Source organism: Dama dama, chromosome 17 (genome assembly GCF_033118175.1).
Source record: "Dama dama isolate Ldn47 chromosome 17, ASM3311817v1, whole genome shotgun sequence".
Taxonomy (NCBI): Eukaryota; Metazoa; Chordata; class Mammalia; order Artiodactyla; family Cervidae; genus Dama; species Dama dama.
Window position 1 is genome coordinate 23,388,397 of NC_083697.1, and position 143,898 is coordinate 23,532,294.

General features: G+C 41.0%; 2 protein-coding genes and 2 non-coding genes across 4 annotated transcripts; 3 read left to right on the top strand and 1 right to left on the bottom strand.

Moving 5' to 3' along the window:
- The first annotated feature begins 27,156 nt into the window (after positions 1–27,156).
- On the top strand, positions 27,157–27,291 carry LOC133071943 (small nucleolar RNA SNORA70). Its single transcript, XR_009696566.1, has one exon. It is a non-coding gene; the product is annotated as a small nucleolar RNA SNORA70 (small nucleolar RNA).
- Positions 27,292–45,410: 18,119 nt separating this feature from the next.
- Positions 45,411–45,516, top strand: LOC133071990 (U6 spliceosomal RNA). Its single transcript, XR_009696602.1, has one exon. It is a non-coding gene; the product is annotated as a U6 spliceosomal RNA (small nuclear RNA).
- Positions 45,517–52,952: 7,436 nt separating this feature from the next.
- Positions 52,953–71,703, top strand: ETNPPL (ethanolamine-phosphate phospho-lyase). The gene is made up of 13 exons (XM_061164729.1): positions 52,953–53,126; positions 55,776–55,894; positions 56,160–56,319; positions 58,489–58,563; positions 62,419–62,509; positions 63,558–63,674; positions 65,319–65,401; positions 66,193–66,418; positions 67,329–67,483; positions 68,100–68,189; positions 68,413–68,543; positions 69,852–69,919; positions 71,343–71,703. The coding sequence occupies exons 1-13, from the start codon at positions 53,071–53,073 to the stop codon at positions 71,463–71,465; spliced, it is 1,494 nt and encodes a 497-aa protein (XP_061020712.1). The 5' UTR covers positions 52,953–53,070; the 3' UTR covers positions 71,466–71,703.
- A 56,558-nt stretch (positions 71,704–128,261) lies between these two features.
- OSTC (oligosaccharyltransferase complex non-catalytic subunit) lies at positions 128,262–139,591 on the bottom strand. Its single transcript, XM_061164229.1, has 4 exons — positions 139,387–139,591; positions 134,832–134,925; positions 132,005–132,202; positions 128,262–128,843 (listed from the first exon to the last, which is right to left on the bottom strand). Exons 1-4 carry the CDS (start codon positions 139,523–139,525, stop codon positions 128,825–128,827), a joined length of 450 nt encoding a protein of 149 aa, XP_061020212.1. The 5' UTR covers positions 139,526–139,591; the 3' UTR covers positions 128,262–128,824.
- Between the last annotated feature and the right edge of the window lie 4,307 nt (positions 139,592–143,898).

Sequence of the window (143,898 nt, forward strand, 5' to 3'; positions counted from 1 at the left end):
AATAAGAATACTGTTTTAAAAATTGTGCTGGAATAGTTCCTATGTTTGTAAATGCCATAACAAATTCATTGCAAATCTAAGCATATAGTCTTCCTGAAAATGAACAAATATATCTGAGGTCCTTGCAAGATATTTTTAAATAATTTTATTTATTTTATTTTTATTTTCGGCTGTGCTGGGTCTTTGCTGCTGCCCAGGCTTTTCTCTAGTTGCAGAGAGTGGGGGCTGCTCTCTGGTTGCAGAGCTGTGTCTTCTGATTGCAGAGGCTTGTCTTGCTGCTGAACGTGGGCTCCTGGGTGCCTGGGCTTCAGAAGTTGTGGCACGTCGGCTCAGTAGTTAAGGCTCCTGGCCTCTGGAGCTCAGGCTCAATAGTTGTGATGCAAGGGCTTAGCTGCTCCGCGGCATGTGGGGTCTTCCCAACCCAGGGATTGAACCCATGTCTTTTGCATTGGCAGGTGAAATCTTTACCACTGAGCCACCAGGGAAGCCCCTTACTACATTTTTAAGCCTCAAAAGGAATTACAAACTCCTCATTTTATTTACTTATTTTTTTAATTTTATTTTATATTTTTGCCACACCACACAGCTGCAGGATCATTGAGGTTTCCTGACTAGGGCTCGAACCAATGCCCCCTGCAATGGAATAGCGAAGTTCTAACCGCTGGACCACCAGGAAATTCCCAAGCTCTTCAATTCTAAAAACCTGTTTCAGGACGTTATTATTTTCACTGGACCTCTGTGTTCCTTTGTTCATTCAAATATCACCTAGTCGGCCGCAAAAATCCTAATCCTGAATCAGAAGGCCAGAGGGCAATTATGCCATTACCTCACCTGGCTGCCTGCTTTGTGCCTTGCAAGCCCACAGACCTGAGCCACTGGAGCAGAACCCGTGAGAGGAATTCCTTCCTTCTAAGCCCCCTGCTCCTTGCAACAGAGCTAAAGAAAGTTTGAACAGTTAAAACACTGTTCTCATTTATTTCATTTTTTTTTTTACTTGTATAACTGTTCGAGCCTCTTAAGCAGCTGAAAACAAGACTTCAGAGCATTTGTGGCCAAGAGGAGTCGGGGGTAACGGGCCAGAGAATGGATGTGAAGAAGAGGTGATGTGAAGCAAGAACAATTACATTTTTCTTCAGATGGTTTTAGGGGCAAAGTGAAGATGTTCCATTTAGCCAGGGAGGAAATAGATAATTAAAGTTGATGCACAGTTCTGTGTGTGTGCCTTTCATTGAAATATGCAGTTATATAAAATCATTCCTTTTGCATGAGTTTCTTGAAAACTACTGGCCTGAAAGAATCAAGAATAAAGCAGTTTGAAAGGAGATGTGTTGTCTTACTTTCTAAGGCATTATTCACCCAGGAAAAGTCCAGGGTAAATTATAACTGCATTTCTTACAGCCCTTGGGATATGTCTCATATCTTCTTATTTTTATCTTTTCTTAGGGTTCAGATGGCCCTATGGGACCCCATGGCCCTGCAGGTCCCAAAGGAGAAAGAGTAAGTCACTCCTGAGGTTATAGAGCCGTGGCCTAAAGAAAACACAAAGTGTGGCTTTTCCTTATTAGCTGATCTGACACGTTCATTTCCCAGAAGAAATAAAAGACCATCTAATAGTAAACAGAAATAGATACCATCTTAAGTTCTACTCTGAGTCCTCACATGGGGAGAATGACAGAGTATTAGAATATGACTGCTTTAATAAAAAAAAAAGAAAAAGCAAAAACAATGCATATACTTTCATGGCTAAAATAAATAGCTCAGACCATTGCTTCTTAACCCATACGGAAGATATTTTCATTTGGCCTTTATCCAGAAAGTTGAAGTCAATAGGGCTAAAATTTCTGGAACTATATAATCTGGTTGATAATCTTTTATATAAAGCTCCTGTATTCATTCAGAATAAGTTATAACCCTTTTTAAAAGGAAATTACAAAACCTAAGTATTCTCTGCACAGTTACACATGCTTCTTTTATTTTAAGCAAAAAAATACCCTTTCTTTAACATAAGGAAATAATTTTAGTGCTTTATAAAACAAAAACCTTTTACAACCTCTCTATATCTTTGTGGGGGAAAAAGACAGTCAGAGTAGAAGATAAAATCTGACACACAAAAGAAATGTACTAAAGCATCAGCAGCTAGTTATCTTTCTAGAACTTCTCTCCCTTTTTTTTTTTTTTTTTTCTGTTTTTCTCCCTCTTTTTCTTTTCCTCACCTTGAAAAACTTAGGTTTTTTTTTGTGTCTGAGTAGAACTGTGTCATCAGTTTCCCCACCATCCAGGGTGGATGTAAAGAAAGTATCCTAATAGTGAGGTCTTCAAAATGTTGGGATGATTTACTGTGCATGTTTGTGGTCTTTTAAAACTAGATAAGAGTTTCATCATTCTGGGATAATTTGCTTTAAAGCAGAGAGCCATATAGAGATTTCTTTGGCATACATTCCAATCCCATAATATCATGTCCTATAAAGTGAATTCACTTAGTAAATATTTATCACATTACAATAAACAAAACACAGTGTACTCTAGTGTGAAATGGAAATGCTCTCCTCCCATTTATGAAGTCTGTTTTGCTAATTGTTCTAGTGAATTGCATAATACCATTATAATTGATTCATGATCCTATAACCTTTTATTAATACACTATATATTTACTCAGTACAGTAAAGGAATCAGCTATATTCTATGATCTAAAAGAGTTTATAATCTAATTGTAGAGGGAAAAAAATATCTGCAAGGAATAACTTGATAATGATGCCAAAATGAATACAAATAGTGCAGACTGTGCATTCAGCAATGAGGAAAGCTGGCATTACTCAAGAATGCTTCTAGAAAGAAGTGACTCCTAAAGGAAGAAATCATATGAACCTGATTATCACTATCTTATTCCTAAGATCAAACCAATGACTTATGAAGATCATCTTACTTAGAAATATTTAAAAGCCAAGAGTCTCACGCTGCTGATGCATTAAAGCATTGTATCAAGAGATCCAGCACGTGGACTAAAAATGGAGCACCAAATTTCAAGTAGTCTGTTGGCAGAAGGCCCTGGGACTCAAGAGGGTTTACCGTTTGGTAAATCAGCTGTTACTTCCGAGAGCTCTGCAGTGTCACAAGAGTATCAGGTCTCAGCTCTGGAGTGGAATGCACCAGGGGAGCAAATGAAATGACTAAGAATTTGTGCAGGCATAGTTTAAGTCAAATGGTGTGCAGTGTGAAGTATTATGCTTATATTTACTCGGCGTGTTAACTATCGTAAATGGATCAGATAGCATTACTCTCCAAGTGTCCCTCACCCTAAGTGCTACACTGGAGTGTAATTTTCAAAGTTAATTGGTTGAGGTGCCATCTGGACTCTCTTGAAAAAGTTTCAAATTTTAAAGAGGCAGGAATCAAGAAAGGGGGCCTATTCTAGATTAATCCCTCAGTGTAGACAGGCAAATTAAAAATCCTGAATGAAACGAGACCAGCCTAAAAGAAACTAGGCATTTGATGGACAGTATTGTTTGAGAATTGTCAAATACATGACTAGCAGTGTTAGTATGCATGACTAGCAGTATTAGAACACATGACTAGCAGTATTAGTACGCATGACTAGCAGTGTTAGTACGCATGACCAGCAGTATAAGTACACATGATCAGCAGTATGAGAACACGTGACCAGCAGTGTGAGTACATGCGACCCGCAGTGTTAGTACACGTGACCTGCAGTGTGAGTACACGTGACCTGCAGTGTGAGTACATGTGACCTGCAGTGTTAGTACACATGACTAGCAGTGTGAGTACACGTGACCCGCAGTGTGAGTACACGTGACCTGCAGTGTGAGTACACGTGACCAGCAGTGTTAGTACACGTGACCCGCAGTGTTAGTACACGTGACCAGCAGTGTGAGTACACATGACCAGGAGTATGAGTACACGTGACCTGCAGTGTTAGTACACATGACCTGCAGTGTGAGTACATGTGACCTGCAGTGTTAGTACACATGACTAGCAGTGTGAGTACACGTGACCTGCAGTGTGAGTACACGTGACCAGCAGTGTTAGTACACATGACCTGCAGTGTGTGTACACGTGACCAGCAGTGTGAGTACACGTGACCAACAGTGTGAGTACACGTGACCCACAGTGTGAGTACACATGACCCGCAGTGTTAGTACACATGGCTAGCAGTGTACAGCTCCTCAGAGCACCTGATGGTCCTGCCTTCAGTTGATTTCTTCATCTTGGCCTTGTAACTACTTAGAAACTCTGTAAAATGTGTTAAATTTGAGAGGTTCAGCATTCTTTTGGAATGAATGAATCCAGGAAAAGAAGTGGCGCATTCAAAGCCATGTGTTAATATTTCATTCCTAGAAGTTTTCAAACTAGGACCATTAAGATGCTTTTGGTTCTAAGTGACAGAATCCCAACTCAAAATGGCTTTAAACAGTAAAGAAATTGATAGTTTTATGTAGCAAAATATCCAAAGGAGGAAGTCTAGTCTTTGCTTCTGTGCCCTTTCTATGAGCTGGCTTTGCCTTTTGACCCACAAGCAAGCTGTTTACAGTGGTTCCAAACTTCCCCTCTGGAGAGGCATCAGCAAAGAACAAACATAGGGACCCTCTTCTCCTTTATCCTCCTTAGCATCAAGGAAACCTCTACCCAAGCTTCCCAGCAACTTCCCCTGACACCTCATTGACCAGAATTGGGTCATATGTCCATTTCTGAAACAGTCACTGGCGAGGGAGATGCAATTGTCATTACTAGCTTAAAGTAATTATTTGGGATGAGCAGTTCTATAAAAGGAGTTTTCCATAGACAAATGCTTCATGACAGCTTAATTCAAATCAGTCACTGTGTATTAATCTTAAAAACAATAAAGCTGAGGTACTTCATCAGAGGAGCAAGGAGGGACTAGGTATATCTTAATAATCTATGGAGATATTTCAGACTAGATCTACTCTAATCCATTGAGTTTTTTCAAATTAGGTAGACTCCAAGTTATGTGGATTCTCCTTCTAAATCCCCACCTCCTGCTACACACACACACACACACACACACACACACACACCGTCACCACCAGCAACACTACCTTGTAAAAAAATCATAAATAACACTGCCAGATGGCAGCACTTATTTTGAATAAGTACTCTTTGGGTTGCCAAGCCCTTTTCATTAAAAACAAGACCTCTAACTGTCCAATAACAATGATAGTTCCTATTTATGGACATATTATTTGGCAAAATATAATTTCATATTTTATAATAACATTTAATCTTTAGAAAAATTACTGCAAATTATGTCTTCTTCTGATTTTACAGCTGATGAAACAGACACAGAAACGTTAAGAAAGTTACTCGAGGCCACAGGACCAGTAAGTGCCAGAACTGGCATCCAAATTTAAATCTGTTTCATTTCAAAGCCTGGCTACTTCACTGAATGCAACTCCTGTTCTTTCAGTAATAATCAGTAAAAGTTCAACAAGATTTTATTGTATTTATTACCAGTAATCTCCTCCTGATACTATTTGTGCCTCTAAGCGACCGTGTTAATTAGCACCAACAACTCCTAAATTTAAAGAAGATTGTTAACAGTGACTTGAAATTTGCCCCCATGTGAATCTAGAGTGTAGAGGAACACAGAATAATCCTTGGATCTGTATGCACAGTTATCAGCTGAACTTGTCATTTTACCCTTGAAAAAGAGTTAGCACCTTTAAACCTCCTTAAGGGTGGTGATAAAAGAAGGTAACATTTTCTGTTTGGCCCTCATATAAACATCGCCGTTCCTCCTGAAGTTTTCATACTAGACATTGACAGTCAAACTTTGGAGATGGCAGCAGAAGAAAATACTACTTTAAATGCAGAACATTTATTTCTTTATTATCACAATTATATCATATTCCTGGGACCACCTCCAATTGCGCTTATTTTTTATAAGCATTCAGATTATTGTCTAAGCCAAGGCAAACTATTCTCCCTAAATAGGTACATGGAGAGAGCAATGAAGGCAGTAAATTCCTACATTATCAAGCATTGAGGACAAGGCATAAAAGTTTTTAAACCCTCTTTTTCACAAAGGAAGCAAAACGTGGACGACTGTATTGATTTGACTTGATTCATTAATTCTACAAATATTTACTGATGTGCCAGACACTATTGTAAGCTGTGGGCATGCAGTAGGGAACAAAGCCAGGATCCGGATACCCTGATGTGCATATCCTAAAGAGGGACTCAGCAGAGAACAGACAATTTATTACATGGGTATGTCTCCCAGTATATGAGCACCCTCAAGTAAAATACAACTCAATTTAAATAGGATGGAGGGGAGGGGAGTCAAGGAGGAAAGGCTTGCTAAAGAGGAGACATTTGATAGGAGGAAAAAAAAACATTTTATCCTTACATTTTTGAAAGAGTAGTAACTTAAAATAATTAGTAGCGAATAAACATGTCACATGAATGCCAAAGAAACCCAAGCACAGCACACTAGATAGGCAAGTCCTTTTGCAAGCTGGACAACGTCAGTCTGACCTACAGCCCTTTCAAAGGTGATTCTGTAAAATGCACTAATACTTTCTTTTGCTGTATCACTGGCAGCGACCCTGAAGAGCCTGCCTTTTTAGAGTTTTGATAGAATGATGCTTCAAATAGAGGCTCTGGACACAAGGCTTTAGAGAAAGTGTATGAATATAGACATTTGTGTATGATTGGAACTCTCATCTTTTATTACAGGGTGAAAAAGGAGCTATGGGAGAGCCGGGACCCCGAGGGCCGTACGGTCTGCCCGTGAGTTCTGTGTCTCGTGGTCTCCCCCAGCATGTGTAGATGATCTGTTATTGGCGCAGTTAACTCTCCCTCATGGGCAGGCTAATCCCGTTAGAGGAGCAAAGCGCAACCCACTAATTCCCTTCAACACCAGTGTAACCGTGTGTTTCAGATATAGGTCATATCTGTGCCGTATTCTCACACTCAGGTACACTCATCCACGTGCTTCACAAGACTGAGAGGATCAGAGGCTGTCCATGAGATGGACAGGGCTAAGCTGAAAGCAGGATCTGGGGCCATCTGACTGGACCCGTAATTGGCCCTCTCTTGGGAGGTCATTGTACCAGAAGTGGGTGTGGAAGCTTTATTTAAAACAACCCTCTTCAGACTTTATCCATTCTCATAGATAACTTACACAAACTGTTCTTGCTAATCAAAGTTGTTTCTAAATTGATATTTACAATGATGCTGCTGTTTCTGACCTTTCTAAATCACTGTGATGACAAGTGATCTTCAGAACAGGAGTGTTGATAGTGTTCCATCTTCTGAAAATTCTCAATCACCCCCACTTCACATTGAGAGCCTGGGGTCTGCTTCAGAATATCCTTTTTAGGGTAATTGTGAATGATGCCGTGGGGTAAGATAGGACTTCAGTAGAAGCATATACTTACTGTCATCTCAAGGTTTCTAACCCCTGTGTTGCTTTCACACAGCTTGCACGTTCTAGGTTTTATAAACTGAAATAAAAGCGTCAGCCATGATTATTTGAGTGCTAAAAGAGATGCCGATTTTGAAATAGATTTCAAAATCTAATTGATGGGATCAAGCATCTTCTCAGCAACTTTTGGGTGGATCCATTGTGTGACCCTAGTCATTGCCCTGAAAATCTGCTCCACAGGGGTGAATGGATAGGGGACCATTCATCTACAAACAGTTTTTAAATTGTGAGCTTCACACCCTCAATATATATAGACAAGGTGCACATCTAGACAAATTAAAGCTGTATTTAACAAACAGTTTTCACATTCTTTGCTCACTTATAATTTATTAAGCTGTCAAAGTAAAGTAGTTTCGATTTGTATATTCTTCTAGTGCTTGTGTGTTTTTAAATCAACTAAACAGTATTTTTGCTTTTGACTTACTCCTAGATAAATAACTTGGATAAACTTCAGCAAAATATCACACTAGTTAACCTGATACATAATAAAACATGTTCATGACCCTTAACTGTAACATTAACAATCACTTCACTTGATTTAGTGAAAGAAATTTGCATTACTAATCAATAGAGGATTTTTTCACTTTTCTGAATTAGTTGTTTTAATACTAGTGTTGCATGTCCAGGCAGCCTTAAATAGAACAATAACCTATTCATGAAACTTAGGAACACTAATGTAGCTACTATGGTTCTTTGGCAGGGGAAAGATGGAGAGCCTGGTCTTGATGTAAGTAAAACATACAATAAACATCTTCCCATTATAATAGATGCTGATGGTCTCCATCATCAATCACAGCAAGAATAGTTCTAATTTTTTTCTATGCACATAGTTACACATACAGCATATATTGCTGTGTATGTAGACAGCAATATGAAATCTACCACTAGTGTCTGCATGAGATAGACATGGAGGCAAAGACCATAATTATTTTGGTACAAAATTAATAACTGACAGTTGATATACAAAATTCTTTCCCAAATTAGACACACTCAACATCTGTGGCTGAACCACTTATTTTAAAATATGCATAAAATTGAAACATCTTTTACGTGCTACTCTTAGGGAAATGGTATGTTTATTTTCAAAGCTTTTATACAGTATTTTTCTTTTTAGCATTAAAGTCTCTATATGTCTTCTAGTAACATAATTCTCTAAAAATAATGTTAAAGTCAATCCCTCTTAAAATGTCTGCTGCTCACCCTGTATTATGTGAACAATAGCAGTAGGAAAAGTGATAGTAGTAATTGTGTATCAGGCATCTGTTGTGTGCAGACATCATTCTGGTACTTTATATACATCTTCAAGTTTAATGCTCACATTGGCAGTTGTGTAGTAAACATTAACCTCATTTTATGATCAAAGGACTAAAATACTGAGGTGAGTGATTTGCCCACAGCCACACAAATCCAAGAACTTGCCAGGATTCAAACTAGGGTCCTAATATTCTCTCCACTATGCATTTCTTTGGAGAAGCAGCAAGAAACCCTTTGTTTATAGATACTTGAGATGTTAGGAAGCTGTTATTTCCAAGTACTACTTTACCCATCTAAGTTTTGAGATTTGGGGCCATGCCATGTGTCTTTATATTTGCGTTCGGAAACATGAAATCTTGTTTCTTTCAATATGGTTTTGCCACAGTTACATCAATAGATCTTTTCGGTTTGCTTTTTATCCTATAGGGTTTCCCTGGTCCACGAGGCGAGAAGGGTGACCTGGGAGAAAAGGGGGAAAAGGTGACCTCTCCGACCTAGCATGTGCCTGTTTGATTTTTCTGCTTCTGTCTGCTTTGCTGCTCACGCTGTGTGATTCTTTCATACATCTCATCTTTCTCCATCCTGTGCTCCAAAAACACACTGATGTCTGATCTAATGAACCAGGTCTCTACAGAGGAATAAAGAAGGCTACACTGAAAGAAGTTAAGGGCACTGTCACTGTAGAAGAAAAGAATTATAATCCCCAGAAAACCAGGCTACAATTTTTGGACTACCTGACACCAATTAGTTGAAAAACTGAAGTTTCCAGAATGTGTAAAAAATGAGAGGGGCAGGCATTTATTACATTAATAATATTAAATAGCACAAATCTGCAACAGTCTTCTGGCAGAGCTCACCTAAGCATATAAAGCCAGCACCTCATTTATCTCCACAACATTCCCAGTAGAGACAGGATATGTCCTTTATCTTGATTTTTTTAATTGGAAAATGGAAGACAAGCATTGTTTCTGAGACCCTTACACAGAGACCAGGACTTGTTACCTTCAAACACTGCAGACATTTTAAATGAAGATATTAGTGTATTTTATGAGACTGGTTTTTAGGTTCTATCTCAAGATAAATAAGGAGCCAATATCAGGCAAAATGGTTTTATGTCTAGAAGAAAAGTTTGGATTATGGCTATTTTAAACCACTTTTTCTTCTTTGAAGAATAGTTTTATATATATATATATATATATATATATATATAGTTTTATATCTATGTATATATATATATACACACATACACACAATATAAACAATACTTAGCTAATATAAACAATACTTAGCTTCCCACTGCTAGGAAAGCTCATGTGAGTGGTTATATAAAATATCATCATCATCATTGTTAATATCGTCACATTTATTGATGTGTTTTTATGTTTTTCCTAGAGCTTTACATATAAGAGTCTTTTAATCTTCATAACAACCCCCTAAGCCTGGTGTTATCATTGTCCCCATTTCATAGGCAAGGAAACTGAGGCATAAAGTTCTTTTATTCTGAACTGTAAATTGTAACTATAAAATATACATGTTTTGAGATAAAAGCTTTGGGCCCAAGGTGTGTGTGTGTGTGCCTTCAAGATTATAGGCATTTATTTTATACTTACCCAATGGATTTTATGAGTCTAAAACTTCATCCGCTCAAAATAATGTTAGCATTATGAAGATATTCATTCCAATGATCTTTTAAACAAAGAAGAGATTACCAATATTATAACCTGTGAAAACCTAAAGCTACAAATTTAATCCTCAGAATAATGTTAATCACTCAATACAAAAGTATTTCTGTACTTCAGATTCCATTATTAGAAGTTTTATACTTAGGAAATTAGATCCAAATGTGAGCACTTTATGTATATCATTGTTTGACATCAGACATAAAAATTAGCAAGAGCCCTTATATATTCATACCCACAAAGACATAGTTGCAAAACTATGCTGATTAATAATAACACTGACACATTATTCTCTACAATAGTATCTGTTTTCCATAAAGCTTGAGGTTCACTAAAATATTGTTGAAAAACGCTCCCCTGAGCCTGTTAAAGTCAGCATTCATATAACAAGCTTTTTCGCTGAATGATTAATCTGAGTTGATTAACCAATCAAAGAAGGAGTGGAGTCCTAATTAATAACACCCAGCACAGGTGGTGTCAGTCACACCTGTGTGAAGAGGAGTCCACTGCCTCCCAAATAAGTCTAAATCAATTGTATGTCACAGAACTGATGTTATTTGCTGAAGAAGTGTGTTGATTCATCTTGCATGAATGAGCAGTTTACTCCCAAAGCTCCTCCCATCGTACTTCCTTTCACACCTGCTTTCATTTCATTTCACCCTGGCATCTCAAGTCTTTGTTTTTGATCATGATCAACTAAACCACACAGAATTTCTCTTTCCCCGATATTAGAGAAACCCAACTGGTTTTGATTCTGAGCCTTCTGATGCAATCTTTTTGGCACACAGGAGATCAATGTGGAGTTTCACTCACACAGTCAGAATGAATGCATTAATTTGAATGCGTATCTCATCTATATCTGTTATGTATGTCTTTGAATATTGATGCTGTTTTGCTTCTGAATTATTCAGATTTACTGTATCTGTCATCCTGATTGCAGAATGAATACACTCATTTAAATATGTATTGCATAGTATTTTGTATTCTGCACTGCACCAGCTTCTTGTCTATAAATATGCAGAGATATTTATGTTAATGTGAAACAGCTGAGGTACATTCCTTCCTTCTCCTCCTTTTGCCTCCTTTCCTTAATTCCTCCATCCCTGTGATCCACGCAGACTTCCACAACCTTTACCTTGATTCCTAAATACTAATTCCCATGGCTAAATTCCCACTATGTAATTATCCTGCCTACCTCATTTTTAGTGTTAGCTCAACTGAATCCAAACCGCTTTTCCCCTCTGGAACAAAACTTTTTTTTCTTCACTTTTGTTACCTTGTGAGTAAGCTGGAAACCCATTTACCATTGTGAATACCTGGCATGACATCAATAAGAGTGAATTAAAAAACATCTCTTGGTTTATAAATAAGTTTCTCCAACTGACATTGCTAAGAAATCTTAGCACTTTTAAAATTTATTTACCTGACTCAATAAGGGAAGTATTTGTTTTTAGTTTCCTTAAAAAGAATCTTAAAAGAAAGAGAAGTATCTTTTTAACACACTATATTTAAATGAGAGCTACAAAAAATGATGTCAGAAAGTTGGATACATTTCAAAAAGATACAAGCTGTTAATATTTTTTCCTTTTCCTCTGGCTCATGTAGCCTTCATCTCTTATAGGATTAGGGGGGAAAAAAGTTGGCAGGTACTGCAAATTGGCCGTGAAAGTCTCCATTCTTCCTCTCAACTTCCCCTGCCACTGGCTGACTTCAACGTGGTTGATATCTGCCATCTTCACCCGAGCGATGGCGGGAACGCCTCATTCACAAGGACCCTGGCATTGGGTCTAAGTCATCACTGATCCTCCTTTCTGATGCGTCAGCTTTTAAGTTCTTCTTTCATCTTGTTGAGTCTTTTTAATGAAATCTTGTATTTCACTCCCTAGAATCCATCACCACGCTGAAAGTCTGTTTTTTTCATAATGTCATGCCTTATCTAAACCAGAAAACGGTGGTAAATGCCCTTCCAGACTTTCATTGGCTAAACCATCTTTTGAATCACCATTACTTCCCCCCACCCCAAATAAAAACTGTCTTTTATTTAAACCCTTGTATCCACAGGGGGAAAAGGGAAAGAAAGGCAAAAAGGGGCCTAAAGGGGAGAAAGGAGAACAGGGTGCTCCTGGATTAGATGCACCGTGCCCGTTGGTATGTCTGACTTATGCAGCCATCTCCGGGTGTCCCATCTGGAGGCTGAGCTGGGAGAGGAGCAAGCTGGAGGGGCCGTACCAGCGCAGTTCTGACTGGGTCTATTTTCAAAAGACAAAAAGCATTTGATTTTGTTATGGGATCAAAGCCGATTACCAATGCTGTGATACTTTGAGGTGGACAGCAAAGGGACCCACCCATACACATACATGTATCCACTCTCCTGATTGGGGTCTTTTAACGTAGACTTTAAGATCCCTCAGGTTGCCCTGGGGTGTGCCACCCCTTGCCTCTGGCCGCCAGCTCTTCTTGGGTTTCTCAGCAATCAAGGATTGATGTGCATCCAGGGCGTGAACGCGGGATCAGAGGAGGAACCAGGACTCTTCCCTCCCGCTCCGCAGAGCGGGTCCAGGTGCCCAGACAAGCCCTGCTTTTAGGACCACATCAAGCCCTGTTTTTTTTGTCCAGCCTCGCTGGCTGTTACCTTTCCCTTCAGAGTTGCTCCTCTCCCAGTCTTTTGTTATCGTGGTTATTTCTTTAGCAGAATTTGTGCTCAAGTGATTTCTTCTGTTTAGTAACGTTATGAGTTAATCTTTACAAACAGGGATTCCGTGGCGTTAAGGGGGAAAAAGGGGAGCCAGGCCAGCCTGGCCTGGATGGGCTGGATGCCCCTTGCCAATTGGTACAGTATTTCTCTTTCCTACCACCCTGCATGCCATTCCTTTGTTTATTACGTATTCATCCCTCTCAGTGTAAAGTGGTACTTCCGGAGCAAGCTTTCCATGATAAACACACCACATGCATGTGCATGAGTAGCTCCTTCAGTGACTCTGCAGAGTGAAGAGGGCATGCATGCGTTTCAGTCAGTGACTGCAAACTAACCTCCTGACGTTGTTCTCACAGCTGACGTGGCCGCCATGTCTGTGTTCCGGGGAATGTCCATTTATCCAGTAACTATTTCAAGATGACATTAAAAGGACATTTAAAAAAGTAAAGATACAGCTAGGCTTTAACTTCGGGTTTTTCCCTTAAAGTTAGCTTTTTTTCTTTAAAAGAAATAAAGGCATTTTTGCCACTTCCGCTAAATTTCTGTCAGGCTGTAAATAAGGCCAAACCTACAAAGTTAAGCTTCTGTGGTCAAGATTTAACCAGTTCGAGGGAATGTTGTTAAGAGACCATAGAGGCGAAAACCAAACTTCTTGAAGCTTCTAAAGGTGGTAATAGTCTGTAGCCCATACCCTCTTCTTTGTCACATAACCTTTTCAATTTAATGGCTTCTCCTTTTGAAACTCACTTTCCTAAAGTAGAAAGATCTTCCCTACCTCCATTTGGCATGAACTCAAAATCCTTCTTACACTAAAATCTAAAATTCTACTGGGTGATCCTTCTCCTTGTACCAATCTGGCATTACCAATTTTTTCCCAAATATAAAGTCATTTTAAGGTGTTCTTTTTTTTTTTTTTTTAGCAATTAAAAAGAAAGTATATTCTGACTTTCTGAGGTGTAAAGAAACATTTTATTATTGTGTTGATGGTTATATTTGGTCTGCATGTTCTTATATTATTCTTAAGTACTAAGCATGATTCTTTAAAGATAAATTTATGCTTCTCAAGTCTTTTAAGAGATTGCATAATAGAAGAAATTTTTATTCAGTCAATAATTGCAGTTAGAAGATTTCAATATGATGTGCCCAGTCTTTTATTTTGTTTGCTTGATATTGACAATAAATAATATTTTACAATCATTTTGCTGGGAGAAAACACAAGCATGCTTCATAGTATGTCAGTTCTTGTCTTATTTATATCATTTGTATCTGAAGAGTGCTTACACCTTAAGTGAAAATAAATTTTGCAACATTTAAGAATCTTTTGTTTATTCAGGACTTGTTAATTGGCTTCTGAAGAATTTCAATTAAAAAACTGACAAAGACTTTGGATAAAATTTTACTGTAAAGATATAGACAATACCTATCTTTTAATCCAGTCAATTTAATGTTCTACTTTTTCTGCTTTCAATCTAGAAAAGTTGAAAAATACGCCATGTGAAGAGCTATAAACTTCAGATAGAAATGGTTCATCACTGATTACTCATCATTATCATGCATTTAGCCATAAAACATAGTGACCAGGAAGAGAAGTTATTTTCATTTATTGAATAAAGATAATTATAAAGTGCATCTTAATGAAATTAACAGAAATAATACAGATTTATTATCTAAAGATATGTAACTAAGTAAACCACTAAGTTTTACAAATCATTGTTCAACATTAAGGATGAATATTTTTACATTTTATTTATTTGCAAAATGTGTACTCACTTTGGAAAACATTTGAATTTTCTTCATTTTAACTAGTGTTGGGTAGTCTATTGGGGGTGGATAAAAGATGCCTATGACTAAAGCCACCTAACAGCTATAAATCCATTTTTAAGCCTCTGAGCTTATTAATTATGAAGTATGATCACTTTTGTGGAAGCTGAGAAATTTTTATTCTTCTTTTTAAAATAGGGGCCAGATGGATTACCCATGCCTGGCTGTTGGCAAAAGGTAGGTATTACGGAGTTATTTCTAAAAGAAGCACTCTCCCTTTCTCTTCACCTGGCCTAGCCCTTTCCATTTAGAACAGATTTTTTTTTTTTTAATTTGACATTCCTGAAATGTGTATGGGTATTAAAAAGCAAAAGATTCCATCTCTGGAGTACCTTTTGATGGTGTTTACTGCTGATTTATTTCTAAATGGATGAGTGAAAATAGTACCTAGCAAACGCTGTAATTTGTACCTCTCCACATTTAATCTTTTCTTCAGGATGGAAAGGGGCAGTGCATCTTGACAATGGTTTGCTGTGTCAAAATTCTTTTCCTCATACTGTTTAAAATTGTTCTTAATTGTGATTCCTTTTCTATTTATACTCAATTACTTAGATAAAATATGCAAATACATGGTAGAACCCTGTCAATCAATATTAGTCACAAAGCTGAGAAAGCAGAAAATGTAAGAATGACTTTTTCTTCAAAGATGCCTTGATTTATTTAGGAGAATATGGTTATATTTAAGTGGATGTACTTTATGATAAGCAGTTTGCTCTAGACTCTACATCTGGCCACCCATAGTCACTGTGTGTGTATTCAGTAGAGAAGGGAACTTATTCCTCATAGAGAACCTGTGTACAAAGGCTGTGTGATAAGCCCTTTCATATAGGTGACATCACTTTATTTAATCCTCATCATAATCCTATAGGGTATCACTGGGCTTTCCATGTGACTCAGTGGGAAAGAATCCGCCTGCCAATATTGGCAGGAGATGCAGGTTCGATCCTGGGGTCAGGAAGATCCCCTGGAGGAGGAAATGGCACCCGACTCCAGGATCCTTGCTGGGAAATCCCATGGACAGAGGAGCTTGGTGACATAGCTGGGCACACAGCACGGGGGATTATTAGCCTCAGTGGTGCTGATGAAGGAAATGAAATTCAGCAAGGTTAACACTTCCAAGGGCACAGACCTAGTGTGGAACAGAGCTAGAAGTAGGCAGTGGAAAGCAGTGGCAGAACTGTAAGGAGGGAAGAGATCTGTGTGCTGTGCTGTTCAGAGAACACTAAACCTTTACACTGTATCGGTGCAAACCTCAGCATAAGGCACTGTGTGGGTGCGACCTAAGGTTAAAAGGATTCCACTGATACGAAAATGAGCTGAGGGAAGTGTGCATGCTCTTTCATCATTCTGAATCTTTTCCTCTAACACGTGTGGCTTATTCAGTCATTTTTTAAAAAAATTTATTGAAGTATAGTTAATTTAGTGTATGATATTGTGTTCATTCCTTCTGTACCACATTGATTCAGTTATACACATGCATATTCTTTTTCATATTCTTTCCCATTGTGATTTATTGCAAAATATTGAATATAGTTCCCTGTGCTATACTGTAGGACCTTGTTTATCGTTTTTCAGGCAGGTTTCACAGGCAAAACTGTAGGACGGCAGAGAGACGTGGAGAGACAGGACTCTTATTCACCTCTCATCTCATCAACTCTATTGGTGAGGAGATCCTGTGAAACTCACTCTTGCTTAATACTTTCACACCCCCTTGGCCAGGGAAAGAAAAGCCTTCTCTCCCAGTAGCGTCATTTATTCAGTAGCTTCCCATACTCCACTTTCAGCCTGTCAGACCACTAGCTCCGTCACATCGGAGGTCAGCTGGGTCTTGGGAAGATGATCAGTCTTCTTCACCTGAGAAAACTATCCTTTCACTATCCTTTCATAACCCCTGTTTTCAGAATTTTTAATACCATCCTGAGCTGCAATTACCATCTGCTCTTTAACCTTGGCCCTGTAATCTGATCCTGTCATGATTTTTTAATCCAGCCATCCGAACACTTTACATGGAGGGAGATGTGAAAGGCCTACCTTATTCAGCCTCTGACTCTACTCAGAACTGGGGTTCATGTCATTTTCAGCCACTTCGAAACCATGTCCCTTTTGTGAGGCATAAAAATAAAGGCAACAAGCAAAGGATTCATCATCTCGTTGGTTCATAAAATGGCCAAATCTAGTAATATGAGCTAATGTGAGTTGCTCAGAAAATCAGAAATTTCCCTTTTAGGTACTTATTTTTCCACAGAATATATACCATGCCCTATATAAGATTAAGGCTCTCCTAAATCTAGCCTCTCTTTATATAAAGAATATACACATTTAAATCAATCAGACTTCAATAAAATTTTTAAATGGTAAAAAAGAGAATAACTCAGTGATAAAGCTTCAATATTGCTTACCACATTCCCCAACACAATCAAATGCAAGCCATTGTGATCATCCTCTCCCAACATCTTCCTGCACCAAAAAGAGAGAAAGGAAACAGACAGGGTTGGTAGAGGCAAACTATTAAATTTAGAATGGATAAGCAAGGTCCTACTATGTAACACAAGAACTATATCCAATCTCCTGGGATAAGCCATAATGGAAAAGAATATTTTTTGAAAGTGCATGCATGGGTAAAATTGAGTCACTTTGCTGCACAGCAGAAGTTGGCACAAATTGTAAACCAACAATACTTCAATTTAAAAAAAAATTAGAAAAATGAAATGTTCTCAAATTTCTCCTGTGGTCAACTTAGCCATCTCAAATATGCTGTTGGTCAAATCAAATTAACTTTTAAGTGATATTATTAAAAGAAGGCCGGTAGATTACTTAGTCCTGTTTTAGTGGACCACTTTTTTGAATATTAAGTTTAGTAGTCTCTAGAGTGATGCAGGTTCAAACCCTGAGTTGGGAAGAACCCCTGGATCAGGAAATGGCAACCTGCTCCAGTCTTCTTGCCTGGAAAATCCCAGGCAGAGGAGCCTGGTAGGCTACAGTCCATGGGGTCACAAAGCATCAGATATGACTGAGCATGCACACACGGTCTCGAGAGCACAGTGATAAATGTTTGACTGAAAATTCAGATTGTAACCCCAGTAGAAAGCACTGCGATTAATGAACAAGTCCTATTGTTTTCATGCTACTCTCAATAATAATTTTTTTCATGTAAAACTGTTTGATCTTTATTTAAATTACTTTTCTTTCTAGATATAGTTCAGTTATCTGTATTTGGAGAATAATGATATATCAATTCACATTGTAATTCGTACAGTGAGTAAAAGGCAGAACTCATGGTTCAGAAAATCCTTACAAGCTATTTAAGGTATCATCTGTCCTTATCCAGAGATTAAAAACCACTTAATAGGAAAAATACCTATAGCCTTCACATTTTAAAATGTTTCGTGAAATTTTGTTTTTTTCAGATAGGGCAGGCTTGCAACAGAATCTTCCTAAAGTAAGGTGACAGATTTTTTTTTTTTTTTTAAAGTTTCAAATTTTATTTATTTCTTAATAATTTATTTATTTTTTTTATTAATTTTTTTCCAGATTCTTTTTTTTTCTTTTTTTATTTTTTAATTTTTATTATTATTATTATTTTTTTCCCAGTGGGTTTTGTCATACATTGATACAGATTTTTTAAGTTAAGTTTTAAAATCTGGTGGGAAAAAAGAATCTTTAAAATTCTGGAGACTATTTACAAAACATTGGTTTCTCAAAAAATGTATTTGTTTGAAATTTGAGATGAGTGGGAGTGTGGAGAAAAGAAGAAAACTTCCTGTACACATTCTCTGACCTTAGCATGATGCAAGTAACACTAAGTGAACTTCATTGCTAAGGATCACAGAGGACCCAGCCTCTTAAGCATACTTAATATAGCATCTATTTTTACAGGAGAGAAAAAAGCAAATATTTTTAATTAGTGAAATGAAGATGACTCTGAGGATGAGCCACCACTGTGATGGGGAGATGAGAGATCTTTATCATTGTCCTTCTCTGGACATTCTACTTTTCTGACTCATTTTTCTTTGAGAGAAAGTCAAGCGTGTCACCAAGATCTGCTCTATAAGTTATACCTCAAAGACTTTTGTTCTTCTGTTCTCTCAGACTTAAAACTTCAGCTCCAGGGCAACCTTTGTAATTATGGCTGCCCAGAATGAGGAACCAGACTTTTCTAGATCTTGAGATCACAACAGAACCTGTCATACAGCTTGAAGACTTGACAACAGAGGTCGGTCCTGCACACTCTTCACAGCAGGGCCGGGCCGGAAAGAGGAGATAAGAACCCAAGGACAGTAGACTGTTACAGTTGAGTGTCAGTGAAAGAAGTGGTGTCATTGCACTTGTGTTTTAATGCTTGGAGACGATTACATAAGCCATACATAGAACATGTATTTTAATTATGGTATGTCTGTGATAAAATTCTAATTTTCTGCTTTCCCAGAATAGTTACTGAGACAAACACTTCCCACAGACTTCTCAGTAGCAAAATAAAAATGTGGGTTGAACCTAGGATAAAATGTTTGATGAGTTTTAGAAAAGTAATGTATATGACATATCAATTGACTCATTGATTTAAAAAAAAACAAAAACTTCTATTCAGGGTTCTACCAGTTTTCTTAAAATAAAAGCCAATTGGGAGTTTTTATCCTAAACTACTAATTCTCTATCTTTCTCTTTTTTGTTGTTTTCCTGCAGTGATGAATCTAACCTTCCGAGCATGACGTTGTGTATATAATGGTCCACTTTTTATATTTATAGTTGAAATTGGATTGCAGATTGTACAAGTCTGAGATATGTTTACATGTAGCTGCTTCTTCCTGTTTGCTGTAGTACACACATCCATCTTTTCTTCCCTTACATCTAAAATCGGGCAAGATGTGAAACCAGTAAGAAGCCTGCAGAAAATATAGATCAGTATCTCTTTATCTTATGCGAAGATATGTATTTATATGGACCCAGTGATAGGAATTGATTGTTCTTGCTATTTTCTTACCTTGGGCTTGTTAATTGCATGGGCAAAAAGCACCATGAGATAGTTTACATGAAATTGTGACCAAATATGAACTCAAAGCTATGAAAACATACCATACTGACTGATTTTAGAGTTTATCATCACAGCCCTGCTCACCTTTGCTGTTCATACCCACACCACCCATTGAAACTGACTAAAAAAGCATGACCGTGTGCCAAGCCTGCTTGCTGTGCAGCTTCAGATGCTAGCATGCCACGTGATGAGTCATTTGATCACAACGGAGCTTTTGTTTCTTTTGTCATCTCAAGGGGGTTACACCGTGGCTTATTGCCAAAAAGTGATAAGGTGGCGGAGAGCACACACACAAATGGTCTTGTATTTTACGGGTGCTGCGGTCCCAGCTACGGATCTTCAGCTTCCAATATTGTGGGCTCACGTGGCCTCCTTGGTTAAAACGTCCAGGGGCCGAGCTGGTTGCTGACACCAGTTTTCCTTGGGCTCCCCTTGGCAGTGAAGACAAGGAGAGAGGATTGGTTCAGCCTCCTGCGCTGTCTCCCGTGTGACCAAGTAGAAAAGAGGTTTACAAAAAGGCAGGCACCCAGAATAGTGGACTTTTATTTTTTAAATAAACCAAATTCCAGCAAGTGTTAAAATGGGTGCGTTTGGAAAATGACAGAGGCATACAGCACTTCTTTGGGGTAGGAGGTTCTTGTAATGGCAGTCCCTGTTCCTGAAGACAAAGCATGTGTGTACATCTCACGAAAGCTTGGGTTGCTGAAGAAATAACAAATCCCAGGAAAGGGGTGGATGAGACAACCTTTCCTGAAGATGTGGGAGAGTTCACCCTGCATTACCTACAGAAGCTGGTGTGAGAGCTTCCCTCCCATTCAAGATCCAATCCGTGCTAAACATTTTCTACGAACTTCTAGAAACAGATATTTTCCATTCTTTTTAATACTTTTCTCTTTTAGTCGCAGGAATATTCAGGAAACTTTTTTTTCAGCTTTTGTCACATTTATTTTGAACAATTGTTTTTTTTCCTTCAAAGCCTTGCAACTTGGTATACCAATGGTCCAGATGAGCTTTTGCTAACTTCTCTCTTGTTCTGAATAATTGAGGAGAATATAAAAGAAGCTCCACTTTCAGTTCGATCATTGTAAAGCATCAAAGTTAAGCCATTTTTCAGGACTTTTTGACTTTTTTTGTAGGATGACTATAACATACATAGTGATTATCAGTTAAGATAAAGTCAAGATTTGGTCACATTTGATAGTATTAACTCATTTCTATTTCTTGTAGTTCTATTGAGATCTAAGTTGTATCTATATTTAGATTTCTTTTATCTTTTTTATATTTCTAAATGTTTGTCTTATGCACAGACCAAATCTGAGATCTCAGAAAGCTGTGAAATATAGTTGCCATTAAGAGTATTTTTTCAACTACTTGCTCAAAAGTTACCTAACTGTATTACACTGAGCATTTCTTTGCACAGTAAAGAGTTGCTAGCGTGTTTTGAAATGACTTGTTCTAGTGGAAGGGTTACATTAGGAGGAACATCATCAATGAACAGTCACTCTTTCAACCCATTGGACAATATAATTTCTCATTTCAGGCCACTTTGTTGGAAATTTTCTGGTTTCATGTATAGGTTTTCACCAGCAGAGGGGAAATTACCTCACCATTGGCTTCTGGTGACAACAGTTAGGATATGATTGTAAGACAGGGATCCTAAGATCCTTATGATCTCTTTCAGATTATTTAACCAAATGCTCAGTTACACAAAATGCCTTCTTTTTGTTTCAATTATGTTTTGGAGAATTGAAAGATGTTTGAATGAATCTATCAATCAAGTTGGTAACATTTCTAGTAACATTCCACACTCCGAAACCAATGTAGCCTTTTTCGAACAAAAGAGGGCATTTTCTACCCATCTCTTGTATGAGCTGGCTAGGATATGGTGTTTGCTCAATGTCTGAAAAAATTTGTCTTAAATGGTTTGGAAAAATGAACTAAAGCGGGTAAAGCTACAATCTCTTCAGGAAAACAAACAGTAGTGTCTTGAGAAAAATCTGGTGGCTATATTTCTTCCTATCTATCTTTCTTCCTACTCCTCTAGCAGAAAGAGGAATTGAGATGGATCACTACTTAAAACTTGCACAGCTTCAAAAGAGAATACCTCAACATCAAAAGAGAAACATTTCACGTACAAAAAATATATATATTTTTTAAACACAGCCCTTTAGAATATTGTTCTATCCTATATGTAAATTGAGGTTTTGCTCCATAACTGATTTGACAAAATTGATTTTTATTCCATGATTAAAGGAAGCTGTAAACTTTCAATATATTTATTTCTTTGGGGAAAACCAAAGGACCGTGGTCCTCCTCTTTGTTCCATGGAATTACCAGGTCTTAACCACCATGCATAACCTTCAGCTTTTGTTATTAAAATATTTTAAATCATCCATTTTGTTATCAACGTAGAAAATCCTCAAGTAATTGCCTAATGAACTCATGAATGTGTCCGCTGATATATGTGTTGGCAGATGCATATCTTTCTTTAAGTTTTCTTTCTTTTAATTTTTCATTGGATAGAAGATTAAGAAAAAATACATGAAAGACACATTGGAAATAAGTCAAGATCAGGTTCTATTTCTGATAAGCATCTTTAAAGAATGTCAAATTGGTATGTGTTTTAGATTTTAAGTTGTTTTCCATTTATGTTGGTGCTAATGTATTTCTTTTTCTTTATGGAAAATGCAATTCTACTATGGATAATTTCATTTCTCTGTTTAATAGCATTCCTAAACTGTTAGTGTGTGATTTTAATTTTAAAGTTTATGGATTTACTATAATTATGGTTCAATGACCAGTCTTTCTTAATGTAAAAGAAAACAAAACAGCATACCCTTAGATGATGCGTGTTTATTTGGATGGTGGATCCTCTTATTTCATGTTCATTTCATGTACCATATGCCTTTATCACCTTTCATCTTTTAGCTTATATAATTTGATCGAGTGACAGAACCAACATTAGACAAGTCTGCATACATTCATAGAGTACCTGACACATAAATATGCTGAAATTTTTCTTCTAGTTTTCATTTTCATTATGAAAAGCAGTCATGAAAGGTTTTTCTTTCTTATTTGATTTCATAGAAAACATGAGAATATCTTTAATTTCTACCAAAAATTATCTGTTCTTAAACCCTGTGCATGACGTTCTGATGGGACAGTAAGAACTCTGATTCACCCAGTAGTTCAATCTATATATGCTTTGTCTACAATATATACATATATATATACAACTCTCTGCTAGTTTGGAAATAATCAGCATGATCAAATTAATGGAAAAATTAACTGGCATCATATCTTTATCACTTAGAAAACATGCTTAATTTTCCAAAGTTTTATTTTTAATGTTTCTGTTGTAGCATAAAAGTTAACACAATATTTCATTCTTTTTTTTTTTACCATTATATATAATCTTGCCCAGAAATAAGCAATGCTTGTTAAGGTGGATGATATTTTTATGTCTCCTAATAAATGATCATAGGAACATGCAGATATTGATATTTGAAATCTTGTTTTTCTCTACTTCTTGATAATGAATTTATATTAATAGTTACTATTACCAAAAATGAACTTTAAAATTTTTTACCAAAACAAACAAAAACCTTGCTATCTCTAAAAAGTCAGGACTACAAAAACTTAACCTTATATTCTCAAAAATAATGATTAAGAACAGTCACTTGTGATTCTGGCTGTTAAAACAATTCATTCCTAATGGAATTAACATACTTGACCAGTTATGATTCAGCTAAGTTATTTTAGAATATAAAGACCTTCAATCTCTAATCTTTTCCATTTTTGTTGAAATAGCTTCATAATAGCTGGATTTACTATATGCCATAGCAGAGATACCCTTACAACTTAAATTTTAAGTGGATTTTGTTTTTGCTAATTCAATACTGAAATATTTTAATGGCATTTCTCATTTTTTAATGTATTTAAACGCAGAAGTTATCCTATGCTGCTTATTGACAAAATTGTCCTTTGGGGAATAAGACTTTTTCAACCTGACCTTTTACATTTGATTTACTGATAACAAAGTACCAACACTTCTCAAAATGCAGTGGATTTTCTCATATATATCAGAAATATTAATAAATTGGATTCACAAAAGAATGTCTTACATATTATTGACATTTATGTGAATATTCTTTATACTGTTGTAAATGTTTCATGCAGCTTAATAACATTTTTAAAAGATGTATGTATCTGATTTTCCTTTAGAAAATATATTTTTATTTGTATTTTTTACATTTTAAAGTTCATCTCTATGTGCAGCTATTTTTATATTGCCAAAAAAAATCGCATAAATACAAAATGAGACAAAATGCAAAAAAAAAAAAATATTTTGGCAAGCATTACACTGCATATTTTTCTTAATGTTTTGTGGGCCAGTCTCATATAATTGATTATTCTAAGAATGTGTTGTGTCTTACCACTGTAAATATGGCACAAACCTGTTTTTCTTGGTAGTGTAAATAATTGAAAGATTGAATTCTCCCTGTTTGATTTCTTGTTTCATTTCACTATCATTTCTCCAGCTGAGATTACTGAATCAAAAGACACAAATGGTTTTTGATTTGCAGCCTGGAGATAACTGCCTTGTGTTCAGTTTCTAATTTGTTTTTATTTGCTTTTTTAACTTGTTTTCAGGGTTCCTAGTTTGTGAGAAATTGATCTTCATAATTATTTTTACACTATTTATGACTTATTTTCATAATGTAAAAAGTGTGTAATTATTACAATATTAATCCAAACATGGTCATGAATTGTATTGTTATAAAGCTTTATTGATGTTCACGAACACCTTGGTTTGTCTTCTCTGATTTAAACACAGTCCATGAAGAATTTCATTCTACTTTTCTACAGTATTGTAACACTACCATTCAACTTAGTGCTTGGCTACAGTGATTTTCTACCAAGAAAAAAAGACATACTTTCTGTTAATTAGGTAGTGAAAACTACACTGAGCTTCTCCTCCAAATTCCCTTTTCTTCCAGAATTATCCATCTTGAATTAAACTCCCTTATATTCAGTTGACTCTTATCTGTACCACATCAAATCAGGGATTAGAATGTAGTACCTTTTCCATTATGGTTTATTACAGGATATTGAATATAATTCTTCGTGCTATACAGTAGGACATTGTTGTTTATCCATTCTATAAGTAATAGTTTGCATCTGCTAATCCCAAACTCCCAATCCTTCTTTTCCCCATCCCATCCCCCTTGGAAACCACAAGTCTATTCTCTGTGAGTCTGTTTCATCATTATCTTCATTTGTGTCATATTTTAAATTCCACATATAAGTGATAACGTATGAGATTGTCTTTTCCTGACTTACTTTGCTTAGGGTGATAATCTCTAAGTCATCCAATGTCACTGCAAATGGCATTATTTCATTCTTTTTTATGACTGAGTGATATTCTGCTACTCATGCTCTATATCCATTATATGTATATACCACATGCTCTATGTCGCCTGCCAATGGACATTTAGGTTGCTTCTGTGTCTTGGTTTTTGTCAGTAGTGCTGCTATGAACCTAGTGTTGCATGTATCTTTTTGAATTATAATTTTGTGTGGGGGTTTCCCTGATGGCTCAAATGGTAAAAACATCCACCTGCAATGTGGGAGACCCTGGTTTGATCCCTGGGTTGGGAAGACCCCTTGGATGAAGGCATGGCAGTCCGCTCCAATATTCTTGCCTGGAGAATCCCCATGGACAGAAGAGCCTGGTGGGCTAGAGTCCATGGGGTCACAGAGAATCGGACATGACTGAGCGACTAAGCAGACACATGCCCAGGGGTGGGATTCCTGAATCATATGGTAGCTGTTTTTAGTTTTCTGAGGAACCTCCATACTGTTCTCCATAGTGGTTGCACCAGTTTACATTCCCACCAACAGTATATCTCCTGCTTTTCTTTCTCATTTTCTTTTGCCAGATCTTTCCCCTCTACCTAACCATTAAATGATAATCCTCAGGATTCTGACCTCCATGCTTCTTTTTCTCTTCTCCACCATATTTTTTTCTCCAGGAAAGCTCATTTACTCCCGCAAAGATCAAGTTATTATCGGCAATGCAGATTTTCTTCTGACTTCCAAACCAACTATTACAAACAAGTCTACCTGGATGTCCCACAGGCCGCACACATCTTCACACCTGATTCTCTTCCAAGCTTCCATAGCATAGTGAATGTACTGTCCCCTACCTGCCCTCTAAGGAAACATGATGGAAGCGTCAGAATCCTTCTAGATACCACCTGCCTCTCATTACCCACCCACTGCTGTGCACAGGCAGCATCTCATTACCAAATCCCTTCAATTCTATCTCCCTAATATCTTCTGAGATCCACCTCCTTTTTCCTCATCCCCATTACCATTGCATCCATCTAGACTCCCCCCAGTTCTTTTGGGGGGACTTTTAGAAGAACCTTCCAAATGGACTCCCTGCCTCTAATAACCAACTCCCTTCCACCTCATATTCCATGTCACACTGAGAGTGATGATAGATTTAAAGAAAGCAAATATGGCCATGTCTTATTTATGAATTTATCTTTCTATTTCATTTCCTATAGAATTTGAAGTAAATTAAACAAACACTTATAAAGAAATTAAATACATACATTTAAAAATAACCAAGGAAACCAGACTTAAACAAAGTTCAAGGTCACAAAGAAAGTTGTAATGAAAAGATATGAGTTAAAATTGTGTGACTCTGAGCTTCCTGGTGTCCATAACAAAAAATTAAGAAGTATGTCAATAATATGTTTACATCATCTGTAAAGTGAAAATACTACTTCCTCAAAAGAATCAAAGCTGATTGACAAGAAATACCTTATGTGAGATTTCTCATGGAGGGTAGTATTGTTTAGGGCACAACTACAATGAACATAGCAGATTTTTGTAATGTTCTTCATCATACATCAAGTGCATGTGCCAAAACTGTCAATGAAAACAGTGATTCAGAAAACTAACCACGCCATTCCCTTGCTTAAAATCCTCTGTGGCCCCCTATTATCATGCAGATATTTACTTGGAAATAAAGTACCAAGCCCTTTGTGATCCCGCTCTGCCTAACATCATTTCCTGCTGGTCAGCAACCCTCACCCCATGTTAAACCATATGAGGATCCCTTTGCCTGCTTCCTAGGCCTGAAACAGTCTCCATCCCATCCTCACCATCCATCTGAAGAATTCTTGCTCTTTTTTTTAATTTTTTGCAGCCAGGTAAGCTGACCTTCCTTTTTTCCCCATGGGGGCCCAGTGTGCAATAGCCACAAACAGCAGCCTCCTTGGTGGTGTTCGCAGCCTGTGGCCTGCATGGGCTGCCCTAAGGGACCTTGGAGACAACCCTTCTGGTGGACATTTATAGTCGGCATGCTACCTCCAGTCTAGGCTCCAGAAGAGTATGTGTGGCGCCTTTGGAAAGCCCCAGGGCACAGTAGCCATTAACCAAAACATTATGTCCATCCACACCAAGCTGCAGAACAAGGAGCATGTGGTGGAGGCCCTCTGCAGAACCTAGTTCAAGTTCCCTGGCTACCAAAAGATCCACATCGCCAAGAAATGGGGATTTACTGAGTTTCTTATGGGTGAATTTGAAAACATGGTGGCAGATAAGCAGCTTATCCCAGACGGCTACAGGTCAGATACATCCCTAATCATGACCTCTGGACCGATGACAGTCTCTGCAGTCAGGAGAGCCTTAATGCCATCCCTTCCTCACTCAGAGTTTTTGTTGTGTGCTCGGTCGTGTCCGACTCTTTGTGACCCCATGGACTGTAGCCTGCCAAGTGCCTCTGTCCATGGAATTTTCCAGGCAACAATATTGGAGTGGGTTGCCATTTCCTACTCCAGAGGCTCTTCCTGACCCAGGGACTGAACCCACATCTCCTGTGTCTCCTGCATTGGCAGGCGGATTCTTTACCGATGAGCCACCTGAGAAGCCCCCTCCTTAAGCATCAGTTCAGTTCAGTTCAATCACTCAGTCGTGTCTGACTGTTTGCGACCCCATGAATCACAGCACGCCAGGCCTCCCTGTCCATTACCAACTCCCGGAGTTTACTCAAACTCACGTCCATCGAGTCGGTGATGCCATCCAGCCATCTCATCCTCTGTCATCCCCTTCTCCTCCTGCCCCCAACCCCTCGCAGCATCCTTAAACATCAGTTAGCTCAGTTGCTCAGTCGTGTCCGACTCTTTGTGACCCCATGAATCGCAGCACGCCAGACCTCCCTGTCCTTAAGCATACCCACCAGTAAATCCTACTTTTTTGTCAAAAAAAGAATTCTTGCTCTTTCAAGACCCAATCCATGTGTCAACATCCTAAGCACCCCTTCCTGCCCACTTTAAATTCTCCATCTTCTATGCTCCAATAATTACTTTTATTTGTCACTGCTGAAAGACTTATCAAGTTGTTGATAATTACATGTTTATCTCTCTCTTCTACTAGATGGTGTACCGAAGATGAACCCAATTTTTATAGATTTTCCGTAAATATTTTTAAATGAATAGATGAGAGACAAAAGTTACAAAAACAACAAACTCACTTAGACTTGCCTATTTTATTAATGTACACAATGGATAAAGCACCCATCTTTCCTGGGCAATAGAAATGTTTTTGTTCAATGAGGTGACTCTGGGTGGGCTCCTGGATGGGGACTGATCATCAGAAAGACCAAATCATGATTAGACACCTTGGAATTTTCAGGCCTAATCCCCCATTCTTATGAGAAAAGAGAAAGGCCTGAAGTGGAGTTAATGTCTTTGATGAACCACCATAAAATTCTAATAGTATGGGGTTCAGAGAGCCTCTAGGTTGGTGAATGCATGGAGATTTGGGGAGACTGGTGGACCCTAAAAGGGCATGGAAGATCTATGCCCTTCCCACATACCTTCTCATATGCATCTCTTCCACCTGGCTCTTTATCTATATCCTTTTATAGTCAATTAATAAACAATAAGTAAACTTTAGAAAAAAAAATTCTCTGGCCTTACCTCTCATCATTCTCTCTCCTGTAGTTTTACAACCTGCCCTTGTCTTTCAGTTCTTCAACCAAGCTCTTCTCTATCACTTCCAGAGCCCCAGTCTGTCACTTTTTCATCCCTTCTTCACCTAAAACCCCACTTCACCTCCCTAACTCTTATGTACCCTTCATGTCTCAATTTAGACATTCTTACCTCTGTGCTTCCTTTGCATTTTGGATTTGATTTCTCACAGCACTCTCATGGTGCTGTTCCACAGAGAGTCTGTGTTGTTTACTCATTAGTACTCAATGTCCAGCACAATGCCTGGCAGGGAGTTGGCATTCAATAAATATCTGTTGAATAAATAAGTGGAAGAAAGCAATAACCCAAAGGGATACAGAACAAACCATCCAAGGATATTATGAGCAACTGAGTGTGAAACTATGAAACAGTGAGAATACAATCTTGCCAAAATTTCATGATCATTCCATTAACTCGGACATGATAACATAGTTCTATAGGCCTGTTCTTTTCTGTTCTCTTACATCAATATTGAATCAATATCAACATCAAATAGTGAAAGCAAAAAGGACTTAAGGGATCTATTCCTTATTTCTTTTGGACCAAGTTGTGTTCTCTAGAAATATCATATGAACTAGTAATGGGTATTCCACACACACACAAAAAAAAATTAAATATAAGAATATGTACTGTAATGTCCATGAAAAGGATAAAGGATACAGTCTCCAGAGAACACTTTGGAAAATGCTGCTCTACAATAGTGTTTGATCTAAATCAACACCTGCCACGGCTCAGACATGCAGGCAGTCCGCATGCCTCGTGTCTTGTCTTGTAGCTGTCAGTATTTCTATCACAGGGGCTGCTCCAAGAAGCGACTCTATTCAAAGCTGTCCTCGTCCATAACACCTCACTCTTTGGCATGCTTTTCCATTCCACCTTTTCATCTTCATTGCTATCCTCGATCCTCGCTCACATCTCCACTCTAAAATGTACCGGGATTTGCTTGAATTGGAACTTGATTTGAGTGTCGACTCAAATCTATCATTCGAGGCAATGACAAGATCCAAGAGTAATAAAGTCCCATGTGGAAAATGTGTTTCAGCAGAGCACATAATAGGCAGCCAACCAGACACAAACTTTTCTATCTAATTTATGAGTTTGTACTTACAAGTGGAAGGGGAGGTTGGAATATGAGAACAAAAAAAGCAGGTGAGCCATGTTTATATTGAACCTGTATATCAAGTCCCAGACTGAACAGATAGGCACATTGATGTTGTCAGACTGGAAGAAAGAGCTGTTGACTCCATCTGTGGCTGAAATGATGGGTAGATAAACAAAGTATCAACTATCTGAGTCACATGGTGTTGAATAACTGTGGAGTTTCCTATTCAGCCTCCCTTTCATAAAATATCAGTAAAAACAAACATAAACAAATGCAAGGGATAATGGAAAAATTGGTTTAAAATGTTGGATGAGAGAATTTATCTTTAAAGTTTTCAGTGACGTATTTTGCACTATTGGCTACTTTAAATTTACTGTCCATAATTTACTATCCACAATATATTGTCATAATCAGCTCTCACTTCTCTTTTTTAATTCATCTAACCATTTTAGCAGTGCTCTGCAGAGAGTTCCACAACAGTAAAGATACCTTTTCTACTTTAAGGGCCAAAGGACTCATTGATTTTAAAAGAGTACTTTCCTCCCTGCCTCATCACCCCTCCCAAAAATATAAGATGGGGGAAAAAATTGTAATTATGTTATGCTCTTGATACCAGAAAAGAGGGAGGGAGAGAAATACATAACAAAAGAATGGGGAGACTGAAATATAGCTTTTGATAAAATTCAATAGCTATTCCTGATAAAAAATGAAAAGAATTGAGTTTCCTTAACATGAGATAGGGATGACTATATTAGAAACCTATAGCAAATATCTTTCTTTTTTACTTTTTTTTGGCCATGCCACACAGTTAATAGGATCTCAGTTCCCCAACCAAGGATGGAAACTGCACTCCCTGCATTGGAAGGGCAGAGTCTTAACTACTGGACAACCATGGAAGTCTACATATTTCTTTAAAAAAAACAAAACAGGAACACTTTCTTGGGAATTGCCTGGAAGTCCAATGGTTAGGCCTCTGCACCTTCACTAGAAGGGACCCAGGTTCAATCCTTGGTTGGGGAACTAAGATCCTGCAAGCCATGCCCAGTGACCAAAAAAAAAGAATCACCACAATCTACAAATATATTTCTTAATAGCAAAATGTTAAAAACATTTCCTTTAAAATCAAAAACAAGAAAAGGATATTTAATATCACTACTGCTATTTTTGCTTTCTTGACTACGCCAAAGCCTTTGTGTGGATCACAATAAACTGTGGAAAATTCTGAAAGAGATGGGAATACCAGACCACCTGACCTGCCTCTTGAGAAATCTACATGCAGGTCAGGAAGCAACAGTTAGAACTGGACATGGAACAACAGACTGGTTCCAAATAGGAAAAGGAGTACGTCAAGGCTGTATATTGTCACCCTGCATATTTAACTTATATGCAGAGTACATCATGAAAAACACTGGATGAAGCACAAGCTGGAATCAGGATTGCCAGGAGAAATATCAATAACCTCAGATATGCAGATGACACCACCCTTATAGCAGAAAGTGAAGAGGAACTAAAGAGCCTCTTGATGAAAGTGAAAGAGGACAGTGAAAAAGTTGACTTAAAGTTCAACATTCAGAAAACTAAAATCATGGCATCTGGTCCCATCATTTCATGGGAAATAGATGGAGAAACAGTGGAAACAGTGTCAGACTTTATTTTGGGGGGCTCCAAAATCACTGCAGATGGTGATTGCAGCCATAAAATTAAAAGACGCTTACTCCTTGGAAGGAAAGTTATGACCAACCTAGAAAGCATATTAAAAAGCAAAGACATTACTTTGCCAACATAGTCAAAGCTATAGCATTTCCAGTGGTCATGTATGGATGTGAGAGTTTGACAGTGAAGAAAGCTGAGTGCCAAAGAATTGATGCTTTTGAACAGTGGTGTTGGAGAAGACTCCTGAGAGTCCCTTGGACTGCAAGGAGATCCAACCAGTCCAGCCTAAAGGAGATCAGTCCTGGGTGTTCATTGGAAGAACTGATTCTGAAGCTGAAACTCCAATACTTTGGCCACCTCATGCAAAGAGTTGGCTCATTGGTAAAGACCCTGATGCTGGGAGGGATTGGGGGCAGGAGGAGAAGGGACAATAGAGGATGAGATGGCTGGATGGCATCACCGACTCGATGGACATGAGTTTGGGTAAGCTCCGGGAGTTTGTGATGGACAGGGAGGCCTGAGGCGTGCTGAGATTCATGGGGTCGCAAGGGTCAGACACGACTGAGCGACTGAACTGACTGACTGACTGCTATTAAACATTGTATTGAAAGTCTCAGTCAATGCAATCAGGAAAAAAATAGTGAAGCAAAAGTATTAGAAAGAAAGAAACAAAACTGCCTGTGTTCCTTGTCTCTGGCTGCTGTAATAAATTAGCAACATTTAGTGGGTTGAAACAACACAAATATATTATCTTACAGTTCCATAGTTTGGAATCCAAAATGGGTCTCACTGTGATAAAGTCAAGGTGTTAGCAAGTCAGCATCCCTTTTTGGTGGCTCTAGAGGAAGAGAAAGACATATCCTTGGATTGTCCAGCTTCTGGTGGCTGTCCGCACCCCTTGGCTCATGGCCTCCTTCCTGTGTCTTTAAAGCCAGCATCAGGCCAACTCTTGAGGCTGCCATCTCTCTGGTTCTTCTTTCTCTGCCTCCCTCTTCCTCTTTTAAGGATCTTTTGATTACAGGCGTCTATCTGTATAATCTAGGATTCACCCTATTGTAAAGTCAGCTGATTAGCAAACTTAATTTTTCTGCATCTTAATTCTCCTTTGGTGTATAGCATAACATATTCACATTTTCCAGAGATTTAGGACACAGACATCTTTGGGGGGGGGTCATTATTCTGCTCACTACCCTGCCATTATTCACTGATTATTTGAATTATTTGATTATGTATATAAATAAATTTAAAGGAACTACAAATTACCAGATTTTGTAGTATTGTCATTTGCTAAAAGTTTTAAGTAGTTATAACACCAATATTTTTTGTAAAATAAAGATGCTATCTATATCTCATACCTTTCTCATGCTATACTAGTAAGGATACTTGAAACTCTTCTCAGTATGGTAATACTTAAATATTTATTGACTTCTATTTGTCTTCAAAATATTAAGCTATTTGAGGATTTCCTGAAAGAGCATGTGACAGGCTGCTATTTTACATACTGCCACATTGAATCCTCATAATGCTGAGAAGTAAATATTATTCTGTCTCTTTTACAAATAAAAAAGCTGAGACTCAGAGAAGTTGGATCACTGGTTATCCAGAAATAAGTGACCGCATGAGTATCTTAATGCAAGACAAACATCGCAGCTCTGGAAAGTCTTACTGCTGTACAGTCCATCTCTCTGCCCTCTCGGAGGTAACTGCTGCCGCTACCACTTCTTCCACCCTGAAATGACACGCTTCCATACGTGACTAGTGACCGTAAACAACAATAGTATCACCTGAAATTTACATAGCATTTTGTATACTTAAACCGTTGTCATATCAATTACATCTGATTCTCACGACATACAAGATGAATAACAGTATGTTAATATTTTGTGTGAGAAAAGGATTCAAAGAGGAAGACTGGCCCAGATGACACAGCTTTTCCCAGCAGACCATAGAACCGGAATCTCCTAACTTCTAGAACACTGTTTTACACCAAGAAATAAAACCCGCAAAACACACAATGTTCCAAAAGCCTTTTTAACACGTATTCCCATGAGATGTTTGGGGGCAGGAAATAATCTATTCTAAAGTCTCATCATTTCCTTCTGAGTTTCTTTTCGGGGGGTAATATTAGGAGTAAATTATTTCTAGAAGGTTCTTAATTGATGTTTGAAGTCTTTCTTGGCATTCAAAAAAGCAAGTCATTTAGTGTTTAAGAACTCAGTTGCTGGAGTCAAACGGCCTGTATTTGAATCCGTTTGACCCCTTACCATGGCGATTTATCTCATTTCAGTGGGCTTCAGTTTCCTAGTATGTAAAATGGGAATCATTTCACTGCCTCGAGGTAGCGAGTTAACACAGACTTCCCTGGTGACTCAGATGGTAAAGAATCTGCCTGCAGTGTGAAAGACCTGGGTTAGATCCCTGGGTTGGGAAGATCCCCTGCAGGAGGGCATGGCAACCCGCTCCAACACTGGAGAATTGCCTGGAGAATTCCATGGGCAGAGAAGACTGGCGGGCTACAGTCTCTGGGGTCGCAAAGAGTCAGATGTGACTGAGCTACTAACTCTAGACTAGACTAGTGACTTAATACGTACACTGCCTTAAGTCAGAGCCTGGCCCGGGGTCAGTACTCAGGAAGCACTAGCTATTACTCTCTCCAGAGCAGAAGCCTTGCATATCTATTATCTTAGTGGAAAGATTACAGTGACTAAAGGTTCCAATCTGTATTCATTGTTAAAAGCTAAATGCTTTCTCTTGCATTTCAGTGATGACTTTACTGTCACAAAAGCATCTGTATAACCTAAGCACCAACTCTGATAGGCGAGCTAATGAGACAGATAAGTAGTTTTCTTCTCCCCTCAACCCAGCTTTATTGAAATATAATTGACAAATAAAAATTGTATATATTTAAAGTATATAATATGATGTTTTGATATATGTATACATTGTGAAATGACTGCCAAAATCAAGCTAATTATCATATTCATCACCTTACATGGTTACCATTGGTGTGTGTGCATGATGAGAATACAGAATTATTAACTATAATCATTAGACTCTACATGAACCTGTACATTAGACCTCCAGAATTTATTCATCTTACATAAGTGAAACTTTGGACTTTTTGCACCCATTTTGCCTACTCTTTAGCCCCTGGAAACTACCATTCTACTCTCTACTTTAATAAGTTAAACTTTTTTAGAGTCCACATATAAGTGAGATCACACAATATTTTTCTTTCTTATATATATCACATCTTCTTTTTTCATTCATCTGTTGATAGACACTTAGAGTGTTTCCATACCTTTTCTTAAAATTGTATTTATTTGTTTACAGGTGTGCTGGGTCTTTGCCGCTGCACAGGCTTTTCTCTAGTTGCATCAAGCGGGGGCTGCTCTCTGGCTGTGGTGCGGGAGCTTCTCACTCCAGCAGCTTCTCTTGTTTCAGAGTATGAGCTCTAGGGCACATGGGCTCAGTAGTTGTGGTTCCCAGGGTCCAAAGCCCAGGCTTAAGAGTTGTGGTGGAAGGGCTTAGTTGCTCCAGGCCTGTGGGATCTTTCCAGATCGGGGATCAAACTCATGTTTCCTGCATTGGCAGGTGTATTCTTTACCACTGAGCCACCAGGGAAGCCCCTCCATATCTTGACTATTGTAAAAAAAAAACTGTAGTTTTCCTCTACAACTTGAGTTCAAAAATAATGAATGTCACCACTAAAGATAGTTTATTATTGACGGGAGAAATATACGGGACTCCTCAGGAATGCACAATGAGAGGGAAGACTGTCAAAAGACAGGTGCATTAAGAACCACTGAAGTAGAGGCATTCTGGTACGTTTTCACCAGTGTGGTTTGCACAGTCTAATCCAAGCTGGACAAGCTAGAATTCCAGTGTCTCTTGAGCAGGTCCACATGCCAGAACACTCTGAACTTTTGTGTTCCCAAGCTGGCACTACACAATGTACTGAATAGTAACAAAGACAAGGAGATTAACACAAAGCTTAAGGTACTGAAACTTTCATGAAATAGTCTTCCTGTTTAAGTTAATACTGCATAATTTTATTGATATTCAATAAAGGTTAACTCATAAACTCTTCTGTCTATAGCAGTTTAGTGCACGCTTCTGTTCTCTTAAAGACATTTGCATTTTATCTAAAAGCCAGCCAGCACTGAAGCTCAGCAAGAAGTCAGTAAGTAACTCTAATGATGTTTTCCTCTGCAGAGGCCATGCCTCTCACTCACAAGCATTTGAGCTATTTTCTAACACTAGCAATAGGTTCACAACAAACCAAGAAAACACTCTTGTTCAAGGTCCTTCGAGGCCAACAGCTTGAATCTAAGGGATCTGCCAACCCATCCAAACCTACCTGGGTTCTTAGCTCAATATCACATGGGTACTGTGACCAAACTCTACTCCATCAGTTCAGCTCAACAAATAGTCACAGAAGTTGCTATCGAGGTCTGTAAAAATAAGACACAAAGGGATTCTACAAGTACAGAGGTAATAGTAATAGCTGTCATTTCATGAGTGTGCACTGCATACCAGCATGCTAAGTTATCACAAACATTATCTCATTCATATCACCCTGGGATTTCAATATGATTTTTAAAATTTTATTATTTGTTTATTTTTGGCTGTGCTGGGTCTTCATTGCTTGACGTTTCATTCTGGGCTTTCTCTAGTTGTGGCAAATAGGGGCTACTCTCTAGTTGTGGTACACAGACTTACTGCTGTGGCTTCTCCTGTTGAAGAACGTAGACTCTAGGGTGAGAGGGCTTTAGTAGTCACAGCGCAGGGGGACTTAGTTCCCGGACCAGAGATAGAACCTCTGTCTCCTGCATTGGCAAGAAGATTCTTAACCCCTGGACCACCAGGGACCGACAATAGAAACTACTGGTCTCAGTTTACACATTACAAAACTGAAAGACATCTTAAGTGATTTCCTCCAAGCTCACACAGCTAGAAAATAGTGGAGCCAGAATCTGAAATGAAGCTGATTCTCCACACTCACCACGAGGCTAAAGCTAATGGCCTTGTAGTCAATTTAAAGTTAGAGGTGTGTTCAGGGTACACGGTGTGGCACAAAGGGGCATTTTGGCAAAACCACCTTCATTTCTCACTCTGCATGTCAAGAATACTGGAAAGGATTATGGCTGGATTCAAGGAAGGAAGCTATGAACCCTAAAAGACTCCAAATGTATGCTTCTAACAACGGGGAACTGGAAGGGTGATCATCCCCTCCTCTCTAAGACCAGAACCAGAATTAGGAATCACACTACTTGCTAAAAAGGTTTTCTGTCCTCCCATCACAGAATTCTGAGGGATAAAGGCTTCTTAAATAGTGTATCTCACCATTAGGGGGCAGACCCTGAATGCCCAGAAAAACTGTATCCTTAAATGCCCCTGGACCCAGTCTCCTTAAAAGCTCACATTTAATAAAGAGTTATAGCTACCAGTACTTCTGGTTATATTAGTCACCCCAAATTTATTTCATTTATTTGAAATAAGGTCTTATTTTTAACAGAACAGTCTCAAAAACAAACCATGTTTCTACAAGTTCCCAATCCTGATACTGCAAGGATTAGAACAAAACTTACATATACCATTAGTAGGCTTTCCCAGCAAACCTAAGGATAGATGTGTATTTGATAAAACTCAGCAATCTGAGGGATAACTGGCAAATATCAGTTAAAATAAATAAACTATAAATAATTTGCCTATAACTGTAAACTATTTGCCCTAGAAAGGCCCACCTACTTGAAAACTGGCAGGAAAAAAACCTTGCCTTAGAGCTAATAAATTCTTTTCTTGTTTTATTTTATTTATTACTTATCTCTGGCTTCACTGGGTCTTCACTGCTGCATGCAGACTATTCTCTAGTTGCAGCTTTTGGGCTTCTCGTGGGGTGACTTCTCTTGTTCTGGAGCACGGGCTGGGTAGTTGTGACATACTAGCTGAGTTGCCTCATGGAATGTAGGGTCTTCCCACTAATAAATTCTTGATTTTTAAAAATTAGATGAAAAATGTGCTTTTAAAAATAATAACCAATAACCTTGTCTTTTATAAAATTACCATGACTGATTTGATAGCAATTTCTAAAATTGTAACTAATATAAAATCATTTGATTGTTCAAAAAGTGAAAATTGTCTAGTGGCTGTCTTTCAATATTTCTCACGCTACCTTCCCCAACCCCACACTTTATTCCAGTCAAAAACACTTTAGCACACAACACATATAAAGATCCCAAATATGAGCAAAGGGAAGTTCCTGTCCTCAAGGTATGTGCAGTCTACACAGACACCATCAACCATTGGAAAGCCCTGGGTGCATACAATAAATTCAATAATGGTAACACAAAATAAATGTTGTGGGGGAAATCAAGAGAAATGTTAAATAGTTCTTAAACTCATGATTCTTAAACAGAAGAAAGGTGCTTTCGTATTCAGTTCAGTTCAGTTCAGTTGCTCAGTCATGTCCAACTCTTTGTGACCCTGTGGACTGCAGCACGCCAGGCCTCCCTGTCCTTCACTATCTCCCGGAGCTTGCTCAAACTCATACCCATTGAGTCAGTGATGCCATCCAACCATCTCATCCTCTGTCAGCCCCTTCTCCTCCTGCCTTCAATCTTTATGGTCATGATTTTCAAGCCCTGAATCAGACTTTTCTTAGCAAATGAAGATGTTCTGACTGGAGAGGAACAGAGGTTCTGCTCCACTGGCAGATGAGTTTGTATCTGCGTATGGAACTTTTATATAAAAATCTTTCATACAAGGAAGTGTAGAAAAACTCACATTACTGATGGACACTGTATGGGCAGAACAGAAGCCTGTCCTGGGGCTTGTCCCTGAAACAAAGGGTGACTTTGGGCAGTGGTGACCCTCGAGGTTAGAGGAATTTGAAATGGGGTTTTCCACCAAACATGGAGACTAGTAGTCCTGCTCAGACTCACAAACATTCCAGTAAAAAGTGCAGCTAGGTTGAGGAGAACGGCATGGACTTTCTCCCACAATCTCCACTAATGACCAGCCGCTCACTAAGCTGCAAATGAGAAAGCAGATCGAGGGTTCCAAAAAAGAACAGACATTTGGAAATAAAGACATTTTCACTCACTTCGGAGCTTGAAATCAACTATCTATAACATAATGCCTGAAAATAAACCCCTTTTACACTCTTCAAGGTTATCCAAATTTAAAACACATGGATAGTTTAATACCACATAATTATCCCCCCTAAAATCTCTATCTTCCTGCTTCAAATCATATACTGTGGCTAATAATCAGCAAAAATTGACTAACACGTATTTCACAAACTTTCTTGGATATAGAACCTTGCTCAGTGTGACCGCCGTTGCCAAAGGAAGGGAATTAGATGCCTTAGAGCACCAGCATCATGAACTACAAGCAAAAACAAGCTCAGATAAGCCTGGGTATTTTTCACTATAAGCATTATTACCAACTTATTATAAGATAATGTATTTTTCTAACATTTTCCAATTTAAAAATCATTTCACATTGATTTTATCATCAAGAATCTTATAGAATCTATAAAAACCAGTTGGGGAAAGTGAAACGGCCTAGCTGTAAGTCCCCCACAGGAGAGGGGACTGAATCCCACCCCAGGCAGGAGAAAGTACATTGGTCTGAGAAGGTCTCTGCACTGCAGGTAATGAGGAGGGAAGCTCAGACCCATTTTATACAAAATTAAGACAGCGACATAGAGTAGGACGGTCCCTTTTCAGGGCTGGGGAATAAGACTAACCACCAACTCGGAGCCTTTCCTGGCATTCCAGCACTGCTAGGCTTCATGACTTCCTGGGCCAGCGGTGGGAAAGAGCCTGGTTTGGTGCCTGAAATAATTTACTAAAGTATCCTAGCCATTAACCGCAAGAACCAACACTTGTAGAGCGTTAACCACATCTCAGGACTATACAGATCTCTATTTCCTCTCCCTCCCTCCAGCATCAGCTTATCTTACTTTACCTGAGGAAGCTGAAGAAGAGAAAATGTAAAATCACGTTTTGGCCAAGATCACACACCCAAGCGCAGAGCCAGGCCCTGAACTCAGGCCCTCTGCCCACCTAGTTATGCTTACCCCAGGAGGGACCACCACAACCAGGGCACTTGAGAGTGAGGTTCCACAGTGACAGGGCCTGGAAGGCTCGCTTGTAAAAACCCTTTATTTAGAATGGCTTTCACAGGGCTTTCCTGGTGGCTCAGTGGTAAAGAGTCTGCCTGCCAATGCAGGAGCCACAGGTTCAATCCCTGGTCCAGGAAGATCCCACATGCCATGGAGCAGCTAAGCCCAGAAACCCCAACCACGGAGCCCATACATCTCAGTCACTGAAGCCCGAGAGCCCTGGAGCCCGTGCTCCACAGAAGAAGCCAGCGCAATGAGAAGCCCTCATACTGCACGGAAAAGTAGCCCTGCTCACCGCAACCAGGGAAAAGCCCACACAGCCACAGAGACCCAGCACAGCCAGAAACAATCAAATTAATAAAACTGTAGACCGGCTCTCACAGTCTTGGCCTGTGAATGTTGCAGTTTTGGTAACAACTGGACTTCCCAGGTGGCGCAGCGGATAAGAATCTGCCTGCCACTGCAGAGGACATGGATTCAGTCCCTGGTCCAGGAAGATTCCACGTGCTGTGGAACAGCTAAGCCCGTGTGCCACAACTACTGAAATCCACAAGCTCTAGAGTCTGCAACGAAGAGTAGCCCTCACTCTCTGCAACTAGAGAAAGCCCTTGAGCACCAAGGAAGACCCAGCACAGCCACAAATAAATAAAATTATATTTAAAATAAAGGAAGCTGATAACAATCAACCTAAAGCAATAATAGGATTTTTTTTAAGTATTTATTTATTTGGCTGTGACAGGTCTTAGTTGTGGCACTCGGGATCTTAGCATCAGGCAGGACCTTTCGTTGGGGTACACTGACTCTCAGGTTGTGGCACGTGGGCCCCGGAACACACAGGCTCAGTAACTGCACTGTGTGAGCTTAGGTACTCTGCAACACATGTGACCTTAGTTCCCCGATCAGGGATTGAACCCATGTCTCCTGTGTTCCATAACCACTGGATCACCAGGGAAATCCCAATAGCAGGAATTTAAATGTAAGAAAGTCAAAGGGCATCAAAGGCAGAGCAGACCCTCCACAGGGAGAGCATGAGGCCTGGAGATTTAAATTATAAGATTTGTTGAAGAGCAAAGAAAAACATGGGGTATATTTCTTAAAACTGACAGCATCATTTTTTTCCAAATAAAAATACTTCTGTATCAATAGCATCTTAAACCCCTTAGCAACAGATCTTTATGAAGGATAAAGTGAGGAAAGAAATGATTAAAGCTTCTGTGAACCTTCATAATTGATGTATGTGATCAATTGATTCTCTTTTAGTTAATTCCTCCGGGAAAATGAGATGTCTGTAACATGGGAATTCTCGGGTCTTGTATTCCTATGAATTAAAGAGCAGAAGTCATTAATTAATGTCCTATCAAAACCAGACATCGTACATATATAATAATAGTAACAACAGCAGTAATGGCTAACACTTATTGAACACTAGCTGTAATGCCAGGCATAATTCTAAGTGCTTTACTGTTTTATCTCATTTGATCTTCCCAACAACCTAATTTTTGCCTTATTCTTCATAAAAGGAAATTGAATCACTTACCCAAAAATTAGACAGCCAGCAAACAGCAGAGCCAGGATTTGTATCAAGCAATCTGACTCCAAGACCTAAACTCTTAACCCAGTATGTGTGATATGTCATTTAATTTAAGCCTACTCATAATCCTGTCCTGGGAGATGCTTTTTACAGCTCACAAAATTGTGGCTGAAATGGGTTAAGCAGTTGAAACAGAGCTCAAATTCAGGTCAGTCTGTCTCCAAAACTCCTGTTCCTTCTACCATGGTTTCCCTAAAAGGAAAAGAGATGCCAGAGATGAAGATGAGCGACAGGTCTGGGAAAGGAACTCTCCGCAGACGCAAACCAGATGTCAGCTGGGGTCTCTCCTGCCCCCTTGAAATCTAGGAAACAGCATCTATAAAGTCTTCTGTACATGTTGGGAGAAGTCCCAGGAAGAGTCAAAGTGTTGTTTTCTCCTGGCCAGCTCTGCTTCCAGTTTCCACCGTGTGCCGAGTCCTGGTTCCCACTCTCCACCGTGGACCCCATGATGGAATTCAACCCCAGTCCCTTGATTTCCACAGCAGTCCCCAGGTGTGTGTACTAGACAACCCTGCTCTTTAAAAACTGTTTCCTTGACTTTTTTCTCCTATACCCGAGCCCCAACTTCCGCTGATGACCCTCCTCTCTCTCTCCGACCCCTTGCTCTCTTTGCCTAGAACCCCAAATCTCCGGAACAAGAACCCCTCCACTTTCCCAGACAGCGCAGTTCAGTCTCATGACCCCTCTGACCCAAGACCCTTCCTGACGCCTACAGTCTCATACCCAGAAAGCTCCTCAAGGCATTTTCCCCTTCACAGTAGTTCTCCCTCCCAGAGGAGGCATGACTCTGGCTCTTGCGGCAGCAGCTGCCCCCACTACAAAACCCACCACGAATCTTCCCACCAGGTGAACCTGGGCTGGGGAGGAATTTCAAGGCAACCAAAGCTGAACGTCAAGAAAAACTCAGCATATTTTTTTTAAGTTTATGGTTTCAAACTAGACACCAATTTACTGCCCTTTTTAAAAATAAAACATATATATTACATAACCTTGGCTGCCCCGGCCTGAATCTCAATATCCCCCAATCCCAGCAGCAAGTGGGGAAGAAAGGAATCTCGTTGACCAAGTCTTTGGCAGCTACTCAGCTCCTCAGGCCTGCCAGTTTCTGGGAAGCTGCATGCTGGTGGCTAGCCTGGGGCCCCTGGCACTCCCATCTCCCATCTCCCCTGTGTACTTTTTTTTAAATTTATTTTTGGATGCACTGGGTCTTCGTTGTTGCATGTGGGCTTTCTCTAATTGTGACAAGCAGGGGTTACTCCTCACTGAGGTTCATGGGCACATGGGCCTCAGTAGTTACAGCGTGCCAATGGGAAGTCCCTAAATTTACATTTATCCCTAGAATATTTTTGAGTACCTACTATATGCCAGGCTCTGGACAAAACACTAGGGATGCAGTGGGGAAAGGTCAGACCCTGTCTCTGACCCATGGGCCTTTAATTCTTGAGAGGAAAAATTAGGCTTTAAACACAGCTCATTTATTAATTACAATCATGACAAGTGCTCCAAAGGGAAAGGATGAGATGCTGTGAAAATACTGGACAAAGATAGGCTGACTTGCAAGCCGCATTGGCTTCCTAAGTGGGGAGCAGCAAGGGTGATGGAGGTTGAAGACAGCAGGATCGAGCATGGTTGAAGCTGGGGTCTGAGTGGAGTGTGCAGAGGTGAGGGTAGGGTGGGCATCATGAGAGCAGCTCCAAGCAGGGCCACTGCACCTGGAGGTGAGCTGAAAAGAGGGAATAAGCAAGAAGCAAAACTGTGGGACACGGGGCAGGCAGCCCTTGCTTGGGACTACGGATTGTGTTCCGAAGATGAATGTGAAATCATGAAGCAGGGACGTGGAATGACCCAGCTCTCGTGCTGAATGTGTCTCTTTGGCTGCTCTGAGGATGAGGCACTGGAAGGGACCCATGAGGAAACCTGGAGCAGTAATTAAGAGGCTGCTGGTATAATTCAGGCAAGAGGTGATGAGATCTCAGACTAGGAATAACAGCCATGTTGAAATGGCCCTGTGGCTCTAGCCTCTCTCTTATTGAAATGTTCCTCACACTTGCCTGATAAGAATCTGTGATGTTCATTAAAAATACAGGTTCCCAGAGTCCCATACTGCAACAGGGTGAGGTTTGGGATTCTGTACTTTAAACAAACTTCCTGAGGGATTCCTTTCAGTAGACAAACTTGTCCCATGTTACCCTGCAATGTACACTGAGAAATAGACCTTCCTTTCTCCTGCAAAATAATTCAGTTTCTAGAGATGGTGCTTTTCATGACCTCGGCCAGCAGAGGACGCAGGAGAAATCTCACAGTTCACAGAATGCCTTCCCTACTTAGCACTTCCGCTGTAATACAGATCCAATGTTTAGCTTACCTACATTTGTGGTTTTTAGGTGTGTTTCTTCACATATGAGCCTTTTTATTTTTGATTTGGGTTTTTTAAAAAAATAATTTATTTGTTTTATTTTTAGTTGTGCTGGATATTAGTTGCTGCACACGGGCTTTCTCTACTTGCAGAGAGCAGGGGCTACTCTCTAGTTACAGGGCACGGGCTTTTCATTGCAGTGGCTTCTTTAGTGGTGGAGAACAAGAGCTAGGAGCTTGGGCTTCAGTAGTTGTGGCACACAGGCTCAGTAGTAGCGGCTCAAGGGCTTAGTTGCTCTGTGGCATGTGGAATCTTCTAGGACCAGGGATCAAACCCATGTCCCCCGCATTGGCAGCAGGATTCCTATCCACTGTACCACCAGGGAAGTCTTGTTTTTTTTTTTTCTTCTTTCTTGTAGTATTAATTTATGTACAGCTGTCAAGAGAGGCAAAAAGGAGGTATTTCTGCAAAATCTACCAGGAACAACAGAATTGCAGAACAATAGATGGAGCTAGAGTCTAGCTCTATCTTTGTTCTATAAACATCCTAAGGAACTCACCCCATCTCCCCTGACCATCAGCTGCTGACCTGGGGACGTTTTACTTGCCCCCAACCTGTACCAGCTCCTACAGAGGAAAACATCAAGACCTTATATGGATTATGTCCTTGGAAAATGCTTTCCAATATTGTCTTAGTTGCATAAGATCCAGGTGGAGTAAGAAGGAATTTTTTGCACTCTATCCAGTTATCCTCTATCAATTTATCTACACAGAGAGCATAGCACAGTGGGTAGAAGGAAAAGTTTAGGAATCAGTCTACCAAAGTTCAAGTCTTGACTCTTTCAGTTATTAATTGGAGAAGTTACTTAATCTCTTTGCCCTTCGGTTTTTGCACATGAAAAACAAAATGATTATGGTACACTACTTCGTTCCGTCTGTAATGACAAAGTACCACAGATTGAATTGAGCTGGGGGGGGGGGGGGGCGGGGCAGCAGGGGACGGAGGTAGGGGGGACAACTTTTTGTTGTTGTGCCACCAGACATGTGGAATCTTCGTTCCTCAACCATGGATCAGACTCATGGCCCCTGCATTGGAAGGATAGAGCCTTAACCACTGGACCACCAAAGAAGTCCCCCATTACTTATTTATTTGACTAAGCACTGCATGCAGACCTTCCCCAACTAGGGACTGAATCCATGCCCCCATTGGAAGTACAGTGTCTTAACCAATGGACTATGAGGCAAGTCCCAAGGGCAGAACCTTTAAAACAGCCTCTGAGGATACAACAAAAGCTGGTAACAAAATGTGCTCACCACAGGGAACTCTGCTCAGTATCATGTAGTAACTTGAAAGGGAAGAGAGTTTGAGGGAGAATGGACACATACGTGTATACCGGTATAGCTGAGCCACTTTGCTGTGTACCTGAAACTATGGCAACATAATTCATTAGCTATACGCCAACATAAAATAAAAGTTAAAAAAGGAAAAAAGAATTCAAGGATGGGCCACTATTAGAAAACTATTAGCGTAATCTGCCACTATTAACAAATCAAATAATAAAAATCATATGATTACCTCACAGGAAAAAAAACGCTCACTTTGGCAGCACATATACTGAAACTGGAATGATACAGAGAAGATTAGTATGGTCCCTGAGCAAGGATGAATGAATATTCATGAAACATTCCATATTTTTATTAAGGGGGGAAAGAAAACTGGTTACAACCAATTAGGCCCAAGATGGCAGGCGATTCCACTTCCAGTAGACCTTGAACTTCACTGTACTCTCACCGTAACGTTAGCATCTGCTGAATGACTCACCCACAGGTGCCATGACAGTTCCCAGACTGACCATAAAAGGTGAAAGAGTGGGCGGTGGCTCAATTCTTGGAGATTCCTGCCGTTTCTTCAAAATAGTTAGCATAACTATTAGCATAACAAAATAGTTAGCATAACAAATATTCCTCTTTTTGTTAGCACATAACATTACCCAGCCCGTAAAAACTAAACAACCCCACACCCTGGGGCCACTCTTACCTTCTGAAACAGACTATTGTTGATCAGTCCCTAAGTCAAGTCCAATTCTTTCCCGCCCTGTGGACTCCTGCATGCCAGGCTTCCCTGTCCTTCACTCTCTCCCTGAGTTTGCTCAAACTCATGTCCATTGAGTCAGAGATACCATCCAACCATCTCATCCTCTGTCACCCCCTTCTCCAGTCTTTCCCAGCATCAGGGTCTTTCCCAATGAGTCGGCTCTTACACCAGGTGGCCAAAGTATCAGAGCATCATCTTCAGCATCTGACACAGACTACATTTTGCCTATATGATGTAGATTTAGATAAACTCACTTTCCCTTTACTGTGGCTAACTCTTGAATTCTTTCCTGCATGAAGCTGAGAACCCTCAGTTGGTGGCCTGTCCCAGGGATTTGCCCACGACCTGGAATGTGATCATTCTTTCATGTCCCATTCTCCTACAATAGAATGGCACAGTTGTTGTTGCTGTCTAGTCACTCAGTTGTGTCCAACTGTTTGCAACCCCATTGACTGTAGCCCACCAGGCTCCACTGTCTATGGAATTCTCCAGGCAAGAATACTGGAGTGGGTTGCCATTTCCTTCTCCAGGGGTCAAACCCAAGACTCCTGCCTTGCAGGCAGATTCTTTACCACTGGGCCACCAGGGAAGCTCATAGAATGACCGAGACAACAGAAATTTACTTTTCTCACAATTCTGGAGGCTAGACGTCTAAGATCAAGTTGTCGACAGGGTTGGTTTCTTCAGAGGCCTTGCTCCTTGGCTTGCAGATGGTCATCTTCTCCCTGTGTCTTACCATGGTCTTCCCTCTGTATATGTGTATGTCTGTGTCCTCATCTTGAAACCAAACAGGACTCTGTGGGGGCCCCCCAAGTACAAATCCTTTTAATATGCTGGTCCTCCCTCCCATTTCTTGTTTGTAGGAAATAAAGTTCATTCAGCCTCCTTGACCTTCCCTGAGTTCCAAAAAGCAGATTAAACAGGTGCTAATCAGGGGAGGAAAGGAATGCAGAAACAGGGGAGGAGCAGTCAAGCAAGGAGATCAAACCAGTCAATCCTAAAGGAAATCAACCCTGAATATTCACTGGAAGGACTGATGCTGAAGCTGAAGCTCCAATACTTTGGCCACCTGATGCGAAGAGCCAACTCATTGGGAAAAAAAAAACCCTGATGCTGGGAAAGGTTAAGGGCAAGAGGAGAAGGGGGCAACAGAGGATGTCATGGTTGGATAACATCACTGACTCAATGGACAGGAGACTGAGCAGACTCCAGGAGAAGGTGAAGGACAGGGAAGCCTGGCGTGCTGCAGTCCATGGGATCGCAGAGAGTCAGACATGACTTGGCGACTGAACAAGAAGAAGTCAAGAAACCCAGTGGGTTAGGGTCCTGATTCCTTCTCAGGGAATATCCATAACAATATATCTCTGAGTTCTTCTGCAAGAACTAAACCTCTTCCTCCCCTTGGTGGAAGATGGTAACTTCAGGCTGAGCACGACTCCTGCTACCTCACCACTAATCAGTCATTAGAAAGTCACATACCCTGAAGCGCTAACCCCAAATTTTGCCTATTAAAAACCCTTCCCTGAAAAGCATCAGCGACTTCAAGGTTTTTGAGGAGCCATTCTTGTTTGGCTCTGCTGTAAATCTTTCTCTGTTCCAAACTCTGACATTTCAGTTTGTTTGGCCTCTCTGTGCATCGGACACACAAACTTGGGTCCGGCAACAGCTGGAGAACCTCTGTTGCTGGGGACATACACTGCACTCACCTTTGCATATTTCTCACTGACCGAAACGTTAAAACCTGCTGTCCAAACGCTTCTCAGCAAACTACTGAGTGGAATTCTTTACGTCCCAAACTCATGTGGGCTGTGCTTTCTCCTTTCAGCCATGTATGTACCAGTGTGGTTTGTTTGATCCAGCCTAGATGGTTGAGAAATCAGTGATGTTCAGGTCAGAACCCACTCAGCAGGGTGAGCCAATCAATAGGGTCAGGACCCAAGCTGAGTGAACCTCAAGCTGTGAGGAGGATGGCACTTCTGCACCCACCCCTAACCAAACAGTACTAGGATGGAGAAGCACAAGAGAAAATATATCAAAAATACCTATCTTATTTGACAAAGTATTGCATAGGGCAATCTGTTGACTTTATCCATCTTTATTTTGGTGCTACTATGTGTCTGTCTTTTATTTAAAGACCATTTGTGGTACTTAGTTAATATTATATATCCCACAGTGTGAAATAAATTAAACAATTTGGGGAAATGATGTTTTATGTTAACTTGCTTTCCCTTTAAAGATAATGAGTCTAATTATTTCTCGCCTTAAAAAAATGGTTAAGAGGTAAGCTGGCAGTCAACAGCCAAGAGCTAAATGATGGTAAGAACTTTCATTTTCAAAACAAGATTAGCAAGTCTTTAAATGGGTTTTCCTTTCAATATGTCAACAAATATTTATCAGTCTGCCATACACCCTCGAAGCTCAGTTGGTAAAGAATCTGCCTGCAATGCAGGAGACCTGGTTTGATTCTTGGGTTGGGAATATCCCCTGGAGAAGGAAAAGGCAACCCACTCCAGTATTCTTGCCTGGAGAATCCCAGAGACAGAGGAACCTGGCAGGCTACAGTCCATGGGGTCGCAAGAATCGGACACTACTTAGCAACTTAGCACTCACCACCACCATACGCCAAGGTTTGGACTAGCGCTGGGGTACATTGATCAATAAAACAGATAAAGACCCAACAAACAGGGAATTAAGGCAGAGGAACAGGACAGACATTAGTTTTTTATATTCATTAAGAACTATTTGAAACAGAATAGTCAAGAATGACACCTCTGAGGCTGACTATGGAATATAAACTGAAACTGAAGCAAATATAGTACATGAAGTGATTAAAGACAAGGGAGATAGGTGTGGTGTATGTGTGCTGGGTGGTAGGGGTGGGATGGAAGGTGTCGAGAATGAGCCTGGAGAAGAAAGCTGGAAGTCACTGACGAATTTTAAGGAGGGAAGGGACACTGCATAGGGTTGGAACGGGAAGCAAGGAAACGAGTTAATAGAGTATATTTACAGAGTGTTGGCAAAATGCAGAAGGCTTACACAGGGTGGTAGTAGATCGGGTGATAGCACATAGATTTAAAGGTATATTTTAAAGTGGAGGCAGCAGGACTTAAAAATAACTCGACAGGAGGACAGAGTTGAGAAAAAGATAAGATTATCCAGGGCTCCTTGTCTTCTGGCTTAGGATCATTTCCTTCAAAGCATTTACCACAATTAAAGCTTCTTAAGCCATTATCTTTTTGATTTGTTTACTTTCTTACTGAGTCCAGGAAGAATAATGCTGTCCAGGTGAAAAGTAATGCATTATCCAGCAATCCCACTCCAGGGCATATACCATAAAGAGATATACGCACTCCAATGTTACAGCAGCACTGTTTACAATAATCAAGACAAGGAAGCACCTCAATGTCCCCTGACCAATGAATGGATAAAGAAGGTGCAGTACATATATACAACGGACTATAACTCAGCCATAAAAAAGAATGAAATAATGCCATCTGCAGCAACAGGGATGGACCTAGAGATTATCATACTGAGTGAAGTGAGCCAGAGAGAGAAAGACAAATATCATGTGATGTTGCTTATATGTTAAAAAGAAAAAAAGATACAAAGGAACTTGATAACAAAACAGAAACAGGCAGGCCCACAGACAGAAAAATAAACTTATGGTTATCAAAGGGGAAAGGGAGAAGAGGGATAAATTACGAGTTTGGGATTAACATATGTACATTATTGTATGTATAAATTTGGAGAAGGAAATGGCAGCCCACTCCAGTATTCTTGTCTGGAAATTCTATGGACAGAGGAGCCTGATGGGCTACAGTCCATAGGGTGGCAAAAAGTCGGACATGACTTGGCAACAACAGCATATATATAAAATAGATAACCAGCAAGGACCAACTGGAAACAGGGAACTACAGTCAATATTTTGTAATAACCTGTAAGGGAAAAGAATCCCCCCAAAAATATATTTATATATAAAGCATATATACGTATCACTGAATCACTTTTCTGTACAACTGAAAATAACAGCATTGTAAATCAACTATACTTCAATTTTTAAAAAACCAAAAAAAAAAAAAAAGTAATGCAAAGCACATAGGTAATTTTAAATTTTTAATTTGCTAATAGTCACATTAAAAAGATGTGGAATTATATATATTTAATTTAAATTATATATATTATATATATATATATATATATATATGTCCATGCGCCATGCAGGATCTTAATTCCCCAACCTAGGATTGAACCCATGCCCCCTGTGATGGAAGTACTGAGTCTTAACCACTATATATTTTCATGATATACTTTACTTAATCCCATAAATCCAAAATATTATTTCAATAAGCAAACAAAATCAGAAATAATGAGAGATTTTACTATTCTTTTTATATTTTTATATTGAGTCTTCAAACTATGGTGTGTCTTACACCAACAACACATCTCAAGTCAGACTAGCCACAGTTCAAGTCCTTAATAATCGCCTGTGGCTAGTGGCTCTGTACTGGATGGACACTGCCGACCTGCACTAGGAGGCACGGAAGGCAGACATGTTCAGTCTAGTTCACTGTTTCTCTGTGCCAAACATTCAGTGGCACATAGAGAGTATTTGATACATCTTGAATGAACGAACAAATGCTTAGTGATGGGGGGTTTATTGGAGGCCATAGTTTCGGGGATGGGTTCAAAGCCTCCATCTTGGATTCATCTTGGTCCAGACAACTTGGTCGGAGGTATCCAAGAGACCTCACAATGGAGATGTCAAGAAAGGAAGTGGATGGGACTCGGTGGTGAAAGAACGAGAAAGAGAGAGAGGCAGAAAGGAAGAAAGAAAGACGAGATGAGAATCTGGGACTGAGAGAAACCTGAGTGAAGATGTAATTTTGGTATTTGATGGTTTCTAAATCCAAGGGAATCATTTCTGGATTACCTGAGGGAAGAGTGCAGAGCAAAGAGAAAGCCTAGGACCCTATCCGCAGAGACACCAACATTTAAATGTTGAGAATGTTGAGCAAGAGAAGAAAATCAGGAATGTGTGGTCATGTCAAGAAATCAAAAAATGAAGAGTTTCAAGAAGAAAGGAGTAGCCAACCCTGCTGAAAGTTCTGGTTAAAAAAAAACAAACAAACAGAAAATAAAAAACGAAGAATACAAGAGCATTGAGACCTTAACAATTATCCCAACACACATTTCACAATCAAGATCTCTTTTTAGCCCTCCTTGTAATGCTTTTCGTTAAAGAATGATTGAGGTTTTTTTTTTTTTTTTCCTTTTATACGAAATTTGAACATTTTAAAGAAATTTGGCCTCCAAAAGGTCAAGAAACCCCGCTAGTTTATGCAAGAACTAGTTCAAGAACCCAAGACCCTAGGGACTTCCCTGGCGGTCCAGTGGTTAAGACTCCACGCTTCCACCGCAGGGCGCATGCGTTTAATCCCTGGTTGGGGAACTAAGACCCCCACATTACAGCAAGGCAGCCAAAATAAATAATAAAAAAGAACTCAAGACCAGGGTTGTTTATTTAAAGAACATACGTTAGAGCACTGGAAATAACTGGAGGTTTATGGAGGGAGCATGCCTGTATGTGGCTTCACTAGCTGGTTTAAGAGTAGATGTACACATGGCAATATCTTTCAAGAGTGGAACAAGACCAAGATGACATGACTGGGATTTCTTGCAAGTTTCCTAAATGTCTTCTCCCCTTCACTGATAACACCTAGAATTCTTAACACATTTTTCCACATAGAACTCCATTTCTCAACCTATATTAGGCAATGAAATAACTCTACTAATCCTGCAGGACATTAATATTAATTAATAACTTTATTCAAGAGAAAGGTCAGTTACAAACATTTATCAAGCATGTTCTTACTGGTAAAATATGCTTTCTCTGCTGTCTTTTGAAACACAAAGAATGAAATGATCTCATCTAAACTCTATGGCTAAGCAGTTGTGTGACCTTGAATAATAAGACTTTACCTTCCCTGTACCTAGGTGTCCTTATCTACAAAACACAGGGGGTAAATCAGATGATCTCTACTTCTTCAAATAGTTTATGATTTAATGTTATAGTTAATTAGGTTTCCTTCTGTCCACATATTTAACTTTAAATTTGATCAGTGAGAGAAGAGAATCCTAAAGGAAGTCAAGAAACCTAGGAATGAATTCAGGTTCACCATCAGGTAGACCTGTAATAACTGTTCCCATATGTTAAATAAGGTGGTAACTCTCAGGCTTACCTCAGTTAGGGTTGTTATGATGACTGAACCCGATAAATCAAGTGAATGTTTTATAATCTCTACCGTTTCAGAGAAACTACAAGTGCAATTATCTCTAAAGCAGGTGTTTGAAACAGGGGGATAGTTCATCCCTCCCAACAAAGAACAGGCTGAGTTCCTGTGATTTATCCTTTGGGCGTGTGACTTGTTACTCTTGTTAAGCAGATTTTGGTATTGGAACTTGCTCAAAAGGAGAATGGAGACAAAGGTCCTGTTATCTCCAGAGAGTGCCTATCTTTGAATGTGTACAATTAAAGGGAGAAAGGAAAGAAGAAGGGAGGGAAGAAAGAGAAGAAAGAAAAAAAGAGAGGAGGTCTTCCCCGGTGGTCCAGTGGCTAAGACTCCCTGCTTTCAATGCAACCGGCCCAGATCGTGCAGGCCACAACTAAGACCCAGTGCAGCCAAATAAATAAATAAATATTTTAAAAAGAGAGTGGGAAGGAGGGGATTCATAGGCAAAGGAGGAGGAAAGGCCATGGCAAGGCAAACTTAGAAAAATAAAAGGCGAGTTAGAAGAAGTAACAAGAGTGGGAAGGGGAAGCGGGCAGCAGGGCAGGAAGGGAGGGAGTTAGCCCGGGGCAAGAGCGGGGGCGGGTGGGGGTGGCGACTGAGTGGCGAGTCCAGGCTCTTGCCAGGCGGGCACCCGGCGGAGGAGGGGGGGAGGAGGGTGGGGCTTGGCGAAGGGCAAAGGCGGGGCAAGGCTTAAAAGGGAGATGACCCTACTGTCTGACACCGACCGCGACCTCCGACGCCCGGGGCCAGGGGACCCAACGCGGGGAAACAGGGAAGGGCCGCCGCGGGGGCAGCCCTCGGGCTCCGGACGCGGGCGCAGGGGCTGGAGAGGGGAGACCCCTGGGGGCGCCCGGCACCCCGCCACCATGTGCGAACTGTACAGCAAGCAAGAGACGCTGGCGCTGAGGAGAAGGCACATCGGGTAAGGGCTCCCCCGCCCAGGCGGGAGGCGCAGAGAGTGGGAACCACCAGATCACCAGCGCAGGCAGCTAGTCCCGCGGGGAGCCGGACTGCCCCGGGCCCGCCGCACCTGCGTGCACGCGCCGCCGCGCGCCCCGAGGACCCCGCCGCGCCCGCGCCCGAGGGGGCTCCCCGCGCTCTGCAGCCCGCGGAGAGGGTGAGGGCTGCGGGCCGGCTCGGGGCACCGACCGTGAGGGTGGATAGCCACTGAAGAACACCGTTCCAGGGATGGGCTCTGGAAGGGAGAAGGGTAGTTCTCCGCCACTCCCACCTACTCGAAAGTTTTCGGTAACTGTGAACTCTGAAATATTTTTGACGATGGCTATGAAAACTAATTCTGACAACTTTTGTTGAAAGCCAACTCTTCCTTCTTGCACGCTTGGTTAAGAAGTAAAAGCTTAATCTAGCCAGTGGAGGCGGGGCGGGGGGGGGCGGGGGAGGGGAGCGTAGACACTTTCTAAAGGGTAAGATGCCCTTACTCACCTTGGTCTCCCCAGATGTGCCCTCACTACAACGTAAAGATGCAGGGTTCTCTCGGGTCTGCTTTCCTTTTGCTCACATTAATAGTATAAACAACTTGGTGAGTGAGCGTACAGGACCCATACTTAAGTCAGACCTGGTCTCTGGTCCTAGTAGAGTGTCAAGTTACCTTGTGATCTCTGTCACATTAAATTCCTCTTCTATGAAAATCTGAGTGGCAAGGTGGGAAGTACATTAACAAAGAGGCAAGGTCAAGTCCACAATTTTCAGCCCACATTCATAAAGAAGAATTTTTCTGGATTTTAACTTGTAGTTAATAAACTAACAACTGAATTTGAACCAAGAAGAAATTCTCATCATTAGTTTCATTTTAGCTGATGACACTTAATTTTAGGCATTTTTAACATTTTATTACTTATTCACAATAATTATAGTACTTTCTAAACTATTGTGTATCAATATAATATGTAACTATTTTCCCTCTAAACTACCTCCAATGCACATGGGAACATGTTTTCTGTGCATGCAAAGCCACCAAAATAAAACTATATTTTGGGAGCTTTTCTGGTGGTGCAGTGATTAGGACTCCTTGCTTCAAATGCAGGGAGCTTGGGTTCAATCCCTGGTTGGGGAACTAGGATCCCACATTTCCTCATGGCGTGTCAAAAATAAAATAGTAAATGTAAATAATAATGTAAATAAGTGTAAATAATAACAATATATTTTGTTTAGTTTCTAAACATCCATGGATCCAAGATCAGAAATGTTTGTAATGTTTTCATGTTGCTAAAACTTGTACTCCAGACAGCCATCCAAGTAACCATAAATAGGGACGACATTTTATTAGACTCAAAAGAGTGGGTTTAAGGGTTAGAATAATAATTGGATTGTATTGTTTAAGAATGGAAAATCCATTTGCTGTAGTACAGGAACCAGTTAAAGACATGAAAATGATATGTAAAATTTCCTGCACACTATTTAACACTAAGTTATTTGTAGTAGCTTTTAGTGCTATTCATTTCTTTACAAGTAGGTTTGAGGGAGACATTACATGACAGGCAAGCTCTATTTTGGGCAATGGCATAAGACAGTCTTCTTTTTTTTCTTCCAATTTTATTGGTATGTAATTGACATACAGCACTGTATTAAGTTTGAGTTTTGCAGCATAACTATTTGACTTACATCATGAATGACTATCACAGTTAAGTTTGGTGAACATCCATCATTCCATTAATACAAAATTTAAGAAATAGAAAATCCCCTAGGATTTGCTTTCTTAACAACTTTCGTATAAAACATACAGCAGTGTTATAATTAATCATGTTAAAAGGTAAGATGCCCTTATCATGTTGTACATATAAATTATATCCATAGTACTTATTTACCTTATAACTGGGAGTTGGCACCTTTTGACTATATTCATCTGATTTCCCTGCCTCCCAGTTCTTCCCAAGAAGTGTAATCTCTTTTTTCTATGAGTTTATTTTTGAAGTATAATTCACCTACAACACTATGTTAATTCCTACTATGCAACATAATGATTCAGTATTTCCAAGCATTTCAAAATGGTCACCGTGGTAAATCTAGTTACAGTCAAGACAAAAATCTACTTTCAAATTCTGCTTTTCTCTCTTAGTGGCTTGAACCAAGCTTAATTTTTCTGTGCCTGTTTTCTCACCTATAAAAGTGAGAATGACAATAACTCCTATTATATTATTGTTGGAAGGATTAAATGAGATAATATTTGTAATAGCTGTCAGTTTTCAATATATAGGAAGGCTCAAAAAAATTGATTTTTTTTCCTAGTTGAACAAAATTTCCCAAAGGAAAATTAGTTATTGGTTTGTGTAATTAGAGCTGTCAGAGTTGATCCATGTACCTGTAAGTAGCATTGTCAGATCGCGGCAAATTTAATATAACAAGCATAAGAAATGTGAGCAGTGTCACGGATGGGGGATTAAGGTCAAAGTTTCCAGGCTAATATGAAATGAAGAAAAACAGTATGTCACCTTGGTTGTGTTTTCCCTTTCTTTTATGTAATTGTAATTTTCCACTCATCGTGACCTTGATTGAGAAGGGCAAATGCTGAGCAGTCCTACCAGACCAAAGTGTTTCCTTTCCTTATTTCTAGGCCTTCATGCAAAGTTTTCTTTGCTGCGGATCCCATCAAAATAGTGCGAGCCCAGCGGCAGTACATGTTTGACGAGAAAGGTGACCAGTACTTGGATTGCATCAACAACGTTGCCCATGGTAATGCGCTGTCTTTGTTGTGCTTGAAGGATACGTTTATGGATTAAGGCAGCCTTGGCACCATTAATATTTGTCCCAGGATTTGCAGTGGCTGCAGTTCCTCGGCTGAACAGGGCCCTTAGTCCTAGGCTGGGAAAAGCTAGAACAAAATGTGGGAGAGGAACAGGATCAACTTTTCTTCTTTTTTTTGATTCAGAATCTGCCTCACTTCCCAGGCATTTCGAATTGTAACTCATTTTGAGGACTTTTGTCTTCTAAATTTTAGTGGGACACTGCCACCCAGAAGTGGTCAAAGCTGCCCAGAAACAGATGGAACTACTAAATACAAATTCTCGATTCCTCCACGACAACATTGTTGAATATGCCAAGCGCCTCTCAGCAACCCTGCCGGACAGACTGTCTGTTTGCTATTTTACTAATTCAGGGTAGGTTTCAAGGTTTTTCCAGCTATCCGCATTTCCATGAATCTCTTTGTTTCCTCTCTCACACATCTTTTCTTTTTTTATTGCTGGTGGAGTACGAATATGTAAACAGGCTTCCTGAGACTCTTACTAATAACCTTGCATGGGGGACCTGACCTCCTGGTTCTTTCAATTGGGCCCACCAGTTCCTTGTAGATAAGATACCTGATATTGTGTTCCAAGGCTCTTGATGCAGCCTGTAACCACAGTCTCATGATGAACATGTGCATGTCACTCGAGACTTTTCACTACCACGCTACTTTGGGGAAAGATGGGGAAGCTGCACCAGTAGGGATCCCTGAACATTTCCCCAGCACAAACACAAAGGAGGAAGGGATAAATTCAAGTGATAAGATACGTTACAACTTTTAAATTCCATAAATTCAAATGGTTATGTCCCATTCTGTTGAAAATTATGCAGACATTAAAAAGTTTGGGGGGGAACTCCCTGGCAGCCCGGTGGTTAGGACTTCAAGCTTCCACTTCAAAGAGCCTGGGTTTGATTCCTGGTCAGGGAACTAAGATCCCACAAGCTGGGAAGTGCAGCAAAAAAAAAAAAAAAAAAAAGTATGTTTTTGAAAGTAAGTACATGTTTAAAGACAGGTGAAAAGCTTGCCTATTGGGAGGAAAGCTGTCTATACAGCACAAACTCTTATTTTAAAATGATATATATGTACATATATACTATGAGAAAGTCTGTGATTCCTTTTCTTCTTTTTGACCATGCCTGAGGCTTGTAGAATCTTAGTTCCCCACCAGGGATTGAACCCAGCCCCCTGCAATAGAAACTCAGAGCCCTAACCATTGGACAGCCAGGGGAGTTCCACACTTCTTTTTTCAATGAGGTATTTTAAAACCCAATTTATAACCAGAAATTTGTTCTTTTTTTTTTCTTTGTAAAGAATTAAGACATTTTAGGATCTAATTTGTTGTCTTAAAGCATTCTTGCCTTCAGCAAATTAAATGGCACAGTATTTGACTTTCCCTTCCAAAGAATCCTATGCTGTCAAAGAAGGATCAGTCTTAAAGAGCAGTGTCACCAAAGACTGGACGTGACAGAGCCTGGAATAGTATTAATACAAAGAATAATCTTGAAGTTAAACAGGCTTCAATCAACACTGGCTCTACCTCTTCTTAGCTGTGAGAACTTATTCTTGTTACTTAACCTCTCTGAGGCTTCACCCATAAAAAGATGACAATACTTGCCTTGAAGAGTAGTTATGAGAATCAATATAAGTAAAACAGTATAATACTTGGCACATTATAAACATTCCACAAATGATTACTTTTCCACCTGTATCTGAGTAGTATGTCTAGACTCTCTACACCAGATAAAAGGATTATGATCTTCATTTTTTTAAAGTCTCGTTTATCTATTGATCTATTTATTTTTGGCTGTGCTGGGTCTTCGTTGCCTCTTGGACTTTTCTCTAGTTGAAGCGAGCAGGGGCTACTCTCTAGTTGTGGTATGCGGGCTTCTCATTGTAGTGGCTTCTCCTGTTGCATAGCATGAGCTCTCGGTACACAGACTTCAGTAGTTTCAGCAAGTGGGCTCAGCAGTAGTGGCCCATGGGCTTAGCTGCTCTTTAGCATGTGGGATCTTCCCAGGCCAGGGGTTGAACCCCTGTCTCCTTCATTGGCAGGAGGATTCTTTACCGTTGAGCCACCAGGGAAGCCCTGATCTTCATTTTACAGATAAGAAACTAATCAAGTATTTGGCCAGCACAACACAGTTCAGTGGCCCGCCAGTTAGTGGGACCTTAGACTCCGATTCCTCCCACTGAGATCACATTTAATACAGGTTTCTTGGGCTCCTCAAAGTTAGTCACCTATGATGTGGCTGAACTGGGCCAGAGTTTGAAACAAGCAGAACATCCTTAATTTGTACTGAGTTTCCTTGTGCGTCTCATTCTTTTTTGAAGACATCTGGGAAACGTAGGAGGATGACGTGAGATGGCTGGTTGGGCAAGACTGAGGGGAAAGAGAGGACCTCAACTTATTTATTTATACAGTTCTCTGTAGTTGAAATCCTCAACTTTGAAAATAACATTTCAAAAGATTTTAAAAGAGCTTAAAACACATTGTTTTAAAACACATTGTCACATTGTTCCTTTCTCTCTGCTGTCTTAATAGGTCGGAAGCCAATGACTTAGCCTTACGCCTGGCTCGGCAGTTCAGAGGCCACCAAGATGTGATCACTCTTGACCAGTAAGTCTTTTTTTAATTTTTTTTTCCATTTATTTATTTTATCTGGAAGCTAATTACTTTACAATATTGTAGTGGTTTTGGACATACATTGATATGAATCAGCCATGGATTTACATGTGTTCCCCATCCTAAAACCCCTCCCACCTCCCTCCCCATCCCATCCCTCTGGGTCATCCTAGTGCACCAGCCCTGAGCACTTGTCTCATCCAGGACTGGTGATCTGTTTCACGATTGATAATATACATGTTTCCAGTAAGTCTTAGACATGAAACTTCTCAGGAGGAAAGTCCTTCAGAGACAGAAAACACATTGATCCTATCTACACTGATACCAGAAGTATGTACAGAGGAGGCTGGATGGATGCCACAAGGATTTTTTTTTTATTATGTTTAAGATTTCAAGGCCAACTCAGGCCTAGAGAACACTTAATTCTTTCCAAGCACCTGGAGGCTCTTTTGGGTCCTGTGGTCATGGTCTCATGGGCTTTATATGAATTAGAATTTACTTTCACACATTAACTATTTATTGAGCCGATGCAATGTGATTATCCACTGTAATTAATTTAAAAGACTGTAATTTAGAGCAAATTTTAATGACTACAAGCAGCCAAGTTAAAAAAAAAAAAGGTTTTCTTGGCCACATTGTACAACATGCAGGATCTTAGTTCCCCCACCAGAAATCAAACCCAGACTCCCTGCATTGGGAGCAGAAGTCTTACCCACTGGACCGCCAGAGAAATCCTAAATTCATTACAATTTGAACAAGAAATTTGACAACTTCTAGCTTAACTGAGATTTTTTTTTTTTTAATTGTTTCTGCCTCCCCACCCCACTAATCTCACACACAGAGGGTTGAACTGAACATGCACCTCATTTCTTGCCCATCTATAGGCTTGTCTTGTTTTATGTGTTGGTTGATGTATTCATTCTCTATTGTTACTGTAGCAAATTATCACAAACATAGTGGTTTAAGCAACATGAATTTATTCTCTTATAGTTCTGGAGGTTGGATGTCCAAACTGGGCCTCACTGGGCTAAAAGTTAGGTGGCAATAGGGCTGCAATCCTAGAGACTCTGGGGGAAAATGTGTTGCCTTGCCTCCAGCTTCTAGAGGCTGCCTGCCTTCCTTGGCTTTGGGTCCCTTCATTCACCCTCAGAGCCAGCCATGCCGTCACTCCAGCCTCTGCTTCTGTCATATCCCTGTCTCTGACCACCATCCCCCTGCCGCCTTCTTTCACTTATAAACACTCTTGTAATAACATTGGACCCTCCAGGATTATCACTCCATTTCAGGATGCTTAATCACATTTGCAAGGTTCCCTTTGCCATGTAGCATATTCTCAGGTTCTGAGGATTAGAACGTGGGCATCTTTGGGGAGGGCAGGCTTCATGCCTATCACAGAATGGACACTGACTGCCCTCTATGCCCAGCTACCACGGGCAGCACGGCAGTAAGCACCCTCAGACATGTGCCTGTGTGGACCTTTCTGAGGATCGCTTAGGAATAAGCACCCAGAAGCAGGATTGCTGGGCCATGGGGGTGCTGTAAACATTATTGATTTGACTGCATGCAGCCAGGTCGGTCTCCAGAGTGGTTGAAACTCTCTACCTGGTGCGTGAGATGTTCCATTTCCCCATATCCTGGGCAAAACCTTAGAGTACTGTGCCTTTTTTTACTTTAATAGTTCCTGGTCTAATAAGTATAAAATAATATCAATGTTTTTATTTGCAATTTTCTAATTATGAGATTGCATATCTCTTCATATACTTATTATGCATTTGTGACTGCTTTCTGAGAATTAGCTTCACTGGTGGCTAAGATGGTAAAGAATATGCCTGCAGTGAGGGAGGCCCAGGTTCTATCCCTGGATTGGGAAGATCCCTTGGAGAAAGAAATGGCAACCCACTCCAGTATCCTTGCCTGGAGAATCCCCTGGACAGAGGAGCCTGGTGGGTTGCAAAGAGTCAGACACAACTAAGCGACTGACCCACTTTTTTTCTGAGAATTATCTGCTTATATTCCTTACCCAGTTTTTCTGTTGGGCTTCCCATCCTTGTTTTTGTGCTTGCATGCATAGACTGGATGAGAGGATCTCAGCCTAGACTGTGTTTTAGAAATACCTGAGGAAATGTTCTTTTTATTTTTTTTTTTTCCTTTAGCCATGGACTTTATTGTTTGAATATTAACAACTATTATTCTATATTCACATTTTAATTTCTTACAAAACTCTACATTCCACATTGCTAGGTCTCTTCATTCTCCATTTTATGCCACATTTTCATGAAAAGGTATTTCCCTGAATCATAATCTGCCTGATTGTGGGTTTGTTGTTATGGTTGTTGTGGTGTAGTCGCTAAGTTGTAACCACATGGATCATAGACCCCCAGGCCCTTTAGTCCATGGGGTTCCCTAGGCAAGAATACTGCAGTGGGGAAATGTTCTTTTTAAAGTACCAATGCCTAGGCCCCATCCCAGACCAGTTAAAGAGAGTCTCTAGAGTCAGAGTCCAGGAAACCAAGCTTCCCGAGTGATTCTTATATGCAAACAGACCATTTTGGAAGTTAGCCTCTTTTATTTAAGACATTACAAATATTTTTTTCCAATCTATCACCTGCCTTTTAACTTTGTCCATGGCATCCATCTACCCAAAAAATTTTGGTTGAATCAAATAGTTTGCATTTTCATCCCGTGGTTTGGTTTTCTAAGTTTTGTTAAAATCTTTACCCCTATACATACCCATCACCATCCCTCAGATCACAAAGATGCTCTTCATTTTGTTCTACTGTGTCTGTAACTGCTCCTCAGTTAACTCCATCTAGTGGCCACTGTGTTACCATTTACAAATGGCTGAGCTTGCTTCTGTCCCAGTCATTTTAACTTTGTTCTTATTCCAATACCATACTAATTTCATTGCTATTGCTTTGTAGGATGTTTTAATCTATGGTAGAGGAAGTGCTCCTTCTTTGCTTTGTTTATTCATAGGCCTTTTATAATTTCCAGAGAGAGACAGAGCCTGTTATGTGCTGGTACAGAAAGAGATATCAGCATTTGATCTACTGTGTGTGTGCATGTGCTCAGACGCTTAGTCATGGGGCTTCTCCAGACAACAACACTGGAGTGGGTTGCCATTTCCTCCTCCAGGGGATCTTCCCAACCCAGGGATCAAACTCCTGTCTCTTAACAGGCAGATTCTTTACCACTAGCACCTGGGAAGCCCTTACAATTTCCAGTCTCCTGATTATATATATCTGGGAAGAAAAAAACATTAAGGGGAATATCATAGCCACCTGTATTTTAAGTGAAAGAAAAGAATTTCATAACCTTAGGAAGAACTAAGGTTGATCACCTCTCAACCTTCGTTCTTTTTGAAAAAACCTCCTATTCCTTACCAACTTGCATTTGTTCAAAATGTGCTATTGAACATCCTTTAGAAACCATCCTAAACAGAAATACAGCCCATTTTATAATATAAATTTGTTTTTAAAATTTACTAGAATGTAACTATAAAATATATTTAAAGAATACATACATCTGATATTTCTCATGAAACTTTAGAAAATAATGTTTTACACTTAATCTAATTTAGCAGAGCTAATACAATCCAAAGAAATTAAGTTTTTTCTGGCTAAAAACTGCCTACAAGGATACATACTTGGCTTTGTATGTGTTTTATTGCCTGAATCAGGAGAGCTGGACAAATTAATGGCTGGTCCTACCATGAAAAATTGGATTCCATATAGTTAAATCTGGCACCAGTGTTGAGATTCTCCCTGGATGACACGCAGTACTATTTTTCATATCCTGGAAGAGCATCCTTTTTTGAATGATGTTGGTTACCATTTCTTTTCGTTTCAGTGCTTACCACGGTCACCTATCATCTTTAATTGAGATCAGTCCATATAAATTTCAAAAGGGCAAAGATGTCAAGAAAGAATTTGTGCATGTGGTAAGTATCTTGGAATTCAAGAATCAGAATGTTACTACTGGAAGAGTGCCCAGTGATAATCCAGACCAATCTTTGCATTGAAATGAAACCATGAGAAAGGAAACTAAGATATAGAGCTGCTATATGACTTGCTAAAAGTCAAAGAGCTAGTTAATGACAAGATGTGGGTTAAAATCCATTGATGAGTACCATCCAAATCAGTATAGTGGTAGTGACAGCTGTTATTCACAGCTTTTCTTTATTTTTCTTGCCCCCGGATCTTCAATTACTTTTTCTATCACTGAAGCCGATTTAAAACTCAAAGTTGCATCAGGTGTGTATGACTGTCTTAAAATTACTCTATGCTAAATTATTATGTAAATTTATTAAGTCAAATAAATGTTAAATGAAAGAAAATAAAGAAACCAAGTTGTTGAAGCAGTAAAACTCATTTGGCTTAATTAAGGATCAGTGGACGTTTTTAAGAGAGTCATGAATACATTCTTTCAAAATTTTAAGATCTGAAATTACTGCTAAAACACTCTGGCTTTCTGAATGATTACAATTTGCTGTATAGTTGGTAAGTGCTGGTTTATTTCCTTCTTCTTTTTTAAAAATATTTCTTGCCCTTACCAGACAGCACATGGGATCTTAGTTCCCCTCCCAGAGATCGAACCCACACCTCCTGCTTTGGAAGCTCAGAGTCTTAAACACTGGACCACCAGGGAGGTCCCTATTTTTGACATAGAATAGTTAATACAGTTTGCATTCATTGAGATTTTCAAATAACATAGTCACATTTGTTGTTTGAATTCGCCACTTATGTGATCAGGGATGCAATTTTGACTTCCAAGAAGCCTAGAAGTAAATCCAAGCTCCTGTTCACAATGCAAAGATTTCAAGTGTCACAGAATTCAGAACTGTTAAGGGAAAAGAGCAGAAGAAGCTAGAGTCACATAAATCCATAGGTCACCTTTCTGTTATGCTCTTGTGGGGAAATACCCTTTCTTAAAAGCTCATTTGTCCAGGAGAAAAATCATGAGAAACTGTTATCTCTTGATGTTTTCAGGCACCAGCTCCAGATACTTATAGAGGAAAATACAGAGAAGACCATGAAGACCCAGCCAGTGCTTATGCAGATGAAGTGAAGAAAATTATTGACGAAGCTCATAACAGTGGAAGGAAGGTTTGTATTTACAGCTTTGGAAACACGTTAACATCTTTCATAAAATAGATTGAAATCATCATGATACACTAGAGAGGTGGGAAAGGATTAGACAGCAAATCCTTTCTGTTCTTCTCCGGTTACATTTTCACTTAGTTCATATATCAAAAAATGCATTATTATAGTCATGCCTCTAAGACTATTTTTATTTATCCTGGAAATGTAATTACTGTACCTGTTTCAGAACTGGTGGTCTAGTTCTAACCTTCCCAGTGGGATGCAGACTCTGGTGCAAAGGGTTAGGAGGAGAGAATTAAGAAAGGTGATAGCCCATGGACAGAACATTCCAAATGAGAGTAACGTGAGGGGCTGACAGAAGGTGAACCGAGGGGAAGAGGCAGGGTAGCCCCAGGGCTTCAGGATCAATGCAGGCTCCTGAACCTTGGGAGCCTTGGCTTTCCCTAGAATTGGTTCAGCTTTCCTGAAGGCGCTGAGCCTGGGTAAGACCAGGCAGGAAAAGGCTCTTCCAATCTGTTTCTGCACCTTTTTTAAAAAAATATTCATTGAATTTATTACAATATTTCTTCTGTTTCATGTTTTGGTGTTTTATTTTGTTTTGTTTGGCTGAAAAGCGTGTGAAATCTTAGCTCCCTCCGTGGGGATCGAACCCTCACTCCCTGTATTGGAAGTCCCAACCACTGGACTGCCAGGGACATCCCTGGGTCTGCACTTCTAAAACAAACCAGAATCCTACTGAGTAGGAAGAGCTTTCATTTTCTCAGTCTTCACCCTACTGTCTTTCACCTTCAGCTTAATGTTAAATTTTCAACCGCTGCAGGGGTTACTTACAAGGAGTTTTAATGTGATTTGACATATGTTTTGCCTTTAAATTGATTTATGGCATCAATATGGCAATTTTAAAAACTTCTTAATTGAGAGAAAAATGAAGCCTTTGTGTTTTCCAGTTCAAGTGTTTTTATCTTAATGACTTGGTTCCCTTGTTTGTTTTTAATTGAAGTATAGTTGATGGCTTAACTTCTTATCTCATACTATTTCCATGCTTTCTCTTAATTTAGTGATTTTTTTCTTCTCCTTTCTTAGCCTCTAGAACATTTCCTCTGCAGTTTTATTGTGAATTGCCTATGTTGGTTAAGTTGTAAGCCTGGTTCAGGGCAAGAACCAGAAAGAGAGCACAGTCACTAAGGTCTGTGACCACAAGTCACCTTCTCACCTCCCTGGTGCAAATTCCAGACTCGGGCAGTCCTAATTCAACAAGTTGAGTAAATAGGCATTACAGTGATATGTTTGGAACCTGGGTAATTTTGTAGAGGCTCATATCAAAGACTGATCAAGATATCAGTCTTACTCAGTTGATCCTAATGCAAATCCTGCATTTAAATTAATTATGGAGAGATGGAAAGCACCTTTTCCACCATTTCTAGTGGTAGTTTCATAAGAAACCTAAAATTTCAGAAACGAATGCTTCAGATCACTTGCTTTTCCAGCATGAACATCTTTTCTTTTTAATCAAATAGCCAATTTGTCTCTTGCCAGGGGTCCATTCTCAACCATGTTTAAATCGGCCGCTCTACAAGAAGTCCTCTTTTTTTTAGGGGGTTTGGGAGGAGGACCGAATGGACTTTGACCCCATCTTCTCTTGTGTAGATTGCTGCCTTTATTGCTGAATCCATGCAGAGTTGTGGCGGACAAATAATTCCTCCAGCAGGCTACTTCCAGAAAGTGGCAGAGTATGTACTTGGGCATCTTTGGTCAGACTGAAGGAACCATGAGAGTTCCGCAGGGTCATCTGGTTGTTGGCGAAGTATGGAAGTACTTCCCATCGTTGTTTAGTAGCTGAGTCATGTCAGACTTTTTTGGTGACCAACTGTAGCCCACCAAGCTCCTCTGTCCATGGGATTTCCCAGACGAGAATCCTGGAGTGGGTTGTCATTTCCTTCTCTAGGGGATCTTCCCAACCCAGGGACTGAACTCAAGTCTCCTCCACTGGCAGGCAGATTCCTTACTGCTGAGCCACCAGGGATGAGCTGGTAAATAGCTACTTGGGAGTGCCTGCCGCCCAGGACTCCTGGGACTCCTCACCTTCCAAGATCCCAGCTAATAAAGGGTTTGCACACAGTCTAGCCGGGGGTCCTTGAGGGCTCTGCCCCACTTTACCCACCTGGCATCCTCTCTGATTGATTGGTGTCCAAGCTTTACTGATAAGATTAACTCTGCTAACATTACTTTTTGTTCACTTTTTTCTCTTGCCACTTAAAATACTGCAGTAGAGCTTACTTTAAGCAGCACAAACCCAAACAGCATAGACTATATCTTATCTGGAAATGACGTGATTATATTTCAAAGTCAATGACATCACATAGATGTCATTGGGGATTTGAGCACTGAAATGTTTTTAACAATGATTACAGACTTCAGGTTAACGCCATTCTTTTGAAGTCCTCAATAATCCGTATCTTGAAGGGAGGATAGGGGGGCTGTCAGTGACCTGAAGGCATCATGCTGCCCTGTTGCTTTTCAGATATGTCCGTGGAGCAGGAGGTGTGTTTATAGCTGATGAAGTTCAAGTAGGCTTTGGCCGAATTGGGAAACATTTCTGGAGTTTCCAAATGTTTGGTGAAGACTTCGTTCCAGACATAGTCACAATGGGGAAACCAATGGGCAATGGGCACCCAATGGCATGCGTGGTAACAACCGAAGAAATTGCAGAAGCCTTCAGTGCCTCTGGGATGGAGTATTTCAACACGGTAAATTTTGACCTCCCACTTTAATGCTAAGAGGGAAAAATACTGTGTGTTCTTATATTTCTTTCCAATGTAATAAAGAATAAATCTCACCGTTGCCAGCTAATGACCCCAGAACCGAAGCCAGACTTTGATCTAACCATATTTCATTCTGTTCGGCACAATCCTCCTTTTATTTTTTCTTGTATCTTTCCCTTTCCTAAAATGTTCCTATTGATTGTTCCAGTGATAGATGTCTGCCCTGGTAAACTCTAGAAGTTATGATATTTCATTAACAGATGATATGATCTTTTTTTGTTTTGTATCACATTTAAATTCCCAAAGCACGTCTGAAGTGTATAGATGATTCAATACTATAAATATTATATGGCTGTCATAGGAGATACTAACTAAATTTCTATCTTTGGGAAATTTTATTTCCTTGATTTTGCCCCCAAAGGTTGTAAGATTCTCAAGTTTGGAAAGACTGTTATAGTTTGTGCAATATGTGTAATAGGACTTGTTGCAGCTAAAAGTCAGAATCAAAATCTAGGAACACAAATTACTTGGAGAAAATGTCATTTTTTGGCTTTTTTTCCACACAGATATTCAAGTGCTTCAATCCACATCCCTCTAACTAAACCACACTCTGAAATCCTTAATTCCCAACACAATATCTGTGTTTGATTTGGATGAATTTATAGATTCCCCAGTAGTCCTTCATACCAGTTACGTAGCATATATATAATTTAGAATTATATTCTCAATCCTAAATGAATAGAATCACGCTATATTCTAAACTTAAAAAGCTAATATCACAAGGGAAAATTTTATTGAAATTATATCTTTACTTAAATATGAGCCAGATTTCTCATGGATGAAGCAACAGCATGAATTCAACTAGTCTGTTTTCTCATTTATTTTTTTTCTGCAGTATGGAGGAAATCCAGTATCTTCTGCTGTTGGTTTGGCCGTCCTGGATGTAATAAAAAATGAAGACCTTCAAGGAAATGCCACAAGAGTAGGGAATTATCTTACTGAGTTACTGAATAAGCAGAAGACTAAACATACTTTGATAGGAGATATCAGGTATATTTATCAAGGAATTGTAGTTATCCATATGTCCAAATGAATATTGGTTATATTTTATCTTATAAATTTAAAATAAATTACACAAAATCAAATCTAGAAAACACTGAAAAAACTTTTTTCATTCAAAACCAGATGTATCACTATTAACTTTTGGGTATATATCTTTCCTGACTTACACTTTTAAAAAAAAAATTAAGCCAGGATAATTTCAACAGCTAGAAGATGAAAAGAAGAAACTTAAAGTAACTCTATATGATCTATTAAAAAAAATTTAAATGACATCTAAGAAAATCACTATTTTTCATATATGTATTTATCATCATTGATGTCATACAAAACTAAATAGTATAAAGTTGTTTTTAAGCCTTTTTTTTTTTTTGCAATTATGTGATGAAAAAATAAAACTGGATTATAAAAACTAACTTCAGAAACTAAGGAGTCCTGTGGACCCTGGATTGGTATCATGGATTAATTAGAACTAGTTACAGCTACCTCTAAAGAGACTCACATTCAGCCTCAAATCAAACTGAAGTTTGACGACTGTGTTAATTTTTTGTGACAATGTGGTGCTTGATAGAGTGTATGTCAAGTTTCCTTTCTATGTCTCCCTCAGGGGCGTTGGCCTTTTTATTGGGATTGACTTAGTGAAGGACCATCAGCAAAGGACCCCCGCCACAGCAGAAGCTCAGCACGTCATCTACAAGTAAAGCACCCCTCACCTGTTTGGTATCTCAGCTTAAAAGATGTCCACCCACTTGACTGTTTTTACTTCCTCTCTTCTCCCTAAATAAGGGAAGTTTAAGACTCGTGCAATTACAAACGTGACTTCTTACATGCATAGACTAAATTGCTGTCTGTTCACATCATTCTGAAACCGTCTTAGTTGTTGCTCGTATGCACTCACATGTATTTCCTGCACTAATCAGGATGAAAGAAAAGCGAGTGCTTCTCAGTGCCGACGGACCTCATAGAAACGTGCTTAAGATAAAACCTCCTATGTGCTTCACTGAGGAAGACGCCGAGTTTATGGCAGAACAGCTTGATGGTATTCTAACAGGTCTGTCCACAGATCTTTAAATAAGATGCCCCCCACACCTACCTCCTGGTCATACATGATAGTGCATCTTGCTGTCCATGGTAGAAGTGAAGGAGGGTGGAAATGACTGTGTAAATTTACATTATCATTTATTTTCACTTTTAAAAAATAATTGCATGTCTTCATTGTACCACAAACCACAGATGCTGCAGCGTAAGAGTCTTTGAGCTTTATACCCTGAAAATGCTTGAAATGTTGTTAATAAAACTTACAGGCTATAGGTGAACCGTTATTTGCTACACCCTGACTCATTGGACTTTGTGCTTCACTTATTGCAATTCCATTTTTGAGGATTTGTTCATCATTCAGAATTATAGCCTGTCATAGGAATTAAAATTTTGTTGGCCTCTATTAAATAATGAGGTTGGGCTTCCCAGGTGGTGCTAGTGGTTAAAAATCCACCTGCCAATGTGGGAGACCCGAGAGATGCAGGTTCGATCCCTGGGTTGGGAAGATGCCCTGAATTAGGAAATGGCAATTACTCCAGTATTCTTGCCTGGAGAATCCCCATGGACAGAGGAGCCTGGTGGGCTACCATCCATGGGGTCGCAAAGAGTTGGACAGGATTGAGTGACTGAGCATACACATTAAATAATTAGGTTAATTTATTTTTCATAAATTGAGATTAGCTAAGTAAGGGAGCAGTGTAAAGCCATACTGAAAAACATAAAGCACTGTCAAATGTTGGAGCTTTTAGTTATATTTTTAAGATTTTACTTCTCTGCTCCCTCTCAGCCTCTTGGGGTTGGGATAAGGCTGATAAGCCAGGACAGTGCAGTATACAAAATAAATCATTAATACTGGAAAGTTGAGAGTCAGCCCCAAGTTATTTGTAATACAGTCACTGTCTTTGAACTAAGAGACGCCCAAACCTGGCCAGCAGTCCTCACATACCTGTTTCCTCTGGTCCCTTGAAGGCCAGGTGGAACAGAGTACAGTTGGGACAAATGTCACTATTGCTTAAAATTCAGTTCAGAGCCTCAACATTTTTAGCTGTGGGGCTGGACAATCCTTTTAGCAACGTGAATGAGCCAGAGCTAATGCAGGCCGAGTGCCACGCGTAATGGTGAAATGCTGCAAAAAAAGTTGAAGAGGAGCTGTTTTAAAACACATGGACCTCTCTATTTTTCTCTAGTAAGAGTATCCCTACAGTTACCAAAATGGGCTTTTTGTTTTTCTTAAGGATTTTTTTTAATGTTTCATGTTTATGTTTTCTTTATGTTTTATGTTTTTTTTTCCATCTTATCTACTGTATCTTCCTTGATGAAGATTTAGAAGAAGCCATTGGAGCTGAAACTGAGAGTGTGATCTCTAAGAATACTCCTTGCAGAACCAAGGTAAGAGTCACTTGCTTAATATTTAAGGGAAAAGTTTAAAATTGGGGAAATTTAAGAAAAAGGAATGCAAATGTTTTAAAATCGTACAATGACCTTTAGAATAAACCCACCTTTGCTAGAGTTGGTTTACTGCTGCAATTCTGAGTGTCCAGTTAAGTTCCAAGGCAAGTGTCGTTCCACTTGACATCTATAAAAGCAAAGAACCATTTTTACAGGGTCATTCCCATGCTGAAAATAATAATAACCCTCAGGCTTGCAAAGAGGGCCTTCAAAATATATAGAGAGAGGATAGCAAATGTCCTAAGCTCCTTCCTGTTTTTCTGAGTGAGGTTTGACACTGCTTTGAAGTCCCACATCCCACTTCTTAATCAACAAAAGCTTTGGCAGTGTGACTTCAAAATGCCAGAGTTCCATCCTCCGGTGAATTAAAGTAGAAACTTCTAATGGCAGCAGGGCCTGGGAACCATCTGGTGCTGAGTGGCCTAGTTTCTGCATTTGATGTGCTGCCAGCAGAGGGCTTCCCTATTCTCTCCCCAAGCTCCCCAGGCTGCAAGAAAGGGCTCCCCGGGTCGGGAAACAGAAAGGCAAGAACTTGAGAGGCTCTGTTGCATAATTTGTTATTTGTTTATGACTTTGACGCATAAAGGAACTCTTGGTACACACCCAGTGTAGTCAGACAAGTCCTTTCCCTGAGTGAAAACTACGACGCCCTTTGAATGAGAGCAAATGACTGGCTAACAGGGTGCTTCTGTCTCTTGGTGCAACACAAACCAATGCTAGGCATCAGTCCCTCTCTGCTGTGTGAGAGTCGCATAGAGAGTCTGGGGCAGAATCACGGCTGTCTGGGCCGAGCAAGTATTGGAAAGTGCTCAGACCCTCAGTCATGTCCAACTCTTTGCGACCCCATAGACTGTAGTCCGCTAGGCTTCTCTGTCCATCGAGTTCTTCTGGCAAGAACACTGTAGTGGATTGCCATGCCCTCCTCCAGGGGATCTTACCAACCCAGAAATTGAACCAGTGTCTCTTTCGTCTCCTTCATCGGCAAGCAGATTCTTTACCACTAGCGCCACCTGGGAAGCATGTAAGTATTGAAAAGGAGCTTATTGAAAAGGGACTCAAAAAAAGAGAGTTCCCCCACCAGAAATGCCTCTGTGGAGATAGCAAAGTTAGCACACCTTTCTGAGTTTGGCTTGGATGCCCAGATTTTAGGTTGCCATCACATTTCTGGTGTCTATGGAAGGTAGTCATGAGGGTTGGGGAGGAACAGCTCCCTAACACAGCATTCCTGTGTTGGGCTGTGTTGGGCTGTGTTTTCGTGTTGCACATGCCGTGTTCCTGTGGACTTAGCCCTGTGGAGGCTGGAGGCTGGAGGCTGGGTGCGTTAGCAGTGGGCTGCCCTCGAGTTTGTGCACTTGTCTTACAGATGCCCAAGGAAGCACGGTCAGAATTGCTCAGAGACAGCAGCCTGGACCCCAGAGAAAATCCCAGCCGAAAGAGAAATGGATTGTGCACAGATTCACTGCTCAGCAAGAGGTTCAGGACGTGAGAGATGAGCATTTTACAAGATAACTGTCCGGAGTTATAGAGAATGAATGCAGGTGTCCTTTCTGTTAAAGCTCTGTTGGACCCTCTGAAAGAAGTGTTCGCATTTACTCAGAGGTATAAATAAAGTCGATGAGTCATAAGATTAATCCAAATGATAATCAAACTGTGTCAAGACTATTAGTTCAGCATTTAGCCTATTAATTCCTTGAGATTTCTGCAAGTACTTTGTTTATTCTACTCAGTTTAAGCTTCAGATGAAATATTTATGAAGTTGACAGTTTTACTTCTCATATCTTAATCTTTGACATGACAGAGGAAAGTACAGTAGGTTCCTAAACTTTGGAGACTTAGTGCCTTAAAATATTGAATTCTTTAGTGATTTAATTTATAAATATTTATGGCTATAATAAAAGATGACATGAAAAAAAAAATGTTGACTAGAGAAGTATGCAGTGTTCTTTCTAGGAGAATCGTAGCATTGGTGGTAAAAGTAAAGCCATTTGGGGAAAAATCACATAGCAACTGTGAAGAAGGGAATGAATTATCTGGACTCCTGTTGGGGAACGAGGTTAATTGTGATCCTCTGGGGATGAGGGCACAGGTGCAGAGGCCAGACAAGAAGTAGACCCAGAAACACTCCTAAGCATGGAGCTGGAGCAGTATCCAAAGCACCACATTCACCTCGGCTCTGGCTAATCAGACTGTCATCTTGGCAAGTCACTTACCTACTAGATGAGAAATTAACTTTTCAAGCAATCCTCTTCTCCTTCTTATCCGTCTTATCACCTATGCACACACCCTGACACACAGAGATAACTTCAAGAATCTCTTCCTTAAATGTGCAGGTGCCATGAGACTTGGAGGCTTGTGTGAGTACTGGCCTGGAAGAAATTTGACTTTCAGCCTTGACTTCTCATTATTTCTCAGTTGCCCTCCTGGCAGTTACTAAGCTTTGTGTGTTGGGTTTTCTGGGGGGAAGCGTTGTTCGTTTTGGGGCTGTGCCTCATGGCTTGCGGGATCTTAATTGCCCAACCAGGAATTAAACTTGGGCCCTGGTAGTGTGGTAGTGAAAACAACAGTGTGCTAACCACTGGACCACCAGAGAATTCCCTGTGTATTGGTTTTTGTTGTATAAAGACGAGTTAAATAATTTTGCTATGGCCGTTTCATGATAGCTGAGAAAGATGTTGGGGGGAAAATTAAATGCAAAAAGCTTCCTTTATGAGTTCACCATAATAAAATCCTGTGAAAATGCAAGGTCTTGTTGTTAAAATAGTTTTGTCTCCTAAATGGATAGTTGACTATGGGTCTGAGCTGGATTGCCCTGAGATTGATCCCCAGGTGGAGAGGAGAGAGCATGAAGATCTCTGTGGTTTGCTTCTATGAAACCGAGGTTAATTCCAAGACAGTCAGACCTTTTACAGCACAGGTCAGCACTCCTGGGGGCACTCCTTGTGTGAGAAAGCGCTTGTCTCCCTGAAATGAGCCGTTCCCGTCTCCGCCACCCTGGCCACCCTGCCCACGTGCCACTGTGCCTATTGGGGGGTGCGGCTAAAGTCACAGTGGCTGCTGCCAGCCAGCCAAGTCGTCCTGTCTCCTTGGTGGCTCAGGGCCTTCTTCCGTTAGTGGATGCCCTGTGGTGGACGTGAGCATGTGACACAGACCTGAACCTGGGCTGTGTATTCCACATAGTCATTCATGTGCCTCTTCCCAACACCTCCTTTTGCCACAGACTTTCTAATTCTTTCAGGCTCCTGACCAGCCATGCACCCACTCCCCACTGCTCAGGATTTCATATATATGCTCGCTGTTCTTTCTCCACACAACATGGAAGACCAGGTGCACCTTTCAAAGGTCTAGCACTGGGAAGGTTTTCCCTTGCCACTGCTTTTCAAGGCCAGCACTGAGTGTGCCTATCACGGGGCCATCATGCCCTTTGCTGAAGTGATAGATCCCTGATTCTTCATAGGGTTTATCTCCCAGCATCTTGAGCAAACGTGTCTTACTGAGGCTTCCAGCAGATCAGCTGCCTCTCTTTCTACAGGATGATCCCTTCTTACTAACTGCTCATCAGAGAGTCCAGTCCTATCTTTAAGGAACTACTTTTACTATGTATTTTTTTAATTAATTAATTTTTTAATTGAAGGATAACTATGTATTTTCTTAAAGCCACTTTATATCATCACTTGGATTTCATTGTTAATTTCCTTCACATCACTAGCCATTTGTTTTGTTATATTACTGTTATTATATTTTAATTTTTCTGTACATTTTCCCCAAGTTTTTATTTTGAAAAATTTTAAACTTTCAGGAAAGTTTCATGTACATGTAGCCTTCACTTGGACTCACCAGTTGTTCATATTTTGCTCCCTCTACTTTCCTATCTGTGTACCTATGCATGTGCTGTTTGACTTTGACTAAGCCATTTGGGCCATTGGGAATTTAATTGCTGGCATCAAGGCAATTACCCTGAATATTTCACTTTATCTTTCCCCAAAACAAGGGCATTCTCCTACAAATCAATTACTACATTAGGGGCATTTAATATTAGTTTATTTAATATATTAATATTATTAATATATTTAATGTATAATTGATATTCACATTTTAATTATGTCAATAGTGTCCTTTGTAGCTTTTTTTTAAATTCAGAATTCTTTTTGGCTGAGATGTGCAGCACACAAGATGTGGGATCTTAGTTCCCCAACCAGGGATCAAATCCCCTCCGTCTTCACTACTAGACCATCAGAGAAGTCCCCCAAATTCAGAATTCTATCAAAGATTCTTCATAGCATTTAGTTGTCACTTCTGTTTAGTCTCTTTTCACCTAGAATACTTCGACCAGTTAGACATTTAGAAGAATGTCTCTCAGTTTGAATTTATATAATATTCCTCATGATTAAGCTCAGGTTAAACATTTTTGGCCAAAAAAAAAAAAATTACATAGGTGATGTATATAGATTAATTTTCAAATGTGAAACTAAACTGAAATTAACCCAACTTGGTCATAATCCATTATTTTATATATATATAGATTACATATAGCATAATCTATTCAATATATATATAGTGTGTGTGTGTGTGTGTGTGTATATATATATATACAAAAATCCTAAACAAAATTCTAGCAGACTAAACCCATACTCATTAAGAGCCAATATGCAGGACTTCCCTGTGGCTCAGTTGTAAAGAATTTGTGAGCCAATGCAGGAGACATTGGGTTCGATCCCTAGTCAGGAAAGATCCCACATGCGGTGGAGCAACAGAGCCCATGTGCCACAACTGCTGAGCCTGTGCTCTGGACCCTGGGAACTGCAACTATGAGCCCATGCTCTGCAATTACTGCAGCCTGTGTGGAGCCTAGAGCCCTCCTCTGCAACAAGAGAAGCTGCTGCAAGGAAGAGTAGCCCCTGCCTGCCACAGCTAGAGGAAACTGAGCAGCGATGAAGACTCAGCACAGCCAAAAATAAATAAATATATTAACATACATAGAAAAGCACATATGCAATACTGACTGGGGTTTTTATCCTCTTCCTGATCAACGCAAAGGGCTTCCTCCGTGGCTCAGTGGTAAAGAATCCACCTGCAAAGCAGGAGACACAAGAGACACAGGCTCCGTCCCTGGGTCAGGAAGATCCCCTGGAGGAGGAAATGGTAACTCTCTCCAGTATTCTTGCCTGGAAAATCCCACGGATAGGGGAACTTGGCAGGCTACAGTCAATGCGGTTGCAAAGAGTTGAATCCAACTGAATGAAGCAACTGAGCTCACATGCATGATCAGTGAAAAGACTTTAGAATATTTTTATTTCATTTATCTCTCTCTGATGTTACTATTTTGTATTTTAAATCTGTAATTTTAGGCATATATATATATATATATATATAGTTTAATATGTATGCTTTTTATTGTTCTCCATCTCTTCGTTCCATTTGGAATTATTTTCCCTATTTTCTTGAAGAATACCCCTTCTAGTATTTCCTTTAGAGTGGGTCCTTGGTTCGGCTTCCTAGTTTGACTGATGGCTAAGCTGAAGGCCACAGAGGTTGAGTGGCTGGATGAGGTGCCCACATCTTTGAAGCTGGGACTGCCACCCAGACCACTGACGCCTAGGCCAGTGATTTTTCCTCCACATCATTTTTAAATGTTGGGATCAGAGGCATAAAAGAGTAAACAATGCCATAGATGGTTAAATCTATTAATGAAATGTTCTAAAACCAGTTATTTTTATGAATTGGCTTTGAACTATTAATTTTAGTGAGCAAAAGCAAAACAGTTTATCAGCCAGTGACAGACACCAAAATGTTAATTAGGAAAACCCATTCAAGTGACGCAGTAGCAAATACACCAATACTTCTACTAGTTAAAACTCACTTAAACATAATGAAACATGGGCCACCAAATGCTGACTTCTACATCCTTACTATTTTATATACCAATAGCAACATCATCTCTGAACTGAAATAGTTACAATAAGGAAAGTAAAAATCCAGGGTGCATTTTCCTCCCCTAGGAAGAAGAAAATTGCAACAATAACATACAATTTGAAGTGGAAATGGGGCTGTAGAAGCAGAAAGTACAGCTTTAGGAAGCAAAAAAAGACTTGCGGAGAGCCACAGGCCCCTAACACTTGTTCCTTCGGAAGACCCTGAGGACTCCCTGATTTTAACTGGCCCCTGATGCATCACACATAGCTTATGTTCTTCTTGGTGGGAAACTGACTTAAAAAGGAGAAACAATGAGGACAGAGAACACTAATCACTCATTTCTTTCTTATATTCAATTATTTGCTTTTATTCTTCACTATTCCCAAAATATTGCTCTGTGATATTCCTGAGATTCTTAACCTGTGATGTTTGTCTTGGGATTTCCAATTTGTTGCTTTTTTTTTTTTTCTCACACCATGCAGGTTGTGAAATCTTAGTTCCCAACCAGGGACTGAACCCCAGCCCACAGCAGTGAAAACTCTGAGTCTTAATCACTGAACTGCAATGAAAGTCCTTGAACTTCTCCTTTATTTATACCTCTTTTCTAAAGGATTTCGATTGTACAGATTGCTTTTATAGAAACACCAGCTATTGCGTGATGGGCAGATTCAATCACTTCAACACTCTTGTGATTGTCCAATGAGGCAACAAACCAAGTGCCCTGGCGACAGGGATGGAGGTCACTCAGAGACTCAGCAACATGGGCTTCTGCTCACCCAGGTCAATCTGGCTGCAGCCACTCCTGAATGCCCAGTCTGCCAACAGTAGAGTCCAACACTGAACCTCCAACACGGCGCCATTCCCCAGGGAGTCAGCCAGCTGCCTGGTGATGTGTTGCTTAAATTATCCTGCTTCAACCATGGAAGGAGTAGTGCCTTATTTTACAAGGAGACAGTTACTCTGGGTGCGGGTTTTCCTTTCCTGCCTCAAATGCTTTTACCTAAAACATCATCCACGGATTTACAGAGTCATCTGTACCACACACTTCTCAGGAACGCATTTCACAGAGAACAAAATGTGCAAGAGGGCCCAGGATCACAGAGTTCACTAGTCTTCCCATGTTCTTCATCCTGAAACAAGAGCACATTAAACATTCTCTGTTAGTTGAAGGTTTTCTTAGGTGGGGTTCCCTAGGAGCAGAGTCTGAGACAGGGATTCTAGTGCAAGCGAATTATTGGAGGCGCTCTCAGGAGGAGTGGGTTAAGGAAGTAAGGGGAAGCAAGAGGTCTTGGAAGGAAAGCAGCAAAGATATCCATAGTTGGAACCCAACCAGATCTTCTGAATGCAGATGACCACCTACAATTAAGCCTGCTTCAGGCAAGGGTGCATGCATGCTGTCTCTTCAGTCATGTCTGACTCTTTGCAATCCCACCAGGCTCCTCTGTTAATGGGATTCTCCAGGCAAGAATACTGGAGTGGGTTGCCATTTCCTTCTCCGGAGGATCTTCCTGATCCAGGAATCGAACCCTGGTCTCCTGCATTGCAGGCAGACTTTTTTACCAACTGAGCTACAAAGAAAGCCCCAAAAGAACTGTCCCCTCGAACTCAGGACCTGCAGATTATGAGACTGATGCGCTGCCTGCTGCACTAAGAAGGCAGAACTGAGAAGCTCCTTGGGGCTTCCATATCAGGCAGTCATTGGCTGGAGGCCAAAGAGGGGACAAAGCTTCCAGACAACTCTAGAAAGCCAAATCCCTTGTGCAGAGGGTAGTTGTTCAGAGAAAGGGGAGCCCTGAGCCATGAGCAACCATTGCTCAAGAGTAGTCAGAGGAGGGACTTCCCTGATGATCCAGTGGTTAAGAATTAGCCCTTCCACTGAAGGGGATATGGGTTCCACCCCTGATCAGGGAAACTAAGATTCCCACATACCCCAGGGCTACTGAAGTCCATGCACTCTAGAGCCTGTGCAGTCTAAAAAAATAAAAAATAGGGCTTCCCTGGTGACTCAGATGCTAAGAAATCCACCTGCAATGCAGGAGACCTGGGTTTGATCTCTGGGTCTGGAAGATCCCCGGGAGAAGGGAACAGTTACCCTGAACAGTTACCACCTCCAGTGGCCTGACTTGGAGAATTCCATTGACAGAGGAGCCTGGTGGGCCACAGTCCAAGGGGTTGCAGAGAATCGAACAGGACTGAGTCACTTTCACTTTCAGGAGTTGGGGGATGGGTACACCAAGCTGATGAGTCTGTCTGGGTGGGTCCCACAAGCATCCATTCTAAGGGCTTCCTTCTTTTAAGCACAGAAGAGATTTGTTTGTGAGGCTGCTAACACATTTTCTTTTATTTGGAGACAGAGAAGCATAATCCTTCACTTAGGTATCTGAACATGTAAACAGCATTTTAAAACTGTTTTGTGCTGTCAGGGAAAAAAAAATCAAAAACACAAAAAAATCATTTAAAAAATTCTACATATGAGGCACACATCTACTCTTAAGCAGGAAACAATGAAGTGTGCTCCTACTTGTCAACTTGAAAATACCTACATATCCCACCCAGATGCTGAGCAACTGTGAATTCCTTCCCCCAAAAAACTGAGGTTGAAAAAACTGGTGAGAAAATAGAGGAAACAGACTTCCCTGAGTGGGAGTGTTTTGAATTTAGTGTCCGAAGGCAGGGTAGGGTGGTCTGGGAAGGAGGCCGTCCAGCTCAGGATGGAGAGGAAACAGGAGAGGCCACGGTGGGGCTGTGCCCTAGCTCCACATTTCCATTGCCTTGGGACACCCACAACCTACAGATCTCCCAGGTGTCCTACAGATCGACACTGCTCCAGGTGTCCCAGCAATATTCAGGTCAGTTGCTCAGTTGTGTCCGACTCTTTGCGAACCCTATGGACTGCAGCACACCAGGCTTCCCTGTCCATCACCAACTCCCAGAGCCTACTCAAACTCATGTCCACTGCATCAGTGATGGCATCCAAACACCTCATTCTCTGTTGTCCCCTTCTCCTCCCGTCTTCAATCTCTCCCAGCATCAGGGTCTTTACAAATGAGTCAGTTCTTTGCATTAGGTGGCCAAAGTAGTGAAGTTTTAGCTTCAGCATCACTCCTCCCAGTGAATATTCAGGACTGATTTCCTTCAGGATTGACTGGTTGAATCTCCTTGCAGTCCAAGGGACTCTCAAAAGTCTTCTCCAACACTATAGTTCAAAAGCATCAATTTTTCGGTGTTCAGCTTTCCTTATGGTCCAGGTCTCACATTCATTCATGACTACTGGAAAAACCATAGCTTTGACTAGATGGACATTTGTTGGCCAAGTAATGTCTCTGCTTTTTAATATGCTGTCTAGGTTGGTCATAGCTTTTCTTCCAAGGAGCAAGCGTCTTTTAATTTCATGGCTGCAGTCACCATCTGCAGTGATTTGGGAGTCCCCAAAAAATAAAGTCTCTCACTGTTTCCATCATTTCCCCATCTATTTGCCATGAAGTGATGGGACCAGATGCCTTGATCTTAGTTTTCTTTGCATTTTAAGTCAACTTTTTCACTCTCCTTTTTCACTTTCATCAAGAGGCTCTTTAGTACTTTTTCACTTTCTGCCATAAGAGTGGTGTCATCTAAGGTTATTGATATTTCTCCCAGCAATCTTGATTCCAGCTTCTGCTTCATCCAACCCGGCATTTTGCAAAAGGTACTATGCATGTAAGTTAAATAAGTAGGGTGAGTAGGGTGACAATATACAGCCTTGACGGACTCCTTTCCCGACTTGGAACCAGTCTGTTGTTCCATGTCCAGTTCTAACTGTTGCTTCTTGACCTGCATACAGATTTCTCAGGAGGCAGGTCAGGTGGTCTGGTAATCTTATCTCTTTAAGAATTTAAGAATTTTCCACAGTTAGTTGTGATCCACACAGTCAAAGTCTTTGGCATAGTCAATAAAGCAGAAGTAGATGTTTTTCTGGAACTCCCTTGCTTTTTTGATGATCCAGCAGATGTTGGCAATTTGACCTCTGGTTCCTCTGCCTTTTCTAAATCCAGCTTGAACATCTGGAAGTTCACAGTGCATGTATTGCTGAAGCCTGGCTTGGAGAATTTAGAGTATCACTTTGCTAGCTTATGAGATGAATGCAATCATGCAGTAGTTTGAACATTCTTTAGTATTGCCTTTGTTTGGGATTGGAATGAAAACACCTTTCCCAGTCCTGTGGCCATTGCTGAGTTTTCCAAATTTGGTGGCATATTGAGTGCCACACTTTCACAGCATCAGCTTTTAGGATTTGAAATAGCTCAACTGGAATTCCATCACCTCCACTAGCTTTGTTCATAGTGATGCTTCCTAAGGCCCACTTCACTTCGCATTCCAGGATGTCTGGCTCTAGGTGAGTCATCACACCATCGTGGTTATCTGGGTCATGAAGATCTTTTTTGTATAGTTGTTCTGTGTGTTCTTGCCACCTCGTCTTAATATCTCTTTCTTCTGTTAGATGCATACCATTCCTGTCTTTTATTGTGCTCATCTTCGCATGAAATGTTCCCTTGGTGTCTCTAATTTTCTTTAAGAGATCTCTAGTCTTTCCCATTTTATTGTTTTCCTCTATTTCTTTGCATTGATCACTGAGGAAGGCTTTCTTATCTCTCCTTGCTATTCTTTGAAACTCTGCATTCAGATGTGTATATCTTTCCTTTTCTCCTTTGCCTTTAACTTCTCTCCTTTTCCCAGCTATTTGTAAGGCCTTCTCAGACAACCATTTTGCCTCTTTGCATTTCTTTTTCTTGGGGATGGTCTTGATCACTGCCTCCTGCACAATGTCACGAACCTCCATCCATAGTTCTTCAGGAACTCTTTATCAGATCTAATCCCTTGAATCTATTTGTCACTTCCACTGTAAAATCGTAAGGGATTTGATTTAGATCATACATAAATGGTTTAGTTCTAGTGGTTTTCCCTACCTTCAATTTAAATCTAAATTTGGCAATAAGGAGTTCATGATCTGAGCCTTAGTCAGCTCTTGGTCTTATTTTTGCTGACTATATGGAGCTTCTCCATCGTTGGCTGCAAAGAATATAACCAATCTGATTTCAATATTGACCATCTGGTGATCTAGTGATGTCCATGTATAGAGTCTTGTCTTGTGTTGTTGGAAGAGGGTGCATTCTCTTGGCAAAACTCTGTTAATCTTTGACCTGCTTCATTTTGTACTCCAAGGCCAAATTTGCTTGTTACTCCAGGTATTTCTTGACTTCCTACTTTTGCATTCCAGTCCCATATAATGAAAAGGACACTTTTTTTTTTTTTTTTTTTTGGTTGTTAGTTCTAGAAGGTCTTGTAGATCTTCATAGACCCATTCAACTTCTGCTTCTTCAGCATTACTGGTCAGGGCATAGACTTGGATTACTGTGACAATGAATGGTTTCCTTGGAAACAAACAGATCATTCTGTCATTTTTGAGATTGCATCCAAGTACTGCATTTCGGACTTTTTTGTTAACTATGATGCCTATTCCATTTCTTCTAAGGGATTCTTGCCCACTGTAGTAGATATAATGGTCATCTGAGTTAAATTCACCCATTCCAGCCCATTTTAGTTCACTGATTCCTAAAATGTCGATGTTCACTCTTGCCGTTTCCTGTTTGACCATTTCCAATTTGCCTTGATTCATGGACCTAACATTCCAGGTTCCTATGTAATATTGCTCTTTACAGCATCAGACTTTACTTTCATCACCAGTCACATCCACAACTGGGTGTTGTTTTTTGCTTTGACTCCGTCTCTTCATTCTTTCTGGAGTTCTTTCTCCACTGATCTCCAGTAGCAAATTTGGCACCTACCAAACTGGGAAGTTCATCTTTCAGTGTCCTATCTTTTTGCCTTGTTATATTGTTCAATGGGTTCTCAAGGCAAGAATATTGAAATGGTTGCCATTCCCTTTTCCAGTGGACCACGTTTTGTCAGAGCTCTCCACCATGACCCATCCGTCTTGAGTGGCCCTACAAGGCATGGCTAATAGTTTCATTGAGTTAGATAAAGCTGTGGTCCATGTGATCAGTTTGGTTAGTTTCCTGTGATTGTGGTTTTCATTCTGCCTGCCTTCTGATGGAGAAGGATAAGAGGCTTATGGGAGCTTCCTGATGGGAGAGACTGACTGAGGGGGAAACTGGGTCTTGTTCTGATGGGCAGGGCCATGCTCAGTAAATCTTTAATCCAATTTTCTGTTGATGGGTGGGGCTGTGTTCCCTCCCTGTTGTTTGACCTGAGGCCAAACCATGGTGGAGGTAATGAAGATAATGGCAACCTCCTTCAAAAGGTCCCATGTATGCACTGCTGCACTCCTTGTCCCCGACCCTGCAGCAGGCCACTGCCAACCCACGCCTCCACCAGAGACTTCTGGACACTCACAGACAAGTCTGGGTCAGTCTCTTGTGGGGTCACTGCTCCTTTCTCCGGGGTCCTGGTGGGCACAAGGTTTTGTTTGTGCCCGCCTAGAGTCTGTTTCCCCAGCCCTGTGTAAGTTCTGGCAGCTCTATGGTGGGGTTAATGGTGACCTTATGGACACTTAAAAGAACAAATAAATATATCTGCATAAATCACCCTTGCAAGGAGTCCTTAAAGAAGTTTGGACTTCAGGGGACCAATAACCACTCTATGTGTGTCTTCTCGAATGGCAAGACAAAGCCCACTGCAACTCTCCTGAAGACCGCTAGACTACACATGGTTGAATCTAAGTTTTTTCCTTTTTACAAAATATAATGGTGCATAGTAACCTTTAAGGTGGAGGGGAAAACTGGCATTTATTAAACATTATTAAACAATTCACACATTTATCTTTTCTAGATGAAACAAACCCATTTATTCCAGTCTTTCTTCACTGAAGCCTGTTTCCTAAGCATTGGTTAATTTTTTTAAGATTTGAGTTTGATTACACATGAAGTATCATTTATACACAGTAAAATTAACTCCTTCAAGCTATGTAGATCGATAACAGTATATTCATATTTGACAAATATATATGAAATGAGCGTGAAAGCCAGTAAGACCCCTTCTTTCTGATCTGTGGTCAAAGTGTGTTTTACCCCAGGAACTTTGTCTGTATGCACAAACTGGCTCAGCCTCAGACCTAAACTGTGTTTGAAAGGTCAGGGTAGAGAATCTCCCATTTCTACAGAAACGTGCAGACACACTCTGTTTATAATAAAGCCTTGAGGAGGAAATGCAAGGGTCGGCTGCTTCTGTGGGCAACACATGAACTGGCTGTTTTCTTAGCCCCATTCAGGTCAAAAAGTGTCAGGCTGAGACTCCACACTACAGTATGAGTCAAGAGGCAAAGTTCAATTTTTTGAAAAATCAGAGCCTCCCTAGCTCTTGGAGTCCACAGTCGGATGCACAACAACTCGGGTTAATTTAATCATTTTTATTCTAAACATTGAGGTCATTATGCATCTGCTTTAAAAGGAGCAAGATGATGAATTTTCTCTGATATTCAACGTTATAAAAATCAGAAGTCAAGATGGCTGTGATGCATTTGAATAAAACATAAAATGTCTACAGTTGGTAAAGTAAATGGAGCTGGCCTTTCTATGAAAATGTGAGAAATTATTGTTACAAACAACTGCTTCAGGATCCTCAAAAGGATAATTTACATATTCAATGGGAAAAATTTCCAGTGAATAATACAAAATTGTAACTTAAACTTCAAATTGAGTCACTTTATTTCTAAATAAATAATAAAGTATCAAGTAAGAAATCTATATGGATGAGGAAATGGCAACCCACTTTAGTATTCTTGCTTGGAAAATCCAATGGACAGAGGAGCCTGGCGAGCTACAGTCCCAGGGGTCTCAAAGAGTCAGACTTGACTTAGCTACAGAGCAGGCATCCTTAAATAAAACATCTTAGGACTGAATTTCCTGAGGAAATGTATGATGTGTAGCATTTTTCTTCCATGTTGTTCCTGACCAAGTAGTTTCATGGATTCTTAGAAAAACATAAAAAACAAAAACCAATAAACAAAAAATTCTATTCCAGGACACTCTCTTGCATCAGCTTTGCCCTCAAAGTATACAGACACATGAAAAGAAGGTATGAGGCAAAGCTTAAGTATAGTCAGTAAAAGTTCAAAGATTTGATAATGGCACAAGTGACCTTTTCTTAAAAATGGTGTTATTAAGAGCCAAAGCTGAGTCAAGGAGGTAACAAGACGAGCATGGCGTCAACACTGCAAGCCCAAGAGAACCACAGGAGTGTAAGAAACTTGTGACAAGTAGGGCAGTGAGCCTAAAGACACGCAGGAACAAGTGTTAGGGCACAGGATGGCAGAAATTTGACTTATGAATTAGTAAGCCATTGCCACTTAGCCTCCCTTCCTCCCTTCATGCTGCATTGAGAGTGAATGTTTGAGTGCTTCATGGCTGAGCCAGCAGGTTTTAGTGGTAAAAATTCAATGAACTTCAAAAATAGATAAACTGTGGTTTAAGAGAATATGGTCACAAATCAGGGCAGATATGTTTAGGGGGAAAAAAGACATTTATTCACTCTGGCTTTGTAGGGTGTGCAATGCTCCTGCCAAATCTCGTTTTAAAATTAATCAGAGAAATATTTCTTGCAAATTCAAATAAGATGCACCAGAAAAGCCAGTATACTACAGTTATGTTGCTGCTAAACTGACGTGGCTTTGATGTGGAGTTTTGTGGCTTTTGAACATACAATCAAATACATGCCTGTTTATAAATGTTGTATAAATAGTTCAACCTATCACAGTTGAAAATCCATTTAAATGAAAAGAAACAACAAAAAATCTGATGCTGAACAACCCAAACACTGATTTAATGTTCGGGACAGTTCTTAGAACCTGTTAACATTGCAACTTTATCTTAGCTTTCCAGAGTGTGTATATAGTATTAGCTATATGTTACGGCCTCACGTTGAAAACTATGATACGTTTTGGGGTCTATTAAACCTTAAAGGATAAATCTAAAAAAAAAGGAAAGAAATCTGTAGCCTGTGACTTGCCTGGTGGTCCCGTGGTTAAGAATCTGCTTTCCAGCACAGGGAATGGGGATTCCTTCTCTGCTTGAAGAACTAAGATCCCACATGCCACGGGGCAACTAAAAGACACAGTGCAGTCAAATAAATAAATGAAAAGAAAGAAATCTAGAGCTCTGAAAATAAAACCTGAGAGTTTCTCCAATATCCTCTAATATGGCAAGACCCAAATATAATTTGAATAAAAAACCTTTGCTCCAAAAATGCATGAAATCTTTTCATTGTGATTGTTTCCATGTGTCTTTTTAAAAGCTTCACAGATCAAATCCAAAAGTGATAGAAAACAGTCTTTATTTTTTTAATGGCATGTTTGCATTAGATAGTCCTACATTAGTGTTATATCAGATCTGGCTTGATTCTGGGTGTTATAACCTGGGAATGCAGGCAGACATGGCCTCTCACGAGGGAATTGCTGCCAGTTGGGGAAAGAGAAACAGGTACCCTCAAAGTTGCCAGATGATTAGAACAGGCAGTGAGACTTCTAAATGAAAGGATAGGAAAATTTTCTTAGCTTCATCTCCTTGATTAAGTCACAAAGACTTGACTTTCACTAATGTGTAACCACGAAGTTTTAAACAATGCCTTATCTTGGGTTTTCTGAAAAATAGACCCTGAGACAAAAACCTGGGGGCAGAAGGTTTGTTTAGGAGTAACCCCCGGAAGCAGACATAAGGAAGTGGGAAAGGCAAGCCTGGGAAGGGTGAGGAATAATAATGAAGGAATCACCACCCTCATGTGAGTTTTGTTTTTTTTAAGTACTTTGAAATCATTAAAGGCTAAAAGTCTTCAACAGTACGTGAACTGAGAATTTCCAGATGTTCAAGCTGGATTTAGAAAAGGGAGAGGAATCAGAGATCAAATAGCCAACATCCACTGGATCATTGAAAAAGCAAGAGAATTTCAGAAACGCATCTATTTCTGCTTCAATGACTACGCTAAAGCCTTTGACTGTGTGGATCACAACAAACTGTGGAAAATTCTTAAAGGGATGGGAATATCAGATCACCTGACCTGCCTCCTGAGAAATCTGTATGCAGGTCAAGAAGCAACAGTTAGAACTGGACATGGAACAACAGACTGGTTCCAAATTGGGAAAGGAGTCGGTCAAGGCTGTATATTGTCACTCCACTTATTTAACTTATATGCAGAGTACATCATGCAAAATGCCAGGCTGGATGAAGCACAAGTTGGAATCTAGACTGCTGGGAGAAATGTCAATAATCTCAGATATGCAGATAACACCACCCTTATGGCAGAAAATGAAAAAGGACTAAAGAGCCTCTTGATGAAAGTGAAAAAGGAGAGTGAAAAAGTTGACTTAAAATGCAACATTCAAAAAAATAAAAAAATAAAACTCAACATTCAGAAAACTAAGATCAAGGCATCTGGTCCCATCACTTCATGGCAAATAGATGGGGAGACAGTGGAAACAGTGTCAGACTTTATTTTTTTGGGCTTCAAAATCACTGCAGATGGTGACTGCAGTCATGAAATTAAAAGACGCTTGCTCCTTGGAAAAAAAGCTATGACCAACCTAGACAGCATATTAATAAGCAGAGACATTCCTTTACCAACAAAGGTCCATCTAGTCAAAGCTATGGCTTTTCCAGTAGTCATGAATGAATGTGAGAGCTGAACCATAAGGAAAGCTGAACACCGAAAAATTGATGCTTTTGAACTATGGTGTTGGAGAAGACTTTTGAGAGTCCCTTGGACTGCAAGGAGATTCAACCAGTCCATCCTAAAGGAAATTAGTCCTGAATATTCATTGGGAGGAGTGATGCTGAAGCTGAAACTTCAATACTTTGGCCACCTGATGCAAAGAACTGACTCATTTGAAAAGATCCTGATGCCGGGAGAGATTGAAGGTGGGAAGAGAAGGGGATGACAGAGGATGAGATGGTTGGATGGCATCACTGCATCAACGGACATGAGTTTGAGTAAACTCCAGGAGTTGGTGATGGACAGGGAGGCCTGGCGTGCTGCAGTCCATGGGTTCTCAAAGAGTCAGACACAACTGAGCAACTGAACTGAACTCAAAGGTTGACTTTAATTTCCCATGACTTGGAATTCTTATCTATCTTTTCTTCTAAAAATATCGCCATGCTAGGTCTGCTCTTCCTGTATTTGCGTCCATAGACACAAGGTGTGTGCTCAAACTAAGGGCATCCTTTGGCCCACTCCAGCTCCTCCCAGAGCATTTCTCAGGCTTGAAAGCCTATGACTGAAGAGGGTTGGAAACCTATGAAGATGTAGGTCTGTTTGTTAAATGTCAACTCAGAGGAACCATCGAAAAGCTCGACTACACTGCATGAGAGGAGGCTCACTGGAGCCTTAGAGGCAGGTTGGGTGACACAGTCATGATGAGTGATCCCTTTGGCAAATGTTCCTTGAGCTCTTCTGGTTTTCTTGTCTAGGATCTAGTGCCTTTCAGAAGAATCAGACATAAATGGCACAGTGACAATGCCTGGCAGTATGTGCTATTGTCGCAGGGGAAAAATGGGATGTGAGAGGATGGTCATGTCCCAGGTCTCAAGTGAGCCCCCTGGGAGGGCTGCCAAGCGAGGGGCAAGCCAGCCACTGTAAAGTAAAAGTAGGTTTCTTCAGAGATAGACAGAATGCATTCTGTCTCAGAAAGGGAGAGCAGGCCCTAAGGTGTGGGGGTGGTTAGTTTTTATGAGCAGGGTAATATCATAGGCTAACGAGTGGGAGGACTGTTTTGGGGAAGGGATGGGAATTTCCAGGAATTGGATCACCACCCACTTTTTAGCCTTTTATGGTCAGCTGCAGAACTCTCATGGTGCCTGTGGATGTGTTGTGTAGCATATGTTAACATATTACAGTGACATCCAATGAGGCTCAAGGAAGTCAACTCTTCTGCCATCTTGGACCTAGGTGGTTCTAACCAGCTTACGCAATGTTGTCAACTGCTATATCGCTCCTTTAAAACTTGAGCCCTGCCCCTTTCCTGACTCACTATGTATCATCAAGGTGCATAGGGAATGTGATGGAAACTTTGAAAAGGGCAATCAACTCTATCCAGGATGGTCCTCATGTCTTCATGGTCCAGGAGACCTTGAAAGAAACATAGAAGGGGGGACTCCCCCTTCCAGACAGGGAAACAGCACTGCAAAAGCCCAGCGTCTAGAATGAGAACCAATGAAAAGAGAGGGAAAGGGAAGACAGGAGGAGGGAGAAAAGGTAAGGGTGGCAAAGGTATATGAAGGCAATTTATAAAGGAATGTGGACTTTATCTTCTAAACTATGGAGTGGCCTGTGAAGAGCTTTAAGCAAACATGTTTGCATTATATATTACCTAAAATGTGTAATCTAAAGATCTCTCTAAAGTGGCTGCAGGGTAAAGAGCAAAGGGGTAAGTTTAAAAGTAGAGGAGAAAAAAAAAAGTAGAGGAGAAGTAGTATGTTAGTTTCCTTTGCTGCTGTAACAAATTATCACAAATAAACCCAAATTTATTCTCTTTGTGTTCTGAAGGTCAGAAGTCCAAAAGGAATCCTAAGGGGTTAAAAAGCAAGGTATTGGCAGGGCTGGTTCTTTCTGCAGGCTCCAGGGGAGAATCTGTTTCCTTGTTTTCTCCAGTTTTTAGAGACCACCTGCATTGCTTGGCTCCTGATACACTTCCTCCACCTTCAAAGTGCCTCCCTCCAACTTCTATATCTGTCATCCCACCCCCTCCATCTTTGACCTTCTTGCCTCCTTCTTATTAGGACCCTTGTGAGTACAGCAGATCCAGCTGGATCATCCAGGGTAATCGCTCCATCTCAAAAATCCTTAGTCACATCTGCAAAGTCCCTTCGGATATAAGGTAAAGTTCACAGTTTCAGAGATTTGGACAGGACATCTCTTAGGGGCTATTATTCAGTCTACTACAATGATAGTTTGCAAGTGAGAGACAAGTCACAGGAAAACCTATAATACATGGGAATATCCTAGAATAAAGGAGATCTAGGAAGGAAGAGTGTGTTTCATTTTCTTTTCTCCAATGCAGAGAGAAACTTGTTACAAACAAATATAGTCAAACAAAAAGAATTAGGATCTTAGATGTTCTAGGTGTCTTCTCTTCTCACCCAATGCTTCCTTTACATTTTGTGTGTGGGTGTGTTTTCACTGGGATAACTGCTGTGATTCCAGAGTGCAAGTTCTGGGGGCTGGTGATGGACAGGGAAGTCTGGCGTCCTGCAGTCCATGGGGTGGCCAAGAGTCGGACACGACTGAGCGACTGAACTGCGTGCCCATAAGTCAAGCAAAATGTAACATTGTTCTCTCTCTTGAGACTGATAACAGCATAAAGGTTTGGAAATAGTGTATTGAAAGCACATTGATGTGCAGTCATTCAGGAAATAAGTCTTCTCTTAACCATCTCCCTTTGAGGTCCTGGGCAGCAGCAGTGCTCTAATTTGTATTTTTGTCTCCAATGAGCAGAGCATAGGCTTCCCAGGTGGCGCTAGTGGTAAAAGGACCTATCTGCCAATGCAGGAGATGTAAGAGACGCTGGTTCGATCCCTGGATTGGGATGATCCTCTGGAGGAGGGCATGATAACCCACTCCAGTGTTCTTGCCTGGAGAATCCCATGGACAGAGGAGCTTGGCGAGCTACAATCCATAGGGTCGTACAAAGTCGGACATGACTGAAGCAATTTAGCACGCACACACAGGGGGTGGAGCACAAACAGTGTCTACACTAAATGTTTCTCATCCGCGGATCCAGCATGCATTTCTTTCTTCCCTCATCTTTACAGGGCTAGATTTTCAAATGGATGTCCAACACTCACACACACACACACACACACTTGTTAGCATAGTGAGTCAGCATTTCCCATTCTTTGGCCCACAGTCCATGGACCATTGGCCTAAGCTGTTCCCAGCAGAGTGAATGCTACAACAGAACTCTTCTGTTTTGAGGATGTGAATCTAAAACTTCTGCAGACACTTGGGCAGCCTGAGGATAAGAGTAATACCTCTATGAAGAGAAACACGTCGTTGAACCACTGAAAAAATCAACCCTAAAGCCTGCTCTTCCTCTGGACATTCCAGTTAAATGAGCCAGTAAATCCTTTTTGCTCATTAAGCTAATTTAAATTGTTTTCCTATTTTTGCAAGCCAACATTTGCTAACAGGAACATATTTATTTGTTGGTGAATGAATGTGAATGAATAAATGAATAACAAGAAAAATACTTTCATTACAACTTTCTTAATGCTACTCAGAACATTTTTAGTGTTGATATCATCAAAATATCTGTTTTTTCCCCCTTGGGCATTGGCATAATTAGGAAAATAACAGTCACACGATTTTTAAATTATATATTTATTTATAAATTATATATATATCAAATAAAGGTACTTGAAATGTGGTTTTCTAGTAAGGGGCAGAAATTCTAATCAGATTGCTGAGAATTAGGGTCCTGGTCTTAGAGAAGCTTTTGCAAGGTTAACACTTTGCTTTCCTTTACTTACTGGAGTCTGAGATTGACTTTGGGGAACTCAGAGTTTATGAGGTTGTCAAGGCTACTCCTTGTGGCCTTTACTGGTTCAAAGGTTGCTGCTCCTCACTCCTTTTCCAAAAATCATTTAGTGTAGTTAAATATTAAATAAAGAAATGGTAAAATCAATTGCAGAAAAGGAATCCAGTCCCAAGGCTACTTATAATTATACTTGTAATGTTTATAGGCAGGTAAGGAGAACGTAAGGGGTAGAGTGTTTCACCCTCTTACGTCACCAATTCAATTTAATTTTCTCCATTGGTATGAAAACCCATTTGGGGCAGAGAAGCGAGCATTTTTGATCCCACCAAAATGATAGAATTGGCCTTACCCACCTACACTTTGACCTGAAAAAGCCCTTTCAAAATTGCCTCCCTCCAAGATTTGTCTTCTCCAGATTCATGTACCTTGCTACTCTGCTTAATTTGTCTTTATCTACTCACAGAGGAAGGTACACGTAGCTTCTCAGAGGCTGAAACTTTCTGCCGACTTCTCATAAATGCTGCCAACTACAGATTGGCACTTGCCAAGAGCCTTTGCCAGCGACTGAACAGCAACAGAAAGCGCATCTGAACCCTGCGCTGTTCCGTCTCCAGCACACACCGCGGGGCATTCAGGGTGCAGACTGCGGCATCCTGTGCTCAGGGGGGCCGGCGGGGCAGGTCTTTAGCTAGTTAGACATTTTCAGGAACTGATCTCATGAACCCAACCCTTGCGTCTCCTCCTATCTAGAAAAGCAGTAAATCCCTTCATGGTGACCTCAGCTCCTTGTGACAGGCAGAAAATGTTGTGTAAAATAAGCGCTTGACTGCATTGAACTCCCCCTTCAACAAAACCACATATTAATATACTGACCTTCCCCCATTACTTCTTTGAACCTTCTCTCAGAGCTCTCTGAGGGGCTGTCTCCTGGGCTTCAGTCCTCATTTTACCCCAAATAAAACTGAACTCTCAACTCTTAAGTTGAGCATCTTTTTTAGTCAACAACGCTAACCACTGTTTCAGCTGTCTTAACTATTTTAATCAAATATCGCTGTTTTATTCTTGTATCCTCACTGCACTTTCTCACCAAAGCCACAATTGTGTAAGTATGAATATATTTAAGCATATTGAGCAAATTTTTTTCCTGAGACGTTTGTGTAGTATGTACGTAAACCTATTTGTTACTCTTCGGGAGCAATACAACTAGCAAAATACATGTAAAAACTCAAAACTATAGATACCACACATTTAGTCTTTTTTTAATGTGTATTTATTTGGCTATGTTGGGTCTTAGTTGCTCCATGTGCTGTCTGTGGAACCTTAGTTCCCAGACCGGGGATCAAACCCCTGCCCCCTGCATTGCCAGACAGATTCTTAACCACTGGGCCACCAGGGAAGTGCCACATCTAGTCTTTAAACTGCTCATAACTGGTGGCTTATTTCTTAATGGGGCTGGGAGAACTAGGCGACCCCCAAGAGGAAAATGAAGCTAGATCCATAGTCCAGACCTTTCACTTGGTTAAACACCCTTAGGTAACAGATTAAAGTATTTAAAACTAAACAAACCTATTTTAAAATATATATAACCATAAAGAACATAAAACCTTTCTACATGTGTTACACAATTTAGAAACCAAAGCAGAAAAGACTGAGAAATGCTACCACGGAAAAACTTATTTGTAAAAGCTCTTCATCTAGAAAAAAATTTTTCTTTGGAAAGAGCTATGTAAAGAATTATTAGCAAGGTGTAGTTACAGCAATGTAATTCACACATTGATTTTTCTGTTGTATCTGTGTGTGTATGGGGATGTGCGTGGAATAGTTGAGTCTGCAGAGCAACTCCCTTCCCTGTCTTTCTCTGATCACACCAAAGTCTGTATCCTCAGACATGGTGAAAAAAAGTCTGCTTTGCTGACATAGAGAACAGACTTGTAGACCCAGCAGGGGAAGGAGAGGGAGGGACAAATGGAGAGAGTAGCACTGAGACATATATATCACCAGATGTAAAATACTAGCTCGTGGGAAGTTGCCGTGAAACACAGGAACTCAACCCTGTTGTTATTCAGTCGATCAGTCATGTCCAACTCTTTGTGACCCCATGAACCACAGCACGGCAGGCTTCCCTGTCCATCACCAATTCCCAGAGCCTACTCAAACTCATGTCCATTGCATCGGTGATGCCATCAACCATTTCATCCTCTGTTGTCCCCTTCTCCTCCTGCCTTCAGCCTTTCCCAACATCAGGGTCTTTCCCAATGAGTCAGCTCTTCGCATCAGGTGGCCAAAGAATAGGAGCTTCAGCTTCAGCATCAGTCTTTCCAATGAATATTCAGGGCTGATTTCCTTTAGGATTGACTGGTTTGGTCTCCTTGCAGTCCAAGGGACTCTCAGGAGTCTTCTCTGACACCACAGTTCAAAAGCATCAGTTCTTTGGCACTCAGTCTTTTTTGTTGTCCAGCTCGCACATCTGTACATGAACACTGGAAAAACCATAGCTTTGACTCTACATACCTTTGTTGGCAAAGTAACGTCTCTGCTTTTGAATACGCTGTCTAGGTTTGTCATTGCTTTTCTTTCAAGGAGCAAGCATCTTTTAATTGCATGGCTGCAGTCAGCGTACACAGTAATTTTGGAGTCCAAGAAAATAAAGTCTCTCACTGTTTCCATTATCTCCCCATCTATTTGCCATAAAGTGATAGGATCAGATGCCATGATCTTCATTTTGTGAATGTTGAATTTTAAGCCAGCTCTGTGACAATCTGGAGGGGTGGGATGGGATAGGATGGGGGGGCAGGGAGAGGCAAGAGGGAGGGAACATGACTGATTTGTGTTGTATGGCAGAAATCAACACAACATTGTAAAGCAATTATCCTCCAATTGAAAAGAAAAACCAATGTCTGCTTCCCTCCTGCTCCATCCTTCTTTGCACTGAGAGGGGGGAGATAAGAGGAGGTGGCAAAAAAGAAAATGACTACTGGCTCCTTGTTAAGGGGCGGGGTGTTGAGTTGAAAGCTGGCTGCCTTGAGAATGGAGAGGATCTGCAGCACTATCTGTAGCCCCTGCCCAGTTGTCACCTCTAGCTATCTGTGAACCCTCTGGCACTGGTCTTCACACAGGAAAGCTCTCCTTCATTTGACACGTGTTGTTTGAGAAAATTAGAAGGGAGTGGAAAGAGGAAGTGCTCCATAGGTATGATTATTATTATAAAGAACAGTTGCAACGACATGCGGCTTGGAAATTGTATCTATGTTCACCATTCACTCCAGGGAAGGTTCTCTGACGGTTCCAGGCCCAGGAATTCTAGGGAAAATACAGGGACGCAGCAATAGGTGACCTTTTGAGGCAGAAGGCCAGGCTTGCTGAAATGATTGCCCAGAGGGGACAGAAGCAGCTGTTAGAGGTGGGAGGAGCCTGGGGCATCACCCGGAGGCCAGGTGGGTGGAGCCATGGCGAAGTGGGAGGAGCTCCAGTGCTCCGCTCACTCTCCAAAGGAGACAGAGGGAGCGAAAGCTTAGAGCCTTGCCAGGGTGTGATGAGACTTGGACCCGACCAGCGTTGGAAAACAATGTGACCTACACTGGGGCATGTAAGTGGATAACTGACAGGGCCGGAGGAGCAGAGAGAGAGTGCAACTGAAGAAAGCTTATTTATTCACTTGTCCCTGCTCTTGTCATCTAGGGTCAAGTTCACAGTTAAAGTAGAAGAGCATGAGCTGTCTGTCATTTGGCAGGAAGGTGTGATATGTTGCAAGGAAGGGAGAAGCTAACCAGCAAGTAGGATCCATCCGGTTCTAATCATCCGCCTACCTCCTACATGGTGTCTGCAATCTTCCTTTCTTCCAGGGGTTCAAAGAGACAGAAGGGTTCCATCCAGGCTGCTTGGACTGCCCTGCCCTTGAGCCACCCTCAAAGTTTCCCTAGTCTGCTTCCAATTTCCAGAAGGAAAATAATGCAAACCAATTTGAAAGGAAAGGGATCGTCCTTAACATGTGGCAGCTCTCCTGTAAAATGTCTCTCTCACAGTTCCCAGAAATGGTTGTCCGTCTCTAGAGAATGTCATAGAATGTGAAAAGGAGGGGCTCTGAGTTTGTAGATGTTCAGATTGAAGCTGGAATTGACCACAAAAGTCTTAACTCCCAACTCCTCATTTTATTTGGGAAAAAATAGAGACCCAGGAAGGTTAAGGGACATGCCCGTGGTCATCTAGTCCCCCTCTCTAGTCATCTTTAGGTGGATCTGTCAAATGTACTAGCTAATGATCTCCCACCACCTCTGCAAAATACAGGTAAAACCCTAATAGCCATGTGGGTGCTCTGTGAACTTAGTCCACTTGCTGTAACTGATCAGATCGGGAGTACATACATAGTTGTGTCATTCATCTCTTAATATTTGAAGCCACAAAAAAAGAAAGGAAAAAATTTGAAACTGTTAGTGATCCAAAACTTTTTATATGGCTGGAAATATAACTTGTAAATTCAGGAAATATAACTCACATGTATGTTAAAGAGGCATATTCGCCTGTCACATACCTGTGCACCAAGGAACAAAGAAAGGGGTCTGCAGAGTGAAGCAATTGTGCAGAAAATGGTAGAAAAATGTGAAGAGAGTGTGAATCCTGGGACCTTGTAGTTCCACTTTCCAGTCACTCACTGAGCTTGGCTGCATTCCTGCTCTTGGACATATCCCTCCGCCCCCACCCCTTTTCTCCATGTTACAGTTCAAGTTGTTGTTGTTGTTGTTCAGTCGCTAAATTGTGTCTAACTCTTTGTGACCCCAGGGTTCCCTGTCCTTCAAGTTACTTGCTTCTGTTACTTGCAACCAAGGAATACTAATATCCTCTCAACGGTGGGAGTAGACGTGGGTGCCAGAATGGCTCTCTCAGCTTGCACTCCTGGCGATCAAGCAAGGAGCCCACCTGAGCCTCCCTTTTCCTGTTGGTTGCTGAGGAAATACTGGCTGAGGGCCCATTGGGAACTGCTTTTCTGCATGCAGAAGGATGCAGCATGGCAGGGATGCTACTAAGGATGCTACTAAGAGCACCCAGGTGCCCACGTGACGGGGATGCATATAAAAACGGAGGAGATCATAGCTGAGCCTCCTGACCATCTGAATTACTGCCCCCCAACCCTCCTGGGACAGCCCAGCTCGGGCTTTCCCCTTTTCTCTGTCTGAGATCCCGTCATGACTACTTTCTTGGTCTCTGTGTGTTGGTAGACGAGTCCTGACAGCCATTTCTGAAAAACCTAGCTAAGTCCAGGTCTCCTGCCTGGGAGCAAATATTCTCTCACTGCATCTCAGGATTACAGACCTCCAGTCCCTGGTTCCACATTTCTCAGGTCAGTCATCTGCTTTCTTTTGCCTGGGCCCTGATCTCCAAGGTGTCCCCATCCTCCCAAGTCTTAGGTTGGGTTCCTCAGGAATAAACCCTGGAATAAACCCTTTATGCAAGTGGATTATCTCAAGGATTGCTGGCAGGGAGATGGGAGGGAAGGGAGGGAGGGAAGGCAGCTAATCATGTGTGTTAGGGAGAAGGTGACTACTTTGGGCAACTTGGGTGCAATCCTGCCCAGGGGACTTGAGGGACAGTGGGAAAATGCTTTAGAGTTTCCCACCCTAACATTCAAGGAAGCTAAGATCTATTTATCTTCCAATTCCCAAGCAACATGAGCTGATGGCTGTTCCCGGAGGATCAACTTGCCAATACCACCAGCTAGTCCCACGCTTGGATTGAGAGCAAGCGGAAGAGATGCAGGTCCTTGCAACAGGATGCATTCCACACATGTCCCCTGGTGAGGTCCCAGGGGACGTGGGCAGGGCCCAGCAGTGTCCACTACAGCCCACGCGTCCCGACTGCACCTGGGCTTTGGTACATGATTATACAAGCTTGGCATTGTCCAACTGGAATCAAAGACAAAGCATTCCGATATGAGGACCCTGGAGCCCCGTATCCAGCAGAGATGAGCTCCAGAATTTGAACCTCAGGCTGGTACTCGTCCCCACTCAGCTTCAGCCCCTGGGAAGCAGAATTAAATCCATTCCACACAATTTTGCATAATGGAGATGTTACTTTGTGATGCTAATCACATATGCATAAAGTTAATAGTTTTGTGTTTAAGGAAAAGCCTTATTTCCAAGGCTGTTCCAAGTTTTTATCAAGTCTGTCTTTCTCCCTTGCCCTCCATGAATGTAAATGCAGGATCAAGGAATGCCACAGGACAGAGATATTAATATTTGTTCCTCTGCTAAAGCTTAACACAGTCAAAAGAGCGTGGACTTTGGAACGAACCAAGCTAGTTTTATTTCTGCTTTTGTGTCTTAAAAAAATCCTTCTCAACTCTGAAGTCAGGAAGATACACTTTAGTGTATTTTCTAAAGGCTTTGTAGCCTTTCACATTTAGATATTTAATCCAGTTAGAATTGATTTTTCTATCTGGGTTTTTTCCGGTTTAGATTACCCAGATGTCAAAGAAACATCTATTGAAAAGACCATCCTTTCTGCAGAGTATCACCTTGTCATATATCTAGTGTCCATACAAACGTGAGTTTGTTTTAGACTCTGCTCCAGTGGTCTGTTTATCCATCCCTGGAACAAAACCACGTGTTAATCAGTATGGCTTACAAGTCTTTTCATCTAGTAGGACAGGTTCTCCTACTTTACTTCTGTTATGGACTTCCTCACCAATTCTTGCCCCTTTGTACTTCAGTATAAACTATAGAACCAGCTTCTCAAAGTCATTGCTGGAATTTTGATTGGGATTACTGAATCAATAAATCATTTGGGGGAGAGTTGACATATAGTACACTTCCTTCCATTTATGTAAAGTTAAAAGCTAAAAAATCTATAATGCTTAGAGAGTGATAAATTTAAAATACAGCAAAGAACCAATTACCATCATAGTCAGTGGAACGATTACATCTGAGAGGGAAGTAAGAGGCTTTGATTTCGAAGGGATACACAAGAAACCTTTGTTTTATTTTTTGACCTCATGGTAGTTATATGAGGGTCTACCTTGTAATTATTTATTAAAATGTGTATCTATGGTTTGCTTAATTTTTATAGTATTGTTCATGATGAAATACTTTTAAAATTCTAACTCCGCCTCTTGCTAGTTATTACATTAATTTTTGTTACTTTAAAAAATGTAACAGTTTCTCTCTAAGCCGTAGTTTTCCCATTTGTAAACTGGAGTTCATACCTACATCACAGATTTATCTTTTCTTACAACATTGCAACCAACACATACTACTATGCTTAACACATGCTAGATCATCAAGAAATGCTGATTTACTTCCCCATCCCAGGCAATCTCTAGTAGAATCAAGCAGAAGTGAAATGACAGCGTCTAAGAGGATTATGTATTCAGGAGTCCCCTGCAGGCAGCTTTGGACTTGAACTCTGTCCTGTACAAAACGAATGCTGACTGGACAGTGAGGTTATCTCTTGCTCTTTCTGGAAATCATGACATCTGTCAGTTTTATCACCTTAGGTGTAGGGCAAAGTGAAATCTGTTCAATAATGCTTATCTCTAAACCAGCCTTCTGCTGAGTCACCAGTTGGCAATGGGCTTTCTCCCCACCCCTTTCACTCTGTCCTTGGTTTTAGAGAAATGAACCTGTAACCTTTGACCCCATACAGGTAGGCACTGCCGGACTGCAAATGGTGGCAAAGGTTTTTAAATATTCATTCTGAATTGAGATCCCTTTAAAATAATGCCTGGGCCAGGGCAGTGGGTGGGAGAAGGAGAAGGGAATGGGTATTTTGTGATACACACACACACACACACACACACATACACATATCTTCTTTGCAGCTATTACAAGCCAGGCACCAAAGTTAGTCTCTTAATAATAAAAATTAAAAAAATAATGGATAAGATATGCTGCTGCTGCTGCTAAGTCGCTTCAGTCGTGTCTGACTCTGTGCGACCCCATAGACGGCAGCCCACCAGGCACCCCCGTCCCTGGGATTCTCCAGGCAAGAACACTGGAGTGGGTTGCCATTGCCTTCTCCCAGATAAGAGATGAGTGATTGCTAAATATGCCAGTCATTTTGCTTTGTACTTCAGGTGTATTATTTTATTTAATCCTCTCATGATAATGTGTTCTTTTTATCCCTCATTTTTCAGTGAGGGATACTAGCTTTACTAGCTTCACTTACTAGCTTTACCTAGTAAGCTGGGTGTTAGAGAAGTTATGACTTGCCCAATGTCTCATAACTCGTAAACTGTGGGGACCTCAATTAGCTGTGTATCTAAATTTGGGTAATGGCAAGTTAAGACCTGGAGTGGTGGAGCTACACATACTCTATATGCACACGAACTGGCTTTTCCCTATGTCTTCTGTTTCTGCAATGAATGACTGTCACGAAGTGCTATGTTCTCCTGCCTGCGTCATCTCTCTCTGACTGGTGGATATGTGAGTGAGTGAGTATGAAAGTTGCTCAGTCGTGTCCGACTCTTTTGCAAAGCCATGGACTGTAGCCCGGCAGGCTCCTCTGTCCATGGAATTTCCCAGGCAAGAAAATTGGAGTGGGTTGCCATTTGCTTCTCCAGGGGATCTTCCCAACCCAGGGGTCAAACCTGAGGTTTCTGCATTGCAGATTCTTTACCATCTGAGCCACCAGGAAAGCCCCAGTTGACACATAACAGTTCACTAATAACCACAATGAGTTTCCTGCTCAGATTGGCTCTGTGAGTATTAATTAATCATGGTAAAAATGAGATGATGAAGGACGAAAAGAAACACAAGTTTTAACCCCACTTATCACAAGTGCATGTTATAGCCAGTTGTTCCACATCTGAAGGAAACAGAATTTCCAAATGTACACAAAATTAGTTGCTAGTTGGGCCTTGCAGACCCCAGACCTTTAAGAGCACCTGCTGCAAAATTTGGAATTGGGACAAAGAGTTGGTTTGAGTCACTTTGTCTAGGTAGAAATTTAACACGTAAACTCAGGAGCTCTGAGGGAGCAATGTGCCCCTGTGCCCAGAGGAGCAGAGAAATCTACCCACCACAGAAAGAGCAGTGAAACATGGTGCAGAAAGAGGTAGGAAAACAAGGTTAAAAGGAAGAGCTCTGAGGACATGGTGGGTCTGCATCTCAGCTCCTCCTAGCGCTCCCTGAACACCTGTCCTGAAGCCCCGGAAATGGCCTCTACCCTTTCCATTCGGGGCTTCCCTCGTGGCTCAGATGGTAAGGAATCTGCCTGCAATGCAGGAGACCTGGGTTTGGGAAGGACCCCTGGAGAAGGGAATGGCAACCCACTCCAGTATTCTTGCCTGGAGAATCCCATGGACAGAGGAGCCTAGCGGGCTACAGTCCATGAGGTCACAAAGAGTCAGACAGGACTGAGAGACTAATACACACACACACAACAATGCTTTTCATTCAGATCCATATTGGTTGGTTGGTTTTTGTCTTAAGGCAGTTTGCATGTGAAAGAGGGGTTTAAAAGGAAAGGTCCTCCCCCGTGTCCTACAATGGAGCTTAGAGAATTGCTCTAAGGATCTGCCAGTCCTTCCACGGAGCCTCCTCGCATCCCTCAGTGTCTGTCCCTGTTACCGTGGCTCTTCACTCTCCACCCACAGCTTCTGTTCCGAGCTCTACACCCATGCAGTGTATGCTGGCAACTTGAATCACCCCTTTCTCAATTCATTCCTTAAATGAATCCAAGCATTGGGCTCATTCATCACTACTATTCACCTGATTAAGTCAAGATTTACCCAGAAACATCCCAGAAGATTTCTTTGGATATACCTTCTTATCATGGTGGGGGTGAGCTGCCCATGAACATGTCCTTTGAAACTTATCTTGCACCTAGCCCATGAGACTGCTAGATCGCTTACTAATTTACAGGAGTCCCTAGATTTCTTGGCCAAGACAATACCTGACAACCGATTGACCCTTGTTCATCTATTGACAGAACAAGGAGAAGTTTGTGCAACTGCCAATACTTTCTGTTGCATGTACATCAATACCTCTTTCCGGGCAAAAATCAGTATTGAGGAAATTTGACAACAAGCTACTTGGCTTCATCAGACAATTAACCACTAAAACTTGATATTTAATATGAGCGGGGAAATTGAAAACTGGTTATCTTGTTTGCTTGGATCCCATAAGGTTTAAAAAACTTTCCGGCAGGAGGTTTTCATTTTTTATAACTCCTTTCTTTTCAGTCATGCTGATTTATGCCATATTTTGCCTAGTGCTTCACCGTCTTCCCTACTGGTATAAACCTGTGACTAAGATTTTTCAGTCCAAGAAGGAGACCTAGGACCTCCAGGTCCAGACCTTGTATTTTAAAAATAAACATGTTAGACTTGAACTCTGAGATTAACAAAAATATATTTCCAAGCAGAATGGCTCCTTGGCAGGGGTAACATCACCCCTCCTATCTGGTCAACATTTAAGGAAACCCTCCTAAAGTTAACCTGGTTCCTTCCTTTCCTAGGTCCTTTAATAGGTATTACTGTTCACCTTTTCAGCCCTTGTTTGTTTAACCTTTTGGTTGGTTACATTCATGTCTTTTAGGCCCCAAAAGTTTGAAGTAAGGCTCATGATGGCTCAAGGAATCTGGCCCATTCCAGCAGAAATAGGCTGAAGGTTGCTTAACAACAGGTCTCACCTGCTTCATCATGTGACCCTAATCAAGGACTTACCATATGGAGCCCATTTTTATAACAAACCGATTTTTACAATGAACAGGATAGATACCAGTACCTGCCCCTTTTCAATAAAAACAACCAAGGGACTTCCCTGATGGTCCAGTGGTCAAAACTCCAGGCGAAGGGTGCAGGTTTGATCCTTCATTAGTAAACTAAGATCCTGCATGCTGCATGGCACAGACAAAAAATTTTAAAAAGTAAATAAAATTCTAAAAATAGATAAAAACAACCAAAAAAGTAGAATCCTCTCAGTTGCTAGAGGTGGCATGACATAGTCATGAGCTGCTGTCCAGAAAAGAACTAGACATCTCAAGAATCACTGGACACAAAGAAAGGACAGAGAAAGAAGGAAATATAGACTGGATACACACTGGAATCCCCTGGGGAATTTAAAAAATCATGCCACCATGGTACCATCCCCAAGAGATTTTAATGCAATTGGTTTGGGGCCCTGGCATCAGGATTTTAAAAATTCCCCAGCATCCCAAGCGGTTTTAATGAGCCGTCAAGGCTGAGAACCCCTGACATAGAGGAGAAACATAATTGATAGGAAGTTGAGCAGATTTTAGGAAAAGACAAAGGTGAGGAGAATTATGTTGATTACAGTTTTTTAAGTTTTTTTTTTTTTTTTTTTTAGCTACACTGCATGGCATATGTGATCTTAGCTCCCCAGCTAGGGATCGAACCCATACCCCCTGCAATGGCAGCAGAGTCTTAACCACCAGACCACCAGGGAAGTCCCTCGACTAAACTTTTTATCCTTCATGGCAACTTGTTTTAAGTAACAACCGTCTACTCAGCACCTGCTGTGTGCAAGGAACTATACGTCACATTTGGATGTTTCTCACAGTGACCTTGCAGTTTTCTAGCCGAGGAAGTGGAAAGTCAGGTGAGGAAACTCCTCTGAGGACAAATGACTCCTGAGTTGCAGAGTCTGTCTTTCCTTTATATCAGTTGCTCCAAGCTTAGTTGGAGCCACCAGGACACTTGCTAGAAAAGCCCCATCACAGGGGTCCCCACACTTTTTGGCACCAGGTTTTATGAAAGACAATTTTTCCACAGCCAAGGGGTGAGGGCATGGTTTCGGGATGTTTCAAGCACAGAGATGGGGAACAGCTGTAAATACAAATGAAGCTTTTCTCACTTGCCAGATGCTCACCTCCTGCTGTGTGGCCACAGACCAATACCAGGGGTTAGGGTCCCCCTGCTCCATCACACAGGGGTGAAATTAAATAGGTTTCAACAGGCTTGAGTCTTTCTCCCCGGGTTAGTCTGATGCATGAGCTTCACAGAGAACTTTTGAGAAAGCGTTGCCCATCTACACCGTTTCCTCTAGCACAGGGCTCCCAACATAGTAGAAGCTCAAGAAAAATTTGCCAGAGGTAGGGAGGGAGAGGGGCTTCCTCAGTGGCTCAGCAGTAAAGAATCCACCTGCATCTCAGGAGACATAGGTTTGATCCCTGGATCAGGAAGATCCCCTGGAGGAGGGCATTGCAACCCACTCCTGTATTCTTGCATGGAGAATCCCAGAGACAGAGGAGCCTGGCGGGCTACAGTCCATGGGGTCGCAAAGAGTCGGACGTGACTGAAGCGACTTAGCACCCACACATGCAGGCAGGGAGGGAAGAAAGAAGGAAAGAAGGCAGGAAGGATAAACTTGGGACTATACTAATAACTGAGTAATAATTATTAATTGAGTACCTGAGTAATAGCTAGGATGACTGTAAGACAGTAGTCAAAAATATTAAGGAATATATCTGTGAATATATCTGTGGGACTTGTCAGTCTTTCTTCCTATTTGGTGCCAAAGAGCTACAATGAGAAACTCTGAAAATGGGGGTGTAGAGGCAGAACAGGGCCAACCCAGTGGTGGGAGGCAGGCAGGGTGGCTATATTCTTCCACAGAACCACCAAGGTGGCCGGAGAACACCAGAGGCATCCAGTTCCAAAGCCTGGGCTCTTGAGCACAAAGGCGCTTTCTTGTTCACACACCTATTCTATTTAACTTGGTTTTGACATCCATGAAGAAAAACATCCGTTAACACACATAAAATTGCAGAGGATCAAGTTTGCAGTTCCAGCTGGCATTTCAGCTGCATTTAATGAACAGTACCATCCAGCAAGAAGGATTCCATCCTTTTAAAGACAAGGTCATAGGCAAAGCGACAAGAACAAAATAGATCTGAGAGTTAAATGACTCTGCCTTCACAAGCAGGAGAAAATCACTCTAAGTTATATACCATTGCCCCCAAAATCTCTATATCGAAAAAGTAATAATTACCAAGTTTCGGCAGCACATAATATTTTATCTAACCACATTTGTGGCCAATAAAGGAATCGGGACAGTCCCTCAGAGTCTGTTCACTGCCAAGGATAGAATTGTGTTGTAATATTGACAGAGAGCCAAGCCACATCTCTTCCTGCCTCGCCCTCCCCCACAAGTTCTCTGCAACCATCATTAATTGCCTGTCAAAGCCAGTGACAAGAGCTGAACAGTGACCCAGAGATAGAACTTCAGTGAATATTTCCTCTCAACTAAATGTATTTGTGGGTTTCTGATGGACTTTAGTATGTGTTTGTTGAATGCACAAGTAAGTCGAAGAATTAATTAACCTAAAGATAGTCTGGGAATCAATGTAAACAAGTTCACATAGGACTTCCCCAGTGGTCAAGACTCTGCACTTCCACTGCAGGGAACATGGGTTCAGTCCCTGGACTGGGAGGTTCTTCAGGGTGCAGCCAAAAAGAAAAAAAAGGTTACATAACTGGAAAAAGAAAAGTTCTTGGAATGATTCAGAAATGCTGTAGTAGTTGCTCACTAAATGAGTGTTACATGGCAGGGAGGAAAAAAGTACTCTTTGAGACACAGAACCAGGTGAAGCACATTTATTGGAAACCCCAAGGCTGTTTCCAGAATGTGCTTAATACTAAGTGTCTGGTGTTTTTATTAAAAATGCAAATTCCCCACGCTCCTGCTATACATATTCGATTTCTGCAGATCTACTGCAAAGACTAGAAATCTCTACTTACAAAATTCCTAAATACCCAAGGGCCAAGCTGTTATGGTCATGTGCTATTTTTCTTCAGTTCAGTGGAGTTTGACCCATTCATTCATTCATCAAACTTTTATTGTCTACTGTATACTAGTCAGGAAGTTAGGTACCGGGAATCCAGCACAGGAACACCAGGTCCCTGTGCTTATGGGGCTTACCTTAAGGGAGATTTGAAAGTTTTTCAATGAAATGAGATAACAACTCAAGAGCATTTTGAGACTAACATGCCTTTATTAAGTCCCTGGTCTGGTAGATGAGAAAAGGGAGAGGACAGACAGAAAGAAATCTCTTATAAAAGGATTCAGACTCAAAGTTTAGGAAGATGCTAGAATGTGTGCAAATGCTTAATTTCTTATCCTCACCGGCACCCGGGGTGGGGGGCCTGAGAAGAGAAGCATTCCTGTGGTTTCCTCGGGGTCACTGCAGGGACCAGAAGTAACCACAGGCCCAGAGGTAAGGCCTGACATCCACCACAGGAACATGTCCCTCCCTGGGGCCTCTGGGACTTGACATGGAAGCATTTCCAGAAAGTAAATGTTGTAATTACTGCAACAGATGAGTGAAGCTTTCGTTGGTTTCTGAAGAGCATTTGCTGTGAAGGTCTCCTCGGGGAAGCAATGGAGAGCTGGGGCCACGAGCGCGTCTCTTTATCAGCAGTAGACAGTAAATGGGTTCCAGGGCTGAAGTACCAAAAAGCCAGAATCCTGGCTTCTCCACTTATTTATTGTGTGAGTCAAGGTAACTCCTTGAGCCTGTTTTCTTGTTCCTCGGGGTTGTCATGAGCATTATATGTCAAAACACATGTGAAGTGTTTAGCAGAATTGCTGGGCCATGGTAGGCAATTAACAAATCACTGCAATTATTTTCATAGATGTGCAGAAAAAGGATGATAAAGATACATGTGTTGATGGACACCAGTTTTTCTGGCTGTCATCTTGACAAGTTTCCTACTTCTGGAAACTTTGAGTTTCCACACCCATCTCCCAGATTTTCTAAGAAATGCATTAAAAGCTTTCCTGCACTTCCCTGGGGGTGTCATAGATAAGAAACCACCTGCCAATGCAGGGGACGTGGGTTCTATCCCTGATCCAGGAGGATCCCATGTGCAGATGGGCAACTAAGCCAGTTGTTGTTGTTATTTTAGCTGCTAAGTTGTGTCTGAGTCTTTTGTGACCCCATGGACTGTAGCCTGCCAGGCTCCTCTGTCCATGGGGTTTCCCAGGCAAGAATACTGGAGTGGATTGTCATTTCCCTCTCCAGGGGATCTTCCCGACCCAGGGATGGAATCTGTGTCTCCTGCGTTGGCAGGTGGATTCTTTGCCAGTTGTGCCACCAGGGAAGCCCAGCTAAGCTGGTGCAGCACAGCTACTGGGCCAGTGCCCCAGAGCCCATGCTCTGCAACCAGGGACGCCTCTGCAATAAGTCCACATACCGCAGCTGGAGCGTAGCCCCTGCTCACTGCTGCCAGAGAAAGCTTGAGCACGGCAATGAGCTTTCTGACTGCACAGCACAGTCAAAAATTTTAAAAATTAACTAATTAAAAAGAAAAATCTTTTCTCATTCGAAGAGTGGAAGAGTAGGTCCTTGTGGATTTAACACCATTAGAGAAGGATCCCCAGCACAGACCTAGCTGAAGATGGGTTTCCAGGGTCTCCACATTTATTCCTGACAAGTAAGAATTGTTCCTGTTATGTAGATTTTAATGACAAATGTTAAGGACGAAAGCATGACCAGTATTGAGTTTTAGCTAATCACTTTAGAGATCAGAAAGAGAGTTCAGAGCATTGGTGGATTATAGAATTTAAACAGTGGGTGGAACAAACACCCGAGGAGCTAGGGGCAGGATGAAAGCAATGGAGACTTGAGGTCCCATTGGAAGGGGAGTCTCAAAGGAAGACAAGGGAGGAAAAATTATCAAAAGGAGGGCAGAGTATCTCCATTAGAATCTTGGGTACTTTGAGCTGTGCCTGGGTCTCAGCCTGGCACTGAACCCCATCAGGCCATTTATTCACTGGTCCATTCATTTGTTCATTCAACAGGTTTTTTATTATGGACCTCATGTGCAACTGCTCATCATAGCCAGTACATGAAAAAAAGTCCTGAACAGGATTATCAGAATGCTCCATGTAATGAGACTTTGGGCAGGTTACTTTATCTTTGTGCCTTACTTTATTAATTGATGAAATGAGCAAAATAGCAGTACTTACCTCAAAGATATGTGATAAGGATTAAATTCTTATTTAAAGAATAAGTGAAGTAATTAGCCTCCAACTAATAAAAGAAAAAAATAAAAAATAAAAATGTACTTGTAAGCAGTAATAAATCAAAAAAAAAAAAAGAATTTAAAGTGTAAAGTGCTAAGAAGAGTGCCTAGAAAATGGCTACTCCTCAATAAATATTAGCTACTGCTTATTATGAATAAAAAGTCATTTGGGTATCAAACTAGGAATGCTATTTTTAGGAGATTATCAAACCTTTCCATCCCCCGATCATCCCCGCCACCCCAACATACACACACACTCCAGGTCAAGGTCATAAGATTTACGGTCAGCTCCATCTTTCCCAGACTTGAAATTTTCAGAGGTGTTTCCTTTTCCTCCCTTTAGATACCCCACATAAGACTCTTCTGTTTCACTTCATTCCCATTCCTTCCCCTCATTTTTGCAACTCTAGAACTCCTGTTTCTGTTCAGAGCGTTCATCTTATTCTCATGCTTACTGCTCTCTCTAATGAGTCTTTGCTTCTCCAACACTTATGACTGGAGACAGTTTAAAAGAACCAAATAGAAAGTGCTCAATAAATATTCTTTTCCTTCCCTCTCATCATTTCTTCTAATGTGACTCTCTATCCTTGGGATCTATGATCCAAGTTAAAAATGACTGGTTCATCTTAAGGTGATTAATAGACTTTAATTCATTCTTATGCCCTTAAACTGATGACTCTCACAGGACTCAGCCTAAGATTTACTTATATTTGAGCTATGTCTACAATTTTCTTCAAATCTCCCTGTCACCATTTGCCCACCATAGAGAATGGAAATCTCATCAAATTCCTGCCGACCCCACAAGGGTATTATAAAGGTTAATGAGGCAATTTCCCAGCAGTTTTTTGAGTGCTGAGAGTGTATGAATATTATTATGGCAAAAATATTGGGACTTTCAATGCTTAGAAAATAGCAGACATTTCCCTCAGACTGTTAAATAAGAATTTTTAATTTTAACTTTTCAGATTTCAGTAAATTCAGTTTCTTTCATCTTTAGAGTTTTGTTTTGATGAGATGGAATTCTGAGTCTTCTATAAATTAGGCTGTGTATGTATTAAAAACAAATACTTATATGTATTTATATATGTGCATAATTTTATTTGTATACCACTCCAGTAATTTTATGTATAATACTAAAAAAATCCTTCCAGAAATAAGTTTCTGAAAGAATAAATATTAAAGACTTGAGAAAGGAATATTTAACCATCACTCCATCTTCAATCTGAGGCTTGAATTCCCCCTAGGATAACAGTGGTAAATGTTATCTATGCGTAAATCTCCCCATTGACAACTTGTTTCATTCTAGAAACTTCCTAAAATGTAGAGAATTCCTCCTTTTGCCAGGGAAGGACTATTTCATGTTGTCTCCTCAGCCCTGAAAGTTCCAACTCTTCTTCCATCCTCACGCAGTAGGCAATCTTGATTTTTGCTTTGCTGGGGAAATGAAAGCCATCAGAGGAGAACTTCCATAATCTCCCTTCACCACACATTCTGCCTTCTCTCCACCTCCTGTGGACGGATGAACTGTCTGTGCTTCTGGCTAAGACCATCCTCTCTCCTTGCTCTAGGAGCCTGCACCACCGTTCTCCTTTCCATCATTTGTATCATCCACTTTCCTCTTCTTATTAAATTATTCCCATCAGCATACAAGTATACTGTGAATCTGCCCATCTTCAAATAACTCTTTAAACCCCATGTGTCCCTTCAGCTAATACTCATTTCCCTCCACCCTTTTTAATTTTGTTTTTCTTGTGTTTATTTCTTTTTAAAATTTTTATTTTTTTATTTTCTTTTTCAGCTGCACTTGGTCTTCTTTGCTGCTTGTGGCCTTTTCATAGCTGCAGCAAGCAGGGTCTACTCATTGATGATGCTTGGGCTCCTCTCTGCTGTGGCTTCTCTTGTTGTGGAGCAGGGGCTCTAAGTGTGTGGGCTTCAGTAGCTGGGTGCAGGAGCTTAGTTGCTCTGCAGCATGTAGGATCTTCCTGAATCGGGATCACACCCATGTCCCCTGAACTGCAAGGCAGATTTTTAACCACTGGACCTGGAGGGAAGCTCTTCCATCCCTTTTTGGCGAAAGTCTTTGAAAGTACTGCATGTGCCTGCTAATCCAAGACCTCTCCTCCAGTTCATCACAAATGCCCAGCCATGCCTCCCACACTGCACTTCTCCAGGTCACCAGGGCCCTCCACGTTGCTAAATCTGCTGACCATTTCTCAGTCCTCATCTCCTGGGACCTAGTGGGGGCTGATGGCCTCGTGGGTCACTTTCTCGGTCTTGAAATGCTTTTCTCACTCAGCTCCCAGGACATCCCCCCTGCCTGGTTTTCCTCCCTCTTTCCTAGCTGCTCATTCCCAGGCCCCCTTTGGTTCTGCCTTTGACACACTTCACTTCCAACCCCACCTTCAGGCCCCAGCCTTGTCTGAGTTCCTATCATCTCTCACTTATGTTATTGCAACTCCTCTCACAACTGGTCTCCCTTCAACTCCCCTTGTGGGAGTTTCTCACTGCAGCAGCCAAACTGATCCTGTTAAAATAGGTCAAGTTCCCTGACAGTCCAGTGCTTAAGACTCCGAGCTTCCACTGCAGAGGGCATGGGTTCTGTCCCTGGTCTGGGAACTAAGATCTCCCCAAAACAAAGATTTTAAAAAATAGAAAAGCATTGTTAAGGGTGTAATGAGGTCCCTTAGTTTCCCCAGGCCTGTGGTACTGCATCGTAGGGCATGCTGCGCACTTCAGTGATACACACAGATGTGGGATTTGCTGCCAAAGAGCTAAACAACCTATCGTTCAGCTCCCTGTCGCTTGTCACTTGCCAAGGTAAAATCACACAGCCACATCATCTCCCCGTTAGTGCTCATCCTGACCCATCCCTTCAATCCAAGTGGAGGAGTTGTGATGGTCATCTCCTGATGATCTTCCCTTACCAATGTTCTTTATTCTTTTAATTCTATAATAAATAAATAAATAAGCATGCATCTTAAACAAAATAGGTCAAGTTGAGTCATTTTTCTGCTCAAAACACTCCAGGGGCCTCCCATTCCATCTGAAGTAAAAGCAAAGTCTTTTCTGCCCCTTGTGATGGGATCCTATGTCACCCTCCTAATCTCTTCTCTCCTGCTCCTGCTCTGTCGCTAAATTGTGCCCGACTCTTTGTGACCCCATGGACTGTGGCCTGCCAGCCTCCTCAGTCCATGGGATTCTCCAGGCAAGAATACTGGAGTGGGTTGCCATTTCCTTCTCCAGGGGATCTTCCCAACCCAGGGACCGAACTTTTGCTCCTGCATTGGCAAGCAGATTCTTTAACAATGAGCCACCCAGGAAGCCCCTTCTCTCCTGCTACTTTCCCTCTTTGTCACTCCACTCCAGCCTCCTTACTGAGCCCAGACCTCACTGGTCCAGTTCTATCCTCAGGGCCTTTCTCCTTGCTCTTCCTACTCTCCCCACAAACTTCCTCCTACTTCTCCCCTCCCTCACTTCCTTCATGTCCTTACTCAAGAGTTGCCCTTCTCAGGAAGGCCTTCATTGACCATCCTATCAAAAATTGTAAGCACGACCCCCCCAAATTCATATTCCCCTTTTCAGCTTTTATTCTGCCTTAGCACTTTTCATATCTGCCTTTATCTCATTCATTTGCTTATTATCTGTCTTGCACACTAGAATGTAAGCTCCATGGGGATGGGGAATTTTTTTTTTTTGGTCTGTTTTGTTTACTGTTTTATCCAGTGCCTAGAACAATATCTGAAAATTAATAAACATTCACTATATATATTTGCTGAATAAATTACGAATAAAAGAGATAAGTCAGTTTGTTATAAATGGTCGACTGTGAGGACAGTAGAATGCAAATATTGGCATCACAGCACCTCTTTGGTGAGGATTAGACCATCTGTGTATGTAACCTGTACATTCTCAGGACAATGAAGCTCCTTGGCTGGGTGACCTCACCCTAACACCCAAACAACCAGTGCTGACCAGTCTTCCCCACAGAGGTCAGCTCACGCTCAGAGAGGACAGATTCTCCACCAGAAGGAATTTGTCAAGCTTATCACCATGAAGTCATCAACAGAGGCAAATAAGATTTTGTCCTTCAATATGTTGCTAAGCTATCAGGCTTCGATCTTCTTGGCTTTTGTCTTTCAACTTTTTGTTCCCAACTCCAGCTGGTGAAGATTTCTATTCAGATTTAATTAAACTCTTCAGGAACTGGCTGTATTATAGTTTTCTGCTCTTTAGAGTTTGACTCACTGTCAGCCTGAGCATAAACATTTAAGTAGGGTATCATTCATCGTTCAACAACCATTTATAGAGCGACAAAGTCCCAAGCACAGTGTAATGGAGGCAAGAATAAATAAGGTCCAGTCCTTGCCTTTGAGGAGATGGAAGTCTAGAGGCAGAGGGAGGCTTAGACGTGAATTCAATGCAGTATTACAAGGGCAGTAACAGATGAAGAGTTACGGGTATGCTGGGCAGAGAAGGATGAACTTTGCGGGGAGATATGAGTTTTGTAGGATGAGAAGGTGCTTGCTGAAAAGAGAAAGTACATCGCAGCCAGAATCGCTGCAGGAGATCCCCTCAAACACAATGATCTCCACCTCACCCAACACAGCACAAAAGTCAGGCTCCTGCTTGCCTTTAGCCTGAACTGTGCTCCACCTAAAAATAACATGATCTTTTACAAAATGTTATCTGTCATTTGATCCATCCCCAGGAATTGCCCCTCTGTGGTGAACATCAGGCTGAGTAAGCACCACAAGATAAAGTCATCAGAGGGGCCCCCTCAGTAGGTTTCCCATCTTGGACTCAGATTAGTAGAGCTGCGGCTTGAGAGACTAACTTTGCCCAAACTGTGTTCTTTCCATTGCTGAGGAAGTCAGAGCCCGGGTCAGGGACTGCCCTCCCAGATGTACCTAGTGAGTTATGTCACCTTGTCTCTCAGCAGGATCTAATGGGAACACATATGAAGTGAATGAATCAACTATTGCAACTTACTTCCTGCATTTCCCAAACCTGTCTGACTGCTCTCCAAACCTGAAGTAGGCAACACTGCTCTGAACTAGTCCCCTTCCCACTTGTCATCTGGTGGCAAAGAGTCTGCATAGCCCAGAGAACCAGTGCTGGGAGGTCTGTTGGACCACTGCCCCACATCTTCAGCCATCCTTGAGTCACTCAAAGCTTTGACTTTAAAGAAGCCCCAAGACTTCCCTAGTGGTCCAGTGGTTAAGAATTCACCTACCAATACAGGGGACATGGGTTCAATTCCTAATCTGGGAGGATTCCATATGCTGCAGAGCAACTAAACCCATGTAGCACAACTACTGAGCCTGCGTCCTAGAGCCCATGCTCTGCAACAAGCCACCGCAGTGAGAAGCCCATGCACCGCAGCTAGGGAATCGCGCCTGTTCCCACAACCAGAGAAAGCCCAAGCACCACAACGAAGATTCAGCATGGCCATAAGTAAATAAAAATTTTTAAATAAAATAAACAAATGAGTCTCTGAGTGGGTTTTCAGGACTATGAAAGTGAAAAAGTCGCTCAGTCATGTCAGACTCTTTGCAACCCCATGGACTATTCAGTCCATGGAATTCTCCAGGCCAGAATACTGGAGCGGGTAGCCTTTCCCTTCTCCAGGGAATCTTCCCAACCCAGGGATGGAACCCAGGTCTCCCACTTTACAGGTGGATTCTTTACCAGCAGGGAAGCCCGAGAACACTGGAGTGGGTTGCCTGTCCCCCTGGAGAAGGAAATGGTAATGCGCTCCAGTATTCTTAGCTGGGAAATCTGATGGACAGAGGAGCCTGGCGAGCTACATACTGCCCATGGGGTCGCAAAGAGTCAGACACAACTGAGCGACTAAACAACAGCAACAGGGATTTCTGTCCTCCGTCCTTTGTGGTTTAAGACAACCTATTAACTGAGCCAAATGTCACTAGATTTAAGCTGATCCACCCATGTTGTGAATATTTATTCGACAGAGCTAGGACCAGGTAGGGAAGACAAAGTCCTGAGCAAAGAACATGTCATTTTTTTCTGAACCAAACTCCAAATATAGGTCTTTGTTGGGGCGTTAAAATCTACTACATCTTGGCATTGAAGTGTTTTGCTTTGTTTTGTTTTGTTTTAGATTCCTCAAGTATTCCTCACTGAGCCAGATTCCCCAGAGTTTGTCCTGATTTGGGACAACAAAGGGAATGGAAAAAATGACACGTTCTTTGCTCAGGACTTTGTCCTCCCTACCTAGTCCAAGCCCTATCAAATAAATATTCACAGTCATGGGTAGATGAGCTTAAATCTAGTGACATTTTGGCTCTTTCAGCTTCAGTTAATAGGTTATCTTAAAGTACAAAGGACAGAGGACAGACACTCCTTTTATTGTTTCTGTTGTTTAGCTGCCCAGTCGTGTCTGACCCTTTGTGACCCCATGCACTGTATGTAGCCCGCCAGGCTCCTCTGTCCATCAGATTTCCCAGCACATTGCCATTTCCTTCTCCAGGGGATTTTCCTGACTCAGGGATTGAAACTACATCTCCTGCTTGGCAGATAGGTTATTTACCGCTGAGCCACCTAGGAAGCCTCCAGAGCACTTTCAGCAGTCAAATAATGAGCCTTATGCAATCAGGGTAAACTGATAGACTGGCAGTCTGGCAGTTCCTGAGTCTGGGTCATAGAGTCATGCCTACTATGGTACCTCTACTGTTCCGCTTCCCTCTGCCTGTTTACAGTCAGACTTTAGCTGTCTTTCCTGCTGCTGCCAACTCCCATTTTAAAATTTCTGATTATGCCATTTTCCACAATCTAATGTATTTTATTTCTGTTAGTCTTGCTATGGACTTCTGGTTAGTCTCTACACAGCTGCCCTTAGCTCTAGAATCATCACAGATGAGTTGAGATTAGGGCAGCCGAGCTACAGGGCTCCAGGCATGGAGACCTGGGCATAAAGAACCACCTATAACCACTTATCTCATGAAGGGGGTGGTGTCAGGGGCAGACCAAATGGCCTGTCCAGTACAGAGTTTCCAACTCTTTGGTGTCTTTGAACCATTTCAAGAGAAACAGCATTTTTGAGACATATCAGATGGAAGAAACTGCAAGGGCTTTGCACGTGCATAAAGTAGGCAAAGACGTTTCTTCTCTTTTTTTTTTTGGTTTTCTCTTCTTAAAACTTGGGTTTAAAATATCCAACTTACAGAATTGTTTGAGGGATTTGAAAGTGCTGAGCACAAGGCCAAGGATGTAGTCACAACTTGACGTGAATGACCATTCCCTTCCTTTGAAGCGTGCAGTCAATCACACACGTAGAGTCTTTAAATAGGATTGGTTCCATCTTAGTGAAGCCCGGGTCTGGCCATGCCTTTGGGCTTAGATGAGGGGAAACAGTAACACCTAGTGTTTGTTGAGAGTTTTTCCTGTATTAACTCCTTTAATCTCCATATCCTCATTTTTCTTCATAACACTTGTCTATCTGACATTATATGTTGACTAGTTTGAATATGTCTCCCCTTCTAAGACCTAATCTCCACGAGGATCTTATCCTCTTTATGTTGCTTTCTTCTATCACCAACATCTTGAAGAATACTTGACAGTTTTTAAATATTTGTTGAATAAATAAATTTAATCCCCTAGCAAACGATGCTATAGGTAATAGGTAATATGATTACTTCTTATTTCAGATTAAAAAAAAAAAACAGCTGAGGCACTGAGGAGTCACGTGAGCTGCACAAGGTCACAGAGTGGGCGGTGGAGGCCAGATTAAAACCCAGACTGACCCGAGCATCCCCACACTCTGCCGCTGTGCTCTCCTGCCTCTGGAAAGAAAGACTGCCTTTCAGCCCCTGTCTCTATGAATTAGACTCACACTTGTGTGTGTTTTAATGAAATAATTGTTCCCTTCGGAACTGATGCTATTTATCAGCAGCAGTGGCACAACTTTTACCTCCCCGCCCCAACTCTTGAAAGAGGAATAGCGTGGCAATCACTGCAACTAGAAACTTGTCTGGTCAAGGGCCGTTGCCAGGTCCAAAGAGCCAGTGCAGCCCTGGGACCGAGGCGGAAACGAAATACCAGCATCTCAGAAAGTTAAGGCAGGCGATCCTGCACGGTGGTTGCCCAGTGGGGCTAAAATCTGAACTATTGTACAAAGAGGACCTTCTGACAGCTGATTCATGTTTTTCCAGAAGATGAACGATCTTCATAAACTGTAAGGAAAAACATGCCCCACATTTCTAGCCTGAGTGAGACGTGTCAGGATCACTTCAGTTGCAGCCTGTTGGAATTGTCACATCAAGATTGTCTCAAAGGACGAATCTTCAGGTCTGTCTCAATCAAAACGAAATCTTCAAAGAACACAAGTGGCTTGAGGCAAAGGTGCTACAGTTGGGCAGTAATACTTTTGTCATGAATAAACATGTCAGGAGAAGAATAGCCATAGAATTTAAATAGGATCAGAATGATAGAATATGAACTAGACTCATAAAAGACTCCTCATAAAAATTTATGAAATGTGACTGAAATTTATGGAATCTCAAGTGAATATCCTAGTTCTGGCCTGATAACTACATTCTAATACATTTATTTATTCAACATGATTTATTTGTTTACAGATAAATATATATCTCATTATCTGGGGTTGATGTCAAAATAACCTGGTATGGGATTGGAGGGGTGGGGTGAATATCTCTGAAATAAAATTGTGCCTGAGTGTTTTGTTTTTTAGTGTCCAGTTTTATTTCTTTATTTGGCTGCGCCAAGTCATAGTTGCAGCACGCAGATCTTCGATCTTCATTTCAAGATATGGGATCTTTAGCTGAGGCATGTAGGATCTAGTTCCCTGACCAGGGATCAAACCCGGGTCCCCACCACTGGGGGTATGGAGTCTTAGCCACTGGACTACCAGAGAAGTCCCAGCACTGAGACTGATTTGGTGAAGCTAAGAATGGGCAGGAGGAGAAGGGGACGACAGAGGATGAGATGGTTGGATGGCACCCCTGACTTGATGGACCTGAGTTTGAGTAAGCTCCGGGAGTTGATGATGGACAGGGAAGCCTGGCGTGCTGCAGTCCTTGGGGTCACAAAGAGTTGGACACGACTCTGAGTAACTGAACTGAACTAGAGCAATGGGTGAGGAGAGGTTTATTATATTATGCAGTCTTCTTTCACTTCTTTAGTGTTTAAAATTTCCATAATAAAAGTGAAAAGATCAAGGAAACCTTCACACAAGAATTCTTGAACACTTCTGATTTGCATGAGTTTCCCTGGTAGCTCAGTTGGTAAAGAATCGGCCTGCCATGCAGGAGACCTGGGTTCAACCCCTGGGTTGGGAAAGATCTCCTGGAGAAGGAAATGGCAACTCACTCTAGTATTCTTGCCTGGGGAAATCCCATGGACAGAGGAGCCTGGCAGACTATAAAGTCTGATTTGCATAGCACCACTGTGCTCCATGCAGTGGAGTCTGTGCAATCCAGTTCTACCTTGAGGAGTCCAAAGTCCTAGGAGGGAAATAGAGCAGGCACTCAGGGATCCCAGATCCCAAGTGGGCTTTGGTACCTCAAGAGAGACAGAGCGAAAGCCCAAGGAGGTTCAATTTCCAGGAGCCTGGTTAGTACTGTGTTCATTCAGACAGACTCATTATGAAGATTTGAAATGCTATTCCAACCTAACTTACAGTGCCCCTGACACTCGTCACTGAGAACAGACATCTGTTATCGTACGTGTCCTGGGATGTGGAGGGAAAGTAGAGAAGCTAATTTTCTTCCTGGACAGGACACAGCTGTGCTGGAGCATACTATTTGAAAAGAAATGCAACAATTTGGCTAGGAAATCAAGCTGGGGGTTGGAATGAGGGACAGAAGTGGCGCAGTCAGGAGTGTGTCAGATGGAGATGGTTTTGCAGTGATTAAGTGATCCTAAAAATGTCCCCCAAATGAGAGCTCAAGCACTTTTCTCCTTTATTGAAATCATCTTGCCAAACAGGTATATACTCAAATCTACCGGACAAAGGCTTCTAATATCCTGGACAGTGCAGGAGAAATCCTGCCGACTGCTTTGGAGATGTTCTTTTTCACAGGCCAGGCAAACCCTGCCCCTTTTATCCTTTATCCACCTGCAGACCAACCTCGGCACAAGTGGACAAGTGTCCAGAGCTTACACCTAGCCCACCGATTGGAGGTGTCGCTCCCAAACTTTCAGTTCTGCATCTGCAGTTTCTTGACTTATAACCCAAGGTAACTAATTACCTCTATTACAGAATTTTCTACCAGTTAAATAAGAGTGCTCTCATTTCCCTTTTTTAAAGTTCTTAATAGATCTCCTCATTGCTGAAGCCATGAACTCCCGACATGAACAAATGTCTTGATTCACTTTGCTCTCATACTTGAATACAAAATGAAATGAAGATGCTACATTATAAAGAGAAACTAAGGGGAATTCTCTAGCAGTCCAATGGTTAGGACTTGGAGCTTTCACTGCAGTGGACCAGGTTCAAAACCCAGTTAGAAAACTAAGATCCTTCAAGCCTTGTGGCATGGCTATAAAAGAAAAAGGAAATAAGGTACATACATATAATCTGGTACATATAATTCATGTACAATTAAACTAACATGCTTTCAGATAAAAACTGCATAAAAACATACTTTTCTAAATTCCAGCTAAATGAAGGTTGTGTGAAATATCTCTAATTAGTAATCAGTGGAGTAAGAGACATGTATTTTGTAAACTTTAAAACAGTCTCCAAAAGTTATTTCTACTTCAGCCCCCAAACATAAATTAAGTTCCTATTATATGCTGAGTACTGGGCACATTTCTCAGCTGCAAATGATGAGGCTAAACTGATACAATATAAGAGATACAGCAGGTGAATACGAATAATTTGTGCAGGGCTATGGCATGGAAAATTTTGTAAAGAAGTAAATAAGAAACAGGATCAGACCCTGAAGTAAAGTAATTTTCAGTCTAGTTTATTCTGTTTTATAAATATTTAAAAGTTTTCTATTCCTTTGAGGTCAAGTAAGGACACATTCCTGGAATGTTCCATTGTGAAGAGCAGAGGCCCTGGGTCCATCACCTACTGTGCAACCTTTAGCAAGTGACTTGACCTCTCGGAGTTTTCTCAGCTACAAGATGGGCCAAATAATACTACTCTCATAGGATTGTCGTGAGATTGCAGGGAGGTGACATATGAAGAAAGCTGGGGACAATGCCAGGCACATGGTACACTCTCAATAAATATTAGCAAACAGCTAATATTAATACCTACCCAGGTGGCACAGTGGTTAAGAATCTGCCTGCCAATGCAAGAGATGCAGGCTTGATCCCTGGGTCGGGAGGATCCCCAGGGGTAGGAAAGATCCCCAAGGGGTGGGAAATGGCAACCCATTCCAGAATTCTTGCTTGGAAAATTCCATGGACAGAGGAATCTGCCAGGCTACAGTCCAACGGGCCACAAAGAGTCGGACATGACTGAGCACCTGAGCATGCAAGATCTTGAACAACAGCTCTTTCCAAGGTAGAAGAAAGTCCTCTCAAGAAAAGAGCTAGGGATTTAACAGGTTAAAAGTCCTAGAGAACGGAGCCCTGTATTAAGACTAGTGAGTCAGCACTTTCCTGTTTACTCCCCAGCTGCTCAGAAACACTGATTAACATGCTCAGAGGAAGAGCTCCAAGACAAATTCCAGTGACAAGGAAAACAACCAACTTCCCTGGCAGACAGGCAGTTCCTTTATTAAAGTCCCATTCTAGGAACAAGCTGGTTATGCAACATTTTGGGTATCAGAGGGGAAGCAGGAAGAAACAGCATGTCTTCACGTGCTAGACCCCAAAGACCCATTCAGCTTTCTCTGGTACAACTGTCTTTGCTTCTCAAAGTGCTGACCAGGCATGGCCCAGGGCAAAGAACATCCAGCCATGTGGACCCACATAGGACAAACCTGTGGCAAAGACCTGCATGGATTACTCAACCTCTGCACGCCTCAGAGAAGAGGCGCTTACACCACGCGGGGGTGTGGCCTCTCACGGCCAAGCTGAGTGAGTGGAAGAACCAGTAGTTTGTCCTGACTTACCTTTGAGAGGTTATCTAAATATTTGAGGGATCTTCTATTTGATTGTTGAAGCAGACTCTTTTTTGGTGGCCCTCTGGTGGCTTATGGGATTTTAGTTCCCTGACCAGGGATTGAACACAGGTCCTTGGCAGTGCAGTCTCTAGCCACTGGACTGCCAGAGAATTCACTGTTGAAGAGTTTTATGTGGCATTTCCAGCTACAGTGCAGCTCCTATCTTGAGACCTCTCTTAGAAGTGTTAAAGAACAATATAGTCACTACCCTATAATTGCCTCCCTGGTAGCTCAGCTGGTAAAGAATCCACCTGCAATGCAGGAGACCCCGTTTCGATTCCTGGGTTGGGAAGATCCCCTGGAGAAGGGAACAGCTACCTACCCCAGTATTCTGGCCTAGAGAATTCCATGGACTATACAGTCCATGGAATTACAAAGAGTAGGACACAACTGAGTGACTTTCACTTTCTATCATTGACAGTGGCTCTGTATCAATTAATAATTGATATTGGAAAACCATAAGAGAGCTTGAGAAACAAAGAGAATACAAATTTTCAGAAGCATCTGGAATACTCTACTTCCCATTTTGAAGCATTATGTATTGAATAGTTGGTACCTACGGGTGGAAAAAAAGATGGTATTAATATTATTATCCTTTTATAGATGAAAAATTGTATTAAAATATATGTATAAATTGAAAATATGAAGTGGCTTTGGTATCCTATTTATGATCACAAAAGCCTTAATAAATTGCAGTATCTAGCCCCTGAGCTCCTGGGAGACATTTGAAAGTCACAGGAGATCAGACCTATCAGCTCCTTCACAAAGGAGTCGTGGACTCTTAAGGTCACTTAACTCTGAACATCAAATCATGGCACTTAGCATTGGGAGACAGCTCAGTAATCATTTAATCAATTATTCAAGGGGAAAAGTCCCTTCCTGGTAAAATAGTAAGTGTTCCTTTGAAAGTTTTTAACCACACGGAAAAACAAGAATTTGAAATAGGCCTAAGAACACAGTTACATAAATCTGAAGCAATAGCAGGGTTGCACCCAGGCCTGGCACAGGGTGCAAGACCATTGCTCAGTCCTGTCTGACTCTTTGTGACCCCACGGACTGTAGCCCTACAGGCTTCTCTGTCCAAGGGATTTTCCAGGCAAGAATACTGGAGTGGGTGGCCATTTCCCTCTCCAGGAGATCTTCCTGACCCAGAGATCAAACTTGCATCGTCTGCATTCCCTACATCGGCAAACAGATTCTTTAGTGATTGAGCCACCTGGGAATATTTGAAAGTGTTAGCCATTCAGTCATATCTGTCTCTTTGCGACCCATGGACTGTAGCCCAGCAGGCTCCTCTGTCCATGGAATTCTCCAAATACTGGAGTGGGTAGCCATTCCCTTCTCCAGGGGATCCTCCCTATCCACAGATTGCACTGAAGGCAAATTCTTTCCTGTCTGACCACCAGGTAGGAGCTCAATAAACGCTTCTACCTATTTGATTATCAAGAGCCCCATCTGCTGGTCAAACAGAATTCATTTGCAACCCTGCAGATCCTGTTTAGAAAACCCATGTGTCAGAAAATTAGAAGAGATGAAAAGAATATTGAAGGTGAAAGAGGCTCTGGAGGTCACCTGATCCAATCCATATACTTCACAAATAAAGAAGCTTATTATAATACTGGTGTATTCTAACTAAAAGAAATGGAGAAAGTCAAATAATTTATTAAAACTATAGTTCATATAAAACATTGACTGTGAGACAATGAGTGTGAAATTTTTTAAGCTGAGAGTATTCCATACACTGAAGATGTTTTCTGGTTTAAAGCTAACACCTGTTCTTCTCACAAAAAAAAGGTAAAAGCTTGGACTTGGAATAAACTAAAGTGTGAATTGAGGTTTTACCCCGATGCTTCCTGGTTTAGGTAATTACCTCTCTGGCTTAACAGACTTCATCCTAAATACTTAAGCTAACAATCCTTCATAATCCTCCTCTATAAGGATGTAAAACCACTTGTCTAAAGCTTAATAGCAGGCACAGAGTCGGAACCCCAAAATTGCTGTTATTAATATTGTGAACTTACAATAGCTTCCTATATAGGTCTAACACCAGGATTGTCAGGAGAATTTGGATAATGTATATAAAAACTCTTCAAAATTGAAAATTTACAGTGCATCTAAAAGTTACAGTTTTAATTTGGACACAGAGCAATGGTGTTTAAAATGTGACATTTTTAATCATCGATTTAACAAGAAATTCTTTAAAAAAGAAAAAAATGAGGGAAATTTCCCTGGCTGTCCAGTGGTTAGGACTCCACACTTCCACTGCAAGGGGCATGGGTTCAGTCTCTGGTCAGAGAACTAAGATCCTACAAGCCTTGCTGTATGATCAAAAAGGAAAAGAAAAAAAAAATAGGAACATTTCTTTGATAAACCACATTCTTAAAACACAAGCTTTCATTCGCTATCTGGAAAGATTGGTCTGGCTTCTCTATTTCTCTACACTCCAAAAACTGAACTGAAAAGGTCCTTCTTTGGTTCACCTCTCTCCTCACATTTCATTAGCTGCGACAGAAGCTACAAGAAGCCAGTTGTACTTTCTGCCTGGAAATCCCCCCCTTGGATCAGTGAGTGGGTTCATTAGGTGCCCTTTCTATTTTCCACGTCAACAGCAGGCAGCAGTATTAACCTGCTACCTTCCCTTCAGCCTCCAAGGTCATTTTCTTCACTGTCTTCAAGCCCTTGTGAAACTTCCCTGGAGACCTGTCCCTGCGTCTTCTCGACGCCCTTCGAGGTGGCATCCTCCACCTTCTCAACACCCTGGCAGTGTCCATCCATTAGTCAGTCCCAAAGCCAAGGCCATACCCCCATTCCAGTTATCTATGCTGCATACAAAGCCACCCCAAAACGTAATACCTAAAAGCAACAGCTTATTAACACTTCTCCAGGTTTTCTAGGCTAGAGAGGGGCGGTTCTCCCAGTCACCTGCAGCTGGGGCTGGCTGTCCACACGGGCTCCCTCCCGGACCAGTAGCTGATGGTGGTGGTCAACTTGCAGCTCAGCTGGTGCCGACAGCAGCTTCTCCATGTGGCGATGCTTCTCGTGATCTTACCTACTTCCCAACTGTATCCCCAGAGAAGGCATTCTAAAACGGAGGAGACAGAAGGTGCAAGGCCAGTTAAAAACCGCCCAGCACTGGCCCAGGCTCACTTGCACCCCCCTGTTGATTAAAGCAGTCACAGGCTGGCCAAGTAGCATGGGCTGGAGAAACAGACTCCACCCCTGGAGGGGCAGCGGCAAGGTCACCTTTATAAAACAGAGGGTAAGAGTTACTGTTGCAGTCATCTTTGGAATCTACAATCTGCCATTTAACATTAAAACAAACAAAAAACTCTATCAGCCCCAAACAGGTGAGAGCAGAGGGAAAGGAAACATTAAAAAACTGAGACAAACAGAACAAAGCGGGGACACATAGAAAAGTCCAAATATCTAAGAATCACAATTCCTGAAAATGGGCTAAACTCACTCATTAAAAGACAAAGATTGCCAGAGTAAAACACAAATAAATGACACTTCATGATACACAGACACACCTAAGACATAAGAACAAAGAGAGGGTTGAAGGAAAAATGATAGCAAAGTATACAAGACAGATTCTAGTTGCAGAAAGTTGAGTAAGCTACATAAGACTACCCAGACTTTGAAACAAAAAAATCATTATCAAATTTGAAGAGGGTTGTTACATAGTGATGAAAACTTCAATTTGCCAGAAAGATAGGACCATCAAATTTTATGAAACTGAAAGTTATCTCTTAAATGACGATCACACTGAAAGATGACATACATAATTTTTTTTTAGCTTTTTGTTTTGCATTGCTGCTGCTGCTGCTGCTGCTAAGTCGCTTCAGTTGTGTCCGACTCTGTGTGACCCCATAGACGGCAGCCCACTAGGCTCCTCTGTCCCTGGGATTCTCCAGGCAAGGGCATTAGGTATAACCAATTAACCAGGTTGTGATGGTTTCAGGTGAACACTGAAGAGACTCAGCCATGCATATTCATGTAACACACAATTTTAAATTATCAATGTTAAACAGTAACTCAAAATCAATCAAGACTAAATAATACATTAAATAGTGATACAAATGTATTTTATAAAGCAAAGAGGTAATGAACCCAAAATTCAGATCACAGGATACCTCTAGAGGGAAGGCAGAAAAATAGCTGGATAAGGATGGAATACAAAGATGGACTCCATGGTATTCATTCCTATATTAGGAATGGGTCCTGAGCACTTTATTCATTTTTTTATGTTTCCCAAATTACATGTCTGTTTCGCATATGCCCCTAATATATTACATGTTATATAATAAAATGTTAATATGAAAATGACATGAACCAAGCTTTATAGGGGAAACAAAAGAATATAAAGAGATCAAAATTATGACGTCCTCAAATTAATGATCTGAGAGTTTTTCCATAGTCCAGACGTTTTTAAAAACACTAAGTTAGAATAGAGGACAAAAAGTATATGATGTTCTAGTAGCAAGTACCAGGGCCTTAGAGCTGGGCATACGTTAGTTCAATTCCAACTGACCCCTGGGAGACAGCACTACCGAGTAGACTGAACTCTTTGTAAGGACTGGAAATAATACGGTTCAAGTACCCAGCACAGTACCTCCCTTCTTGACTCAGCCTGCTGTGTCTTTTTATGACATTAAGACCCAGAGGTTGGGTAGGGTCCTTGATGGGGTTAAATGAGGTCATAGATGTGAGGGCACTTTTAGAAGGTGAAATATGCTGTTATACAAATAGAAAGTGTTATGTGAAGACATGGTTAGATATTAAAATTGTTAGATTATTTCTCATCTCAGTTAAAACAGTATAGCAGTTCTGAGGACTCTGAGTTAAAACCATTCCAACCTATTGTGTTTACACTGGCACCCCTACTCTGCCGTCAAGAGATGACTCTGCTGGCGTCTTCTAAGGTGGGACAATTGCCAACATAAGCATTTAATGGCACGTGTGAAGGTTCATCCTCAACAGGAAGCATCTGAAGAAATGGACTTTATGAAGAGGCCATGCCATCCATTAACCAAAGGCAGCTCCTTGGCCCCCAGTCCTGGGGTGGCACATGAGGCTGCTGCCTAGAACTTATGTCTAGCCTGCAGTAGACAACATAAATCATAAAAAACACCTCGCTACATGAATGTAAAAATAAAAGCCGACATCCCATGCTTCAACTATATTTATCGCACATGTCTGCATGCTCATTTCCACCACTCCCATCCCCAGGGGAGAATGTGTAATCATGCATTAAATAAAACTAGAGTGTGAAGGGAAGAAGAACTGAAGTTCAGACCTAACATCTCTGGAGCCCCACACATGTTCCAAAGACTGCATTCTCTCATTTAATTCTCAGAACTTCCCTATGAGATAGGTATTGTTATCTTCATTTTACTTAGAGGAAAATGAGGCTTTGAGAAGCTAAGTAACTTGTCCATCATAATTGGCAGAGCTGGAATATGAATGCAAATCTGATTGATCCCAAGTCTGAGCTCCTAATAACTCACGGAACCATCCATCTAGATCCATGGTAACCATTGCTGAAACTCTGATATTAACACGGCTTATGAGAAGAATGGAGCCACCAAAATGGTTCTGTCAGTTTTAGTATGAGCACCCCAAGTGCAGTAGATAATCTTTCAGGGAATTTTTTTTAAAATTTTATTTATTTGGCTGCATTGGGTCTTAGATGTGGCACAGGGGATCTTCACTGTAGCCTGCAAAATTTCTCATGTGGCTCAAGTGCAAGGGCTCAACAGTTGGTGCATTTCAACTTAGTTGCCCCACAGCATATGGGATCTCAGTTCCCTGACCAGGGATCAAACCAAGTTCCCTGCATCGGAAGGAGGATTCATAACCACTGGACCCCAGGGGAGTCTCTGGGGGAACTTATTTTTAAAGGAACATAGACAACTATGTGGAAAAGGAATAATCGTAAAGGAATCAGAACCTATGTTTCTGAGCCTGAAAAGCTAGAAATGATAAGCTTGAAAAGACTGGATGCTCAGTAGAGGGTTTTACTATTTGAAACACTGCCTGTCACTACATAGTAGATAGACAGGTAGATCTGTTTAGACATAGTCACAAGGACCTGAAGGCCAGTGAAGTAAAGCAAAACAGAAAATATCTTTCTAAAAGATAAAAAGATCTGAAGACGGAATGGGTTGCCTCAAGAAGTAGAAAGGGTCCCTTCACTAGCAGGTTCAGCAGAAGTTGGAGAACACGTCATCATGGAAAATGAAATCAGGGTTTGAGTTGTCTCACATACTCTGTAACATAGTGTATGAACTCAATTCCACAAACTTGGCAACTGGATTTTGGGTAATCTTGCAAAGACAGCTGGACAGGTGGGTGCAACAGAGCTGGGGAATGGGATAAGGAGGGGTGGCCAGAGGCAGGGGAAGAGGTAGGAGTTTCCATTCAAGGAGGTGCCCTTAAAAAATGATGGAGCCAAGGAAATTTCCTCTAGAGTGGCTGAAGCTGTCAAGTATAATGATCAAGATAGCTTAGTAGCCATGATTCCCTCTACTCTGAACTAGAGTAAGACAGGAGACTAGGTTTGTTTTTGGCTGCACTGGGTCTTGGTTGTGGCGCATGGGGCTCTGTTGGCACCTCTAGTGCTATATGTTGATGGTCTGTGGGCTTAGCTGCCTGGAGGAATGTGGCATCTTAGCTTCCCAATCAGGGTTGGAACCCATGTCCCCTGCATTGGAAGGTGGATTCTTAACCACTGGACCCCCAGGGAAGTCTCTAGAAGTGACCAGTTTTATAGAGAGGAAAGCATGAAGCAGACCCACAGGATGCATCAGAAGTAAACCGTGGCGTCCTCAGAGTCCCATGTTCCCAATCCTGGTATTCTCAACACCCGGCATCCCTGTCCTGAGTGTCGTCACATTCCAGCACCTGAATAATTTACCCTCTTTGCTGAAGACAGCTTGAGTGAGTTTCTCTCACTTTCAAGTCATAATACAAAAAGAAAAACAAGAGATTCAGGAAAAATGTATTTGTACCTTGAAATATTTAGGCAGATGAGTAGTCATTGTTCTAACAACAAAGTAAAGGCTTGTCTCACCACAAGTCTGGGTTTAGGTGCTTCTCTCTTGTGGTCCTGTGGCCAAGAGAATTGGGGCCTTGCTCTATAGTCAGTGGAGAACAAATTCCACATGAACAGAGGTTGTGTTTTTTGTATTTATATAACCCTGCATCTGGCATTATGTCTTTTATTAATATAAGTGTGTACTTGTTACTACCTTCAGGGACTGATCTGTATCAGAAAACAGTACGTAATGAAAAAAACTGGTGTGCTTTGCAGAAGACCTGGGTTCTAGTTAAAGCTCTACAACAATGAATCACCATTTTCTTATTAGCAAAGTGGAGAAATAACCTTTTTCCCAGGGTTATGTTTCAGGAATATACCAGTTACTAAGAACCCAAGTTACTTCACACTTCCCAATTCAAAAAAACATTAACAACAAGCATAGTCCCATCCATCTTCTATAAGCAAGTCAATGTCTGTCAGTGCGTCCCACTCTGTGACCCCACGGACTGTAACCTGCCAGGCTCCTGTCCATGGGATTCTCCAGGCAAGAACACTGGAGTGGGTTGCTGTGCCCTCCTGCAGGAGATCTTCTGGACCCAGAGATTGAACCCAGGTCTCCTGCATTGCAGGCAGATTCTTCACTGTCTGAGCCACCAAGGAAGCTCCTTATAAGCAAGGTATGCCAGATTTCCTCATTGTAACCCTATAAAGAGGGTATTTTCTTTCTCAATCTGGGGCAAACAGAGATGAGCTGCTCAGACCTCCCTGATGGCTAGCTGCAAGGAGGGGCCAGCCGAGTCTCCAAGCTTTCTCAGGATTCCCTCACTTTCCACCACAGTACTCTCAACATGGCACCAGGCCAAAATCCAGAGGCAATGAGTGGTACAAAGGTCCAGCCCTTTCAACCCAACATGTTTCTGACAGGCATTCTTTCCTCTGGAGCTCCCCCTGGGCTGACAGCAATTGTCAGCCGTGTATCACAGGACGGCAGCTTCTCCTGGCAACATCTGCATCTTTTCTTTACCTCTCACTGGAATTATTGCTGTTGTTTAGTCACTAGGTCGTATCTGACTCTTTTGCAACCCCATGGTCTGTAGCCCGCCAGGCTTCCCTGTCCATGGGATTTTCCAGGTACCAATACTAGGCTGAGTTGCCATTTCCTCCTCCAGGGCATTTTCCCCACCGAGGAATCGAACCTGAGTCTCCTGCATTGGCAGGCAGGCTGTTTACCGCTGAGCCACTATGGAATCCCTTCATTGGAGTTACTCTCCACTAAACCATTTTGCCCTTCCAACGCCATTGTAGCATACACCTTCTAGAGAATTCTGTAATAAAATCAAAGACTAGTTTGTTTCCGAACTAGGCCATTAATTTACTCTATCTCATTTATTTAACCTCTGCAGACATTAATACTGCTTGGCAGGCTTTTTATCAGGCTGTTAACATTTTTGGCAGTATCCCCCAAAGCAAAAGTCTAGTACAAGGCACAACTTTTTTCTTCCCATAAAACACTGCAATTTTACCAGCAGAATTATTTAAATACATTTCACTGTGTTTAGTCAAGATACTTTACTATTAAAAAAAAAGCCAAACCTTAAAAGCCGCCATAGAAACACACCGCAAACCTTAACAGCGCCATCTGGTGGCGCTTAACGGGAACTTTTCACTGTTCAATCTCAGGCAAAGACATGGAAATCATAAAATGTTTTTGTCACCTTGTCCATCTAGTTTAATCAAGGTTTTAAAATAAGGCTAAAAAAGAGAAAATATAGGTTAAATCAAGCCTTTAAAGTTGGTAAATACACACAGGTCTTGTTCTCCTTTTTCAGAGCTTTGGAGTATAGTAAACAGCTCTCCCACCTCTCATCACTATAGTAGACTGTTCTTGCGTTGTTTTTTGTTGGTCGTTATTTATCAGTATCTGAAATTTTATAAACATTTTTAAATCTTTCAATAATTTGGCTTCCTTACAAGAACATAAGCTCTGTGCTCCCTGGCACACATAGGTTCTCAAAACTTTCTGGATAAATACATATCTTTTTAATGAACAGCTACATTTAGACCAGCCCTAGAAGGGGAAAAATCCAACTGAGTAGAAATTTTACTGTAAAGTTAAAGACCTTAGGGTAAGAATTGAGACCCCAGAGAAGTGTTCTCCTCCCAACCTCCATGACAACCACAAGTCTGTTCCCTACAGGCTGCCCAGGCGGTGCAGTGGTAAAGAATCCACCTGCCAAAAGGGATGCAGGCTGGATCCCTGGGTTAGGATGATCCCTGGAGGAGGAAATGGCAACCTACTCCAGCATTTTTGCCTAGAAAATCCCAAGGATAGAGGAGCCTGGCAGGCTAGTCCATGGAGTCACAAAGAGTCAGAAAGAACTAAGCAACCAAGCAGGCAGGCTCAGCCTGCTGGGGGGAACCAAAAGCCCTGGCTGGAAGAAATTAGGGGGAGACCAGACTAATCTACAGATGTTTTTATGTGCTCAAAATTGTATGAATTACTGGAAGTGAATGCCTGAAGGGAACTTCATCTAACACAATCAGATTTAAAAGACATGACTGCGTAGCTCGTGCTTGAATATTCATAGGGATATGGAGCTGACGCCTCATAAGGCATCCTGCCACCTATACCTGGAGATGTCCAGCTACCAACAGTAGCTTGATAGTTACAGGATGGGAGTGGATTAATCACAGACTGAAGATTAATACCATCAGTCAATGAAAAAAAAAACAAAAAGTTAATTAGAAAAACTATTTATTTCTGCTCTTCTCATACATCTCATTGTTCCTGAAACAGTCTTCCACACATATCTGAAGTGATGTACTGTCACACACTCTGTTCAAAGGCAAAGCACCACTGGTCAAGCTGATCAGCTGTCCAGAGTTCTCAGCTTATGGGATCACGCATTCTGATTTTACATTATTTCTGAAGGTCAGAAAAGCCACCTCCAAAAAATGTTAAGGGATTTGTAAAAAATAATCACTTTATTCAATATTATAGCTATAGAAATGAAGTACATTTTAAGAAATGGAAAAAAAAAAAACCAAAAACGAAAATGTCACTTAACATCATTGGTACATCAGTGAAGGCCAGCAGGAAAAAATACTGATAAGCTTGTCTCTGACACCAAGAAGGCATTCTAGTCCATCCTTTAATATGCTTCCTATGTTTTCAATAGATGTTTCTTTTCTGCTGCTTTTCATCCTTCTCTGTATTTCATATCTGAGGACTGGTACAGCCTTTAAAATTTCATTAACAGAAGCAAATTCAGCACCTGCTGATTTCTTCTCAAAAGGCACTCTAACCCATCAGATAGCCCCTGTAAAACATAAAATTTATAAACACAAAGAGTGAAAAGGAAGCAACATTTCAAAGTGTCCCAAGCAAATTTTATGATGAATCAAAGGACAATCTGAAAATATGAATGTGTGATTCCTCGTTATGATTATTATTTCATATCTTGCCCCCTCAATAAATAAACACCTTACTGGGCCTTGGTTCCATTATCCTTCCCCTTCAAAGGACAAATTTACAAACCAATATGCTAAATGACGCCAGATGAGAAAAGAAAGAAAAGCAAATGTTATGTAAAAGTTAAAGCTAAGAGTTAGAATCAATTTCCTTTGGACTCTCACAATTCCAACAAAAGTCACAAAGCTTTTTATAGAAAGCAGCTCATTTTGATATCCTAAAAAGCTTACTATTACCAAAGGAAAAGATGGAGGGCCCAGAAGCTGTTCATGCCTGGGAAGGGAGCCCTCGCACCCTGCGCCTCTTTCTTTAGGAAACGTCCTGATGGTGGCAGGGGTGTTAGCTATCGCTGTTGAGCAAGTCAAACTTCACAATGTTCAAACAGGAGATCCTTTTACTAAATGCACAAGGCAGGCCCTGAAATTCCCGTTAAAGTTAGGTATTGAAAGTCTGCTTTATAAAGTTCTGAACTCTTTCTTTTGCAATAAATTCTTGCAACCTATTAGGATCAAGAGAGAAATAGAAAAGCTGTGTAAAACTATCCATATATTAAGAAAGGGTTAAGAACATCCTGTCCTCATTGATGCCTTTAGAACTTCTCTGCTTTTGACCCTGCTTCTAACATGAGTAGATAAGCTTGGGCAAACCTCAGTTTTCTCATCTGTAAAATGGAGTTACATCAGAGAATTTTAAGGATTATATAAGAGAATCTACCAATATAGTAACTGCTATTCACAGCAGTAAGCACTTGACAAACATTAGCTATTATTAGTTCAGAGTCTCAAGTTTCTTCCTCTCTAAGGTGGCGCCATGGGGTTGATACCTCACATCATGCCTGACACAGCGCAGACACTCAGGAATGTGATTTTCCTCCTTCTAGTTCCTAGACCCACCTGACTCCCTACAGGTCCTGGGTCTATGTGCAGCCTAACTGATCTCTTTAGAACTTCATTTATCCCCTTCCTTCTGCAGATCCACACTCTGAGCACAGAGATACAGAACTTTAGTCTCACAACCCTGAGACAATCCAGGTTGAATAAAAAATAAAAAGGCTCTTAACCTATATATTAATTTTGAAGACCTCCACATAAATTTGCTAAGGTAATGCCTGGTACTTCACAAAAAGCATACTTTAAGACCTAAGCTTCCCAAGTACTTAATCTGAAAGAGAACTGATACGTGTACATATATAACTGAATCACTTTGTTGTACTCCTGAAATTAACACAACACTGTACACCAACCATACTCCATTATAAAAAAAAAAAATTAAACCTATAATAAAATAAAATCTCTGTCAGATAATTCTTAACAACAATAACAAAAAAAGACCTAAGCTTCACAGGAAATAAAAGGTTCAAGAAGATTCTAAGAAAAGTGTCCACCAGTGTCGGCACCAAGGGAAGCTGCTCAATAGCTAGCTCACGCTATGAAATAAAAGAACCGAGGGGACTTTAGGGACAGCTGTTGGTCATCTGCATGTGTTGATATGCAAACATACACTTTTGGACATTTATCTCTTGATACAGTTATATGCTGTGGTATTCTTCCTTGTAATTAGTGTGTGACCTATGCTTCTGCATCAAATAAAGCCATGTTTTAATGTTTAAAACTATGTCAGTAGGAAAGACATCAGGTATTTTAAAAAGCATAGATCAGAAAAGATAAAGCAGGTTGTACCATTTCACTGCTATTGTTTTCTCAAGGTACCTCTTGTTAAGGATATCAGATTCTTGGCGAAAGTGAGGTGAGTGCCACCCTGGAAGTTATCTTACGGCATAGCCATCTTCTATCTCAGATGCTGGTAACTTACCTGATGTGAAAAAATTCACTGGGGTTTTTTACTGTTCTGTTGTTGCTGTCTCATTTATTACATATCTAACTGCTTATATATGTTGGGACATCAAAGAGAATCTATGCCCAAGAAAACAAATTCCTTCCTTGCTGGTGGTAGTAACCACACCCCTCATGAGGAATCTGCAGGCCCACAGACCTGGTTCATCATCTCTCTGGGGCCTGAAAATATGCCAAAAATGCAATACTGTTGCTTCCCTTTATTTTCTAAAACTGTCCATTGTTTCTCCCCACTCCACACTCAAGGTACCAGGCAGTAGGAGCTGTAGATGAGAAACCATATCAGAGAGTGGACCATAAAGTCCTTCCTCTTAAAAATTGAAACCTTAGATCTGGCTGCTTGATAAGTTATAGAAATCAGCAACTTTTTGTTTAGACTATTGTTCTGTTTTGACTATATCTATCTATACCTGAAACCCAGAGAGTATACTCCTGTTTCTTATTTCCTGTTATTAGATCTTAGTCAACTATCTGGGAAACTGGCCTACAGAATGCAGAAGACAAATGTTTACATAAATAATTACAAAAGTAAGAGGAAAGCAATCCAGAGAATTAAACAATTTTCAAAATTTTTTTCAAAGCCAGAGATAGCTCAGCTCTGTCATCCTATTCTGCCCCGGCAGTGAAAGCACCAGGTCCTAACCACTGGACCGCCAAGGAATTCCCAAACCAACTTACTTTTGTTCCAAAGATAACGTAAACTTCACGAATGAGTCTAAATAATGTGATATATATATGAAAGTCTCCTTTTCTGTCCAAGGCTTAATAGATTTTCCTCCTAGCAATATTCAGAAAGCAGCAGCAATTAATGGCTTGAAAATACTCTCTATTATTATTACTGCTACAATGGGAATTCCTTTGTATGCTACAGATTAAACAAAAAGCACTTTTAGAGAAAAGTCTCCATCAGTGGGCACTGGTGCTACAGCAAAATAACTTTCTCATGAACATACATGGAAATAATAGGAAGATCTATTTGTTTCCATTTTGCTACTAACTTGACCTTAAGCAAGTCACACATTTCTTTGGTTCTCAAAATGTTCATCTATTTTAATGACGGTTAAATTAAATCTCCTATGATTTCAGGTGATCCAGATAATTATTTTACCAGTTTGCAAGTTAAGATATTGATTATACAAAGCACTGAATAACTTACGGCAGTTTCATTCTCATGAATACTCTAGCCATGAAAAAACTCAATAGGACACACACGAATCCAATGAATAGAAGAAGAAACCTATTGAGTTTGGGGATGTTTGGTGCATTGGATCGGTCCAGGATTATAAAACCTAAACCTCCCATTGTAAACAGGAAGCTGGATGCAAGTCCTTCCATAATATACTGTCCATTTACTCTGAAAAAGAAAATAGCAAAACAGTCAATGAAAATTTCTAGAAAAATAAAAAGCTTTTTCCTCAGATTGAAATTCCTATTTCTGCTAAAACGTTTTTGTGCTTATTTTTTATTCTTAAGTGTTTTACCATATTTCTGGCTATTCATTCCAATAAATATTTATTGAGAGCCTATTATGCATCAAGTACTGTTCTAGGTTCTGGAAATATAACAATGAACAAAACAAGAGAAAAATCTTTCGTCTTCAAGGAGCTTATGCTCAAAAAAAACTTTAAAACTCAACTAACACAACTGTCTATGTAAAATCAAAATGCACATTTTAATTATTAGCTTAAAAAGTCAACTACTATAGGTACATGAACCTTTTACTCAGAACTTTAGTTTTGCTTTTAAAAGTTATGCTATTTAAATGTCTATTATCAATTTCAAATTTTGAACTGGTTAGAAATGTCTCTTGAGTTTTATAGTAATTAACAAACCTCTTATTTCAAAGGGAAACTTTTAAAAGCAAGTTTTCTTAATTAAGGCTTCGTGACCTCCACAAAGATTTCCAGTAACCTATAAACTCTTAAGTTTCTGTATATACGGGCATATGATTTTTCTAGTGATGCGTGTGCGTGCGTGCTCAGTTGTGTCCAACTCTTTGCGACCCCATGGACTGTAGCCTGCCAAGCTCCTCTGTCCACGGAATTTTCCAGGCAAGAGTACTGGAGCGCGTTGCCATGTCCTTCTCCAGGGGCTCTTCCTGACCCAGGGACTGAACCCGAGTCTCCTGCATCTCCTGTACTGACAGGCAGATTCTATATAACTGCGCCACCTGGGAAGCCTCTTTCTAGGGATGAAGAGCTTTCAAATTCTCAAGAGTTCATGGACCCCAAAAGGCAAATTTCCCTGTTAAAGAAAGGATTTATACAAAGGCACATGTAAAGAAAGTATATACATGTATGTGTGTAGTATGTGTATATATACATTTATTTGCTAAACTAATTGCTTTAACTGAAAATAACACATGCAGCAGTTTCAAAATTCAAATTCAAACGTCAACCCTGTGACAAGTCTCCCTACCAGCAGGATCTTCAGCCACCCAGATCCCCTCTCCTCGCAGAGAATCACAGCAATCTTTCCAGGAATATTCTCTGCATAGAATACCATTCATGTAACTGTAAATACAAATATGGGGCTTCCCTGGTGGCTCAATGGTAAAGTATCTGCCTGCCAATGCAGGAGATGCCAGTTCCACCCCCGGGTGGGGAAGATCCCCTGGAGGAGGAAGTGGCAACCTGCTCTAGTATTCTTGCCTGGAGAATCCCATGGACAGAGGAGCCTGGCGGGCTACAGTCCATGGGGTCGCAAAGAGTCGGACATCACTGATAGTGAGCACACAGACACACACACAAATACAAATAAAGAGCTATCTTTAGGTAGACAGTTACCAAGTGGATTTTATAAGGAAATACAACAAACACTGTTCAAGGGAAATAAACAACAGGGACTCTCAAGTCTCAAATATTATTTTTCTTATTTAACAGTATAGGGTCTTCCCTAGTAGCTCAGCTGGTAAAGAATCCACCTGCGATGCAGGAGACCCCAGTTCGATTCGTGGGTCGGGAAGATCCGCTGGAGAAGGGACAGGCTCCCCACTCCAGTGTTCTTGGGCTTCCCTGGTGGCTCAGCTGGTGAAGAATCCGCCTGCAATGTGGGAAACCTGGGTTCAATCCCTGGGTGGGGAAGATCCCCTGGAGAAGGGAATGGCAACCCACTCCAGTTTTCTGGCCTGGAGAATTCCATGGACCATACAGTCACAAAGAGTCAGACACGACCGAGTGACTTGCACTTCACTTCACAACAAACACTGCTGAGGAGAAATAAACAACAGGACCTCCCAAGTCTCAAATACTATTTTTCTTATTTAGCAGTATAATCCACTGGTCCAATTTTTCTTTTTTTTGACGGTGCTGGGTCTTTACTGCTGTTTGAGGGCTTTTCTCCCCTAGTTGGAGCGACTGGGGGCTACTCTCTTGCTGCAGAGCCTGGGCTCTAGGCGCAGGGGCTTCACCAGATGCAAGGGCTCTCGAGTGCAGAGACCACGGGTTTAGTTGCTCTGCAGCATGTGGGACCTTCCCTGACCAGGGATCGAACTGCACTGAAAGGCAGATTCTTAACCACTGGACCACCAGCAAAGCCCCACACATTTTTCCTTAAATGGCCAAACAGTATGTATCTTAGGCTTGTCAGCCAAATAATTTGTGTCACACCACAGTAGCTTGAAAGCAGCCATAGATAGTACAGAAGTAAATGGTTGTACCTAACTCCAATAAAGCTTTATTTACAAATAAATACATTCCAGTTTACTGACCCCAGAACAGCCTATAAATAAACGTATTTTAAACTGATATCCTCCTTTAAATAAGTGATTATGTCCACCACTGTGAACTATTTCCTGATAAACGGATAATATACTTTTATTCTTGTTCTTGTCCACTTCCTACAATCTCTAAATTTAGCATTTTAAAACAACTATTGTCAAAATACAAATTGACCCAATAGGTTGTGCCATAATTTTAAATACGCAGGCATGCCCCAGCAATCTTCTTTCCCACCATCAAATCATTCAAAATGGTATCTTTTACCTGTAGGCTAAGAAAGCGACTGGTCTCTGATGGCCGTGTTCATCAGTCACGGAGCCGACACTTGGAGGCTCAACAATAACATCATAAATGATTCCTAAATGAAAGATAACAACATAGATTAGACTGGATTTCTAATTTATTTAGTTTTTATCTATTTCTAAAGTGAAAGTGTTAGTTGCTCAGGTGCATCCGCTTCTTTGTGACCCTATGGACTGTAGCTTGCCAGGGTCCTCTGTCCATGGAATTCTCCAGGTAAGAATACTGGAGTGATTAGCCACTTCCTTCTCCAGGGGATCATCCTGACCCAGAGTCAAACTGGGTCTCCTGCATTACAGGAAGAATCTTTACCGTCTGAGTCAACAGGGAAGCCCATCTGTCTCTAGAGGTTCATTTGTATTTAAATAATATTTCCTTTTGGGGCTTCCCAGGTGGTGCTAGTGGTAAAGAATCTGCCTGCTGAAGCAGGAGACGCAGGTTCAATCCCTGGGTAAGGAAGATCCCCTGGAAAAGGAAATGGCAACCCACTACAGTATTCTTGCCTGGACAATCCCATGGACAGAGGAGCTTGGCGGGCTACAGTCAATGGGAGTCACAAAGAGCTGGATACCACTGAGTGACTGAGCAGAGAAATCTTACAGCCTGAGTGTTAGAGAAGATTGGGAGCCCATTCATAGAAAGATACTGAAGTTAAAGGAAGTCTCTGTCTCTAAAGATGCATTTATATTTAGACAGAACTGTTCTAATGTATTATTACAGTGAAATGAGGCCCAGCTTATCTCCTACACTTCAGATAAACCATTCAGAAATTCAACTCAGTGTTTTTAGAAAGCCTTGTAAATCAGAATTATCTCCAAAAAGAGGTATTTTATGACAGAATTCATTCAGTAACTGTTTCCAAACTCAAGAATGACTCCACAATAAAGGAGATTTAACATTAAAGGCTATTTCTAATTCAAGAAAAATGTTACACATATGCTTGGATATGTTTCTATAATTAAGAGTTAACTAGAGAATTATTCTTGCTTAAAAGTAAAATGAGACATTTTAAAATCACATCATTAGGCAGACTGGCAATATTGGAGACACATGATCATTAATGTTAATATCTTTCATTATGTCTTAATGACCACTTATGTTAATACCCATCAATACTGCTTTCCAAATCTCCCACTGTCAACATCTACTCTTTTATCTTCTCCACTGTTTTCCACCATCCTCATTTTTAGCTTTTTTTTAAGCATAGCAAGACTGTCTCCCTCACCTCTGATAACAAAACCACCATTTAGGAATTCCCTAATGCTACCTCACCATCAAATCCACAAACTGGAACCAGCTTCCATCCTCACCTCCTTCCCTCCAGCTACACCAGAGGAAGAGTCCCTCCTCCTATCACCATGGGATCCCCTTTGCAATCATCAGGACTCCACACCCTTAACATCTCAAAGACTGTTCCTTTGGCTAGCTCCTCTCTTTCCTGCATTATCAACCTCCTGTTCCCTACATCAACCTTTCCTTGACACCAGATCCTCCTAGTTAACATTCTATTTCTATGCTTCCTTTTGGAAAAGGAGCCAGGCTTCTTTCTGGAAAAGAAAAAAAGAATTTGCTAAACTTGCTGTCTCCACTTTCTCACTTACCCTTCATTCTTTAACTCACTCCAATCTGACTTCTGCCACCACTGATATTAACTCTTGCTAAGGTGGGCAATGACCTTGCTGTGGTCAAATTCAAAGGACATTTTCAGCTCTCATCTTAGGAGGCTTCCTAGTAGCACTCCATCCAGTTTATTAAATCCATTTTCTTGGGGGGTGGGAGGGATGGCTTCTTATGGCTTTTGTGACACTCCTGTCCGTGTTTTTCTTGCTCTCTCTCCAGCTGAGCCTCCTCTTCTATAAAATCACTAAACATTCAGAGTTCTCTAGGGCTTGATCCACTATTCTCTTCTTTTTCTACATTCTTTTCCCAACTGAACTAACCCCCTCACATGGCTTTTCTATGCTAATGATCCTCAACGTGCCAACACCTATCAAATGTTAGCACCATTAAAATTAGATGTAAGCAAGGAGATCCAACCAGTCCATCCTAAAGAAAATCAGTCCTGAATATTCATTGGAAGACTGACGCTGAAGCTGAAACTTCAATACTCTGGCCACCTGATGTGAAGAACTGACTCATTTGAAAAGACCCTGACATGGGTATGACTGAAGGCGGGAGGAGAAGGGGACGACAGAGGATGAGATGGTTGGATGCCATCAGCGACTCAAAGGACTTGAGTCTGAGCAAACTCCAGGAATTGGTGATGACAAGGGAAGCCTGGCATACTGCAGTCCATGGGTTGCAAAGACAGACACAACTGAGCGACTGAACTGAACTGAAGCTCCTTAAGGACAGAAATTCTGTCTCTGTTCTTCAATATCTGGCTTATAGGAGGAGTTCCAAAAACATCTATTATTGACTAACTTCAATACAAACCTCTTTTCCCACTTCCTATCTGCATACTTGACATTTTCAACTAATTATAGTTGGTTCTGTCCAACTATTATATATCCCAAAGTGACCTCAGGGTTCACCATTCCCCACCAAAAAAAAACCAGTTTATTTCTTTAGTCTTCTCAGAAAATGACACTTCCGCCTACTCAGTGCTTCATGCCATTCTCCCCCTACATCCAACCAATCATCACCAAGATTCTGCTTCCAAGATATCTTTCATTATATCTTTCTCCATCTCTGCTGCCACCATCCTAAGTCAACTGTAAAACCCACCTAATTGGTCTCTTCGTCCATATTCCTTCAAACTTTTCCCTCTGCCCAGATACCCTTTCCCCCAATCTATCAGATTTTGGCTAACATGTCATTTTCTCAGGGACTCCAATGTAAATGATGTTCCTAACTCTGATTATTTTTCAAAACCTCTTTTTCTTTTCCTTCAAGGCACTTGTGGCAATCTGCAATGGAAAAAATGTTATGGAGAAAAATTGACACGACATTTAATGTGTCTCAACCAATGGCATTATAAGCATCAGGAAGGCAGGGCCCTTATCTGTTATATTCATTGTTCTCTCCAGTACTTAACACCTAGAACTTAATAGGGACTCAGTACATTATTTGCTGACTCTTTCTCAGCAATAAATATCATTTATTTATAAAGGTACACTCAGTATTCAGGTGATTCCTTCCCAGTGGCAAAACCAACTCCCATATGAGACAGCTCATGGCCTTGGCCATTAAAGGGGTCCTCTCACTTCCTCCAGAAGTTAGGGCAAAGAATCTCCCCATTATAAAAATCGACAGGGAAAAAGGGGCCAGAATGAAAACTGTGAGGTTTCCAGTAAAGGCCCTGGCTCCAAGGGAGTTAAGGGTTACAGGGAAGATTTTTAGCAGATGAAGGGTTTTTTTTTTTAAAGCAACATGCATTTTAAATTTTGTTTATTCAGTCCAGCCCCTACTAATGTGCTGAGCAAATGTTAATGCTAATGTTATGCTAGGACAGTATCTTAGCAACATAAAAAGTATTTTAAATTTAACTTATTTTGAACATAAATTAACTGTCATTATCCTAGAATTGGGAGGAAGGTAAACCTAAAAGTTCATGCTAGAACTAATCCTGAATTTCAGAATCCCTCTTCAGTGCCAATTATTCTCACAAAACGGCTTATGAAAATGACGATGTCTCCGACTATTCCCTTAAAAATAGAGTCATCTGCTCTCGCTGTCCCTAATCTGCACAGTTTTAATTTTATCATTTCCAAATTAAGTTCCCCACTTCCCAAAATCCAAAAGTGCAGTAGCACAGTGCTGAGTAAATCATGGAAATGCTGAAGGGGTGGTGGCTATGAAAAGACTGCAGCCGGATTGCCAACTCACCACTATATAAAGCGACGCCCCTTTTGTAAAGAATAGGATAAGATGATAATGCAGAAGTGTTCAAAAGTAATGCTATTCCCCTTATTCTTTAAATTATCCACTTTTGCGCTCTCAAATACGACAGCTTCTGAAGATTTATCTCCAACCTCAAGCATTTATCAAAACCGTGGTTTCGGAAGACTCCATTCATATGTTTTGCTGACTGAGGAGAGAGCGACACGAAGCCTTAGGTTTGAGCTAACAAATCCAAAGACTGTTAAGTGTCTACAAAAGTTCCAGGGACCACAGACAAAGAGAAGGTGTAAGTCCCACACCCTCCTGATCAACAGTGGAAATAGAATGGGCCAGAACAGATTATCCCAGGGCCTTTGTTAAGTAACTCATGGCATACAATAAAACAGCAACAATCTGGGCTTGAAAAATACACTATTCAAATCGGATCGTTTGGCTAAGAGGCCAGGAAAGTCAAGGCAATGGGATAGGGAACACAAGACCTCTCAAGATAGAAGACCGGGCGTGAGGGTAAAGAAACCTTTGGGCGGTGAACACTTAGGACCCCAGAATTTGCCTCCACCCTCCGAAATGGTTGAGAGCAGAGCGATGCTTTCCCTGGCTGAAAGTCAGGGAACTGACGCGCCCCCGGGGCGGGCCGGCTCTCCGCGCCTCTCGGGCCCCAGGCAGGCCGAGTTACCTCCGGTGATGAGGAAGTAAGACACCACCACCAGAGCGTACACCGTCATGGCCGACGGCATGTGCACCCAGGGCGGCTTCTTCAGCTTCAGGTTCGGGCATTCGAGCACTAAGAACGGGACTCGGTACAAACTCTCCATGTCGGCGGCGGCAGGGGAAGCTGTCGGCCTCCAGCCCCACGCGCCACCCGGAAACAGGCCCGCCCTCCCTCTCCGCGGCGCGTGCGCAGGGAAGCGACCGGCAGGTCCGTAACGCTCAGAGGCAGTGTTTACACCCCCAGAGGAAAAGAAGGAACTATAAAAAAGGATAAGTGACGTGACACAAAAGTCTGTATTATAGAATATTGTGAAGCAGAAATTTGAATAAGAAGTTCAGTTATTGCCAGTGAATAAACAGGTGATTTGTGTACCTTCAAGGACCTGCAGGTCTTCAGACGTGGCCAAGCCGGAGAAGCAGAGGGAACGGAATCTATCTGAGCCCCTCCCACTCCCAGACGCCGCGGATTTTGGAAGCTGGTTGGACGCGGAGCGCTCTAGGTTCCCAGAGCCCGAGGATGAATGGGGAAGTTTGGGAAATACTGTCTTTTTTTATTAGCGGGTTTTTCAGAGTTTGAGAAAGTCCTAGGTTGTTGAGCTTTTACTTCCTGATGTAGCAGTGGTGATAATAATAATAGCAACTGTTAATAATAATTGGTAAGTTAATATTTTATAAGATTTGAAAATACATATCTAATTTAGATCTATCACAAATGTCAAGAAGTCATCGCCAAAAGATGCCTAAAGCAGAGACCTTGAAGTAACCAAAATACTATTTTAAATAACCCGTGTGCTCTGCTCTTTTCGTAAATGTTAAAATCTTTCAGGCCGAAAATCTTTAAATCCTCCTGGTTTCTCTCTTTATGAAACCTCCGTGTCCAAAGTATCAACAAATCTTTTCAGTTGTACTACTACAATATATATATATATTCATCCACTTCTCTCCATTCCATATTTACCACCCTAGTGGAAGGCACCATCGTATATAGCCTGGGCTAGATATTTACAATCCAAGCGGATGAAAATAATTGGTGGAGAATTTGTCTTAGGGATGGACTAGATGGCCTAAAAAGGTTTTTTTGTTTTCTGTTTAGTTTTTCTTTTTTATATACTCTCTTCAGTTCAGTTCAGTTCAGTCGCTCAGTCCTGTCCGACTCTGAGACCCCATGAATCGCAGCACGCCAGGCCTCCCTGTCCATCACAAACTCCCGGAGTTTACTCATACTCATGCCCATCGAGTTGGTGATGCCATCCAACCATCTCATCCTCTGTCATCCCTTTCTCCTCCTGCCCCCAATCCCTCCCAGCATCAGGGTCTTTACCAATGAGTCAACTCTTCACATGAGGTGGCCAAGGTATTGGAGTTTCAGCTTCAGCATCAGTCCTTCCAATGAACACCCAGGACTGATCTCCTTCAGGATGGACTGGTTGGATCTCCTTGCAGTCCAAGGGACTCTCAAGAGTCCTCCAAAACCACAGTTCAAAAGCGTCAATTTTTCGGCGCTCAGCTTTCTTCATAGTCCAACTCTCACATCCATACCTGACCCCTGGAAAAACATAGCCTTGACCAGACGGACCTTTGTTGGCAAAGTAATGTCTCTGCTTTTTATATGCTATCTAGGTTGGTCGTAACTTTCCTTCCAAGGAATAAGCGTCTTTTAATTTCATGGCTGCAGTCACCATCTGCAGTGATTTTGGAGCCCAAAAAAATAAAGTCTGACACTGTTTCCACTGTCTCCCCATCTATTTCCCCTGAGGTGATGGGACCAGATGCCATGATCTTAGTTTTCTGAATGTTAAGCTTTAAGCCAACTTTTTCACTCTCCTCTTTCACTTTCATCAAGAGGCTCTTTAGTTCTTCTTCACTTTCTGCCATAAGGGTGGTGTCATCTGCATATCTGAGGTTATTGATATTTCTCCCGGCAATCTTGATTCCAGCTTGTGCTTCTTCCAGCCCAGCGTTTCTCATGATGTACTCTGCATGTAAGTTAAATAAGCAGGGTGACAATATACAGCCTTGATGGACTCCTTTTCCTATTTGGAACCAGTCTGTTGTTCCATGTCCAGTTCTAACTGTTGCTTCCTGACCTGCATACAGGTTTCTCAAGAGGCAGGTCAGGTGGTCTGGTATGCCCATCTCCTTCAGAATTTTCCACAGTTTATTGTGATCCACACAGATGAAGGCTTTGGCATAGTCAATAAAGCAGAAATAGATGTTTTTCTGGAACTCTCTTGCTTTTTCAAGGATCCAGCAGATATTGGCAATTTGATCTCTGGTTCCTCTGCCTTTTCTAAAACCAGCTTGAACATCTGGAAGTTCTCGGTTCACGTATTGCTGAAGCCTGGCTTGGAGAATTTTGAGCACTACTTTACTAGTGTGTGAGATGAGTGCAATTGTGCAGTAGTTTGAGCATTCTTTGGGATTGCCTTTCTTAGGGATTGGAATGAAAACAGACCTTTTCCAGTCCTGTGGTCACTGCTGAGTTTTCCAAATTTGCTGGCATATTGCGTGCAGCACTTTCACAGCATCATCTTTCAGGATTTGAAATAGCTCAACTGGAATTCCATCACATCCACTAGCTTTGTTCATAGTGCTTCCTAAGGCCCACTTGACTTCACATTCCAGGATGTCTGGCTCTAGGTGAGTGATCACAGCATTGTGGTTGTCTGGATCGTGAAGATCTTTTTTGTACAGTTCTTCTGTGTATTCCTGCCACCTCTTCTTTATATCTTCTGCTTCTGTTAGGTCCATACCATTTCTGTCCCTTACTGAGCCCATTTTTGCATGAAGTGTTCCCTTGGTATCTCTAATTTTCTTGAAGTGATCTCTAGTCTTTCCCATTCTGTTGTTTTCCTCTATTTCTTTGCATTGATCGCTGAGGAAGGCTTTCTTATCTCTCCTGGCTATTCTTTGGAACTCTGCATTTACTCTCTTAAGATTCTGCAAATGTCTGTTTCCTTTTGGGATAAGAGTGACTGATTATAAATCCAGCACAGACTGACACCTTTATAATTGAGCCATGTTTTTATGTTTTTGTCTGTTGCTGAGCTCATGATTTTTTACAGGATGGCATGCGTTGGTTCTGCACTTTTAGTGACTCAATTAAAGAGAAATTGTTTAAATACCATAATAATAAAAATACTTATAAAATGTAGTAACATCTCACTCTAAATATAGATGAGGCTTGCTGCCCTTACTGTTTACCAGTGAGAGTCTCCCCAGAGCCTTACTCAGTGTGTATTAGGAAGGTATGTTAATTGTAGATTATGAGAGAGCCACTAATAACACCAATAATAAAAGCTGTTTACACCAGAGCCAGCATTTATACATGGGAAGTTTTTCTAGGGACTATACAGCAGAATATTTCTGAAATTCCCATAGTTTTATAAATAAGGAAAACTTTGGAACAATTAAAAATATGTTGCCTTGAAAAAAATAAGAAAAAACATATAAATTAAAAATTTTAAGCTTCCTTCATATCTTCTGAAGGGAAGCTAATGTTAATTAACTTACCCTTTGGCAGATATTATGTTGTCATTTACATTAGTTCTTACTTACTCTTCATGACAATTCTATTAGGTAATTACTAATGTCACCACTTTACATATGACAAGACTGAAGCTTTGGAAGTAAAACAAACTCAAAATGTATATTGTGTGATTGGATGAGAACTAAAGGCCATTGCCCTAACATAAACCAGATTTAAGACATTTGAAATGAGACAAGTTTATATACTTATCCTTCCTCTTATATAGCTTGGGGCCAAATAAGTCCATGTACACTGTGGATAAGGCACAAAAGTTTTTAAAAGTACCAACTTTCTAATAAAAAATGAAACTAAAGTCAGAACATATCACATTCACCTACATATCAAATTATTACTGTCATGTCTTTATTCTAAAAGTTTGTTCCAAGAATCAATTCATTATTATTTTTAACATCTTAAACTTTCAAATATTTTTCAACTTGAGTTTGTAATGTTCTACAAGCCAGGTAAAAAAAAGAAATCTTTCATGAGTCAAATATGCACATCTATTACTATCTATGTCCTAACCAATAATCTTCATATAGAAAATGTTTTTTTTTTAATACAACATAAACTTTGAGACTGAAAACCAAACAAATAATGAATATAAGCATGGGCATTAGGGCATGCCATTAAGTAAACAGAATCTAATTCACTGGGTGATTATTGTATGTAGATGAAGTAGGACAAATGTTGAAAGAAACAAATACTTGAAACATCATGTATTACTCTGAACTGCCAGCCGGGCAGGGGCAATGTCCCTCTGCCTGCCCAGCCACCAGCTGTTTTTCAATAAAATCAGAGTTGATGGATTAAAAAAAAACACATTTTGTATAGCAGAGCCTATCATTTTAAGCTACATATAAAAGCAAAAATGACTTAATTCTTGCTGTGCATGATCAAATCCATACTCAAAAGGAGGAAACGAGCATAAAACGTATCTACTAAGAT

Bases quoted from the DNA above. Each gene is read 5' to 3' on its own strand.
- OSTC (XM_061164229.1), bottom strand. From the start codon at position 139,525: ATGGAGAGTTTGTACCGAGTCCCGTTCTTAGTGCTCGAATGCCCGAAC. The intron at 134,926-139,386 runs GTAACTCGGCCT...TCTTTCATTTAG, and splicing joins TTACTTCCTCATCACCGGAG to GAATCATTTATGATGTTATT. The intron at 132,203-134,831 runs GTAAAAGATACC...TTTCTTTTTCAG, and splicing joins GTCGCTTTCTTAGCCTACAG to AGTAAATGGACAGTATATTA.
- ETNPPL (XM_061164729.1), top strand. From the start codon at position 53,071: ATGTGCGAACTGTACAGCAAGCAAGAGACGCTGGCGCTGAGGAGAAGG. The intron at 55,895-56,159 runs GTAATGCGCTGT...TCTAAATTTTAG, and splicing joins CATCAACAACGTTGCCCATG to TGGGACACTGCCACCCAGAA. The intron at 67,484-68,099 runs GTATATTTATCA...TGTCTCCCTCAG, and splicing joins ACTTTGATAGGAGATATCAG to GGGCGTTGGCCTTTTTATTG.